The sequence below is a fragment of the Caretta caretta genome, chromosome 1, assembly GCF_965140235.1.
Source record: "Caretta caretta isolate rCarCar2 chromosome 1, rCarCar1.hap1, whole genome shotgun sequence".
Taxonomy (NCBI): Eukaryota; Metazoa; Chordata; order Testudines; family Cheloniidae; genus Caretta; species Caretta caretta.
In genome coordinates, this window is record NC_134206.1 from 159,649,124 (window position 1) to 159,792,943 (window position 143,820).

General features: G+C 42.6%; 3 protein-coding genes and 1 long non-coding RNA gene across 16 annotated transcripts; 3 read left to right on the forward strand and 1 right to left on the reverse strand.

The window, feature by feature from the left end:
- The first annotated feature begins 1,484 nt into the window (after positions 1 to 1,484).
- PRDM15 (PR/SET domain 15) lies at positions 1,485 to 47,142 on the forward strand. Of its 5 annotated transcripts, XM_048865857.2 has the most exons (25): positions 1,493 to 1,572; positions 10,093 to 10,138; positions 13,591 to 13,684; positions 16,423 to 16,576; positions 19,057 to 19,309; positions 20,822 to 20,944; positions 23,323 to 23,421; positions 24,398 to 24,622; positions 26,187 to 26,322; positions 27,684 to 27,865; positions 28,450 to 28,544; positions 29,576 to 29,663; positions 31,910 to 32,077; positions 33,524 to 33,618; positions 34,552 to 34,683; positions 35,961 to 36,095; positions 37,770 to 37,933; positions 38,582 to 38,661; positions 39,605 to 39,724; positions 40,450 to 40,581; positions 41,026 to 41,109; positions 41,289 to 41,464; positions 42,610 to 42,690; positions 44,123 to 44,332; positions 44,785 to 47,142. In XM_048865857.2, the coding sequence occupies exons 2-25, from the start codon at positions 10,102 to 10,104 to the stop codon at positions 45,259 to 45,261; spliced, it is 3,540 nt and encodes a 1,179-aa protein (XP_048721814.2). In that variant the 5' UTR covers positions 1,493 to 1,572; positions 10,093 to 10,101; the 3' UTR covers positions 45,262 to 47,142. The 5 variants fall into 5 exon arrangements, with proteins under 5 accessions (XP_048721850.2, XP_048721814.2, XP_074988681.1 ...); XM_048865893.2 differs by lacking the exon at positions 20,822 to 20,944 and having other exon boundaries at positions 1,485 to 1,572; XM_075132580.1 differs by lacking the exon at positions 42,610 to 42,690.
- Positions 47,143 to 58,576: 11,434 nt separating this feature from the next.
- On the reverse strand, positions 58,577 to 61,109 carry LOC125643522 (uncharacterized). 3 transcript variants are annotated; one of them, XR_007358742.2, is made up of 4 exons: positions 60,604 to 61,109; positions 59,781 to 59,825; positions 59,172 to 59,294; positions 58,577 to 58,934 (listed from the first exon to the last, which is right to left on the reverse strand). It is a non-coding gene; the product is annotated as an uncharacterized LOC125643522 (long non-coding RNA). The 3 variants fall into 3 exon arrangements; XR_012670059.1 differs by having other exon boundaries at positions 59,172 to 59,825; positions 60,604 to 61,004; XR_012670058.1 differs by lacking the exon at positions 60,604 to 61,109 and having other exon boundaries at positions 59,172 to 60,289.
- On the forward strand, positions 61,110 to 82,433 carry LOC125643461 (histone H4 transcription factor). 7 transcript variants are annotated; one of them, XM_048866059.2, is made up of 11 exons: positions 61,110 to 61,263; positions 62,900 to 63,061; positions 65,081 to 65,304; positions 66,107 to 66,178; positions 70,748 to 70,862; positions 71,958 to 72,110; positions 73,078 to 73,155; positions 75,250 to 75,370; positions 77,049 to 77,187; positions 80,891 to 81,006; positions 81,365 to 82,433. In XM_048866059.2, exons 2-11 carry the CDS (start codon positions 62,911 to 62,913, stop codon positions 81,762 to 81,764), a joined length of 1,569 nt encoding a protein of 522 aa, XP_048722016.1. In that variant the 5' UTR covers positions 61,110 to 61,263; positions 62,900 to 62,910; the 3' UTR covers positions 81,765 to 82,433. The 7 variants fall into 7 exon arrangements, with proteins under 7 accessions (XP_048722016.1, XP_074988696.1, XP_074988704.1 ...); XM_075132595.1 differs by having other exon boundaries at positions 61,110 to 61,259; XM_048866079.2 differs by lacking the exon at positions 61,110 to 61,263 and adding an exon at positions 61,279 to 61,830.
- Positions 82,434 to 100,302: 17,869 nt separating this feature from the next.
- Positions 100,303 to 136,996, forward strand: RIPK4 (receptor interacting serine/threonine kinase 4). Its single transcript, XM_048865967.2, has 8 exons — positions 100,303 to 100,581; positions 117,752 to 118,043; positions 127,136 to 127,284; positions 128,708 to 128,757; positions 131,075 to 131,233; positions 132,507 to 132,613; positions 133,522 to 133,780; positions 134,559 to 136,996. Exons 1-8 carry the CDS (start codon positions 100,400 to 100,402, stop codon positions 135,734 to 135,736), a joined length of 2,376 nt encoding a protein of 791 aa, XP_048721924.1. The 5' UTR covers positions 100,303 to 100,399; the 3' UTR covers positions 135,737 to 136,996.
- The last annotated feature ends 6,824 nt before the right edge of the window (positions 136,997 to 143,820 follow it).

Sequence of the window (143,820 nt, forward strand, 5' to 3'; positions counted from 1 at the left end):
CTCCTCTTGGCCTGCCTGCCGGTCAGCCAAGGGTTCCTCTCCACCCCCAGGTCCCACCTGCCAGCTCCTCTCTGCCTCTGGGCCGGACCCCAGTGCATCTCCGGCTCCAGGCAGTCTCTTTTTCCCATTATCTATACGGCCCCACCTGTCTCCCTGGAGCAGAAGCCTAGCCAGTTGTGGGGGAGGGGACTGTGGTGGGCTTGGCTGGGCCCCTCCAGGCAAATGGGTCCTGAGGGAGCCTGGCTGGGGCAGGCCCTGGCCTGGCTAATCAGGCCACTCCTGAGGGGCTGGTACAATTCCCCGCCCCGGGACCAGCCCTGGCTGCGCTGGCGGCTCAGCCCGGCCAACACAGTCACGCCCCAGCATGGCCAGTGAGTGCGGCTGGGAGGCAGGGCATGGGGGAGTGGGTCTCTGGGGGTGCAGGGCTCTGAGGGGGTGGGGAAGAGCTGTGTGTGTGTTGGGACACTAGGGAGTGGAGGTTCTACGTGGGGTGCTGGGCAGTTGTGGTGGGGCTGTAGGCAGGGGGGTGCTGGCCAGGGGTGGTGTTGTGCAGGGCCCAGTGCATTTGTGGCAGGGTCTGGGGGTGTGCTGGACATAGCAGGTGGGGGGGAGGGGGCTCTGGGGCGGGGCATGGCATGGGCCTAACCCCCAAGGGAAGGGGCATGCTGGCAGCACAGGGCCTGGCGGGCCATTGCTGGTTTGTAAATAGTGCCCTTGCACGGGGCTGGGCAGAGCAGGAGTGCCCCTGCCATGCCCCTGGCCAGCCCCTTGTATCCACAAAAACAACAAGGAGTCCGGTGGCACCTTAAATACTAACAGATGTATTTGGGCATAAGCTTTCCTGAGCTAGAACCCACTTCAGCGGCTGCATCCCATGAAGTGGGTTCTAGCCCACGAAAGCTTATGCCCAAATACACCTGTTAAGCAAGGGCAGAAGTCTTCTGTGGCCTAAGGTGCGCCGCTAGCGGGGGATTAGGTGACCTAAGGGCATCGTTTCCACAGCTCTGAGCGCTGGAGCAGGTGGCTGTTAGTGCGAGGGGCGGGGCAGGGCCGGCCGGCGGCAGCCTGCAGCATCTTGGCTTGAGCCCTGGCTGGGCTGCCCGAGGCGCGGGGGGAGGGGGGCTGCACAGGATCCCCAGTTGTGCAGCGAGCGCGGGGGCAAGAATAAGGGGAGTCGCTGCACAGGCACGCGGAGAGCTGCCAAGCCAGCTACAAAGCAATGAAATAACGGAGGGTCCCTTAAACTGGGGGCGGGCGGGCGCGCCCCACCCCCTTGGGCTGCAGGCGAGCTTGCAGGGGTGGTGGCTGAGCTCTGTCAGGCGACCCGGCCGGGCGTACAGCGCCCTGCACCGGGGGCCCCGAAGCGCGACTGCAACAGCGCTGGCGGGTAACAGCCCCGCCCCCACAGCCCCGCGCGGCGCAGCGGGAGAGTAGGCGCCCCTCCCGCGAACTACGACTCCCATGGTGCTTTGCCGGCGGGCGGCCGGGCCGGCTTCCGGTGGCGCGTGGTTTCCGGAGTGGATCGGAACCTGGAGTCCGGATTCGATCCGGGTCGGAACATTCCAAAAGCAGGTAACGCAAATCCCCGCATTCCAGCGCGGCGCGCGGCACCGCCTGCCCCTGGCCGGCGAACCCCCACCCCCACCCCCACCGCGCCCCCGCCGCGCGCCGCGCCGCCCCCGCCCCCCTGGGGTTGCCCCTGGCGCGCGGGGCCCCCGGTCCGGCTGCGCCGCCGCTGCCGCCGCCTCCATCTCCATCTCCAGGCCGCCTGTTCTTTGTTACAGCGGCCGCGCCGCCGCTGCCGGGGGGGCCGGGCGGGTCCGAGGCAAAACCCGGCGGAGCCGATCCCGGCCCAGCCACCCGCCCCCCCGCCGGCGCCTCGGAGCTGCAGCCCGGAGCCGGGAGCGCGCGGGTCAGCCCCGAAAGGGGCCGCGCGGAGCCCGGCTGGGGTGGGGCTGGGCAGGTGCCGGGGGCGCGGGAGCCTGCAGGCCCCATGTCGCTCTCTGAGGAGCCGTGGTGCATACCCCTCCCCCCTCCATTATTTCTCCGGAGCGCGGGGTGTAAATGATTCCCCCCCCCCCCCGCACGCAGCTCGCCCCCGCCCGCCCCCCTTGGTTCCCAACCTCTTCCCAGGGCTGCCGCCGCTGTAAGCCCGGGCAGGAGCTCAACGCTAGTAAATCCGGTTTTAAATATAGCCCCCCGCACCCCTCCTGGAGAGCCCGACACAGACTCGCTGCTGAGACCGGAGAGAGATTGTATCTGTTGTCGCAGGGGTGAAATCACCATAACTTAGGTAAAAAGAAGAGGAGTACTTGTGGCACCTTAGAGACTAACGAATTTATTTGAGCATCAGCTTTCCGTGGGCTACAGCTCACTTCATCATTTATGCTCAAATACATTTGTTAAGCTCTGAGGTGCCACAAGTCCTCCTTTTCTTTTTGCGGATCCAGACTAACACGGCTGCTACTCTGAAACGTAACTTAGGTGTTGATGAACAGACTCTTTGTGAGTCCTTCCGGTCCATAAATGCGCAAGCTGGTTATTTAAACAGCATGTTAAAATACAAGCTGAAAACACTTTGCACGTCCACAGCGAGGCAGGATTTATTGTATATATCCAGAGAGGGTTGTTATTACTTCTGTGTCTGGATACACAAGCCCTTTTTGAGCTCTGTGAATAAGTGAGATGTTTTAACTTCCAATTTTAAGGGATTTGTTCTGTCTTTGGGTCTAGTACATTACCTAGACCTGAAAGGACTTAGCTGTGACAAAGCATTATTCTGCCACAGAAAGTGAAATCTGTGCTAAAGACCCCACCTCCAGTGAGGGAAACCACTGCTGTCAGAAAAAAGAAAAGGAGGACTTGTGGCACCTTAGAGACTAACAATTTTATTTGAGCGTAAGCTTTCGTGAGGTACAGCTCACTTCATCGAATGCATTCAGAAGAAGCCACTTCATAATATCTCTATTTCCTTCAATCGTTAAAGACCACCTCTACCAGGCAGTGGGGCTTTTTCTGATTGGTCCCTTATATATTTTTGAAGTGTGACTCACTACTCTTTTGCATTTAATGTAAACAAGATCTTCTTGGGCAATGTTAACAAATAGGATTGTGCCCAAAGCAATCTTAAAGTTAAATTGGATCGGGCCCTTTGTAAGCAGGTTGGGAAGTGGTCTCATTTAGGAAATTATTAAGTATTATTTACATAATACAGGCATTGCCATCATGATATTGATACATAAATTTCTTAGTAGCTTTACATTTAAAATAGCCCAGCCCTCTTGGCCTCCAAGGGAAATGTACTTTTCAGGCAGTGGTGGTAAGGATGAAAGTGGTATGGTCCTCTCCACCCTGTAACTGTCATGGTGAGTTCTGTATTGTCATTCTGGCCCGTGGAAATGGAAGACACTTGAAAGTTTTGCAGTAACCTTATTTTGTTTAGTAACAGATTTTAGCCTAAAATGTAATGTTGTGACCTTATTGATATCCCATCTATATTTCTTCAGAAACATTTATCTGCTTATTGGGGTACATCAAATGGTATAAATGAATGTATCTGATACCTAAATTTATTGTTAAAGTATGGGGTTTAAAGGCAGGATGAAGTCAGGAAGACAGGACTAGGGGAGGGCAGGATAACATTTCATGTTATGAGGAAGTACTTTGAGTTTTCTGATGGCCGTTAACAATGTAATGTTCTGGTTTTATTTCAAGCCACTTACATTATAAAACATATTGGCCCTGTTATTTTGATTCTGCTTTATAAGTGCTGGCCTATAACTAAGAACAAGGTGTGATGCTGTAGGTTGAATTATAAAGGAAAAATGTCCTTTTCCATGGTGCATTCAGTGCTCTTTCCTATAAAACATTCATTCCTTGCTGATGCCTTTCATTAAATACACTTTGAAGTTTACTTTTTCTTAGTACACACAAGTGATTATCATGTTCATAGAGGGGCTAAATAAAATGTGCTGTATCTTTTTAAAACAGCACAAACTCAGTACTTTACACTTTGCTAATCTGCACTCTAAGTGATTGGGGCATAAAAAATAAGACATGCTTTCCCCATCTCAGCAAAAAAATTAACAGTAGAACTGTATACTGAAGCCTTGTGTTACTAAAACTTTATTACTTGACAAAATATACTGCAAAAAATCTTTAGTATGGTAAAAAGTATTATATGTAAACTACATAGTGAAATAAGTGAACAAAGTAAATTTTTTGATGAATTCTTCTTGTTTTATGTGTGTATTTGCAACCTTCATTCAGTTGTAGTGTGTCCAGTTATTTGTGCAAATTAGTGAAATTATACTGTAATGTAGAAAGGGAAACCTGTATCATATACTCTCATCCTTGTTTGTTTTCATAATGACAGGTATCCTCATAAATTCAGACAGAATTAAAGGTTTGAGTCTACGCGTCTTATGCTTGAGTTTAAAAAAATTATATCGTTTCCCTTTATATCTAGGTTACCAGTTCAATTTGTGAAACCAAAATTGCGCATCTTGCCACTATGACCTACATTTTCCAACTCTGTGTTTTAAATATGTAACAATGTGCTCTCACTCTCGTATGCTCAGATAAATGGAAATATTTTTATAAGTGCAATTTAAATGCATAGGTCCTGATCCTGCAACTTGCACCCTGTGCCTCAGTGGGGCTGACTTAAATGAAGCTCCACGTGGATTTTATAGGTTGTGAATACGGAAAAGCTTTCAGGATTGTAGCCTTAGCACAGTTGGAAAAAGGGAGTTTACCTGCTTAGAGCTCTTGCTTATGTACAAAATTGCTCAGTTAGGTGTAAAATCAGAAAATAGGTGTCACCTACATTTACAATCTGCTGATGATTATTAGATTATTAGAGTAATGCTGCAAACTTTTGAGGGGTGGTTAAAATTCTCCCATTTAGTTGCAAAATCTTAACTGGTTTAACATATAACTATAGGATGCTATCTATCACTTGGGTATAGTTATGTATATTGGTAACTGAAGGGACAAACCAACAGATTCTCTTCGCTAACTATTATATTAAAAGTATATCGAGCTGATGATAGCTTGCTATTTGTGGGCTGACAGAACTCATATGCTCCTCGGTGTAGACAATTTGCTAAAGAAACTTGGGCTGTTCACACATCATTTCTTCAACACTTGACCCCAAAAACAAGCGCAGGTTGGTAAGTCAGAAGTCACCTATCAAGCTGATGTGAGTTCCTCACTCTTTCTACTTAAAGGGTATACTGTCCTGCCCTTCCTCCATTGCTGAGAGTACATTCTGCACCTGTGATCTAATGGCCATTGTCCGCTTAGCTGAAACATTATTTGCAGAACTCCTCATGCATGGAGATGGGAACATTGCTGTTCATTTGCTTAGTCACCACGGAACTATTCCTGTCAGTCTCGTACAAAAATGTCTGGGCTTTACAGAAGTTCATTATCACTTCTACAAGCCGATAATTATGTGCAGTGGAATGAGTAACTTAATAGATTTCTCTGCTTGTACGAATGTTAGTATCTTAGGGAGGAAATGGTCTCAGGGATCCCATGGTCTCAGGGTTAGAGCAGAAACTGGAAGTAACAACTATTGGGTTCTGTCTTCAGCTGTGCCACACAGTGTGACTTTGTACAAGTTTTTCCACCTCTTTGGGCCTCATTTACCCATGTGTTAAAGGGACATAATAAAACATATTTCAAAAGGGTATTACGAAAACTTACTTCAGGTTTGCAAAGACCTTTGAAGTCCTTGCCTGAAAAGTTCTATGTGAATGCAAAGAAGAATCATCAGTCCAGTTGTAGGGTTACGCTTCCTTCTTCAAATTTGGGAATACCAAAGTTGTAGAGACTAGACAGAAATCTGTATCATGAGAGTGCATATAGTAATGTACAGTAGTCTTTGAGATCTCTCTCTGCACCTGAGGTGTTTCCTTTAGCAAATTTTATTAGCTCAGTCCCAATGGATATATTTACACAGCAGTTTTGAGTCTACTTGATGTATAATTACGGCTTCTGGTTTTCAGGATTTTTTAATTTAATTTTTCAGGGCTTGTTTTTAGTAAGTTTTGAGTTTCATGTAGATGTCCAAAATTGTGTTTTGGGAGGGGCTTTCTCTTTGTACATATATGGAGTACTGTTTCAAAAATACTATGTTAAAGCGCAGTAGGGAACCTTTAGTACATCCCAGCAGGGTCTACACCAGTGGTGGGCAACCTGTGGGCTGCATGCGGCCCATCAGGGTAATTTGATTGTGGGCCGTGAGACATTTTGCTGATGTTGACTGTCCACAGGCACGGCCTCCCGCAGCTCCCAGTGGCTGTGGTTTGGCCACAGGTTGCCCACCACTGCATTAGATACAAGCTGGGGAGCAGGGACATCGCCTGTATAAACAAACTGCACTTGGAAAGGGATGATGTCAACACGAATTGAGTAACCACTTCTGGTGTTTTTCTGGTGTTAATGGGATAAACAGCAATTGAAGTGTTTCATTGGTGTTTGTTGGTGAAACCTAAAATCAGAAGCCTTCTACATATTGCATTATCTGTTCTGTCTTTGCTCAACATAATACAGTAGGTCATTGTGCTAAACTTGTTGAAAAGACCTCTGATGCATCAGAAACCATTGTGCGGTGTAAGAAACAAAAACACTTGTTTAGAAAGGTGGATATTAAGTTGATGTAAAACATTTACTGAGAGTTAGCACCTTATCAATTAATTAATGAAGTGTATTTGTTTTCTATTCTCTTCTCATCTCCTTAAAGGGTAGCATTATGATGTTACTGTGTTCTCCCCTTTCTCTGTTAAATCACTCTCACTTTCCCAGAACAAATAGCAGTTTTGGTTCTTGCACAACAGTACACATCTGCATCCTCATTATTATGAAAAACATGTTTTGATTTAATCTGCTGTTTGTGAAAAATGCCATTTTGATAGTCCTGAAGCCAGAGTTGCTTGCACAACAGGTTTGACACAGGCAGTGTGCTACACCAATGAGTCTCAGCCCTATTCTATAGGGATTACTTTAGGACCCATCCACACGATGTATGGAAACCATTGCAAGGGCACAGACTATGTATGACCTAGAATTCCACAAGTGTCACAGCCGTTGTCAGCACTGAACACACGATGGAGAAGCTGTATGGGCTCTTTTACACTAGAACAGTGGTTCTCAACCTGTTTACCATTGTGGGCTACATATGCAGCTCACTGTTTATGTGAGCTGCAGCCGCACAATATATATATACTATCTGTATGGCCCTGAGGATGTCACATGGGCTGCAGTTGTGTGCTGATTGGGCTGTGGGTTGAGAAACAATGCACTAGAAGCACATTTCATTAAAGCTTGAATGGGTGACAATGGTTGGAAGTAGTATCTGGTGGAATTCATAAGGAGACTGAGAATATCCAGATTATCGTCCCGGGGGACGTTGCCCGGAGGACAGATTCAGGAGGAGTCCGAGTGACTGGACAATAGTGGCCCACCCTGTCCTCTTTCTTGCTATGGAACTTGCCCAGTGGAGTGCTGGCTCAGATCCACTTGGTAATGAAACAATGTTGTGTCTAATTAATCAGAAGTAGCTTCTTGATTTCAGAAGGAGGAAGAACATGTTTGGTATCTCTGTGCAGAGCTGACCTTGAGTTTCAGTGATCATCAATGCAGCTAAGAGCTGTAGAGGAAATATCTGATATTTCCTTCTGATACATATATGTGGTACTGGCAAGTCTGCAGCTTGGACTACTGTGCTAGGAGTGTGAATTGCAGGGAAGTCTTAAAAATATCCCTGAGGCTCAACAGAAAGAGTTGAGCATGAGTTGACTTCATTTACATGGTAGGGCTGTTGATGGAACTTGCATGCTTATCCCATGCGCATTTTAGGAGCCATCACCCAGAATGACTATTGCTCCATTCAGAAGCAATTGCTGGTGACTCTGAGATGGTTCTTGGATATTTCTATTTTCTGGACAGGCAAACTGCATGAGGCATGAATAAACCTGGTTTGTACAAGAAGGGACAGTGTTTCTGTTGTCATGAGGGGTCTCTGCTTCTTCAGTGATACTGGGTGACTGCTGTGCTAGATGTATCTTTGGTGAGCGTTTCCTATGGCAGCATGAAGACCTTTTGATTCTCAGAACAGACTAGCTTTGCTGTTTATACCATCTGCTGGGTGTGTGTTTAGTCTTTCTCCCTCCTCCCTCAGTTTGCAGTTTTAATCTCTCATTCTTCTATATTTATCCTCTCTCAAATGCATCCAGCCTCTTTCTCTCCTTTCTTAGTTCTTCTGCTGATCATTTTGCCTTCTCATCTCCCACTTCAGCTCTGGGAAGAGCCTGTCCCTTGTTTGGGGGTTCTGCTTCTCTTTCTTGTGCCTCTAGATATGTCATTAGAGGACCAGGATGACCTCTCGGAGTTGGGAGAGAAATGATCTTCCTGGCCTTGTTTGTGCTTGCCCAATTTTTTGCTGTGAGCCCCAGATAATCACTAACAAAATCTAGGGTCCAGTTATAACAACCAGCCATTGACCGTTTAGGTTATTTAGACATCAGTGAAAAGCAATTATCCAATGCTTCTCATCCGTTAACACTCAAAGTGCTTTAGAAGTGAGGGTATGGGTTCTTAGCCTCATTCACTGGTGAGGGAAAATCTGTTTGCATAGAGGTCAGGTGACTTGAGTAAGTACAATCACAAAGTCGGTGGACTAGATTGTGCGTTTTCTAACTCCCAGTACTTAGATTGTAAGCTCTCCGAGGTAGGGACTGTCTTTTGTTCTGTGTTTGTACTGCGTCTACCACAATGGGATCCTGATCCATGACTGGGGCTCCCAGTAATAATAGTACTGTATCCTCTCTATCAAAGCGTGCGACCTCTCTGGACCAGATGTGCAAAGGCATGAATGATTTACAGCCAAAATTTAACCCAAGCTCGTGGTTGGTGCTTATCAAAGAAATAACTCTCCTCTCTCAGAGTTTTTCCTTTGTTGTGCTGTAATACCAAAAATAAATCAAATAAAATCAGTCTTCCGCAGCTGGGGTTGTAGTTTTTAGAATTCCAGCTCCTTAGCTCTCTGACCCATGACCAAAAAACCCAGCGTCATGACTTGAGCATTGAGATTCACATTGCAGCATTTCTCCATTCTGCTTGCTCTGTCCAATCTCCTTAGTGAACATAGGATTGACGTTATGGATTCTTGTCATTTTCGACATCCTTCTGGCTCAGAAGTACAGTATTTGCAGGTGGAGGAAGGAATGATGTGATGTGACTGTGATCCACACCAAAGCTGGCAGACCTCATTTCAGGCTTGTGAAGCAAAGGCATTGAGAAATGAATCTTCTACTTCATGCTCAATTTGACTCTTTATGACTGAGAGTTTTGTGGGATCTGAGCTCATTGTGAGGTTATGTGCCATGTGCTGTACTGTCTAGATGATAGAAGGTATGAATTCCTGAATAGTTGGTGCACGCTTAAAACATTTCTGCCCCCTTTTTTGTGAATCTTGCCTTAGCTGACACATTACTAACAGGTGCTGTTGTAATGTACAGTGGAATGCACTTAGAGTAAACTCAGAGAGAAGGTCAGTTTATAGTGAAATGGAATAAAAGTCCCACATTGTTTAGTGGATGTTTATTCGTAGTGAGCAATTATGTGGAAGGGAAAAAATACTTGACAGTAAAAGAAAAAGTTACATTGTGTTTATGTGCCTGCTTGGAAAGGTGTGATAATACATGAGCTGGTGGTGAACTGTTTAAATAAATGCTTGTGTAAGGATTAAGGGTTGAAATAATGTATTTCTGCTGTTTTCGTTAAAAAAAACTGCATGAACCAGAGTGGTTACGAAAAGCATCATATTTATCGTAGGCGGGGTCTTGCAAGGCACCTGATATCACCCTTAATATAGGCATTAGGGGATCATTAACCGCTTTAATTTGTGTTTTACATTCTATGTATGATATACTCTGCTCGGGTTCAGTAGTCTCTTTGCACATGCATTGGGGTCAGTTAATATTATCACTCAGTAGGTAACTCTTTTATTAGATCTGTGTATTAGAACTGTGTCAGGAAGCAGCATTTACATTATGCTCAGTTTTCTCCCTTGTATTTTGACAGGTTTCAGAAATGGCAGAAGATGGCAGCAATGAGACCATGTTTATTTGTAAGTATTAGAAGAATAATGATGGAGTCGTAATGTGAAGTGTATTTACAAAGCATTAATTTTGAAGTTCAAACCAACTTACTCTTATATTGTTTTCCTAAAGGTGATTATTTAAGGGAAACCCAAATAGTTTATGGCAGTGTGGAGGGAATTGCACCAAAGTTAAGAATACAAATTCTCAGTTTTTTGTTGGGAAATGCAAGAAATGGCTAGATATGAATTAGAAGCTCAGCTTTTTAATTGCTAGCCTCCAAGAGACTAAGGGTATGTCTACATTGCAATTAGACACCTGTGACTGGCTCATGCCAGCTGAGTCAGGCTAAGGGGCTCTTTAATTGCAGTACAGAGGTTTGGGCTCAGGCTTGGACCCAGGCTCTAGTACCCTGCAAGATGGGAGGGTCCCAGAGCTGGGGCTCAGCTAGATCGCAAACGTCTACACCACAGCTAAACAGTCCCTTAGCCTGAGCCCCGCAAGCCCAAGTCAGCTGGCACGAGCCAACTGTGGGTGTCTAACTGCAGTAGACATGTCCTAAAAGCCTAAAGGTTATCCATGGCTAAATTGTTTCCTTTAGGTTAGGTGACTGCTGCCATCTTGACTGACACACTGGGGAAGGAACCGGGGAGCTCCAGTGCTAAAAGCTTGAGCTGCTACAGCTTGGGCTAAACAGTCAAGACTCTCTAGCTGGGGCTGTGACAGCCTTGCATCCTCTGTGGATATGGCACAGAGGTGGAACTGGAACACACCCTCGCCAGTGAGCTACACTTACATAAGTGGACGGGACCTAGATCTAGCCAATCTGACCTGGGGAGATCAAGAGCAGAGAGTGCTGCCTTGATGGTATGTGTCATAGTCCCTTCCTCTCACAGTCCCTGTAGGTGCACTTCAGGGTTGGGGCTCCACAGGTCAGGACGGGACTGACTGGGACATCTTCTCTCTTTCCAAAATTTGCTGGAGTTCCCCCCTAAATAGTAATGCTGATTCAGTTGATATAGTCCTACTTGGGTTGCTCAGCTCCACAGTGAGCCTTCTTCCCCTTCCCCTCCTCAGAAGAGCCGTAGAAGCTGGAGAGGACCAGGAAGCAGAGAAAAAGGCTCTGACCTCTATGGGTTTAGGGGGGCAAGTTATCTTGCCAGTTCCACAGATGGTGTATGTCAAACACCCCCCACCCCCACCCCAGATGGGACAGGAATGTTGAATTCATGAAGTTTCTTGCCTCCTATGTGAGATTTTTCCACAGAATTTAAGGGCCTCTTCTGTTTCAGAAAAGTGAATGTCTAGACCTGACATTGTGGGCTTCCATAGTTACTGACCATCAGAGCGTTTCATATCCAGTTACCTCAGTTTATAAGCCAGACAACTTGTTTCTAAAATGTCAGCTCTTCCATGCTTAGTCTGGGGCCTGAAAATTGTGGCTGTCTCTTTCTGTTGCATGCAGCACCACCAGAAATATGGGTTTGACAGTCGTGTTGGTAAACCTAAGGCCAAATATAACATGTGGTGCTCTTCAGCAATTATGACAACTTTGCAGTGCCAACAGCAGTGACACTTTTTCCTTTCTGCCAGCAAACTAAGCACATGTGACTGAAAAGATGCACATAAAGTCCTGTACTTGGACTTCAGTGGGAGCAGGGAATTCTACCTTTGAATTCAGTGGGAGCAGGATTGAGCCATCATTAGGGAATAGGAATATGCAGTGGAGGGAGTTGTAGTCTAGTGGTTAGAGCTGGGAATTGGAAGCAGACTTCTTGTGTTCTGTTCATAACTCTCCCAGTGACTGTGCCAAAGTTTACCCAGTTGCAAAATGGATATAATACCTGCCTCATATGTTACTGAGACTTAGTTGTTTGCAAAGTGCTCTGAGATCCTTAAATAAAAAGCACTATATAAATGCAAAATATTATTAAGGTTTGTACTTTTAAAATATTTATTGATTAGAGTTATTCTTCAGCCATAAACTCACTTTTAAAAGGGATCTTCACTGCTAAAGCTCAACCTCATATACTCCCCTTTGAGAAATCTATGGTTTATCTCTTTGTGTCTGACTTTGTATTTCTTCTGTGGTCGTAAGCCCTTAAGTATCACACGTGGTGAGTACTCCAACTCAGGGAAGGGTCTGCTATGAGGCATCCTGTACAGATTCTGTAGACTTCAGAGACATATGTCCAAAAACGCTAGTGTTCCCCGCTTTGATGACTGTTCATCCACCAGGATATTAAAAAAAATGATATATGCTTCTTGTACTCCTAAATAGTGCTGGACAATAAGAAATGTGGAGAGCCACAGGCTGTATGTACATTGTATACTATCTTTGCACAAGTTTCAGGCACTCTTAATTTGAATGCTGAACATTGAGTGAAAGCTTCAGCTAGAGCAAATCCTCTAAGGAAGTGCTGTGTAAGTTTCACAGATGTGAACACTGCTGGTGAGAGTTTAGTTTCCCATTGTAAAAGCAAGGTGTTCTTTCTCAGTAGTTACAGTCTGGAATGAAATTCTGTATCGTGTTAATTTGCAAACATGTATGCAATAATATTCTTGTGCAACCTTACTGAAGTCCTCAGGGTTCCCTACGTTTGACGTGGAGCAGAATTTGGCAGCTGGGGAATATCCTCTCTGTGATGACTTCTTGTCCCTATCCAATCAACTGGCTTCACAGTAACATTTTGACAACTCTTTGACATAGAAACGTATGTTTCGACTGGTCCTAAATTGACTCTTATTTTATCATTATCCAGGGCAAAGGTTGTTTCTTGGGATCCCTTTAGCCCTGGATAACTTACAGTATTTTAAAATAAAAGTCAAATTAGGGGAACTGAAAGCTTGTATTATTTTGCCCGGTAATAAAGAATTGCCAGATTGTATTGGAAAGGGACCAAAGGTCCAGAGGAGCTGTTGCCATAGTGCCAAATTTCCCCCCCCCAGCCATACACTTGCAAGGGAGGGTTGCACAGGTACAACTGTGGGCAGAGCTTGGGACCCAGGGGGAAATCCAATGGCAGTTTTCCATGGATTTCAGTAGGGTCAGGATTTCACTCCCAGTCTCTGAGAGCCCATCAGGTTTTGACTATGCATTTTAAACCCCGGACTCCAGTGAACAGAATAGTGATTTTTTTTAGCTGAGAGAGGCTAGCGCAGTGGGGGTTTGTGTTTTTTTTGTTTGGTTGGTTGTTTTTTTAAGTCCTCCTGCCTTTAAACAAAATATTTACTGGAGTTTTGTTTAGCAAATATTTTCTTTAGGAAGATATTTACATTTTTAAAGTGTCTTCTGGTAGTCTTAGGTATGTGTTGAATGATACCTTTGATTCAATTGTGTATATCTTTTGGGGCAGTACAAATTACTACTTTATTGTATGTCATTAGTTTGGTGTTTAAATTTTCTATGTGTCTGTTGACTGCGAGAGCACTGCCCAATGACAGCATTTACCTTACAGCTCTATGTGCTGTTTACTTACAGGGTGTGAGGATTGTGGTCAGTACCATGATTCGGAGTGTCCTGAGCTGGGCCCAGTGGTGACAGTCAAAGACTCCTTTGTGTTGAGCAGGGCAAGGTAAGTAACTTTAGTGTGACTATATGGCTTGTTTGTTTTTTAAAGAGAATTTCGTCTTTGTGAAAGGTGCCAGACTGACAGCTGAAAAATGAAGTCATCTGTCGACAAAATAGATACAGCCTGGATTAAACAAAGAATCAAAGCACATGCTTAAATGATTTGCTGAATCAAGGCCTAAGAGAGGCTCTGTTTATGCATTCCTTGGCAACTCTTAGAGATTGCTGACAAAGGAGTCAGATAGTACCAGTTGTGGTGGAGACTTGTTTCCTATATTGGTTGAAAATGTTTGACATTTATCCCGTTCCTTCTCCTTACACGTGCTGCACTAGATTTTCAAAATTCAAAATGGTTCATGGGAATTTCCCATGGCGTTAAGAAGAGTTACACAGTTTTGCACTGCCTCTGTAATTCCTCTACTGTGAGAAGCAAAACTTCGGAACATTTCCATCTTTGTAAGTCTTCTAAAGAGTGATCATCAATCCCAGTTTTGTCAGTAAATCTAGGTGTATAATAAAATAGCAGAAATATTTATGCTCCGCAAAAGAAATTAACAAATTAAATAGAGAGTTAGGAATAGGAGTAAACTTTATATCGAAGCATTAAATGTTTCCATTTGGAATTATATTCTGATGTGGAATGTTTGATTTTTTGCTATGGGAAAGAGAGTTCACTTACAATGGAATTTTGACACACAGTAGAACTCAGAGAAGGATACTGATCTCTAACATATGGCATGGGGGCAATGCGGTGAATGTTTGATCAGTACCAGACTGACTCATTGAGAGCTAAACTGTCCATATCAACTTTCTCTTCTTCGTAGCGCCGCTGGTGGACGAACACCCCCCCTCATACCACCAGCAGTGACACTAATGTTTAGATGACCCAACTGATGTCACTGTATAAATGTATTATAAGAGGAGATGGTCCCTGTCCTGAAGGGCTTACAGTCTAAATAAACACGATAGGCAAAGGGTGGGAGAAATATTGCCATCCCTGGTTTACATCCGGGGAGCTGAGGCTGAGTGAGATTGACGTGCCTAAGGTCCAATGGGAAGCTTGCAGCAGAGCAGGCGCACTGGAACACAGATCTCTTGAGTACCAGTCCAGTGACTTAACCACAAGATCACCATGCTGACAAATGTCCTTTCCTCTCTTATAATAGCATGATCTCTTAGGATGTTAAAACTAATTTTACAATTCTCCTTTGCTTTTCACTAAAAGACTAATTGGTTTACTTTTTGTATTTCTCTCAGCCTTGACAGTGAAAATAGACTGGTCAGATTCACCTTTGTTTATAATTGGTTTCTAGCCAATTTAATTCTCAGGTTCTCATGCACTAGAGCAGTGTTGAAAAGTTGGGGTAGCTAACAATGCAGGGGAATGTTTGTCTTTTTATAAACTTGACTTAATTGGAAATTTAAAAGTGTTTGGAAACCATTTCCCTTGAGCATAGGCTTTGTAACAACTTGCGTTTATAAAACTTATATTTGGGCCAAATTTGACTGGCCTGCATAACTTTTTGAAGGTTAAAGTTCTATAAATGCACGGGGTCAGATCACTCCTCCAGTGGGAAAACGCATGGGGAGAATCTATGCGGGGGAGAAACTTTGAATTACCCCATGTACCTCATCCCTCCCATCTGAGGTGAGGTATTGAGGAGGGAGAGGGGCATGGATTTTGAAAGCTCTGCCCCAAGCCAACCCCACACATCTGGAAAACTTGGGAGCGTGGAGGGAAAGGAACTCACTGGCTTTTCTTTTTTGTAACACAGCTGTTACAGAAGCTTAGTTGCCATTGCCTCAGTCCCCCTGCGGGTGAGGAGGGCCATTCAGTGGGAGGTAATAACAGCACCAGCTGTATTATTCGCTGCCCAGATTTGCATGAGGAAATCTGAGCCCAGAGAAAGGGATGGTATTGTGGAGAGCAGCCCCTCCCTGGTCTCTTTTTCTTACCCTTCTACAAAACCCTGTCAGCACAGCTCTCACTGAAGGCATCAATTAGGGGCTGGAAGAGGGATAGTATAGAAAAATACAGTCCCTCCTCTCCATTTCTATGCCTAAAATTTGGATCACAATAAGTTAAATAGGAAAACAGATTTACTGGGTGTGGCTGCAACACTTGAATATAAATGCATGCTTAGGGTTCTTACAAGCCAACATATTTTTCTTCTACACCAGTGTCGAAGAACAATGGAGAATGGTTTACAGTCTCTTACATCAGGTTCCCATCCAATTATTACCTAAACTGCATGATGGCTCTCGTTACAGGAAGTTATTTTCAAATGTTTGTCACGTTTGGGTACGGTTCCCCTTAAAAACAGATTTGGAAAAATGGTGAGACACCAATGACCAAGGCACCTATGATCTGAAGGAAAGCTACTGCTAACCTCTGGATTTAGAAGGGAGACAGGATTTGACATCAGAGATGGGAAAGATTCTGATTAAAAAAGAAAATATCGTGAAAGCAAATGATCTATGAAAAGATACTGGTGGCTCAGATTTGGACCAAAAAATAGATTTTTTTAAAAATCAGCTTTTATAGAATTGAAGGTCAGTAGAAATGTTTCCATTGTTTATTTTTTTTAAATTCCAATGGAAACTAGCTTTATTCAGCACAACAACCTCCTGTCATTGCAGCATTGAGAAATAGGTGCTGATTTCTTTTGGACATTGCAAGACTTATGTTCTGCACAGCTACTTTACATGGTACTTAGATTCTCTCATTTTTGTTTTCAATAGGTCATCCCTTCCTTCCAATCTGGAGATCAGACAACTGCAAGATGGGACTGAAGGAGTATTTGCAGTGACGCAGCTTGTCAAACGTACCCAGTTTGGCCCATTTGAATCCAAGAGAGTTGCCAAACTGGAAAAGGAGTCAGCATTTCCACTGAAGGTACAGTACGGCACCAGCAAAATGATACTGACATGACATTAGTTTTAAGGTCATCACCTACAGATGATGTAAAGAAACTGATAAGTGGAGATGGGTTCAAACCACAAAACTTGGAGTCAGATCTTGAACTGTAGGGTGCTCCAGGTATTTTTAATGAAGGGTTCAATTTGATCCCACTTCTCTAATAGGTAGTCACAAAAGCCAGTACGCTTTTGCCTTGACAAGTACATAAGATGTGGTGGTGCTGTTTATACAACATGCAGAAGAAAAGTTTGTTTGTTTTCTCATTTTTGTTTCATTCTCTCCCCTTGAAAAGTTTCAGTGAAAAAACTACTTCGGGTGTTTCAGTGCAATCTTCCCATCACAGTAATATCTGATTGAGCAATAAAGATCTAGAAACCAAATTCAAGGGTAATAAGCGTTCAGGATTTTTTTTCCCTTACCCTTGATAGGTGAACAAGTTAAATGGCATTTCTGTTTTGAGGGAGGAATTGTGATCTAGAAGTTAAAGCAGCTTACTTTGAGTCAGAACTCCTGGGATCTTCTCCCACTGTCTGTGTGACCTTGTGCAAGTCTTTGTGCCTCGGTTTACACATCTGAAAGCATATGTGATATATACCTTGCAGGAGTGTTGAGGCTTACTTTGTTTCTAAAGCGTTTTGAGACTCATTGATGAAAGGCACCATCAAGGCACAAAATACACAGTCTGATTTATTATTCATAACAATAATGTGTTATAGGACTGTCAATTAATCGCAGTTTACTCATGCGATTACCTCAGAAAAATTAATCGCGATTAATCGCAGTTTAGTTGCACTGTTAAACAATAGAATACCAATTGAAATGTATTAAATATTTTGGATGATTTTCTACATTTTTAAATATATTGATTTCAGTTACAACACAGTATACGAAGTTGACTGTGCTCGCTTTATATTATTATTTTTTATTACAAATATTTTCACTGTAAAAATGATAAACAAAAGAAATAGTATTTTTCAGTTCACCTCATACAAGTATTGTAATGCATTCCCTTTATTGTGAAAGTGCAACTTACAAATGTAGATTTTTTTTTTTTTTGGTTACATAACTGAACTCAAAAACAAAACAATGTAAAACTTTAGAGCCTACAAGTCCACTCAGTCCTGCTCGTTGTTCAGCCATGCTAAGAGACACAAGTTTGTTTACATTTATAGGAGATACTGCTGCCCGCTTCTTATTTACAATGTCACCAGAAAGTGAGAACAGGTGTTCGCGAGGCACTTCTTTAGCTGGCGTGCAAGGTATTTACGTGCTAGATATGCTAAATATTCGTATACCCCTTCATGCTTTGGCCTCCATTCCAGAGGACATGCTTCTATGCTGATGGTGCTTGTTAAAAATATAATGTGTTAATTAAATTAGTGACTGAACTCCTTGGAGGAGAATTGTATGTTTCCTGCTCTGTATTACCTGCATTCTGCCATATATTTCATGTTATAGCAGTCTCGGATGATAACGAAGCACATGTTGCTCGTTTTAAGGACACTTTCACAGCAGATTTGACAAAATGCAAAGAAGGTACCAATATGAGATTTCTAAAGATAGCTACAGCACTCAAACCAAGGTTTAAGAATCTGAAGTGCCTTCCAAAATCTGAGAGGGTCAAGGTGTGGAGCATGCTTCCAAAAGTCTTAAAAGACCAACACTCTGATGCAGAAACTACAGAACCTGAACCACCAAAAAAGAAAATCAGCCTTCTGCAGATGGCATCTGACTGAGATGATGAAAATGAACATACGTCAGTCTGTATACTGCTTTGGATCGTTATCAAGCAGAACCCATCATCAGCATGGATGCGTGTCCTCTGGAATAGTGGTTGAAGCATGAAGGGACATATGAATCTTTAGCGCATCTGGCACTGAATATCTTGCAACGCCGGCTACAAAAGTGCCATGCAAACGCCTGTTCTCACTTTCAGGTGATGTTGTAAACAAGAAGAGGGCAGCATTATCTCCTGCAAATGTAAACAGGAGATTGTCTGAGTGATTGGCTGAACAAGAAGTAGGACTAAGTGGACTTGTAGGCTCTAAAGTTTTACATTGATTTGTTTTTGAATGCAGTTTTTTTTGGTACATAATTCTACATTTGTAAGTTCAACTTTCATGATAAAGAGATTGCATTATAGTACATGTATTAGGTGAATTGAAAAAATACTTTTTTTTTACAGTGCAAATATTTGTAATAAAAAATAAATATAAAGTGAGCACTGTACACTTTGTATTGTGTTGTAATTGAAATTAATATATTTGAAAATGTAGAAAACATGCAAAAATATTTAAATAAATTGTATTCTATTATTTAACAGTGCAAAAAATCACAATTGATTTTTTAATTGCCCAATTAATCGTGGTTAATTTTTTTAATCGCTTGACAGCCCTAATGTATTATTTATCGTGTTTGTATTATATATGCATTTTGTTTGTATGGGTGGCTCACAGGTTTTCCAGAAGGATGGGCCTCTGGTTTATTTTGATACCTCTAATGAAGATGACTGCAATTGGATGATGATGGTGAGAGCAGCCACTGAATATGAACACCAGAACCTGACTGCCTTCCAGCATGACAATGATATTTACTTCACCACCTCCCGGGATATCCCACCAGGAACTGAGCTGCGAGTGTGGTATGCAGCTTTTTACGCCAAAAAAATGGAAAAGCCAGTGCTGAAGCAGGTCACTAGTGTTGCCAATGGTACGTTTGGGGGGGCCTTTTTCTTCTTCCCTAAGGGCCCAGTCCAGCTAGGTGCTGATCATCCTCCTGAGCTCAGTGGCAGTTGAGGGTGCTCAGTACCTCGTAGGATCTGGCCCTGAATTTGTAAATTATGTAAAAAATCGGACTCTCAGATGCATTTCTGCCCTACAAGAAGGAAGCCTAAGGTCTGCACCAAGAGGTATCTGAGTCTTCAAAAAAAGATGCATGTTCTAATTGGTTCTGCAGCGGCTTGAGAACCAAGATGGGAGGAATCAATAATTTCATCAAAATGGTTCTTCATGGAAGAGCTTTCCCGTCTCTTCCCAAAGAAATTCAAATGTCAGCACAGTCCAAACATATAAATAGATAACCTGCGAAGCAGTCTTCTTTTCTTTTAATTGGAATAAGCTTTCTGTCCTTGCCGTGGGGTGTTGTACAATTGGGAGCAATTACATGCGCCTTTGAAGTCTTGTGTAGGGCCCTGTGAAACAAGGAGAGGAGTTCAAACTGAGCTTTTGTTCAGCATGATTACTCGAGCTTCTGCAAAGGAAGGTTGACCGCTTTGTTAGAGTTCTTTAAACTGATGTTAAAGCTTCTATGCTTTGTGCTACTGTAAAATTAATAATAATCATAATTTCCCCCTCAATTCTCTTCTACCTTTACATTTCTGTAGCCAAAAAACCCAAACCTTTTAACATTGCAAGAGTGTTATTGTTGCTGTTTAGTTGAGAACACTTTAATGTACAGTGTGGTTCCTGGGTTGAGAAGAATTTCCAAGATGATGAATGTAGCCATGATTGTTTGGTGATGTGCCAGCACCAGCAGTGTGCTTGGTAACGTTGTGTTCTTGACAGTGCAGCAGGCCATCTGAAGTGCTGTAAAGCTGATTGGTATTTAGGTCATTCTGGCAAAGTAGTTTTGGGCCCCCAAGATGTTTCTGAGTGGTGTAAATTGAAAGCCTACATTTTGTTTGGTTGTTTTTTTCCAAGCAAAAAAGCACCAGAGTTGGTTAATCTTGTGAATGTGTTGTGAGATGAAATCAAATATCCTCTATCCAGGTTTTCTGATTAGCTTAGATCAAGCTTCAAGTCTGTGCTAAATATTGGAATGAATGTACACATTTGTAGGTTAATCCTTTCCAAATGGCTTCAAAGCATTGGTGGCTTATATAGCATTAGTGATCTTTGTTGTCAAATGAAAATATGGAGACCTTACATACCTCTGTAAGGTAGTATATCCACACACAGTGAAACCCATATGTATGCATACTGAGTGTGCACCTGTGCTGTGCGATGCCGCTCTAGCCTAGATTCTAAACTGGAAGCTATTCTGCAGATTTCAGGCATATATAGTGTTTTGCCTTGATTAGGCTCTCTCGTGGAGTAAGTTGTCGAAGACCTGCTGGGTGGCATAGCCCGCAGCACCCACAGATGTCACACTGGCACAACAGCAAGGGTACCACTCAGATACTGGGAAAATAACAAAAAGGAACTATTTTTTCCTTCACCGCAGATGTATGCTTAGTAGTGATGGAATGCGACAAGGAAGGGAACAAAATCTCTTCAAAGCCTCCCAGTGCAGTCTTCTCTCTTAAAAAAATCAAGAAGTCCAGTGTGCCTGTGGCTGACTTTGCAGGTAAATAAAATATTTCATCCTCTGTTCCTGTCTATGGTGTATGAAGCCAATAGTGACAGTGTATGGGCAGATCTGGATGGAGCAAAGGAGTGCTCAGTGCACAGTGTTTCTGAGAAAAAAGAAAAGGAGTACTTGTGGCACCTTAGAGACTAACCAATTTATTTGAGCATGAGCTTTCGTGAGCTACAGCTCACTTCATCAGATGCATACCGTGGAAACTGCAGCAGACTTTATATATACACAGAGAATATGAAACAATACCATAGGTATTGTTTCATTGTTTCATATTCTCTGTGTATATATAAAGTCTGCTGCAGTTTCCACGGTATGCATCTGATGAAGTGAGCTGTAGCTCACGAAAGCTCATGCTCAAATAAATTGGTTAGTCTCTAAGGTGCCACAAGTACTCCTTTTCTTTTTGCGAATACAGACTAACACAGCTGTTACTCTGAAACAGTGTTTCTGAGGTGATGGAAACGTTATGATTACGTGACATACAGTAAATATGTATGAGCTCAATCCATCTCTGATAGTTAACGGGGAGAGAATTTAAATCTATGGATTTTCATTTTATTACCTTCCTGAGTGCTGTGCTTAAAAATCAATTGAAGACAGAAAAAGGAGTGAAGGGACATGGAAACTTTTTCAAGCAGATGTTTTTTATCCTAAATGCCACTGACGGCTTTTAATTTATTTTTTTTCATGTTACGTCCTTTTTTTTTTTTTGCAAGACATAATATCTGAAATATGGTAGAATACAGGAAGAAAACCAAAAAGATACAGCAAAAGTGGGAGCAACCCCTTTTTTAGGGGTTAACAAGAACAGTGGTTACCCCTGATTACCCCTAAATCTTGTGTTGGCTAAAGTAGAAGGATGTAGTTAAAAATCTTAAATAAACTTGGAAAACCTAAATTTGTTACAAAGATTGGCTCCCACTTCCCATAGGCACAAAGCAGAAAAAAAATCTAATCTCTGGTAACTGGGGCAAAGCAATTTTTTAAAAAGCATTAAACTTTTTTAAATTGCCACACTGAAAACCCAAATCAGGGTGCATGCATGATCCTGGAATCCAGATCAAAAAGAAGTAATCTGGGATTGTTCTTTGAAACATAGTTACACTAACTTTTGCTTATTGACATTAAAAATGTCTTTTTCTTGGTTGTAGAAGTGTAAAACACTCCACCAGAACATCCCCCCTTTGTTAGCTCCAGTACTGTTATTGCTAGAAGGTAGAGCTGGACAGGAAACTGAAATTCAGTTCTGTGAGAAATTTTAAATTTTCAGAAAATTTTTCATCCACAATTGGGACAAAATCTAAGACTCAAGACATTTTCATGGAACTAAGCTCCTGCAATATTCTGTGTTGGAAATGGGAACGTGTTTCCAAAATGAAATATGGCCCTTGGGATTCCTGGCTATCCACATGGCAGGCTGTGGGATTTCAATAGATTGTGAAATATTCAACTTTGGGGATCTTAAACAATCTGCAGAATGTTCTAGATTTCTCAGGTCCACCTGATGGATCCTTTGATGACCTGTTTGGAACTTAATCTCTGTTCACAGCCCACAATTATTTAACAGTTTTTGTGATTCTGTTACTTTCCTTTTTCCTGAAAAATCCCTAATAGCATTATGTGTTGCATGTTACTTAAAATAACGTCCTACTTTTCTTTCTTTGTATGTAAGAGCTGGGAAGTTGCTTAAGCAAAACACCAATATGCTCGTCTGGCAAAATATCCAGCTCATGAAACTGTTCAAATATGTGATTTCCTTATCACCACCCTTATTTACTTTAACCCAAATGTTAGTGTTTCCATGATGCTTTTCAGATAGTACTTTGTTCAGTCTGTGTCCCCAGTTTGTCCAGAGCTGGGTAACTCCGGTTTTGAAGGTGCCCAAGATTGGTCGCTCCAGGTGTGCTTTTTGTACTGTTTCTTTCATCTCCATTTAATTTAGGAAGAAGGAGATCCTATCTACAACTCAGAAGAGACGTAGGAAGGCTCCCACCTCATAAATCTCTCCTGTTTTTTTTTCCAGTTTCTGTTTTGGCTCCTTAAATGTTGGCATGGGAAAGTCCTGTTTGCAGCCTTCCCATGGATTAAACGTTAGTCTTTGAGTGTCATTTCTGGCATTTTGTACATTTTAAAGTATCTGAGGAGGTGTGGTTTTTATCCCTCCTGTTCTTTACCAGACTACCATACTAGTGCCAGGTTAGCAGTAGCTGCCTCCTTGAGTCTTTCATGACTGATTGATTGTAATCTGCTCTTCTGAGGGCTTCCTTACAGGATAAACAAGATCATAAATCCCAGAAAGTTGTTGAAGGGTTTGCTGTCTTCATTTTAAAAACTTGTAATAATTTCTCCTTTGCATGTTCCAGTGAGCGCTCCAGAGAGTAGTGGGCCCCTTGAAGCGGAGTCCAACCAGTGGATATGTAAAGTGTGTTCATCTGTTTTCCCAGAACCTCAGTTGCTGACAGGTAAGGGGAATTTGGAATTTGTATCAAACATATACCCAGAAATATTCTGGAAGTTCTGTTCTTCCAAGCCAGCAGATTATGGTCAGGGAAGTGGCTTCACAATACCATAAATTACACTTCTGTAGATTTTTTTTTTCCCCAGATCCTAAGAAAAAAAGAGTAAAACTGCAGTGGCAACTGATATTGACTGTAGGCGTCCTGTCTGATAAAATGTTTTCGTTATTGGATCTGGAACGAAAGAAACACTTGTATAACATATCATAGATGAATATTAAGACTGTCAAATGACAGGGAATTGTATACGCAAAACAGTGCAAAATTAGTGACAGGCTTATGCTCAGTGATGTTATGAATGAAGCGATTGGCGCTGAAAGACACTATAAGTAAAAGCGAATGGAGCTTGTCATTTTCATACTTTGTCTTTATAGCTATTGAGCATAATTTTTGAGAGTATCCAAAAGGCTTAGCAGTGGAGGTCCTGTTGACTTTCAATGAAACTTAGGCTACTAAGTCATTTTGTAAAATGGGACGCTGTTATATCACTGAGGCACATCAATGGGCCACAGATCTGTTCAGTACAATATAATGTAATTATTTTGGCTGACACACCAGGGATTGAACCAGGAACCTTCAGAGCAAAAAGTATGAACTGCTACAGCTTGAGCTAAAAAGGCACGGCTCTGTAGTTGGGGTGTGTAACAATTCATATCCTCAGCAGAGTGACTCAGAAGGGGGACCTGAGCACGCACTCACCAATTTAACAACAAATATTAAAACCTCTAAAATTTCAATCCATCTCAGTGATCAATTTAGTTTATAATAGAGAGCGTACTTTTAATTAGAAAGGTGTTTTAACTGCAGTGAATACTTGATCTAAGCAAGATTCAGTTAAATAAAGGAGGTCTAATTATAAGTTTTGGTGCTGGAGCTGTCCTCATGTTTCATGACTGTGTTTCCTCCACACACATGCCTGCAGAACATCTGTTGAGTCACCTGGAACAAGCCAAAGGAGTCCCCCAGACAAGCCAAAATGATGCAACTCCAGAGACGCCTGCAGAGGCTCCCATTGCTGATCAGCCTGTAACTGGTGAAGGTACTAGTGCCAACGTAGACTCCAGGAGGACTCCACGAAGGGGAAGAAAGCCCAAAGCTGCAAAAGCAGAAACACCTCTTGTCATTGCTGAAGATAAAGACCCAGCAGGTGAGATGAGAGAGGTTTAATAAAAGTAGTTGCCAAACATGCTTCCACCTTAATGATCTATTCTCAGCAAAGTCTGCCGAGTTCAGAGTCTAAAAGGGGAATCCTGGAGATTTTTTTTAGTTCACATATTAAACCCTAGTGTCATTGCAGAAAATGATTGTCACTCTTTTCTAGATGCCTCAGTGCTAAACACTGCGGGAGCTGCGTTTAAGCTGGTGGGCAAATTTACCGCTGGGGCAGCCAACAGAAAGCCCAAACTTTCAAGTTCAGGTCCAAGTCCCTTTCTTTAGGGCTGGTTTTATTAAAGCAGAAGATGCAGAAAGACTCAAAGACACACAAAATACTGGGTAACAGAGGCCTAACTCGCTTTCCGCAAGCTGGGAAGGGAGAGGACACATCATTCTGCCTAGCCTCTCCTGGCTGTCCCCTAGGCCTTCTGCCTTGTTCCCACGAAGGGACTTCCCTCAGGGTCTTGCCTCGACCCTCATCTTCCAAAGATTGAGCCAGGAGCCTTCCTTTGTATTGTCTCCAGTAGGGAGTCGCATAATGCATGGCCAGCCAACCCTTCATTAACATGTGCCCTGTCTTGAGACCACTGTTCTTAAAAGGCTGTGCCCCGTGACTGCCACGTTGGCTGTGACTCAGCTACAGTCTGGCACTCCTGTTACACGACACCTGTGTTGTCAGTGAAGCTGTTGAATGTGCCATTGCCACACAGGGCATGGCACCTGCTGTCCTTGCCCTGCACACCAAACTGTGAACAGCTCTAGCTTGAACACGCCCCTGGAGTGCTGGCTTGTGAACCTCAGTCTGCAAAATCAACCTGGCCCCTTGTCCTTTGCCGTACACTACTCTGTGGGTGTAAAGTTTGTCTGAGGCCGTTAGCTCAGCAGGAAAAAAAAATAGATTGGACGTTTATGTGGCTAACAAGAATATCTCTAGTTACGTTAAATAGTATAAAAACAAAATTTGGAAAGGAGATAAACCCGTGCTTCTGGAAAAATAAGCCAACCTCTAACTTGAGTTTGTTGGCAGAAACATTTCTTATGTTTCTTACGGATTTTTCTGTAATTGCCTACTTCCAGGTAAACATCTGAATCCTGAACACTGCTGGTGCTGACTAGAGGCTGTGGCAATTCTCTTGTTCATATTCTTATTGTAGATAGATCTGTCTGGAGACCTTGGTCTCTCTTATGTAAAGAAGGGTCCTGTGGAGAAAGAGAAACGTTTTCTTTTCTGTTCCTTCTGAGAATAAATTGTTCCAAAAGAGTCCTGCCCTCCTCACATAATCAGATGGTTTTGTTTGTCTTGGAGGTGGCTGCTGAGAGGTTCCCATTATGGACTTGAATTTGAATCTTCATTTTTGACTGTCCTATCTATTTTGAACTCAGTCGGATGCCAAGAGTTGAAGCTCCATTTCAGTTTATTTCTGGATCAAGAGTGTGTCAAAGTAAATATAATGGTTAATGTCTGCCTCAGAAATATTCTGAGTTTTATTCTTCTGTGTGTGTGTGTTTAAAACTCTTCATGTAAATATTGTATTTTTATAATAATGTATTCACAGTGGATCAAGTAGCTGAAATTATAACAGAGATCCCACCTGATGAGGCAGCCCTTCCCTCTGCAGCGGAAGAGAGGATTATGGAACTGGTTTTAGGAAAGCTGCCAAGCACCACAAACAACATCAGTTCAGTAACAAAGTAAGTCACAGTGGGATGCAATCCTTCATAACGGGGTAGAACTTTCTCTCCTAACATCTGTAAAGCACCATTGTAGTTTCCCCCCATTAGCATGGAGGAAGGGCTCATTTGGAACAAGTGATGAGAGCCATATACCCTTAGACAGACTTCTTCAGAGTATAATGACTCTGATGAGAACTTAGACACATAGCCACATCCATTCAAAGCCTTCTGCCTTGTATGTGTGCATGCACATACATACATGCTGCTGGTGGAACAGCTGGTCAGGGAGTCTCTGCACCCTTGTATGCCACAAAGGGGGATTCATGCAGGCTCAATGCACTGTAAGCTGATGCTGGGTTGTAGCCACTGGTGATGGGAGACTGGTGACATAAATTTCACCCTTAGAGTGCAGTGCAATAGGATTATTTCTCTATCTTGCTACAGTTTTGTACAATGGGATATTTGAAACCCGTAAGAGGCTGCAGAGTTAAATGTTACTCCCATTGATTGTTGGTGCTAAAAAAGATATGGACGTTAAAATCTCTCCCAGGCATGTTATTTAGTCTCTCACTGATATTTGTAACTTGTGAATCGCATCTCTTGAATCACTGTGAATGACATTTCAGAGTTTGTAATAAACCTTGAGCAAAGGGGAAAAATATCTATGACATTTACAGAACTTCAGGGAGGCCTTTGTTGTTCATTTAATTACATATTTAAAAACTTGTTCCGGTGAAGCTAGCTTCTTGAGAGACTTGGAGGTGATCAATCCGTTGGTGTTTTAAGGTTTTAGTTCATAGTGCTATAAATAAATTGAAGTCCATCGGGCTGGATGCGCTGCATCCTAGAGTGCTAAAGGAGTTGGCGGATGTGATTGCAGAGCCATTGGCCATTATCTTTGAAAACTCATGGCGATCGGGGGAGTCCCGGACAACTGGAAAAAGGCTAATGTAGTGCCCATCTTTAAAAAAGGGAAGGAGGAGGATCCTGGGAACTACAAGCCAGTCAGTCTCACCTCAGTCCCTGGAAAAATTGTGGAGCAGAAATCAATTCTGAAGCACTTAAAGGAGAGGAAAGTGATCAGGAACAGTCAGCATGGATTCACCAAGGGCAAGTCATGCCTGACTAACCTAATTGCCTTATATAATGAGATAACTGGCTCTGTGGATGAGGGGAAAGCAGTGGACGTGTTGTTCCTTGACTTTAGCAAAGCTTTTGATATGGTCTCCCACAGTATTCTTGCCAGCAATTTAAAGAAGTATGGGCTGGATGAATGGACTATAAGGTGGATAGAAAGCTGGCTAGATTGTCGGGCTCATCTGGTTGTTTTTTAAACTATGGAATGCTGTTCACTCACTGCCTTTATTTCTCTAATCCAGTAGGTTTGCTCATCACCAAAACACCATGTCCCTCAAAAGAAGTTTAATTCTCTCCAGTAGACATGGAATACGTCGAAAGCTGATAAAGCAACTTGGGGAACACAAACGGGTATATCAGTGCAACATCTGCAGTAAGATCTTCCAGAACAGCAGCAACCTCAGCAGGCACATCCGGTCTCATGGTGGGTTTGCCTTCAGCTCCCTGCATGCTGTGGTTCTCTCCAGTCAGTTCAGGGGTTCAGTAGAGGAACTGAAATATTCGAGATGCAGATATTTTTCACAGGTTCCATCATTATTACTAGAGGGCTCCTTAATCAAACACACAAAAGCATGATAAGATCCAATGGCTGGAAGTTGAAGCTAGATAAATTGAGACTGGAAATAAGGTGCAGACTTTCAACAGTGAGACGGTGTAGTGTGTTCTCCATCACTCTGAGTCTTTAAATCAAGATTAGTTGTCTCTCTAAAATACATGTTCTAGTTCAAGCAGGGGTTATTGGGCACGTAGAACTAAATGCAGGAATTATGTTGGGTGGTTCTATGTCCTGTGCTACACAGGAGGTCAGACTAGTTGCTCACAATGGTCCCTTCTGACTTCAAAAATCAATGAATTAATCCTTTTAATTATTGAAGCTGCTCATGTTTTAGCTGATTGCTAGCCTATTTGTTTGGAGCAACCCATAGAATTGTTTAGCTATCACACATGGCGTTCCCAGGTGGTTACATCAGTCACTCACTCTTTGTTTTGTCTTCACGGATCCCTCAGGTGACAAACTGTTTAAATGTGAGGAATGTGCAAAGCTGTTCAGCCGTAAAGAGAGCTTGAAGCAGCATGTTTCCTATAAACACAGCAGGAATGAGGTGAGTTGAAACAACCAGATGATTCTTCATGAGGAGAGATGAAAATGTGCTGTGAGTTCAGTGCTGACGATTGCAGTGTGTGAGTCAGTCAAGTGTGAACAGAAAAGGAGTACTAGTGGCACCTTAGAGACTAACCAATTAAGATGCCACAAGGACTCCTTTTCTTTTTGCGAATACAGACTAACATGGCTGCTACTCTGAAACGTGTTAAGTGTGAATGGATCCCTGGTATGAATTGCCTATGGAAACATGCTCAGACATTTGTTACCTCAAGGGGGAGTGTCACTGAATCAGCTAGCTGGAGACTCAGGGCATGGTCTAAAGGTGTGCTCCGACTGCTGTTCACTGTACTAAGTAGGATTATTTAACTGTTGTCTTGTTTGCATGTCATCTCTGGTTATCGCCACCTGTTGTCTCTTGTTGTATGTTCAGGCTATGAGCTCCCTAGAGCAGAAACAGTTGTGTGTGTGTGTACGTACAGTGTGTTTTGCAGTGGGGCTCTGATCTTTGATTGTGGCCTCTGAATGCTATTGCAATACAAATCGTAATGGTAGTAAAACCCATTAATGGCAATGAGAGTGTTTCTACTGACTTCAATGAGCTTTGGATCAGGCCCTAAACTCTCAGATTACTGACATCTGATGCCAAGAATATTGTGGAGCCTGACTACAAGTCAGAAAACATCTTGTTTTTCCTAAGTCAGATTCTTCATTGCAGGGCTTAGAGTAGCCAAAAAGACACACATGCTCTCACCTACACATGTGCATATGCATCTTTTATAGATCAGTAAGTACAGCACCATATTTTTTGCAGCAAGTTTGAAATTAGGAGTCATGCTCTGAAATTTAAAATGTCAGAATTCTGTGCTGAAATGTACTCTCATGTTTTGAAGAAAAAAAATTCTGTTGAAGAAAATGAAATGGCTCTCACAATAAAAAAGCAGCCTAGAATTTTTTGCAAGCTCTCTTTACATTGTGTATGGTTTGTGTTTCTTCTCCCTCTTTTAAATGTTTACTGTTTGCAATCCTCAGGTCGACAGCGACTACAGGTACAAGTGTGCTACATGTGAAAAGGCCTTTCGGATAGAGAGTGCATTGGAATTCCACAATTGCAGAACAGGTGATAACTGCTCACCAACATTACCTAATCTTGAATCAGCTTTATTAATTTCCCATATGTGATGGTGTTTACAGACCTCTCACTAAGACTAAATGAGCGATGGAGCAGTCCTGGGCCAAGAGGGCCCCGCCCCTCAGCAACCGTAGAACTTGCTCCAGATGGAGGACCTGTTTAAAAGGGGACTCTGGCACTCAAGCAGGCAGGACAGTGAAGAAAAAACTGTCTGCAGGAACGAAGCCAGTTGGTTGGTAGCTTCTGGGACAGGAATCCACAGGGGAAGGGCCTGGACTGTGGGTAAGACCTGATCTAGCAGTCAGGGGCTCCACCCCTTTCTTTCTCTCCCCTTCTCTCTGATGGGGAATCACTGGACAATGCGAAGGGAGCTGCGAAGCCCTGAATGATTATCTGAATTGTTGAGACTGTCTGAGCAACCCTCCCCGGGGAGGGAAGCAGAGTGCTGTGACCCTGCCCCAAACTGAAAAAAGAATAGGGAAGATAGGAAGTAGCCCAAGGGTGGCTGGTCTGGTGTATCAGCAAGAGGGGGGCTGAGACACTCCTTACCCTTTTCCCCCTTGGGCTGAGACCCAGTGGAGAGAGAGGGCCCAGGTCCCTGTACCCTTCCCTCCCCGCTTTGTCCAGCCAGGAGAACCCAGGGAACACTGGAGGAAGACAGCTGTAGCTCAGCTGCCAGGCTCTCAGATTGCCTGACAAAGCCATACCACAGTTTTGGGGACTGTTGAGCCATGGCCTATGGACCCTCAAGTGAAGTCTGCTACACCATAATTCATCTCTATAGCAACCAGGAAGGAAGAGTAGTCATTTCAAACTTCACTTTCCTCACGCTACAGCAGCACTGTAAAAACAAACATTTGTTACCACATCATGGAAAACTATTTCAGGCAATCTGTACAGCAACAATTCCACCTATGCATTGTATTTTATCTCTTTCCCTCTCTCGAATTTCACGTCCCCAGCTGTGCCTCAGATATCTCCTCCCAGATATCCTGCCACTTTCTCCAGCTTGCTTTTTCTAAAACTAAACTGCACACCTTTCCTCTCAATCCATCTCTGCTTCCTCTTATCTTTGTCACCGGTGACAGCTCCAGACTTGCAGGCTCCAGTTTCCCAGCCTCGCACGCAGCTTCACCGGCTTTCTCATTCCTTCTCCCAGTAAATCCAGTATCCCACTAGGTCCTGTTGTTTCTTCCTCTGTGAGATCACTAGAACCTATGCTTTCCTCTGCATCTCCTCCCTAGAGTCCTTAGTCACTCCTTGGACACACAATATCCATCAGCCTGGAATCCTCTGGGTAATTGTTCCTCCAAGCACAACTGGAAGTAACCTTACTTAAGACTTTTCTTCCAAGGAGCAATGCTCGTGTAAAAGGACAGATGGTGCCAAGACCTCCCAGTAATCTGCCTTCATCAGTAGCAGCTCTCTCTCACAGAGTTGATCCTTTCCAAAATTAAAAACATTTTAAACCTACTGTTAACTGGCCTAATACTACTTTCTTCTGTCTTATCCCTGTGGCAACTGCAAGACCATGGAACAACTCTCAGACTTCTGAACAACTGTTGTGTTAGGAAGAAACTTCCCCAGTAGGCCTGTTGTTGTATAACTGTCCATTATGGGGGTTTTACACCTTCCTCTGAAGCACCTGGTACTGTCTGCTCTTGGAAACCAAGTGCTGGACTAGGTGTGCCTTTGTTCGAAGCTGGAATAGCAATTCCTATACTACTGTGTTCCTCAGACAGTGCTGCTCCAAACAGGACATCGTATTTGGAAAACCTGTGACTGAACCCAGTTTGGACAGAATTAATGAGAGTGTGCCAGACTGTGGGGCCGAGGAACTTATTGTGCCAGAATCAATGTTCATGTTAACATCTTTAATATTTATCATTGCTGAATTAACTTGGGAAGCAATTTTGGTGTTTTTTGGTGACTTTTGCCTTTCATAGAGCAAGACAAACCCGAGGGAGCAAGGGTGGAATTTCTAGTAGAGTTGCCTGTGATTGGTTTTGAGGAGCAGATCTTAACCTGTCGAGACTCTAGATTGGTTGATTTTATTTTACTTTTTAGTCAGAAGACAAAATGACAAGTAAGAACAAAAAACTGTCATGTTCTGCTTTCCCCTGATTCATGTGTGGTGCTTTGTAATGCTAGATCTAACTATAGAATAAATTTATCGCATTTAAAAAAAAAAATTTTTTATCTTAAAATAATTGCTTTCTTTCCATTACCTACAGATGACAAGACATTCCAGTGTGAGATGTGTTTCAGGTTCTTTTCCACGAATAGTAACCTCTCAAAACACAAGAAGAAGCACGGGGATAAGAAATTTGCATGTGAAATCTGCAATAAAATGTTCTACCGGAAGGACGTCATGTTGGATCATCAAAGGAGACACTTGGAAGGTAAGTACACTTGGCATGAACCTGATTGTCGCTTTTGAAGTGTCAGTTGGCTTGGGGAAATTAAGTAAATCATTCTGCATCAGTTTTCACTTGATGCTGGCTATCATTTCAAAACTAATTAGCTGATCTGGTGTAGCTTGTCCTGGTAGGGGGTTAGCATATTTTTAACAATAAGGATAATGAACCATTGGAATTGATTACTGGGAAGGGATTAGGGAAGTGGTAGATGCTCCATCATTTGGAGTTTTTAAATGAAGATTGGGTGTCTTTCTAGACTATATGCCGTAGTTCCATCACCAGTTGCTGGGCTACATGCATTATCTGGTGGAAATTGTGTGGTCTGTGTTGAATAGGAGGTCAGACTAGATGATCGCAGTGATCTCTTGTGGCCTTAAAAATTAGTCTTCTGAAATTTCTGTGGTAACTGGAAAACTTGTTGGCAGAGTTGCTGTCTTTCACTTGGAATTGGACGGCAGTGAGTAAACACAGATCCATTCCAGAGACTAATATGGGATTTGACTATCAATTTAACAAATAAATTGAATGTGGCACAATATGTTGCCTTACAACATTTACAGCATTTATGAAACCAGACCAGAAGAGCTGAGCACTCACAAATCTCATTGAAGTGAGTGGGTGTTGCAGGTGCCCAGCACCTTTGGTAACTAAGCCATAAGCCTCTGAAGGAAATGACAGCCACAAAGAAGAGGTTAAATATGAGAACATACAATGAAATCTGGGTATGTTTTAAACTGCCACTAGTAGTTTTTAGGGACAAGATTGAAAGTAATTTAGAAGTAGGGCCAGATGAAACAGTCTGGGCCCTAGGCACATGACAAGAGAGGCCCCTCTTTTTGTCCTGCCCCCCCCACCACAGCCCCATCCCCCACTTTGAGTGATGTTGGGGGCCGTGGGTCTCCCCTCACCTGTCACAGAGGCTGGGCCAGTGACCTGGGAACCCCTTCTCTCCCCTCGAAAGCAGCAGGGGCGGCAATAGGGGTCTTTGTTAAACATGAAGTGCCTGGGGTTGAGCGGCTCTGCATCTTTAGCACCATTGACTAACTGGCTGGAAGAGTTTCTAGGTTAAACTGCTCACCACCCTGGATAAAGCACCTTGCACCGGATAGACTTGACTGAAACAAATAATGAAAGTGATTTGCTTGCAGTAGAAAAGTATCTTTTCTCGCACTTTAAGATTGGAACAGTAACCAACAGGGAAACAAAAATATATCTTCAACACGCCTCTCTTGTATTTCTAAGATCCCTTTCACCGCTGTAAATAAGCATTGGTTCATTCATTCAGAGACAAAATTACATATAGAGCGCTACTCCCCTATCTTACTGCACTTTACAGGAACAGTGTGTATTTGACTGAAAAGGCGTGCAGGTGTGGAAAATGTGGTTTATTTTATTTTATTTTTTTTTGGTGGGGACTGTGACGTTAAGGGGTGAGGCGTGTGAAAAGAGAAGACTTTGAGCACAGCACAGAGAACATGGTGCGCTACAAGAAGGAACCCTCGGGATGCCCTGTATGTGGGAAGGTAGGCTTTTTTGCCAGATTATGTCAGGTAGAGCTTTGCATTCAAGCTCCAGCAACCCTCCAGTGCGCACTACACATGCACCAAGAGAAGCTCTGTAGCCAACGTTCTGAGGAGCTTTTCACTTAAAGCAGCATTAAACAAAACCCTAGTCCAACCTCATATTTTCCGAGGAGCAGTTCAGTTATAGACTGTTACACTCCAGCTTTGTCTATTAATACAGTCTCTTTATTTGGCTTAGGTTGGAGTGAAGGGTTTGTGTTGGAGTGAGAGGAGCGGGATGTGGGCTCTGTGAGCAATTCTGTGTTAGAACTGAAAGTGAGTGTGTTGTGTAGTGTTGACAGCCACGAGTCCAATTGGGCAGTGTGGGGTGGTAAAATATGCAGTCCAAGATTAGTGTGAATGTGAATGGCATGGACATGAATGTGGGCTTAACTACTGTTTCTGAGATGTTTAGTGATTTGCGGTGGTGGAATCTGGACTCAAGCAACCTCATTTCTAAGTAAATGATGGGTTTTTTTACTTGGGTATAGCTAAGAGTCACTGCAGTGTAGCGTATATAGAAGAGACCACCCTTCTTAGGCAGTCATGTTTCAAGGGACCATCCCCACATATCTCCAAATGTATTAATTGTAGTTCTGCTCCACCTTTATTAATCGTCCACCTCTTTTACATAACCGATCTCTGCTAATCCTTTGAGTGATTATTGATGCATAAGTCACTATGTTAACAGCTTGTGTAGCCTGGTGTGGAGTGGATGATGGGAGCTCTTACTTCTCTGAAACACAAACAAATAGGTTGCCCTGCCCAGGAACAGGTAGAGCAGTATTAAATATCTCCTATACCTAAATCGCAAATTAAGTTATGAAGAGGAGTAGCTCAGATGCCTCTTGAGGCATGACATGAAAAACATTCTTCAGTGTTCTTCTACCCTAGGTATTTTCATGCAGGAGCAATATGAACAAACACCTCCTGACACACGGAGACAAGAAATACACCTGTGAAATCTGTGGACGTAAATTTTTTAGAGTGGACGTTCTTAGAGATCATATTCACGTCCATTTTAAGGTATTCTGTTAATATTCTGATAACTTGCATTTTTTATTGGAAACCTGTTAGCGAATACTAAGGTGGCGTGATCATGCTGGCCACATAAGAGGGATCACATACATCTCCTTGCCTTGTACGTACATCTCTGTAGGGGTCTGTTACTCGATTCAAGCCTGAATTTGGTGTTTGGAATCTCAGAAACAAGGGTTTTGTTTTTTTTAAGGTAAAACCTTTGCAACTTATCTTCAACACTGTGGGTGATTAAGTATGAGAAAAAACTATGAAGTAGGAGAGTTGAGGGAACCATCACTTTAAACATTAATGGATAGGTTACATAGAGGAGGTGGTGTCTAATGGGTTTGGCAAGCAACTGGAAGTCAGGAGGACAGCTTAGTTCAGGACCCAAGATTGGCTTCTGACACTCTGCCTCACCGTGGGCATGCCACTTAACCACAGTGCTTCAGTTCACCCACCTAAAGCAAAGAAAACACTTACCTCCTTTGCAGGGTGTGGAGGCTCAATTGATGAGTGTTGGTATGATCCCTTTTAGAGCTTTGGGTGGAAGGTGCTATGCGAGTGTTGGGTAGAAGTATGATTAATTATTATAGCAGTTGTCACACTGATCCCCAGAGCACAGGCTGGTGGTCCGCAGACATGGTGCTGCTGCTCCTCCTCCTGGTTGCCAGCTGCTAAACTGCATTAAAAGGTAGCTATATCCTGAATATTTTCTTGATGTTACTTTTCTGTATAAGCAATTGCTATAGTTGCTCCAGGGCTGTTAAGCAATTATGAATGGGAGGGGAGGCATGCCTGAAATAGTCTCTTTGCTATAATGTGTTCCATACTCTGAAAGTCTTTCAGAATCCCTGAGGTATTACAGGATCCTCATGGGGAAACGTCTTGCCTTTTGAACTGTCTGACAAACCCTTTTAATACAGTTAAGAGTGAAGTGGTTTAGTGAAATGGTGCAATTTCTTTAACACAAACTGAAAGGTATTACGCTCTTCAATGGTGCCATTAAAATGGTGCTATGGATTTAACACTGCTGCAGTTTAGTCCCTATTTATTCTAATATTAATAAAACATGCATATATTTGACATTTAAAAAATAACAAAATTGTGTCTGTCTACAAACTGGGGAACTTTTGCAGGGATTTCATTATATGGGAGAATACCTTGAATCACATTATTGTTGCTGTTTATGTAGTTAGTCAGTGTGGCAGAAGGGTTGGGGCTGTATTAACTTTTGACATTAGATCTGATTAAGATGGAATCTCTTTCCCCACCCTGTATAGGACATTGCGCTAATGGATGACCACCAGAGGGAAGAGTTCATTGGTAAAATCGGAATCTCATCAGAGGAAAACGATGACAACTCTGATGAAAGTGCAGATTCTGAGCCTCACAAGTATAGCTGCAAAAGGTGCCAGGTAGCTTTAAATTCTCCTTTCCAACTAAATGTGTGTGTTGGTTTCTTCCGTCAAAGAAAAAGTTGTTATAATTAGAATTTCACAGAACCTTGAAAATAAGCTAAGAGAGGGCCAGTCTGATGGTCTAGCAGCAGCACAGTCTGGGGGATTCAAGACCACGACCTAACTGTGGTCCTGCACGCCCATGTCAGCAAGAGTTGGTAGCAATGAGAGGCTGCCACAGTCCTCCCTGGCATCTGACCCTAGTGGAATGGCATTTGTGGCCTCTGGAGCATACTTGATTGAGCCATCCACTGTGGGAGGAAGAGAAGATCATCACAGCTGGGCAGGGCTTTCGGGAGTTGGAAAGAAGTGTGTGTGTGTGTGGCATGGCCGGGGGAAAATGTCATCTTCAAGACTCTTAGAATTCTCTGTTGGCGAACTGATTGGTTAGGACAGCTAAACTGACTGAATTATTGGTTATGTCAGAAAGGCAGAATGGCTTTGTGGTTAAGGCACTGGGCTGAGATTCAGGAGATGAGGGTTCAATTCCCAGCTTTGCCACAGATTGTTATCTTGGGCAAATTATTTAGTCTCTCTGTGCCTCATTTGTTCCCCATCTGTAAAACTGGGATAATAATACTCCCCTTCTCCCAGCCTTTGTCTGTCTTGTCTATTTAGATTGTAATCCCTTTCAGACAGGGATTTACCATCTACACCACCTCACACAAGGGGGCCCTGATCTTATTTGGGGCCTCTAGAGGCTACCGTCGTACAAATAATCATCATAAAGATGTGTGACCTCAGCAGTGACGTGCCTCACTTTCAGCTCAGTACAGTTTAAACCGCTGAGAAGCGAAACCCCTGAGGTGGTGCGTTGTGGTAACTCTTTAGGCTGCCTGTTGTGCCAGGCTAATCGTGATATAAACGGGTGAATAACGTAGGCTTCAAAATAAGAGAATTCACGCAATTCAGGTTAGAAAGCTGTTTCTTTGTCAGCTCTGGTATCAAGCATCCCTGCAGTCCTAGGCAAACGGAACAATCCACTATCGGAGCTGACAGCAACAGCTGTGGAAGATGAGTGAGTGCTGGGAAGGGAAGGCTCTTCCTGGCTGGAAATGTCTCTTTGTGCATTCCGAAGGAAGAATAGAAAAGTAAATCTTAGCAAAATGAGACTCCTGCACAAGGAGATAATTTCTCTGTATCTTCTCTGCTTCCCCAATGAAATGGGAAAGATCCTTAGAGTCCAAAAGCTACTCTCCCCCTCTGCAGGTCTGCTGCATTGATGGCTAAGGGTGGTTGGCTGTAGCTCCCTTCAGGGCCAGAAATAATCAGAGGATTCCTAGCAGAGCAATGTGAGACATTTTTTTCCATCTCCAGTGGCTGAGTGGACTGCCCCTGCAGCATTCCCAGCCCCTGCCAGCAAGGGAGCACCAGCCTGAGCTAGCATCCCAAACTACAGTCTCCCATGTGGAGGAACTGGTTTTGGATGTTCTTTATAGGTATGCTTAGTAGTTCAGTGACAAAACAGGTTCCAGGAAGGAGTATAGATTTCCCTGTACTCTTTGTCTGATAGTGAGGACAGTATTTCTGATTGCTGGCTATTTATGCTGTAGATCCCAGTACTACATTAACTGGTCACTATTTCCTGAGAGATTTTTTTTCCCATGCCTTCACTGTTGGTTCGTTCTGCAGTTAACCTTTGGCAGAGGGAAGGAGTACCTAAAACACATAATGGAGGTTCACAAGGAGAAAGGCTATGGCTGTAGCATCTGTAATCGACGATTCGCCTTGAAGGCAACTTACCATGCTCACATGGTCATTCACCGGGAGAATCTGCCTGATCCCAATGTGCAGAAGTAAGATGACATGCCTGAATAATATTGTATGAACAACTACATTTTTTGAGACCGTGGTGGTTGTGCCAAATAGGGGTGCTTAGTTAGTGAGGGATAGACACACATTGACATTCTTGAGGCTTTTCTCTTGAATGTCAAGGTACCAGGAGAAATCCTGTCTTTTTCTCAGTTCCTTTTGTGATATGAGTAGCTGATGTTTTCTGACATAGTCTCAGGTTTATACAGTCATGCAGTTATTGTGTCCCATTGGGATCTTGCTTCATTAAGGGCTGCAAGATCAGGTCCTCGTTTACTAAAGGATTAAAATACACCCCTGACTGTCAATATGTCATGTCATATATATAGCAGGTACACCATCAGGCAGATAATAGTTCTGGATTTTTAAAAAGTAAAGGTTTTTAATCAAATCAAAAAATGACTGTATAATATGAGAGCACAATACTGCCTGGCCACACTTGCCTTCAGATGTACTTGTGTGTGTTTTTTAAGGCTTATTTTATTTAAGCCTATTTTACCATACGCTTATATTTCAAGGAAACCTTTCCAGTAACAATCATCTCAAACAAATTTCAGTTGCTGATTGAGATTACTGAAACCATAGTCCTGTCAAAAAGAGAATGGCAGAGTCTGCTTCCTTTTCTGTTTCAGATACATCCACCCATGTGAAATTTGTGGAAGGATTTTTAACAGCATCGGGAATTTGGAACGACATAAACTTATACACACAGGTAACACAATGTTGTTGTTGTTCCTTTATTATTAATATCAAAAGTTTCCTTTTCTGGATGCTTTCTGAGGCCATACTTTTACTTGTCAGGGAGAAATTGGTTATGGTAGTTTAGTTTATGGTAGTTTACAGTAAGAACCCATACAATTATTGCTATTTTTATGGTTTTATGGCAGGCCAATTTCATAAAGTAAATAAATATATATTATTGATGAGGGTAAATGATACCAGAGCTTGATTTAAGAGATTCCTTGATTATATAATTTAGCTTTCATCCAATAAAAATGTTGGCTCTCTAGTTATCTCTGCTGAAATACTCATCCAGGCCTTCATTTCTTCTCACCTTGAGAACTGCAGTTCCTTCCAGCTCTTTGGCATCCCAGAGTGCCAGCTCCTTACTCCAGCATGTACAGAAGGCTGCTCCCCATCTTCTCTGAGGTGGAGCAGAGCACGTCCACATCCCTTCATGCTTAAATGACTTTGCTGGCTCCTCACTGTGCATTTCAGAATGCCATTCAATATAGCTCCTTGGTTTTTAAAACTCTCCAGTCAGACTTCTGTCCCTTGTCTCCATGCACTCCCCTCACCTGCTCACTTAGCACCACTCACTCTTCTGTCCCTTTACACAATCTCAGCATTGTTGATAGAGAAGCATAAGTCTCTACAGCTCATCATCAGATCCTTCTCTATGGCTTTCTTCTCTCTCTCTCTGCCTCAGTCTTGTTTCAAAACTCAGAGGAAAACCTCTTCTCTCCCTAGCCTATTTCTCATAATTCATTTTGGGATACAGTTTGCATGAGAGGAGCTGTTCAGGAGACAGTTTGAATATTGCTCAGTGAATCTATTGCCAGAGGTTTGTCAGCTTTTAGCACCACACACATTTTCTCCAGAGAGTCTGCTTATATACTTCAATAACCTTTTTTTTTTTTTTTTTTTTTGGGAAGGTGTAAAAAGTCATGCGTGTGAGCAGTGTGGAAAGTCATTTGCCAGAAAGGACATGTTAAAAGAGCACATGAGAGTCCACGATAACATCCGAGAATACCTGTGTGCGGAATGTGGTAAAGGTACAGACATCGCCTTTGAATTAGACATTTTGTTTAGGTTACATTTCCCATATTAAAACCAATAGCTTCATTAAATACCAGGGAAGTCCTCAAAGTAATGAGAGTCTTGTATTTTGAATAGGAAGCCATGCTGATCAGGATGTTAGGGGTCTGCCTTAATTTTACATCCATCAGTTCCCTGGCCTGCAGCAAGCAAACCTGACTTCTAAAGCTCTTCATCTGTTCTGCTGCAAATTTCAGGAACGCTTGCTTGCCTGATTTCCATCACATTTACGTCCCAGAAAAGAGTCAGAAAGAACACAGTTTAACTGTGCGTTCTAGGCTGAGTTTTCAGGAGTTAGCAGTTAGAATATACATTTTTCTCTACTTTGTTACTTGAACAACCTTGAACTGGAATCCCTGCAAGACACTAATATTGTGCCTTAGATTATGCTGTTGTCAAATTCCCTGTCTCTCCATGCTTTTCTCTTACCCTCCTTAGTGATTGTTTAAATATTTTCATATATATATATATATTTTTTTTTTACTTAAAAAGCCCAAACCCACTAGTTAAAGAGCATTTCTAGCTCAGCTGTGGGCATTTGTGGACATCTTCTATTAGGGATGAAGTTAGGATCATCTGCTTGAAACATGCTCATCTTGAGTCCTTACTCTGGGTGCGGGGCAAAGGGTAATGCGGATGAATTTTCCCACCATGTCTTCAGTTACATCTTCATGGCTCACAGGAATGAAGACAAAACATGCTCTGCGTCACCACATGAAACTCCACAAAGGGATTAAGGAATATGAATGCAAGGAATGCCATCGTAAATTCGCACAGAAGGTCAACATGCTGAAGCACTACAAAAGGCACACAGGTGAGAGCAACCCAGAGGACCGGTCATCCTACAGAAATCGCACTTAATCAGTTAAATGGTTGTTTTGGAAATATATGACATTACGCTGCTCTGAGCAGTCGAAGAGCATGAGCAACACAGCTTAAAGGAGTATTTTACAAGGTGTGAAGACTTTGGCCTCTCATGAGCAGAGACCTGCCCACTGTGTCATGGTTTGTTTTTTTAACATAGACCATTGGGTCTAGGGTACGGTTTTTGACTTGAAGTAGGGTTTGAACTCTGATCCCCAGAGACAAATGTCTCACCCACTGCACCAGCTCCAATTAGTGCCTGCATTTCCTACAGTACTTTTGCAAACAATGGAAAAAGTGGCTAGTGAAACTGATTTTTCATAACCTAAGATTCACAGTTGTACTAGGTACCGTTGTTTATCACTCCAGTTTTAAATGTAATCTCTCCATACAGGGATCAAAGATTTTATGTGTGAGCTCTGTGGGAAGACATTTAGTGAGAGAAACACAATGGAGACCCATAAACTGATTCATACAGGTAAGTGTTCTAATGCAATGTATCAAAAGACAACAGCTTGACATTCTGCTTCAAGCAATCCTGAGTCAGCGTTCTGCACTACGTAATTAAAAAAAAAAAAGGTGTTCCCCTTAATGCAATATAACAATATTCCCCTTTAGCGATATCTACTAACTCCTTTTCATTTCATTTGCCACCAGTGGGGAAACAGTGGACGTGTTCAGTCTGTGATAAGAAGTACGTCACCGATTACATGCTTCAGAAGCACATCCAGCTAACTCACGATAAAGTAGAAGCTCAGAGTTGTCAGCTCTGTGGGACAAAGGTTTCTACCAGAGCTTCAATGAGTCGACACATGAGGCGCAAACATCCAGAGGTGAGATCTGTGGCAGATGGATTGTGGCTTATTATCAATTCACTTGGCTTAGCTGTGACTTCAAGTGAGTCATCTACTTCTTCCTTCTTACATTCTGGCAGGACTGATCTTGGTTATTTGTAAACTAAGTGTCTGTGTTAGGCTTGATTTTCTGCATTAATGGCAATTCCACAACTATCTTGCCCCTCTGTTTGTATTCCTTCTAATTGCTGATTCATAAACATTTAATAGTTCCCTTTTCCTATTAATTCAGCTAAGTTTTTCTGTTGCATCTTAACTCCGTATTTTTCTGTTTTGTACTCATCAACTAGAGTGGATAATTGATCCCTGTTCCTTTTATGGCATTCCTTTCACACGTTTGTTGACAGCTATCATGTCTTCCCTCAGAATTCTTTTAATCTAGCTCAGATATGGCCTGCTCTACTAACTTTTCCCTTGGAGATCTTGATTTATAAACCGCTTATCATTATTATTGCTCTTCCTTGATCTCCTTTGTTTCCCAGTGAAGGCTCGGAAACACAATAAGGGGCAAAACTCTTGCAGTCTCTCTTTTGCATTAAAACCAATCTGAATAATAAAGTACCTGAAATGTGGAGAGCTGGTTGTTTCTGATCTTTAGTGAATTGAGATTGATAGATCCTGTTGTATACAGTGGAGCACGCCACACTCAGAGACTTGTAGTTCAGGGGTGCTGTAATTTTTGTTGCTCACTGAGGCATCAGGGCAGGTAAATGATGGTTTGTCTTCTCCTGAAGTCCTTCAGGTTTAATGGGGTATTGTCTGCCTAGGAAGCAAGAATAAAAAGATGCACTGCAGCTGCTGTTACGTTTAAACTAAATTTCCAGCAGTGTGGTCCCTTTGTTTATATGGAATATAGTGACCCATACAGTATGTTTATTTTTTCCCACAGAAAGCAATGAGATGTTATGGAATTGGTTGCTGGGGTGTTAGTGAGAGGAAGGAAAATTATATACCATAAGATTATTATTATGAATGAAAGTAAAACACATTATATTGATTAACCATATCAATTAAAATGCATTCGGTTGCATGATCTTGTCCTGTGTTATTGTCAATGGATCTCTCCATTGCTGTTCTGTACTGGCCATAATTTATCAAGCTGACCAGGATCTGTTTATCTGTAGGTTCTTTCAGTTAGAATTGACGATTTAGAGCAGCTCCCAGAAGCTACCACCATTGATGCCTCCTCTATTGGGATTGTTCAGGTAAACTAACCGTAGCAGAATCCTAAATTCTTCTGTGGCTTTGGGTCCTTGCCATTCACATGCTGTTTCCATGGCACTGAATGACATACACCATAGCATCCACTGCCACTGGTGAGCCACCCCGGATAAAACTGGAACCTGCTGAGGAGCGCTGGGGTTGGATTCAGGATCCTGTATGCACTATGGGCAAGTGTTTTGCATTTGTCACAGGCTTAGTCTTAACGGAGGATGAACAAACTCCTTTTCCTGAAGGTGGAAAAACAGGTTTGAAACTTTACTCAGACACTGTAGCTTCTTATTACGGTAGTGCCTAGAGACTCCAATGGGGATTGGGTTTGTGCTCTGTTTATAGAGAGTGAAAAAAGAAGCAGAGAGGAAATGCAGTGGAAAAATGGAGCAGAGTGTGGGAAGAGTTAACAAATATTATTATTAAGCATTTCGGTACTGTCAGTGTGTTGGCTCTGTGATGAACAGATCAGAAACAGAGGCCCTGCTCTCAAGGCTAACAGACTTGTGGTAATCAAACTGTGGAAGCAGCATCACAGGGCAGATTTGAGCTGGGGCTTTATAGGCCTTGTGGAAGACGTGTGTTTTAAGGAGGGACAGTAAAGAGAAGAGATTGATCAGATCAGAAGCAGGATTCTGAAGAGGAAAACAGAAGGTAAAGCCCTGGCCTTACTGAAGTCAATGGAAAAACTCCCATTGATTTCAACTGAGCCAGGTTTTCGGAGAGGAATAGGATTAGGAAATGAAAGAGGGACGTTAAGTGCTCAGGTAGAGCAACAGGGAACAAGTGAGCATGAGTAGTAAGAGATGGGGTGGTCAGGGAGCAATGCTGGGCAAAAGATGAGGACAGGGAGTTTTAATTTTATGTTAAGTAAGCAGAAGGCAGTGGAGGGATTCAAAGAGGCAACAAACATGATCAGACCGTCTGAAAAATGGAGCAGGAACGGGAACCGCAAAAATGCCAAGAAAAAATAGAGTGAAAAACAGAAGAGGGAGTGGGCAGAGTGGAAAACAAATCCAGAATGAGTGTGAAAGACATTGCAGAGAGAGGGAGAAAAAAATCTAAGGAAAACCAGATTCCATGCCTACTGTAAATAAGGGTTATGTCCTTTGCAAATATCTTAACTGTGGTCAGCATGGTTGGTGGGAAATGCATTTTTCAGTGACTCAGCTCAGCTGGTGTAGGTCATTTTTTGAATAGTACTACAGAGATGCTAATAACCTCTCTGCTCTGTGGTTTAGTGGGGGTACCGGTATTGTAAAGAGTTAATTACAGGGAGCAAAACCATTCCCTCAAATCTGGTGTTAGCCAGTTTGTCATGTCATCTTCACCTGGGGATGGACAGCAAACCAACCTCTGGTGATACTCTGAACTAAATGACTTGAGCAGCGACATTCAGTTGTACTGAAAACTCTGTTCTTGTAGCCTGAGTTAACCCTGGAACAGGGAGAGTTACCCGAAGGCAAGCATATGAAAGCTCCTAAACGTGGCCATAAGCGAAAGCAGAAGCCGGGCGAAGAGGAGGAAGCGCAAGTGCCTGAGGACCCTGCCTTCAATGAATACACAGAGAAAGAAGCTGAATTCACTGGGAACGTGGGAGATGAAACCAATTCAGCTGTACAAAGTATTCAGCAGGTGAGTTCCCATGAAAAGCTACTGGACAGACATTGCAACAGGGTTTGATGCTCTTGGAATCCTAAGGGCAAACGTGAATGAGCTAGGGATTTAAAGCTGCAGGTAGAAAGCACAATTCAAAGAGAGATAGAAAGATGGGGGAGGAAGAGGGGTCTATTTAACCTCCTTCACTTCCACTCAACTCCTTATCTTCATTTCTGCCCATTTGGTGCCACTGCCTCTTGCTGAAGCTGTGCTTGCAAGTTTGGAGTGAATCCAGGGGATCATTATCGATATTGCATTTGTCTCTAGCTTGTTAGTTGCTTTCTTCCACTTACAGCAGCAGTCAGATTCCCTTCAGCATGATATCCAGGGCCAGCAGTAGTGGCACCAAAATGGTCTGCATCCAGCTAACACATTTCATTTCAGAGAGCCCAACAGAAGGTTGAGGTTTTATTTCTGTTTTTCCTTAGGTGGTGGTGACCCTTGGAGACCCAAACGTCACGGCCCCTTCTAGTTCTGTTGGGTTGACAAATATTACCGTCACCCCAATTACCACGGCAGCTGGAACCCAATTTACAAACCTCCAGCCGGTGGCTGTGGGCCACCTTACTGCTCCTGAACGCCAGTTACAGCTCGACAATTCAATTCTTACTGTGACATTTGACACTGTCAGTGGTTCTGCCATGCTGCACAATCGCCAAAACGATATTCAGATACAGCCACAGCCAGAGGCAGCCAATCCCCAGTCTGTGGCGCATTTTATAAACCTGACAACCCTGGTGAACTCCATTGCTCCTCTAGGGAACCAGATCACAGAGCAGCATCCGTTGACATGGAGGGCAGTGCCTCAGACTGATGTCCTGCAGCCCCAATCGCAGCAAACACAACAGCAGTCAGGACAGCAGCAAGTTCAAACAGAGCAGCAACAGCAGATGTACAGCTACTGATTTATACTTGAAAAGACTTGAAATGGACTGGACTATGAGACAGTTTAAAAAAAAGTGGAAAACTATACGTGAATTGTTTGCTGGATACCAAACAGAGCTGGAAAAATGTTTATACAATGAAATGTAAACTAAAATTGGCATAGCACCCTGCAACGCTGTGGTCTTGAAATTCGCACACTATTTCTAAACACAGCACCATCTAGAAGTCTCGTTCTAAATTCAGCACCCTTGTGTGGTGGTGTGTTTTGTGCAGTGATGGTTCTGGGTTTTGACAACAGCATTACAATAGACCTTACACAAAGAGAGGAAATCACAAATAGTAAATATGACTAACCCTTCAGCCATACAATTTAATCGTTTTCCAAGCTGGAGGGAATGTATACAGTGAGCTGGGGTTCACTGGTTGTCACCTTCTAGAAACTGAAATGTAAAGATATAATTGAGCCCCCCAAAAAAGGATTGATTTGTTTTTTTCATCCTTAGACGCTCTTGTATCTAACAGAACATCTGGTAAAGTAAGGGAGAGGGTTTGGGACTGGAAGTAGGGTCTATGGGGTGAAAGAAAATGTACCCAATTTCACAAAGTATTTCCATTGTAGTGATGGAAAAATCTTTTATGAGTAAAACATGTCAGTGCTACCTGAAGCAAATAGCCAGTCTAATGTTAAAACAACTTTTACGGTCTTCTAGTAAAGTTAAGTTTGAATCAAACCGGTTATGAGCTGAAACCATAATGTGATAAGATTTTACGTAATTTTGTTAAAATTGCTCTTTCAATATTGCTTTTAGCTAGGAGGCCTGAAGAGCAATCATTCCCCTTTGATCAAGTTCAGGATGTGAATTACCAATTAGTCTTCTTTCATCATGTAATAAACATTTGAGAAAGTAATTTTTTATATAACCTTTGTATTTCACTGTGTGTTCTTGGTGGATATTGACGTATCAACGGCTGGTCTGACTTGGTTCCATGTATCTTTTCATCTCCTTATTCTTCTGCATGGCAGAATTAGTGTGTGGATTTTGCTTGTAGAACTTCCAAATCCCATAGCCATCCACTGGCTGTCATGAAGTCATAAAGTGCAATATCTAACATTCATGTATACTGCCACAAGGAGGCAGTCTGAGCCAATGGATATAGGCCTGCCTGGCTATACGGGAAATGAAGGACAGATGCACCCATCTCTGCTGAGACTGCCATTTCCAATGCCTGATGAGCTGTATCCTCCATATCTTCTGTTGGTACCATGCACAGTCTGGATTGTTGCATATCAAAATGAAGATGATATCCTCTCGCACAAAGGACAAAGCCCTGCTTTTCTCAAAGAGCAGTGAGCAGTAAAAGTTGCTCTCTGCCACTGGACACCTGAAAGGCAAAACTTCCAAACCACCAATGGATGAAGAAAAAGTTCCTTTCCTGCATTACAAACAGAGGCACTCAAACTTGCTAAGAGGGATTTTCCTTGATACGGCAATTGCCGCACTTCACAATGGATACAGACTGATGTAAATGAAAAGCCTGTCTGTGCCTAACACATTAATGGAAATGTTCAGTTTGTAAACAAAAACGTGATGAGGAATGAGTTAAACTTGAAAGTGTGTATCAGCAATATCTACCTCACCCCTAGAGAATGAATTATAATATCCACAGAAAAATCATTCTACTTAGAGACAAAAACAGATCCCTCAGAAGTATGAATGCCTGGAAACGAATAGCTAAAGGATGTGCACCCACTTTGCTCATTATTAATTATTTGTATTGTAGCATTGTCCAGAGGCCTGAAATAGGAGCGGGACCCCATCGTGCCAAGTTCTGTACAAACATTCAGCACAGAGTGTCCCTGCCCCAAGGGGCTCACAACAAAAATAAAATTCAGAACCATATATTCTTTCTTCAGTTACTATTGCCCCATGCAAATTACTCCTTCCCATGCAACCTAAATTATGCACCCTTGTTGTGGTCTGAAATAATAATGTTAGTGAGATGAAGAAATAACATTCTGTTTAATTAGAACTAAAGATTTCAAAACTAACAAATCCTGCATCTTGGCAGGGGGCTAGACTAGATCAGCATTTCTCAAATGTGGCCACAGCCTTCTGGGCAATGATTGGGTGAGGGGGCAAAGCAGCAGCCTCTCCCCCTCCCCCGCCCCAGTACCCTCCCCACGCCCCCAGTAGGGGTTGGGCCCTGTCCTCTGCAGACACAAATGCTGGAGGAGCAGGCAGCCAGTGAGTTCCCCACTTTCGTGGGGGCAGGTTTCAGCCCTGGAGTGGTGGACGACAGGCTCCAGCTGCGGGGCTCCAGCTGTGCAGTGACGGGCTCCTTCCCCAGGTGCAGTGCTTCAGGCTCTGTCTCCAGGCCCCATCCGATAGGTGCGGGGCTTTGGTGACAAGCTCCAGGCTCAGCAGCCCTCCCTCATCACCCTTGTGTCCCACTGCCTTCTCCAGCTCAGGGCTTCAGTCACACTGTGGCAGGCTCCAGCACTAGGCTCATCCCCCATCACCCCTGGCTTTTGCTGCCTCCTCTGGCCCCAGGCTTCAGCCACGCAGCGGTTGTCAGCCACTGGCCCCTGCTGCCTCCCTATCCACCTCCCCATCCAGGGCTTAATTTGTCCCCAGGCTTGCAAAACCGAATTTGTCCCCAGGCTTGCAGGGTCTGCAGTGAAAGTGATATTTGTATGTTTGTCAATATCACTTTTCATAACAAACTTAGTAGCTAGCTGGGAGGCTGTGAAAAGAGATATTAATATACAAGCATCACTTTTCATAGCAGCAGGCTGACTAGACTTAAGTCTAAAATATAAAAAGCAACCAAAAAAGCAAAAGGGGCAACAAAAAGGACAAGAACATGCAAAGCACCTTATTTGTATTTCTATTCTGCTCATACCCAGTAAAGAATAGAGACAACTGTACATTATTTTTATTATTGAGTCTGCAAAAAAACCCCAATCCTACATTAAATACGTACACATGTCCAAATCATTGTACATATTTGTTTTTCCTAAAGTTAATTAAGTATTTTAGGAAAAATTGACAGAGTGGCCACCAGCAAGAGTTGGTGGTCACATTCTGAGGCCACCAAAAAAATTGTTTTGAGAACCCCTGGACTAGATGACCCTTGCTGTCCCTTCTAACCTTATGGTTCTATGATTCTATGCCCCAGGGTACATTTGCTTATGTCGGAACTCAGAATTTTCTGCAAGTGTGTTGTGCTGATTGAAAGTGGGGTTTTTATATATATATAGAGAGAGAGAGAGAGAGCGCGCGCACCGGCAAAAACCTTGTGGCTGAGAGAAAACATTATGGAGTTACAAAATATGTTGATCTATGGTGATGTAAAGTTAACTGGTACATTTTACCTACATTTACTAACAAACATATGTATTGCTTTTAAAAAAGTGTACTACATGTTAGAGCCATATCACACTGAAAATAGACCCCTTGATAAGGAAATGTTTGGGGTTTTTTTTCCTTCTTTCATTTTCCTAGTAATATGTATTTATGCAAACTGAAGGTTGGGCTAGGAGGTGTAAGTTCATCAGGTGGCAGTAAAGTAAAATGAGCATGAGTGTGTATTTAGTTTCTTTAATTTCTCCAGAGCCTTGTAGATTGGTGTTTCTGCAATATAAATAATGAGGAAAGTGGCTTCATCCCTTAACTGTTCATTTCCAGACTGTCCTATTTGAGGATTTTTGAAGCAGAAGCACTAGAATACATTTGCAGTGGGACAGGATAGGCTCTATTGCTATATGCTTTCAAAATCAACTCATTCCTACTGAAGTTTGTTGTTTGTGAATTTCCCTGCTTTTTTTCCTTTAAGTGCCAAATGTTGAAATAGGGTTGATGTTTATATGGTTTGCAACAGAGAGAGCCCTGAGACAGATTTTATGAGGACCAATGAAGCAGAGCTTCTTTCCTCCAGATGTTAGCAAGGCCATAGAAGGAAAGTTGGGGGTGGGGAAGAGTTCCATGTGGGTGGGATCAGGGTGGGCACAGTGGAGGAGAAGGAAAGGCTTTTTATCTGGGTGATCATATAATGAATGTGTGCATGCCAACCATTTATTTGATCTACTGTAATCATATCAAAAGAAATGTCTCTTTTGATCCTCCAGTAGCCTTCCCCTAACCCCAAAATACTGAAAGGCATTTCACTGCAGGAGAACAAAAGGCAAAAACACTGAAGTTCCTTGAAGAAATTATGAGCTTAAAAAGTATTAGAAAGTTTTTCAAAAAATAAACTTCAGCTACATTTTTCAGAGCACCTCAACTTTAAAACTGTTTTACTTGGGTCAGTATACTGCAAACATAACATTTATCAGAGCATTTCTCTTGATTATTTTTCACTGAACTTCCCCCCCAAAAAGCCCTGTACCTAGGGTGAGATGCAACATATGGAACTGCAGCACGACTGATGTCTTTTTGGAGAAGTTGGGGGTGGAGGATCTTGAAAATGAGCTGATCTTGGAGAGCTAGTGTGTGCTGCAGCTTCACAACTATTCTCCCTGTGAAAACATGTCCTTTGCAATGCTACTGTGGTCGGGGTTATCTCTCAGGATTGGCCTGCTTTTAACTTTTTTCCACAGAGTTTGTCAAGGATTTTTCTTTAATACTTTGGCCCAATATGAGGAACTTACTTATCTGAGCAGTTTCTATATCTCCTTTGCTCACGAAATATTGTCTTTAGTTCAAATGAATACCAAAGTTATGCCCTTTTGTTTCAAAGTAAAAATACAAGGGGTGTGTAATCCAGCACAGAGACATGCATTTATTGAACAATATCTTTGCCAGTACATCACCAGCCTTTTTTGACTAATGTGAAGTTATTCCCTGTCTTTTCAGCAGTGATTTGGGAATTTTGCACATTGATAATAGCAAAATATTGACTTATTTGGAGCCAAAATAGCAACATATAGCATTCCATGTACATACAATTGTCTATTGATAAAATATTTAGTTGAATGGTGCCTATGGCACATGGACACTGAAACAAAGGAGCCTCAAGCTGCAGAATCTTTACTAGCGCTATCATTCAAAACCAAAAAAGGATTAGTGTAACCATCGAACTTTGCCTGCTCTAAAGACAAGAAGCTTACTCAAGTTATGTCTTGTTACATTTGTACGTACCACAGAATACAAAAACACGGTACAGTTTTCAAATAATTATACTACAGCACTGCCATTGTAAAGAAGTGGGATGAGGAAAAGGTTAAGTCCTCCTCACCTGTAGTCTGAGATCTCTCAGGAAAACTTACTGTATCAAGTGCTATTACACTGTCTACTATTAAACTTTTTTGAGACTTCTCAATACAGAAGGTGTATATTTTGTGTAGAAATGTATATATTGCTTTTCCATCTGTCTAAATAGCCACATTCTCTGTACCTGTTAATGTTCTGGAAATTTTGAAGTTCTGGAAATTCTGAAGTTGACACATGGGTAGGTATTCAAGAGTTAATTTTTCAGAAAAGATTTCCTATCACTGTGTAATAGAACAACCCAGTAAATGGTGCTGTGTGTGTATGCAAAGGTAACTGAATTTCCCATCCTGAAAACCGTGAGTAAAGCCATATATCTCTCTCACTCACACACACCAGACTCACACACACAGACAGAGAGCCTATAGATGCCATAACATCTCCAATTCCTGGTTTCCTTAAAGAAGGGAAATTCAGTGCATCTGCTGTGGACTGAGCTTCCCACTGCCATTCAGAAGCCTGCAGAATTTTGTAATTTTGCCTTCAGTTAACAAGTTGTGAGTCACTGATTTCATTCGTAGCATTGTCTTCACATAGAGAAGCCAAATAGCAATGCTAGAAAGAACAAGAAACGGCTGCAGACTCTTCTAGATTCTGATGTTACTTTGAGAATCTATATGAATTTCAATTTCCAGCTGTTTGAATATTATCTAGAAATTTAAATTTGTGTTCATTCACGATGAAACAAGTGAAGACTCTCCCTGGTGGGGCGTCACACGTATGAGGAAATGTCACGGGTAAAAGGGAAATCAAATTACTATTTTTATTCTTGGAGCAAAATAGCTACCTTATACCATTACAAGCACAAGATCTTACAAGAGGGCATTGGAGGACATCAAGAAATTAAACGGAATTCATTGCAAAAATGCAGGGGAGGTGGTTCAAAATAGCATTGAGACAATATCCAAAGGAGAAAATCTCACCGAAAGTGAGAATACTTGTTAGGCCACTGGAGCTGGTGAGCCTTGCAAGGGCAAAAGGGCAACCTGGAGCACCAGGAGAGACACTTCTCACAACAAATGTGGCATTTGTACTTTGCAACTCCATCACTCTGCAACCCCAAAAAACAACAGATAAGCTTGTGCCAGCTAATGTCCAAAAAAATTAAAAATCACCAGTTTCAAGGAAACAACTGAACATGGGGAAAGACCAAGATGGTTATTAGGTCTTCCAAAGGCTGTTTCCTCCAGCTCTGAGAGGTTTTATTTTTCTGTCACTAACCCATTTGCACTCCAATAGGTAAGAAGAAGTTGCAGTTTTCTTGATAAACCCGATTTGGAAACCTTTATAATGCTGCTGTAAAATTTTACTTCAGGCTCTGACTTACACAAAGTGTAGCATACAGCACATTTTAAAACAAACGTTGAGAACATTGTCTTGGGTGTTTTCTTTGTACCTTTCTACAAACACTACTAGTTTGAACTACGGAACTCACATTTCCATTTCAAACTGAAATTCATCACGTGAAGCATCCGTAAGATAGTCAAACCACATTTGACATATTGGATTGTTTTCTGAAGAATCCAAGAAATCCACCACTGCCCTTGAGCTCTCCCCTGACACGCCGCTATCCTCGGTCCTGAGTGCTCTCATGCATGCTGTCTTGCATCCACACATGCAGTCCCCTAGTGCTGCCCCGCATCCAGCTCTGAGCTCTTCCCCAGATAGACAGTCAGGCTGAAGAGGACCATCCTCACTAGGGGGCCCAGCAGTTCTGGGAACCCAAACTGCATTCTGTCTCTCTGCTTCTCTAGGAAGCACCAAATGCCCAGATCCAATTCTCTCATGTGCCTGTGACTGGGGATTCCTGGTGCTCCCTGCTTTGCTTCTCCCAAGGGTTGAGGGTGCCCAGGGACACCATGACTACAAAAGAGGTGTTGCAATGTGGCACATGGGATTGTAATGCCTTTCCAGTTTGGTCAAGGAAGGGTCTGGACTGCTCCCTCATTGTGCCCCTGCCTAGCAGCGGGTCCTCTAGCCCCACCCACCACCAGAAAGATCCCGGGCATGACTGTGGCGGTAGCCCTCCCAGAGCTGTACTACACAAGCTGCAGGGCTTGACTCTGCAAGGTGCTCAGCACACTGGCCCCAATTCAGCAACTCACTTAAGCACGTGCTTAACCTTCAGACTCATGGAAGTCCAGGGGAATTACTTATATCCTCAAAGTGAAGAATGTGCTTAAGTACTCTGCTGGCTGAGAACCAGAGTGCTCGGCACCTTGCAGGATCAAACCCACAGTACACATCCACCTCCTGCACGGACTCCTTGCAGCCTATTCTCCCGTCCCTATCACACTGAAAGTGCAATAGTTCTGCTGTGCTGGGTGCCCTCTGCTGCCCTGCAGAAAGCTGGAGGCTTTGGGCTTTAGTTTCCTCCTGAATGTTCACAAGACTGAGCTTTTATCGAAGGTACCTGTGTTATTCGCCAGGAGCAAACACTCAGCAACCTGCAAAATATCAAGTATGTGGGGAATACTATGAGAGTGAAGGGCTTTTGCCATCGTAACAATGGATGGGACCTGCATAGGGAGTGGGGCTGAATTGACATTTATCTTGTACCAGCCTTAACGAGATGAGCTGGTGTCCAGTTATGGAACTGCAGCAGAATGTGTTTTCTGTCTCATCATCTGTCATCTTCTGGTACAAAAATAAGGAAACGTGATTTTGGCTAAACGACTCTTAAAAACCACACCAAGGGAACACGCAGGACTGAAACAGCCTTCGGCCTCCCAGCACGGTACAAACTTCTCTCATGTGCTGCACTTAACATCCAATCAACTTTTGTCTTCTCTTCTGCTGTAGACAGTGGAGCTTAGGTTCACTTATTATTTTAATTTATTTCTAATAGTATGTTCTGGGTTTTAATATTTAGTTTTGTTATATTTAATGTTTCTAAATTTTCTATTAAAGGAAATGGCATTTGCATTTTGGGTGCAGAGGGAATGAAGGATCAGACAGTCACTTAATAAACAGTTATCTGGTAAAGGCACTTTTGTTGCAAGGTTCCTTAGAGAAGGAACTGAAGAAGACTGTCAGAACATTATTCTAGAAACACATGCCAGTCCTATAGACAACCTCCTGTCCCACACAGAACGCTTCTTTATTATTATTTGTCCTACACTATAGCATTAAAATCCCCAATACAGATCACAGACCATCGTACTACTAAGCACTCTATCAACACATAGTGAAAGATCGTTCATGCCCCAAGAAGCTTACATTGAAGGCCTGGTTTACATCTAAAACTTAGGCTGACTTAGCTATATTGCACCGGGCTGTGAAAAATTTCATGTGCTGGAGAATATATCATCCATCTGTCTCTCTGAATTTTTAATTTCAGTGTCTAAGGGACATAATGCTTGAGAACAAAACTTAACTGTTTTGTATATAGCAGCAGAAGCCTATCATAACCATAGCATTTTACTAAGGAGTACAGTTCCTTGATTTTTTTCCTGCCAGGCTACTAATGTTACAGCACAAAATTCTTACCTGCCTTTGCAAAATTCACAGTAAAAAGGATGAGCAGCAGAGTGTCTCAATTAGATGTACATTTTCAAACCTGCCACTGAGATGATCATTTCATACAATTAACATTTTACTCAATTAACTGAAAAGAAAAACATTCTTATTTCTAGTTGCAGTGGTTGAATAGGAAAGGCAGATACGCAAAAAAATAGTTGAACAGAAAAATAGTCCATAAATGCTCACAACCCACGAAAAATGACATCACAGTCTCTAAATACCCAACTAAAATCCAGAAATATTTTGGGGCAAATTTTGCACATCAGTTACACACTTGCAAATCCAGCAAAAATCTTTCCTGAGGCAAGTAGGGTGAAGTACTCCTGGGGAAATTCTGCACCACTGCGCAAGCACGGAATTAATGACCCCCCACAGATTTTTTCCCCCTGCAGAATAATTGTTTCTGACGGGGAGGTGAAGGGAAGCTGCAAGAGGGGTCACGCACCCCTCCTGGGCAGCGGTCCCGAGTAAGTGCATCTGTTTGGGTGTCACAAGCAGCTGGGGGAGGTATAAATCACTCCCTCTGTTGTGGGGGGTAGGCAGGGCTGGGTGTCTGTGCAAGACTCTGTCCCTCTCACTTGCTATCACGGTGCGCCCAGCATGGAAGGGCAGGGCTCCAGGTGGTTCTGGGGCAAGTGTGGGGCAGGCCTGGCCCTCGCACTGTGTCAGGTGGGTGCAGCCTCGTCACTGAGTCTGTGTCCCAGAAGGTATGGGGAGAGGGCTGTAGGGTGATCTCCCTCCTCTGTACCAAAATAATTGAAACTGGTGTGACTATATTGTGTGATTTTGACAAAATACAGGATTTTTCAGAATTTTAAAATATTGTGCACAGAATTTTTTGGTGCAGAATTCCCTCAGGAATAGTAAGGAGAAGGTTAACACAGTTGTAAATGGATTCAGAAGTTCTCTCTTTTTCATTTCATATTATTTTTACTATAAAACCAGAACACAGACACTAAACCCATTTGACAAATGTTTCCTGATAAAGTAATAACACAAAACTTGCAGAAATTTACAAGTTATAGAAAAACATTAATGAAACACAAAACAAAGGCAACTTAAATGTCTTTGTCTGAGTATATGCTATACTGGTATAAGCACTTTTATACCGATATAACTATTGTCTACATTAGAGGGTTTTGCACGTATTGGCCTTGTCCTCACTAAGCCCTGGTCTACACTGGGGGCGGGGATCGATCTAAGTTACGCAACTTCAGCGGCGTGAATAACGTAGCTGAAGTCAACGTACTTAGATCGACTTACCATGGTGTCTTCACCACGGTGAATCAATTGCTGCCACTCCCCTGTTGACTCTGCTTGTGCCTCTCGCAGAGCTGGAGTACAGGAGTCGATGGGAGAGCGCTCAGGGATTGATTTATCGTATCTAGACTAGACACGATAAATTGATCCCTGCTGGATCAATCTCTGCCCGCCAATCTGGTGGGTAGTGAAGACATACCCTAAGAAAAAAAGGGGGGTGGGGGTGTTCTTAACTTGTTAGCTAACTAACATTAACTAACTCGAGGTAAAATCCCAGTGAAGACGAGGCAATTTGCAGTTTTCATACCTGTGTGTGACTCTTGAAATACAGAGTTACTGGTTAAATAAACTACTTCAGTATGCCATCTGATTTTTTGTGCAGTATTTAGGGAGACATATTATACCATTAGATCTATCCCAATAGCTTAATAGATGACAATTCCCAATGCCCAAATATTATTTGATTTTGCTGTAGAAATTACATACTATCAAAATATGCATGCAATATTTCCTGATGCAGGCAAAACCCCCTTATTTTTCTAGTGCAGCTGGATAAGAGAGACAACCCACTGACTCGTTAGAGATACTGAAACTGTGACAGGAATATTCAAACACTTTTCAAAAGTTAGTTTTTAATACGTATTTTTATTGCTGTAATACCCATGCACCAATAAATCACAACTAATACAAAGTACCAGGCCCTGGATTCACTCCATTCAAGGAAAGTATCTGATTTGTATCATCTTCCTCCCTCTTATTTCAAACAGTTTTTAATACTGACCTATTTATTTGATCTAGCTATTTTGACTTTAAAATATTTTAAAATAAACCGTCACCATTTGATAAAGATGGTTTATCTAAACAAATACACAGAAGAAAAAGTGCAGTATTCACAAGCTGAAGGTTTTCCAAATTTTTGCTTAGAATCGCCTAAATTGAAAGCAGATTTAACTTCCAATTACACCTAATGTGATCTCTGCGTAGCCTTTGGTTAAACAAAACTTTTACCACAGTGCTGGCATAAAAATTTTTGTTCTGAAGAATAAAATAAGTGAAGAGAGAAAATACTTAGCTGGTAGCATAGAACTGTATGTTGAATGCATTGTGAGGGGACATACCATATTAAAGACTGTTTTAAACTAAATTTTAGTGTTTATCATTTTCAAACAGTCATTCCAGGAAGGGCTCTTGTTCTGCACTATGAAAGAGATAACATTTTATCATGTTTAGTCCAGCAGCAAATTAAAGATGAAACGTACTCAATGCAAATAAGTCTGAGATGCTGGAATGATGCAAATCCTCATTTTTTCACTTTCTGGGAAGGGCAGCATGCTTCAGAGCTGTTATACATACTGTTTTGTGGATGGTCTCAGAAGAGAACAATTGAGAGATGTGTTTGTTCTTCCTCCCTCATTCATTCTACACTCCTACATATTTAAGACCCTATTCTGACCTTTCAAAGGACTGCCTGTTTCTGACTTTAGAGAGACAAGGTGGGTAAGGTAATATCTTTTATTGGATCAAATTCTGCTGGTCAGAGAGACAAGCTTTTGAGCTACATAGAGCTCTTCTTCAGGGCTGAGAAAGTTACTAAGAGTGTCATAGCTTGATATGCTAAACTATCTGTTCGATCTTGTATTTAGCTGTTTTTCTGGTATGTGTGAAGAAGTCATCATTAATCAATTTTTGCCCTAATCCTGCAGGTTTTACTCAGGCAAAACAAAAGTCTTTGTAAACATGCAAGTTAGAACTATTTAACTTGAGTAATCAAAAGAAAAAATGAGAAACTTGCTCCTGAGGGAAAATGTATCTCATTTTCATTCACTATCCTCCCTACATTTTCCCATGCAGTACATACAGATCTCAACATGAACTAAGTTTTCCTGTAGGCATAATTTATTTGTGTGGTTAGCGAAGTGAGAAAAATGGGTTAAACAGGTGACAATCTCCAGAAACAGGTTTCAGAGTAGCAGCTGTGTTAGTCTGTATTCGCAAAAAGAAAAGGAAGACTTGTGGCATCTTAGAGACTATAAATAAATTTGTTAGTCTCTAAGGTGCCACAAGTACTCCTTTTCTTTTTCCAGAAAAAGGGAGATGCATAACGTGCTGCTGGCAGAAAAGTTTTTACAAGGCACACTGTATTTATTGCTCTTGGGTTAGAGGAATCCCATCATTCCTGAAAATGTCTGGTTGGCAAATGGACGGCTATTATTTTCATTTTATAACACATTAAATTACCTTCCTATTTAACATTCTGTTCTCAGTTAACCAAATCAGAAATGGACATCAACCATAAATGCAAAGGCTTCACCAAAATGAACACTGATCTAAAAACTAATTTCAACTGAACACTGACTAGCTGTATTCAGCTGAAGTTTGTAACAATCTAAATTCTGGCTATTTGATTATTCTGCACCTTTGCTTACTGCTCAGGCAACCATCACAGTGTACAGCAAAATTAACCAAACATGTGGCTTTGATCTAGCTACAAGTAAAGGCCCAGTCCTGTAAACACATACACACCTGTTTAACTTGAAATGTGTGCATAAGTATTTTCAGGACTGGGGCTAAAGAGTGTTGACATTTACAATTTTATTTTATTTTTTTAAGGATTTAGGACTACAACATAAGTAACACATTCAATGCTGCCATCCAATGTAACAGCAATATTAATGACCGACAACAGTGCTGCAGAAAATGCCCTGGGGAACCAATATCAGTTGAGTTAAAATGGAACAAAGTACACATGAAAAAGTAAGATGGGGCAGAAAAGTCCCACTTTGTTTGCGGAGGTTCTCTTTTCTTTTTCTGGGAGTAGGGGATGGTAGTAAGGCTTAAATAATCTAAAATCTTTTTTTTTTTTTTTGCCTCGATCCTAAAAGGTCTCCAAAGAGAGACCAGCTATAATTTATCTCGTAAATCAAGCTGTGACATACCATGGTACAATCCAGAGTAATGAGCAAGAGTGTCACACCTGCCCAGCAACCTTGGCTGCCTTACAGTGCCTTGCTGAAGTAGCCACACCGGAGCTGCTCACAAACAGCCTTCCAGCATGCAAGCCACATCCTGAGTGTCTGTGTGTAACTATAGCCTGACAGCCACACTTGGGTTACACTCTGGCTCTCACCAGCCTTGGTTATACTACAGGATGACTCCAACACACCCCACTCCCAGACTTCCCCCCCAAAATGTATGTCATCTATTGCTAACTCTCTCTTGAACACTACAAAATATTTTAAGTCCACTATTCCTTAAAGGAAATATGCCATTTTATTATCTCAAATAATCTTATCTCATTTTATTATCTCAGACACTTCAATTTAAACACACTGGATTAGATAAAACAGTAAAATAATCTTATTAACAGCCAAAGTCAGCACTCAGAACAACCTGCTCAGAAAATTGGCTGGTTCAACCTGGGTGCGAGCACTCAGATGCTTAGAACATCAGCCCTTGCCCTCTGCTATGCAGCTGCAGAGTAATGTGCTCCTGTCTGGTGTCGCTCATCTCCATGGGCAGTGAGTGAAACTTCCTCTGGATGAGGCGAGCTCCTTGTCCTGCCTCTTCCACCCACAGCACCGTCCACGCTCTGCCCCTGCTCTGACCCAGGCCCCGCAGGGAGGCAGGGAGTTCGGTATATGCTGTACAGAGAGAGATGAAAGCCCGATCTGTCCTTTTGAAAAACTGCTTGTCATTGACAGCCTGCTTTAAAGCAGTAGTTTAATCACCTTTCTTTCACAGAATTCCCTGCCAGACTCATTTACGTAAACTGGGTTTGAATAAGACAACTAGATCAAGAAAAACAACAAGGAGTCTGGTGGCACCTTAAAGACTAACAGATTTATTTTAGCATAAGCTTTCGTGGGTAAAAACCTCACCTCTTCAGATGCATGGAGTGAAAGTTACAGATGCAGGCATAAATATACTGATACGTGAAGAGAAGGGAGTTAGTGGGGAACCAGTGTTGACAGGGCCAATTTGATCACGGTGGATGTAGTCCACTGCCAACAATAGATGAGGAGGTGTCAATTCCAGGAGAGGCAAAGCTGCTTCCGTAATGAGCCAGCCACTCCCAGTCCCTGTTCAAGCCCAAATTAATGGTATTACATTTGCAAATGAATTTTAGTTCTGCTGTTTCTCTTTGAAGTCTGCTACCCTTAATTTCCCACTTCACACCCCGTATGCATAACAATCTAACCCTCAATTGCCCACTTCAAGTAATGGACTACAACATGCATTACCCCTTATGCTTAACAATCTATCCCAAACTGTATTTAGCTCAAACACTGTGATTTCCTTCCCAGATCTGAAGAAGAGCTCTGTGTAGTTAATCTGTACCTTATTCCCTGATAACCAGAAACTTCTATGCTTGAACTCTGTACCGTTTTCTTTCTATTTCAACATTATCTTAATAAAATTATTAAATCTGAAAGCTTGTACCTTCCACCAACAGAAGTTGGTCGAATAAAAGATATTACCTCACCTACCTGATCTCTTTTTTTCTTTTGTTCCATGCAATACTCTTATTTGGCCTAGAAAAAAATTCTATTGAAAACAAGCAGAACAAAGACATAATGGGAAAATAAAAGTCACAAGCAGCAATTGCTCAGTAGGCTACCATGAAAACGGTATGACATCAACAACGTCTCACATTTATTATGTGTATGTATTGTGATAGCACCAGCTACAGACCCCAGTCAGGACAAGGGCCTTATTGTACTGGAATTACACCGTCACATAGTAAGAGACAGTGACTGCCCCAAGATATTTATAAAGATTTACACATTTAACTAAGCACATGAGTCATCCTATAAAGCACCAGTGCTGCATACGCTTAACCACATGAATAACTTTTAAGATCTTGCGTAGTCCCACACTGACTTCAACAAGTCTACACGTCAGTAAAGTTAAACATTAATGTTACTTAGCATAGCACTGGCTTTCAAGAGTGGGCAACACGGCTGACCTAGGCCTAAACCAACCAGCCCAGGACACTGCTGTTCCTTTTGGAAAACCTGAGTCTTTCCATCATCGGAACACTGCGTCCACCTTTTCTAGAGGAGCGGGGGGCCACCCCTGGCAGGATCAAAGAGGAGTGATTACATTTAACGCAAGTTGCACCTCCGCCTTTTTTTCTGTCGCCTACAGCGTCACAGCTGATAATTTACAAATCCCACATACAAATCATAGAATCATAGAATCATAGAATATAAGGGTTGGAAGGGACCCCAGAAGGTCATCTAGTCCAACCCCCTGCTCGAAGCAGGACCAATTCCCAGTTAAATCATCCCGGCCAGGGCTTACCCTTACCCCATGCAAATCCCAGCCGTCTATGAAGGCCACACAGGCGGCAGCTGCAGCCCTGTCTACACTAGGGAAACCTGAGGGGCGGGCAACGGGCCAGGAAAGGCAACCACCCTGCCGGTGGGTGCGGTGTTGTGCCTCACACACAGCACCGCAGGAGAAGAGGGGCTTGGGGACGGGGTCACGGCAGCGGGGACATGAGGAGGGAGCTGGTCACTTGGCAGCTGGAGGGGGAGGGCTGGGGGAGCAGAGGCGACCCCGCCCCCAGCTTGCTCTTTTCACCAGGGGGCGGGGCTGCACCCCTCCATGTCCCCGCCTCCCTCTGGCGCGAGGGAGAGGGCGGGGCGGACTCCCTGCGGCTTCTAGCCCCGCCCCTAGCTGATCCCAGAGGGCCGGTGGCGGTTGATCGAGGAGGCGGCGCCCAGTCAAGGCGGGGGAAGGAGAGGGGGGCGGGGAGCACCAAAAAGTTCATCCGTTGGCGGCGGTTGCGCGAACCCCGCCTCCGCACCTGCTTGAGGCGGTGCCGCCGGGGACTCGGAGTCTCGGCCCCGCCCCCCGGGCTGCTGGGAGGGGGCGCCGCCTCCGCTCTGATTGGCTCAGCCGCGGGGCCGCCTGAGCGCGCGGCCGGGCATCCCTGCGGCAGCCCCACCTCGCGCCCCTAGGCACGTGAGTTATCCGGGCCAGCCGGCGGGAGCCTCGATCCCGCTGCTAGAGCGGCTGAGGCGTGTGGGCTCAGGCCGCTCTAAGGTGCGCGCGCGCGCGCGCCGGCTCGCCCAGCGCCCGTCTGTGTCCGCCCTTGCCCCGCGCGCCGGCTCTGAGCGACCCAACCGTGTGCGTGGGGCTCGTGATGGGGGAGGCGCCTGTTAACGCCAGCACTTCCCCCCGTCCATAAGTCCCTACAGCGCGGGGGAGGGGGGCACAGCATTGGCGGGGGGTTATGCGCAGTGACGGGCGAAGGGAAATATTTGGACCGTTGTAATTCAAATGCATCGATTGGAGCCGCAGGGACGGGCGTAGCCGGGGTGGCTGCTCTGAGACAGCCCTCCGGAGCCAGCGGCCCCGGTCCCGCAGTCCTTTCCAGAGAGTAGAGCTTGCTCTGTCCAGCCTTGCTGCACGTGGCGCTTGCCCCGGGGGGACCTTCTCCCCCCGCCCCTCCCCCCCGTGGCAGCGGCCTGGCCCCTGTTGGGTGCAGCTCCGGCTCCGTTAAAACGAAGAATCACGGTTATTCAGAATGTGAATTTGATTGTGTTGTTAATTATTCCGAAATCGGGCAACTTATTAATGCAGTGTTTGAAAGTGAAAGACTGCCTGGGCAGAGCCCAACCGGGGGGGGCGGGGGCGGACTCAGGGCAGGTCTGGGACCATCCCCGCGTTCTGCGCCCGGGGTCCCGTGTCCGTGACACTGAGCCGTACAAGCCGGTGTTGCGGCGGCGCGGGCACGGTTGCCATTTGTTAGAGGCTCCTTTCACGGGGTAACGTTTTCAGGTGTGTCAGCGGCTTGGGAAAAGGGTAGTTAGTTAACTTGTGTTCCTTTTGCTAGCAGTTTCTCTAGGCAAACTACAGATATATTGTCCGCAAATGCATTGAGTACCCATTTCATTTCACTTCATGGTGTTGACATAGGGAGAGAAACCGATTTAGGTCCCATTTCCTCACGCCTCTGCCTAAGGCCTAGTCTTCACATAGATTTTGTATTGGTATTGGGTTGCTTGGGGATGAGGGTCTTTTACCAGTATATAGTTATACCAGTACAAGCGCTTAGTATGAGCCCATTTATCCTGGTATACATCATGGTGCTTATATCAGTATAGCTTAGCCCCCTTTCTGCATGGCAGTGATTCTCAAACTTTTTTAGGGGTGACCCCTTTCATGTAGCAAGCCTCTGAGTGTGACCTCTCCCCCGAATCAATTAAAAATGCTTTTTAATATGTTTAACACCGTTATAAATGCTGGAGGTAAAGTGGGGTTTGGGGTGGAGTCTGACAGCTCGCAACCCCCCATGTAAGAACTTCATGATGCCTTGAGGGGTCCTGACCCTCAGTTTGAGAAGCCCTGCGGGAATAAGCTATACTAGTATAAACAGATTTATATCAGTATAACGGTGGCTGCACTTGTGTGTACCACTTGAATTATACCAATATTGTTAAAGAGGTGCAACTTTTGTGTGTAGACAAGGCCTGTGTGTGGGCAAGATTAGGCCATAGAGTCTGAAAGATATTATCCACCCAGTTATAAAAAGATGGTTGTTTTCATAAGAGAAATTTCTGAAAATCTAATAACAAAACTACTCTGTACTTTAAAGGATTTTAAGTAATGGCCCCTGGAAACAAATTCAAGTATTCTGAACTGATATTACTGTGTGAATGGGAAGAATGCCTTTTTGTAGGAAAATGCATGGAGGAATTTTGTGATCACATTGCAGAACACTTGAAAGATTATCGACAACATCCTCTGGAAAGAACAGGTAATATATCTGTCTCATTCACCATACAAATAATACTGCAGTTTTTAAGATTTTTGTACTTTGGCCCTGATCTTGCACTGGCTCTGTGCGGGTAGAATGAAGTCAATAGAACTCTATGTGTGTGCTGGTGACTACCTGCACAGTCACTTGCAGGACTGGGGCCTATTTTTGTTTTTTTATTTGCATCTGATTTTGCTGGTTTTCTCTTTTTCTAAAGATATAGTACTAAAATAGAAATAATGCTAATGCAGGTGCAGTCATGAATCAGAAGTTTAAACTCAGTTTCTTCTTGAATTAGGGCTAAAGTGTGGTGTGTGTTTTGTTTTGTTTTTAAATTGGTAGTCTCAAAAAAGAATTTTTAGCTTTCTGGGGCTTATGTGTTACTTAAGATTTGTAACTTTAAGGTGGAGGTTGGAGAAATCAACTTAGAGGTAACTTGCCCTTTGGTTGTAACTGTTTTCTGTGAATAAATAAACAGTATTTAGTTGCTCCTGTTATATATCTTGCATCTTTCTTCTAATTACAGTTACTTACAAGAAAAACTTAGAAGTTGTATCCCACAGAAAATTATAAGCAGTCTATGTAGACTGTAATAGCAATAGTAGAGTAGATATTTTTAATATTGCTACTGTAGCTCTTATGAATCCTGACCTTTATTCTTAACACTGTTTTCACATGTTTAATTGCTGGTGTAGATACTAGACGGAGTTTAATTAAAGGTACAGTAAATAGAAAGTAAAATTGAACCAACAACAATATGCACTCAGTGCCTCCACTATGCAAACTAATGGTATTTTAGCTCATACATAAGTAAAAAAGCTAATTTTTACAAAATTCTGTATTGGTCCTCTGAAACCACTGAGCTTGTCCTGGTGTTTTGGTGCTCCAGAATGAGTAATTCTATGGTGTTACAGCTGTGTATAACCTGCTGGAGTACTGGACATTAGAGACTCAAGTAATTTCTGTGTTAATTTTTGTTTTGTTGCCTTATTACATGCCTTATTTTCCTGCAATTGAATCGATGTGTGCAGATCCTTGGATGGAGTCCCTTTCAAATTTAGAAACTCTGCCAACTCACTGGATTGAAACAAGTAGGCAGAACAGAGTGATGACCATGTGAAAACCTGTAAACTAAAAATACCTGATACAGAAACTGGCTGTTTGGCATTCTTAACAGTGTCCTTTTGAATTCAAGATTTGCACTGTCAAAAATCAAATATTGTGCAACACTCAAATATCCAAACCAAAATTATCTGAAACTCTTTTATCTGAAATAGATATATCCTCTTCTTCCTGTGTCTTGGAATTTCCTTTGTGTTTCCATACTTATTCATTGTGCCCATTACCTTTGGATAATCCAGTTTGTACTATACAACTAACTACTCAAGTGGGTTCAGGAAAGATTATTGAATAATTAAAAGTTTGGTTGACTGTTATACAGGCTGGAGTGCAATTGATTGTAAAATTTGAAAACACAACCAAGATTTTTGGAGCAAGGACTGTCATTTGCTAAAAGTCCAGTGCCTAAGAATAAAGCCTCAAGTCTTTTACTATTATTTATATTGTGGTAATGTGTGATCAGTTATATGCAGCGTTCTTGTAGCCATGTTGGTCCCAGGATATTACAGAGACAAGAATATTACTTTGCCCAACTTGTCTTTTTAATAGTAATCAATAGCACTGTAGAACTGTTCAATAGACTTTACTCAGACATTCTAAGCCCAGTGCTCTCTTTCTGGGGAAATTCCACTTGTTAACTTGTTGGGTATACTAGAATTGTCTGAGTTTTGAGAAAGTGAAAAATCTTGTTTATTGCTGAGGCTTAAAATCTTCAGATACTTAATTATCTGAACACAGCTGTTATCCATCACTCTACTAGTTTTACCTATGGCTCAGTAGATCATCACCTAAAATGTAAGTAATAGTTATCTTCTGGTATCTTCTTGAAGATTGTCACACACAGTTCCTAATTTAATACAACATTCCATGAAACAGTATTTCTTTTTTTTTTGTGTTTAGAGCAGTACCAGTGTTGGTGGAGAAATTGTGAATTTTTGGCTACAGGTCCCAGGGAGCTGGTAACCCATGTAAATTTTCATAGTTACCACACCAAGTTGAAATTCTTAGGCTCTCAATTAAGTGCATCGCACCAAGATTGGCCAGCATGTTCCCAGAACAGCCATACCCAGAATCAGATACCAAGGATTTCAGAGATGTATGTTTGCCATTGGGAGAATTGTGATGTAAGTGAAGTGAATGTTTCCTTTCTTGTCTCCTAACTCTACCTTAACTGTCCCCATCTCCAGGACCTGGAAAAGGGAATACCACTCAATAATAAATGGTAAAACCTCTATTTCCTCTTCATATCTTCCACCTTAGGGAGAGGGATAGCTCAGTGGTTTGAGCATTGGCCTGCTAAACCCAGGGTTGTGAGTTCAATCCTTGAGGGGGCCATTTAGGGTTCTGCGGCAAAAATCAGGCATTGGTCCACCTTTAAGCAGGGGGTTGGACTAGATGACCTCCTGAGGTCCCTTCCAACCCTGATATTCTATGATAAGTAGAAGTGGTAATTATTGTGATAGTGTTTGCCAAAGAATATACTGTATGTAAACACCATTTATTTTAGCATATGCAACCAATTTACTTTAAATCCAAGTATTTTTCCTTTTGTTAGAACTAAAATGACTTTTTTCCCACTGCACTGCTTTTTATGTGTTTTAGAAATATATCATACAAAATTAGAATATTTCTGGTTACTTTACAAGCTAATGAATATGCCATCAACCTAGCGAAGAGACCCGCTGTATTTACTTTATCCATTTTCTGGAACAAAAATTAGACAAGAATATCTGATATTTTCTCAGGCATTGCAGCCTTTTAATGATTCTGGAACTGGATGGCTCAGAGGATTTGTTAATGAGTCTTTCATCTTTAAGTCACTAATTCAAATCTGACATAGCCTGGGAGTAACTGAAAAATGTCAGCTTCTGACAGCTCTTTGGTGGAATATGTAAAATTAATTAGTGGTCTCCATCCAATTCCTAGTGGACAATGTCTGTATCAAGAGTCGTTTGCGGTGTTGTTGTACCCCTGTTGGCTGTTGAAGAAGAGCTCTTGGTAAGCTTGAAAGCTTATCTCTTTCACCAGCAGAAGTTGGTCCAATAAAAGATATCACCTCACCACTTTGTCTTTCTGTATCAAGAGAACGATTACATTTACACCAATTAATATCCTCTTTGCCAGTGTTTTAGATTGAGAACACTGAGCAAGGTAGGCTTCAGACAACCTTCCTTCACTACTACCTCTTTTTTAAAAGGTTGTTGCCCCTCTCCAGGTTGGTTTTCATGAAATTTACAAACATCAATCTTTGACTCAATTTACTTATTTGTTTTTAAACTATTTAAGAATAGAGAATTAGATTAAAACAAAAGATTTGGCATGCAGAACACAAACGCTATGAAACTCAGTCTGAAAATCTCACCTAGATAGGTTCACTTCAAGTTTAATTCTACAAAATTAAAAATAAGCAGACACATTTCTAAAAGAGCTCTCTCTCCCCTCTCTCTCCCCTTCCTGCCCCCCACTCTTTTGGCCTCTCAGCTTTTCAAAGTCATATGGTTTGAGGAGTCTCAAGTACCTCCTCCCCTCAGCTTTCAGTTGTTTCTCTTTGTGACCATTTTTCTTTGCAAAGGTGTGCCAATTCTGGTTGAGGGTGCAAACAATTATCCTGATTCTTCACTGAAGTCCATGAGATGTCCCCCCATTGACCTCACTGGTGCTCTGCAGAGGCACAAAGGTCTGCCTGCATGGAGTTTATTGCTGAATTTAAGTCAGTGTCATGTTTGAACAAACGTACTTATCTTGAGGGAGTGAATAGTTTCCATTCTCTGTATAATGGCTATTGTCCCATGTTTTTATTAACATTCCCCCTATCTAGCACTGGAGGTATTTCCCAATTTCTTCTCTCAAGAAGTAGTATTTCACAAGCCCTTTTATCTTAGTCTGCCTAGAGGGTGACTGGATCCTGGTGTGTGTGTCCTCTCTATTTAAAAAAAACCCTTAATGTTTATGGGAGTTGTTCTGATGGAGTGGTAACTTCATTTTCCGTTTAGCATATTTTCAGTTTTTATGGGTAATTGGTGTTTTTTGTATGTTTTTTTTTTCACTTATTAAGATGAAATATACCCTTTAATTTTATTTCTTTCTATACATGTTCCTTCAAGCTTAAACTGCTCTTATGGATTTTATTAATTAAAACAGTGTTTCCCAACCTGGTAGGCAGGCTAGACTAGTCCAGAAAGGTGAGGTAAGATGCAAAACAAAAGAGAAGAGAGTGGGTGCAGGGAAAGCTGCTAACCTCTTCCACTCCCATTGCAAATGTGATCCCAGAGCTACGGATAAAGTCCTCCTTGAAAATCACCCATTTTGCCTCCCAGCTTCTGTGGTGGCTTCTAATGTATCAAACTGCGGATCAACTTAATGGTACAAACTATCTGGCTCAGGCAGCAGCTCTTAAATTTCTCTCTGTCTCCTCCACTGCAGCAACACTTAAATCTAAAGTTACTGAGGTGATGTGCAACATGCCACCAATGCCCACTCTGAGGAGCCTGCACTAGTAGGTTTCTGGTGAATGGGAGAATGTAGGGGGGAAGCAAAAAAATAAGGAAAAAGAAAGAAACTAGGGAAAAAAGAGAGATAGGAAAAACAATTTTAAAAAATGAGAATAGGTAAAGAAATAAGGAGAGTCAGTGACAACTGTACCAGGGCATAGTGCGATGGGATGGTGAGGGCTCCTATTTGCTAACCCATCAGAAGAGGGGGCTTCCAATAAAAGAAAAGTTGGGAGCCACTGGACTAAAATAGACTGACTTTATCTTTAAGCTACTACAATTAAGGCCAAATTCAGGATCTGGTATATGTGGAAGCAACTCTGGTATGTTCAAAATTAGGGCTGTCAAGCAACTAAAAAAATTAACTATGATTAATCGTGTAATTGCACCGTTAAAGAATAATAGAATACTATTTTGATGTTTTCTACATTTTCAAATATTTTTTTCAATTACCACACAGAACACAAAGTGTACAGTGCTCACTTTATATTTTATTATTTTTAATTACAAATATTTGCAAAGTACAAAACAAAAGAAATAGTATTTTTCAATTCACTTAATACAAATAATGTAGTTCAATCTCTTTATCATGAAAATTGAAGTTACAAATGTAGAATTATGTACAAAAATAACTGCACTCAAAAAACAAAACAATGTAAAACTTTAGTCTACAAGTCTACTCAGTCCTACTTCTTGTTCAGCCAATCGCTCAGAAAAACAAGTTTGTTTACATTTGCAGGAGATAATGCTGCCTGCTTCTTGTTTACAATGTCACCTGAAAGTGACAACAGGTGTTTGCATGGCACTGTTGTAGCTGGTGTCACAAGATATTTACATGCCAGATGTGCTAAAGATTCATATGTCCCTTCGTGCTTCAACCACCATTCCAGAGGACATGTGTCCATGCCGATGGTGGGTTCTGCTCAATAACAATCCAAAGTAGAGTGGACCGACGCATATTCATTTTCATCATCTCAGTCAGATTCCACCAGCTGAAGGTTGATTTTCTTTTTTTGGTGGTTCAGTTCTGTAGTTTTTGCATCAGAGTGTTGCTCTTTTAAGACTCCTGAAAGCATGCTCCACATCTCATCCCTCTCAGATTTTGGAAGGCACTTCAGATTATTAAACCTTGGGTCGCGTATTATAGCTATCTTTAGAAATCTCACATTGGTACTGTGACGTTCCCCTGGTGTTATCCAGATCAGTGATCTGCTACGTCACTCCAGTCCTTGACTCTGGGAGCCAGCCTTACCGTGCTCTGCTGTGAGAACCCCCACTCCTGGGCTGTTCACGCACAGCCTCTGGCCTGTAAGCTACTCCTTGGATTGTGCAACCGAATGACACTAGCCAATATCTCCGGTCCCAGATACAACCCTAGAAACCTCCATCTTGCAGTGTCCAGTTATGCCCACTGGACGCTGCAAGCTTATATGAGTTTGTCAATTTAACAAAGAAATTGATATGTACCAAGCTTGTTATCCCAAGGGGAGTCTCTGACACACTTCAAACCAAACGCACTGCTTCAGGTAGAATAAACAAACATATTTATTAACTATAAAGATAGATTTTAAGTGATTATAAGTCAAAGCATAACAAGTTGTATTTGGTCAAATGAAATAAAAACAAAATGCATTCTAAGCTGATCTTAACACTTTTAGTGCCCTTACAAACTTAGATGTTTCTCACCACAGGCTGGCTGGTTGCCCTTCAGCCAGACTCTCCCCTTTGAACAGCGCTTCAGTCGCTTGGTGGTGATATCTGTAGATAGAGGTGGAGGAGAGAGGAAGAGTATGGCAAATGTCTCTTCCTTTTATCATGTCCTTTCTTCCCTCTTGACTTGCCCCCCCACCCGCCCCTTCAGATTCAGGTGAGCATTACCTCATCGCAGTCCCAAACTGACCAAAGGAAGTGGGTGACTCAGTCGAGAGTCCGACAGATCCTTTGTTGTTGCCTAGACCAGTGTCCTTTGTTCCTGTGAGTCTGGGCTGGATTTGTCCCATACGTGCCCTGATGAGGTGTGAACTGCTCCTCTGTTCTTGGAGAGTTTTTGCCTGGGCTTGCTTTAAGCCATGTGGACACATTTTCAGCCTCATAACTATATACGTGAAATTACAACCTATAACGTTACTATAACAAAGATTACTACTATAACATTACTGTAACAACAGTGCACAGTGCATCATGAGCCTTCTGAAGACACCCAACATGACAAACTTTGCATTAGATACCACACAATCACATTATAAGGATGAACTTGGGGGTGCTGGGTGTTCCTGCAAGGTACAGAACATCACAGGTACCTTCTTTGCATTTTATCAAATCTGAAGTGAAAGTGTTTTTAAAATGAACAACAAGTGCTGGGTCATGACTATAACATGAAATATATGGCAGAATGTGGGTAAAACAGAGCAGGGGACATACAATTCTCCCCCAAGTAGTTCGGTCATAAATTTAATTAACGCTTTTTTTTTTTTTTAACACATGTCATCTGCATGGAAGTATGTCCTCTGTAATGGTGGCTGAACAAGAAGTAGCACTGTGTGGACTTGTAGGTTCTAAAGTTTTACATTTTGTTTTTTGAGTGCAGTTCTGTAACAAAAAAATTCTACATTTATGAGTTGCATTTTCACGATAGAGGTTGCACTGCAGTGCTTGTATGAGTGAATTGAAAAATACTATTTCTTTGTTTATCATTTTACAGTGCAAATATTTGTAATAAAAATAATATAAAGTTAGCACTGTACACTTTGTATTCTGTGTTGTAACTGAAATCAATATATTTTGAAAATGTAAAAAAAGTCCAAAAATATTTAATAAATATCAATTGGTATTCTATTGTTTAAAAGTGCAATTAATCACAATTAATTTTTTTAATTGTGATTAATTTTTTGAGTAAATTGCATGAGTTAACTGAGATTAATCGACAACCCTGTTCAAAATTTCTTCCATAGATGAGGCACCATTTACTCTCTGTAAATTCTCTAGAAATCACTTCTATTAGTGTGTCTTTTGTTTTTTGTCATTTGATTTCCTGCCAATACTATCCATCATTTCCATGGTTCCATTTTGTCCTCAGGTTACCTACAACAACCCAGAATGGTTTTATCGGCATGTTGCCATGCATGCATACTCTACTGAGAGAGAAAACATTCCAAGTCACAAGAAAGCTGTTTGTTGTTGTCACTGGAAAGGTAGCTCACATTCTATCTTTAATTTACAAAATATGGAATATTGCCCTAGTAGTTTCACTGCCACTATTAAATTTACTGAGTGTTTCATGAAGCACAGGAATATGTTAGATATCTTCATACAGCCCTTTTCCAGCAATCTTAAATAATTAAAGTACTTTACCTACATTGTATGCTCCCTGATTAATTTAAATGGATTACACTAGCAATACCAAATCACTTTATTAAAAGCCTAGTATGCCAGAGTCCAGTCCTTCAAGGTTCTGAGCACCCTCAATTCCCATTTGACCTCAATGGGCGTTGAAAACTTTCAGCACCCACAGGCTTGGGGTCCTACATTGAAGGCATGTTTTTGAGCTTAGAGTAACAATTTTGCAGCCCTAAAACTTTTTCGCACTTTGTAAGAATGCAAAAACAGTAATTTAATGGGCATTCTGCACATAACTTCAATGGGAATTTTGCCTAAGCCAGTGATCCCCGAACTGTGGGGCATGTCCCCCTAGGAGGGGCATGGAGGAACGTTCAAGGGGATGCGTGGTGGGGCCCAGGCCAGCCTCCACAGGAGGTGTGGAGGGAGCGCCATCCAGCCCCGCTCTGCCCCCAGCCTAGCTCCACTGCCAGCCATAGCTCCATTCTGCCCCCACTCCAGCTCTGCCCTCATTCCCCCTCCACCCCACCTCCAGGTCAGCTCTGCCTCTAGCTCCTCCCCCATCCTCAGTTCTGTCCCCAGCTCCGCCGTCAGCTCAAGCTCCTCTGCTGAGGAAACCTTGGCTGAGGAGTAATGTGGGGGTTGGGGAGTGTAGACAGGAAAAGTTTGGGCAACACTGGCCTAAGCCAAGGCCCACTGAAGTCACTGGGAATCCTTCCATTGATTTTTAGTAGGCTTTTGAACAGGCCCTGTGTAGCATTTGCAGAACTGAACTCTTTGTAGTGTTTGCAGTAGTAATGTTCTGACTTTTCCTAAAAACATTTTAGTTGTGCTCCTCTAAAAATGTACTGGTGGACTATATATAATACAGTCTTTCCTGTTTGTACTCAAGAGAAAATAAAGTGCTCATGTGCAGCTGTTCTGTAATCTTATGTAGTGTGTGTTTTTAGATTGTTCAGGAACTTTTAAAGGAAAGCACAAGCTATGGGATCACTTAAGAACCCACACTCAAGAAAGAGTGGTGGCCTGTCCCTCTTGTGGAGCGATGTTCTCCAATAATACCAAGTTTTTTGATCATGCCAAGCGACAGGTTTCAGAGGATCGTAAGTGGATTTGCTCTATTTCCGTGTTTATGTTTATTTAGGGATTTACTTTTGGGCTGCTTTATAACAGTACATATATAACACCTATTATTATTTTTCAGAAGTGTCAATTAAATGCAAAATTGACTTTAGAAGGAAATTATCTTCCTGAAGCATGGAAGTACTTTAGGCTTTGCAATGATTGCTTGACATAAATGATGAATTGGGGTAATGGGGGAGAGAGAGAGAGCACTCACAGATGCATATTTAAATATAGTGGGCTCTCCACCTGATAGTTGTGGCATTACATTGTAAGAATAGAGATTGCCTCTGACTTCATGCCCATAGCTTCTCAGGGCAACTGCATTCCACTGGAACAATGAAACTGATGACCAATAGAAGAGGCTGTTGAATGCCAGAGTCAGAACTCTTAAAGGAGCTGGACTTAAATTACGGAATTCATTTGTGAAAGTGATCTGAATAATCATGGCACTAAGCACTCTCAGAACTAAATGCAACACGCTCTTGAGCTTAGATTTTACTCAATATGTTCTTCACTGCGTCACATTCTCCTACCCCCCCTTTCAACAAACCATAAACTAATCACGATATTTTTTCTACAGGCCAGGAAGGAAGAGAGATTTTTGTTTTTTTTAATTACTTGGAAAGTGCTCAGGTACCATGGATGCTATAGTGATGGGGTCTATATAAGTACTCAAAACAAAGTTCAAAAACTTGGCAGGTTTCAAACTGTTAATATTTTTTAACAGATTAATTTTATTCCTAACAAGACAACAATGTATTGCTAATTAAAATTCTGCAATTACCCTAAACCAGATTTTTTCTGAAAACCATCAGGAATACAAAATACTGAAATTGTCCCACTGCTGCCAGTTTAGTTATCAAATTGACAACCCTAATCTATGTGTTTTAAAAATAGATCAATAAATTTCTATTGCATCACTGATCAGTTCCCATTAAATTTCAGAACAAGTATTTGTTTGTCAGAATTGTGACAAACACTTTGCCAATGAGAGATTACTACGAGACCATATGAGAGTACATGGTGAGTCAGAGCTTTTTAAAATAAATTTTCCACTAAACTGTAGCACAACCATAGATAGATGATAGTATTATTAAGATATCTTTTCATATGTCAGCTGAGAGAAGCAGTATACAGACTCAAGGCAATTATGATACAATTGTAGAGAAACAGAAGTCTTACTATCCGATTAAGTGAGCTGTAGCTCATGAAAGCTTATGCTCAAATAAATTGGTTAGTCTCTAAGGTGCCACAAGTACTCCTTTTCTTTTTGCGAATACAGACTAACATGGCTGTTACTCTGAAACCTATCAGATAGATAATTCATATGAGATGGGTTTTCTCCTCTTCGCATGCTTTGATAAATACAGGGGGGTAGCTCCCTTTGATGAACACGTAGCCAGCCAGTTAGCTGTAAAATCCCTCTTGGTGGTAGTTCTCTACTTGCTTTACCTGTAAAGGGTTAAAAAGTCCCCCAGGTAAAGAAAAAAAAAAGTGGACACCTGACCAAAAAAGCCAATGGGAAGGCTAGAACTTTTTTAAATTGGGGAAAAAAACTTTCCCTTTGTCTGTTGTTCTCTCTGGGCTGCAGGGACATGGAGCAGCAATGCTATAAGCAGGAATGCTGTGTAAGGTTTGAACCAGGTATGAAAAACTATCTTCCATACCTAGAAGGAATCATTTGGATAGGGAACGTTTAGATAAACGTGATCAGGTTTATTTCAGCTTGTGGATCTCCTCTGTGCTAATCCCCGATGCTTTTGTTTGCTTGTAACCTTTAAGCTGAACCCCCCAAGAAAGCTATTTTGGGTGCTTAATTTTTTGAATTGCTCTTTTAAAATCTAGTAAAAGCCTAAGTTCCAAATGTATTTTCTTTTTGTTTTTAATAAAATTGATCTTTTTTAAAAACGGAATTTGGATTGTTGTGTCCTAAGAGGTTTGTACCTATGCTGTTTGATTAGCTGGTGGCAACAGCTAATTTCCTTTGTTTTCTTTTCAGCTCTTCCCTGGAGGGGGTGTGTGAAGGGGTTTGAGGGTACCCCACAGGGAGAAATTCCCAAGTGCTCCTTCCTGGGTTAAAGGGGTTTTTTTTTTGCATTTGGGTGGTGGCAGCGTTTACCAAGCCAAGATAAGAGAAAAGCTGTAACCTTGGGAGTTTAGTACAAGCCTGGAGTGGCAAGTATTAATTTTTAGAATCCTTACTGGCCCACACCTTCCGTACTCGAAGTGGCAGAGTGGGGATTCAGCCTTAACACGTGCCCATTTGTTTAGGACTTTCTCCTCTTCATGTCCTCACTTGACTACAAAGTTTGAGTATTACAGTCCTCTCTTAGGGTTTGTCTTCATGGGGAGGTTATTCTGGAGTAAGATAGGGTATAAATTTAAAGTGCTAAACCTATTCTGGAATAAGAGTGACTTTCTGTAATTTAGTTTAATTAACTTTCCAAGTGGATTAAGCTCAATAAGAAAAGGGCACTCTTATTCCGGGATAAGAGTGTCCACATATGGAGCTATCTAGCAGTAGCTAATGAGGAATACCTTATTCATCAGTTGTTATTCTGGTCAATTTCCCCATCCAGACAAGCGGTTAGCATGAGCACATTATACCAACCGTACATATTTTATATTGGCTGCCCATAAAGCGTCAGATTATAAAATAACACATTTCTTTAAACTCCCACCAAAATGTAGATCCTGCCTACATTCAAAATTTCCTGTTGCATGCACTCTCAGAACATCCACCTTTTACGAATTCCCACCATTGTGCCATAAGCAAGTAGGCAATTATGCCTTTGTTTTACTAGGCCCTAGAGAGTGAAACAAACTCCCCCTTCCCCTCTGAAATTTGTTTCTCTCTCCATCTACCTTTTGAAAATATCTCAAAACACCTTTTCACATACACGTTTATTGGAATGCCCACTGTTTGGGCCATATTTATTACCCCTCCGTTCTCTTTCTTTTCCCCTCTTTTTTCTTACGCATTGTATACCCAAATTAGCTTTAGTTGTTAATTTTAGTGTGAATGGATTTTTCTAAATGTTTTTATCATATTGCACCGCAGACTGAGTGTCTTGGCAAAGGAGTGACATAGAAATAAAAGTATTGTTATTTCTCCAGTTACCCATGTTACATGTCCATTTTGTGACATGGTATGTACAAGTGTCTCCTCTCTGAAAGCACACATCAGATTCCGACACTGTGATGAACGCCCTTTCCACTGTGATCTCTGTGAAAGTAGGTAAGAAGATTTGGAACTCTTAGCTAATCAACAGAAGTGTGGAAATAATTCAATGTTCAATGAATGTAGGAGGTAACAAAGATAAGAAACTTTCAACCCTTAAAATAGCCACCATTTGCTCAAAAAAATAAATAAATAGGTAGTCTGATGTATTAGTCTGCTGGAACACATAAAGGCATTTCTTGAACTTATGGTGGAAGTAGGATTCATACTTGGTTTCTTAGTGCCTAAAGATGTCTTCCAGGTAAGAGTTTGCATACTGTAAGAAAAGGTCATCAGTGATCAATTTAGACCATATTTAGAACCATTTATCTCCTCAATTGGGCAGCTGCAAGCGTTACTGGATATTTCTGTGAGAGTCAGATGCTCCTCTTCTGAATTGTCCTCCTGCTGCTGGATCATCTTACCCATTTCCTCTCAGCTACCTCTATTTTTCTGCTCCCCACCTGATTCTCTAACTTCCTGGTGGCTCTCACAACCTTCTTTACTTTTTCCAGTTCAATCAAAGGGAACACTGACGGTGGCATCACTGATGGAGCAAAGGGAGCAGGGCGTAATGGTATAGGATACTTACATAAGTAGGCAGGGGTTGAATTAAATAGGGCCTTGAAAGGGAGAATAAGAAGTTTAAACCTGATGCAGGGATGGATTCCAGGAGAGATCAGATAAACGGATAACACTTTCATGTGCACGTTTTAGATAGACTGGAGGGAGTAATATGAATATTGGAGAGACTAGAGCGGAGGAAGTTTCTCTTATTATGACAACAGTTGATCAGCGCATGGACAAGAGTTTTAGAGGACAGAGAGGCATGGATGGATCCTTGAAAAGTTATTGTTGAAAAAGTGGCAATATTTGGACATAGCCTGGATGCCTAGGAAGAAAGTAGAATCAGATTACCCCCAAACCATAATAATGAGACTGTTGGAAGTATATTCCCCTTTCACAGATTGTGAAATGGACGTAGAGAGGATAAGTGATTTGTACAAGGTCCCCTTCACTTATCATTGTCAGAGCCAGGAATAGAACCTAAGAATCTGTGACTCCCTCTCCTGTGCTTCAACCGCTAGATCACGGTTTCTCAACTTGTGGGTTGGAACCCAACACTGGGTACCTAGAATGTTTCCAAGGGTCACATGGCAGCTCCTGTTGTATGAGGCTGGCTGGGATCGCCTCCCTGCTCCAGGCACTGCAACCTTTGGGGTCCCAGCACCACTCAGGTTTGGCCTAGTTGTTATGACAGGAGTCTGGGTAGGCCAAATTTGAGTGAGTGGCACTGCAACCCCCTGAGCCAGATCACAACTCCACTCAGACTAATTTGGTCCAGTCAGGGGGGCAGGGCCAAACCTGAGTAGCACTGCAATCCCTGAGGTTGCAAAGCCTGGAGCTGAGAGCCAAGCCCAGTGAGCCCCACAGCACAGGAGCTGCCACTGTGGGGTGAGTGCCGGGGCAGGACCCAACCTCCTCTCCCCCAGGTGAGTAGGGGCAGGATCCAAACAAAACCGTCCCAGGGCATCCACCCCAGACTATTTACTGGGTTGCAACAGGCCATAAACATTTTTAAAGGGGTCCTGAGCCCAAAAAAGTTGAGATCCACTGTACTAGTCCACACCCTCTCTGCTATTTTTGCTGTTATTTGAACAGTAAAAGTAATTTGTTTCACCTGTATGCTCCTCAGTTTTAAGAATGCTTATGATCTTCATAAACATGTTGAAACACACAATGATTCAAATGCCTACAGCTGCGATGTAGAAGGATGTGTTTTTACTTCACGGACTTCACAGATCTTGAGACAGCATTACAAGAGAGCACATATGGTGGGTATTTAAAAAAGTAGACTGAAGTATCTTTTAAGAGACAGTAGGGGCTGATTTTCAAAATGCATGTGTTTGTCCAAATACCCGACCTGTGCTTGCATCTAGGCTATTTGGGTGCATAAATTAACTGTACACAGTTGCATGTTCCCAATCTTGAAAACTGGGCCAATATCATGTTTTTCTTTCCTGTAAATCAACAAGCCAATCCTAGCCTGAGAAAATATTTGGAGGAATATACTTCTGTGTCAATTTACTGCACTCTGTCCCTAGAACTAGTACAGCACACTAAAACAGAACTAGAACTGGTACATATTTATTACGTGGTTTTGAACTTGTCTGAGTTATAATCAGGGTCTGGCAAATGGGGCCCACGCCCACGGTGCTATAGCCAGGGAGTCACCACAAGGGGCTCGGGCTTCCCCTGGCTGACTGTGGCTGGACTTTTCTCTTCTCCTGCCCCTCCCCTGCGCTGCGCCGGAAGGCTTCTCCCTGCCCCTGTCCCCTTGGCCCCTCCCACACTCAGCCAGCTGGCTGAGGACTCCGGCTCTGCCCCAGCCCCAGGGAGCCCAGAGCTGTACAGCCCACCACTTGCTGCCCGGAGTGGAGCCGAGTCTCTCCCTGCCTGTGGCCCTGCACCACTTGGTCTCTGGTGAGGGCTGGCTGGGCAAGGGCCAAGAGGAGCGAAACTTCCACATGAGTGAGGGGAGGGCGGTGGGGAGGATCTGGGCTGAGCTGGAGGGGAGGGGGGACTTAAAGTGACTGTACTCACTGGTTTCAGAGTGGTAGCTGTGTTAGACTATCGGCAAAAAACAGGAGTACTTGTGGCACCTTAGAGACTAACAAATTTATTTGAGCATAAGCTTTCGTGGGCTAAAGCCCACTTCATTGGATGCTCACTCTCTCAAACTTCCCTAACGTGCACACACACAGAGACTGGCTCTCACATACATTCTGTCTCTCTCACACATACAGTCTCACACTCCCCAACACACACTCTGTCTCTCACACTATCCCCCAACACACAGTCACAGGGCCATCCTTAGGCATATGCAGAATACGTAGCTGCGCAGGGTACCACATAATTTAGGGCGCCAAATTTTGTGGTGGCCTAGGTAGCCGCATGCTGCGTATGCGGCGCTGGCTCCAGTGGCCAGCACCATCCCCCGGCCAGCCCCCCTGCTCCTCCCCTGCCCTGCCCCCATTTGACCCCTTCCCCCAAGCCTCCACCCCACCCCTTCGCCTAAGCCCCCACATCGAGCGATGCAGCCTGCAGGATTAGTGGGGGTACTGGAGCCGGCAGAAGGGGTCGGGCCCACTCCCGCACGCACCAGCGGCAGCGTCGGCGGGAAGCAGAGTGACCCGGCCCCAGCCTGCTCCACTCTGCCAGCTCCCAGCTGCGTTGCTCTGTTTCCTGCTGCCGCTGCTGGTGAGTGCAGGGTGGGCCTGACCCCTTCCTCCGAGCCCCCTCACCCAAGCAACAGGGCTGGGAGCTGGGAGAGCGGAGTAGGCTGGGGCTGGCCTGCTCTGCTTCCTGCTGCCACCACGGGGGCGGGCGCAAGTCCTGCTGCCGGTGCCAGGCCCCCCACAAATCCCCCACGCTGCCCCGCTGCTGCCCCCCACAGCTCCTGCCCTCACGGCCCTGCAGCCCTTGAGCGTAATGGGCCCCCCCGCCATGTGGAGGGGGCTGGCCCCCCAGCAGGGCGGCTGCTTCCCCCGCAAGGGGGGTGCAGGTGCTCGGGCTGCATAGGGCACCACCATAGGTAGGCACGACCCTGCACAGTCTCACACACACTCTCTCTCTCTCTCACACAGACTAGCTCTCACACCCACATATACTCTGCCTCTCACAGTCCCCCAACACAGATTGTCTCACACACACAGAGTCTCACACTCCCCAACACACACTTGAACACGATCCCCCAATACACAGTCACACACACACACACTGGCGCACTCTCTGTCTCTGTCACACACTGGCTCTCTCTCTCTCACACACACACACACTTGTATTATTATTGTTGTTATTACTGCGTGGTACTTCTGTCAAAATGTTCGTGGTGAGCCAGGAGTGGCTAGCGGCTGCAGGAAGGCCGTGGGCTGTGGCAAGATGCAGCCCCTATGTGACAGCGCGAAGCCCGGCTTGAGCCGCAGGCCAAGCGCCAGACACCACAGGCCACTGCAGCAGAACAGAAGTAAGTGTGGCAATACACCATATACCATGCCACCTGCGCTTCTGCTGACAGTGGCCTAGAAATTTGCTAGTTGTAGCAGTTACTCGTGACGTTATCGGATTAAAACATGATTTATTTGAGCATAAGCTTTCGTGGGTAAAAACCCCACTTCTTCAGATGCATGGAGTGAAAATTATATATGCCATCATGTGCCAGCAATGCCCCTCTGTCATGTACATTGGTCAAACTAGATAGTCTCTACGTAAAAGAATAAATGGACACAAATAAGACGTCAAGAATTATAACATTCAAGAACCAGTTGGAGAACACTTCGATCTCTTTGGTCACTCAATTACAGACCTAAAATTTGCAATTCTTCAACAAAAAAACTTCAAAAACAGACTCCAAGGAGAGACTGCTGAATTGGAATTAATTTGCAAACTGGACACAATTAACTTAGGCTTGAATAGAGACTGGGAGTGGATGGGTCATTACACAAAGTAAAACTATGTTTATTCCCCCCCTCCACCCCCACTGTTCCTCAGACATTCTTGTCAACTGCTGGAAATGGCCCACCTTGATTCTCACTACAGAAGGTCCCTCCCCCCCTTTCTGCTGGTAATAGCTCACCTTAAGTGATCACTCTCTTAGAATCATAGACTATCAGGGTTGGAAGGAACCTCAGGAGGTCATCTAGTCCAACTCCCTGCTCAAAGCAGGACCAATCCCCAATTTTTGCCCCAGATCCCTAAATGGCCCCCTCAAGGATTGAACTCACAACCCTAGGTTTAGCAGGCCAATGCTCAAACCACTGAGCTATCCCTCCCTCCTCCCTTGTTACAGTGTGTATGGTAACGCCCATTGTTTCATGTTCTCTATGTATATAAATCTCCCCACTGTATTTTCCACTGAATGCATCCGATGAAGTGAGCTGTAGCCCACGAAAGCTCATGCTCAAATAAATTTGTTAGTCTCTCTAAGGTGCCACAAGTCCTCCTTTTCTTTTAGTCAAAGTAAGTGGCTCATCAAGGGACACTTAACTCACAATGGACCATGGGAGATGCCCATCTACATTGAATGGACTTTCCTGTGGACATTCCATATGAAGTATAGGTAATGGCCGGGGGGGGGCGAGGGAGCCCATAGGAGCCAGGGGTGATATGGGGAGAGTAGGTGCCAAAATACAAAATCCCCCAGGGCACCATTTTCACTAAGGCTGATCCTGGTTTATAATGGCTGATGTCTTGCAATCCAGTGCTGTCCAGCTGATGTTTGTTTAAGCTGCAGTTGCTTAAGGGGAAGCCACAGATCCTGCTACCAGTAAAGACTGAGGTATCTGCAGTATAGTTTTAGATCAGAGAACTGCAATATTCAGTGGAGGTTATCTATCAAAAATGTGTACTTAGAAAATAATGTAAAATGTATTACAGGAGTATAACATATAGTTAATATTAAATTTTTCTTACTTTAATTTTACTCTTTGTATTTATCATCAACCTCAGTTACTGATTTCCACACCATCTTTTCCTCAGAATAATGGCAATCTAAAATATAAATGTCACATCTGTCAGAAATGTTTTTCCTGGTGTTATACATTGACTCTGCATCTTCGCAAGGCACACAAACTCAGCTGTCATTCTCGCTTCAGGTATGTTATCAGTTCTTACCCAAAGCAAAAAATGAAATCTTTTTTTCTTGGCGGGGGGGGTGTATTACCATCTAATTCTCAGTTTTAGAGAATGAGGAGATCTTCTAATAAAACATATTATGAATAGCTATCTCTTCCATGTATGTTCACATTCACAAAGTAGTTAATGCCATTGTGTTTGTTTCTTTGCATAAATTTCATTTCCTTTAACTACCATTTTATAAGTTGCAATTAATGACCTGGGTTTTAAATGCTAGCCGTTTTGGTTTAGTATGCATTTTTGTAGCTTTTTATTTGTATGCATGTATATAAAGCTACATTAATTTTTATTTTCATTACTTCAATTTTATTCTCTTAGATACAAAGAAGATGATGATGGGTACTTGAGGCTGAATGTAGCAGTTTATAATGCTGTCGTGGGTTTAGATCAGGGTCTGGAAAACAAGATGGCACCAAAGAAGTCTTCAGTAGTTCAAAACAGTACTGGAAAAGAGAGCTATGCCTCTTGTGAAAGAAGCCATTCATTAGTGGAACTACATTCCACAAGATGTCAGAGATGGTCACAAACTACTGCAGAAAAGGTTATGGTAGAATCAGAGACCTCCATTAAGGAACCAGTGTATTTTGAACTTCAAACTACACCACAGTCATTTGAAAGCTCTGCTGCTCCCTCTGAACTTGATGAAGCAATGACATTGAATACAAAGGAAAAAATAATAGAAATTGCAATGGGCTTGGGAATTCAGATTGCTGTTTAAGAAAAATGCATTTTCTTGGATTTTACCTTGGTCCCTATTTAGTACTCCTGGAAGAGTTAATTATTTTAACTAAATATGACATTTACAAAGAGTCTGCATTGTTTTCACTTGTCACATTTTGTATGTAACATTGTGTATGTATTTGTTAAATATGCTAAATAAACTAAATTTATTTTATCTGAATACATGATAGTATACCAGAAAGGTTTTGCTGTATGTTCAATATGCGATACTAACTCATCAAACAAGAAGGTATTGGATTTCATTAATCTGTGTGCTCTTGTAGCCTGTATATACAAAGGAAATAAAGCTATCCCTCAGAGGCAAAATTGTGAGCCAGTACCTAGACCAGAGGTGGGCAAACTACGGCCCATGGGCCACATCCAGCCTGTGGGACCCTCCTGCCCAGCCCCTGAGCTCCTAACCTGGGAGGCTAGTCCCCAGCCCCTCCCCTGCTGTTCCCCCTCCCCGGCAGCCTCAGCTCACTGAGCCGCCGGCACAATGCTCTGGGCGGCGGGGCAGCGAGCTCCTGGGGCAGCGCAGCTGCAGAGCCCGGCGTGACCCGGTGCTCTGTGCTGCGCAGTGGCGTGGCTGGCTCCAGCTGGGCAGCGCGGCTGTAGCACCGGCAGCCACCGGTGCTCCAGGCAGCGCGGTAAGGAGGAAGGGAAGTTCGGGGTGGTGGTCAGGGGGTGTGTGTGTGGAGAGGGGTCGAGGTGGTCAGAGGGCAGAGAATGGGGGGGGTTGAATGGGGGTAGGAGTCCCGGGGGGGGGCAGTCAGGAAGGAGAGTGGGGGTTGGATGGGGTTCCGGGGATGGTCAGGGAGAAGGGGTGCTTGGATGGGGCAGGGGTCCTGGGGGAGCAGTCAGGAATGAGAAGAGGGGGTTGGATGGGGTGGTGGGGGGCAGTCGGGTGGGGGTTCCAGGGTCGGTCAGGGGACAGGGACTGGGGTGTGTGTGGATGGGGCAGGGGTCCCGGGAGGGGGGCCATCAGGGAACGGGGTTGGATGGGGCAGGAGTCTGGGAGGGTGGCATCAGGGAGCAAGAAGCGGGGTGGGGGCCAGGCCATGCCTGGCTGTTTGGGGAAGCACAGCCTCCCCTAACCGGCCCTCCATACAATTTCTGAAACCCAATGCGGCCGTCAGGAAAGTTTGCCCGCCCCTGACCTAGACAAAGGGTTTGATTTGGTAGATTGTGCATTGCTATTTTTTGATTAGATGAACATTTATTTTTCATAATGCATCTGGTCTACAATATTTCTAACAAGTGTCTTTGCCTTTAGTTAGTGATGTTAAGTATATATTAAATATATGCAAGAGTAATTTTAAAAGTATCTTTCAAGTAGTTTACTTTGGCTTTAAGCTAAAGCCAAAGTAAACTACTTTGTGTTTTGTGATGTGTTTTGTAAATGAATATAATTTTAAAACCTTTTTCATTGTTTAAAGGTGATTACAATTCAAGAATTGTTTGCATTCATAGAATAGTGAAAAAGATGTTCAGAGAACCGATCTTGGTTTCAGCTAGCCCTAATTATAATTGAGAGATTACAAAGTATTTCAGAACAATCGTTTGGGCACTAGAAGTGCTGACTGTAGTTTTCGGAAATAATTCTCTGCAGCCATGGTTATTAGAACCTGTTAAATAAAAAATATTGGTCGTGGCTCCAGTATTATTTAGTTTTTTAATTCACTTATAAAAGTGCCAATAATGAGACCGCTACTGCCATGCAATAAAAAACAATACAAACCCTTTTTTAAACCTAAAAAAGAATAAGCTCTCCAACTAAAATGTACAGGGATATACAGTTTCAGAAAAACTGGGACAGGGTCATACCCATTACAACCTAGAACAAACCTAGTATCCATCAAATCACCCAACCTGCAGAGCGATCAGTTCCTGACCAATAAGAAGAGTGGAGAAACAAGAATAGCAGATATAAAAGCAAGGGGAGGGAGCCCCGACAGCCAAAAATAGGCCAGCTGAAATAAATGAAAACTTGATGTATTTAAAGGCCGCTAAGGAGGGGTTCTGGCAGACTTTTTTGGGGAGGGAATTCCACAATAAAGAACCCTCCTTGAGAAAAAGTTGTCCCCATTCTAGTCCTACCAAGGAATTAGCTACCAAGTTCAGACCTGCCCCTTATCACCTAATTGTTTCAGAAATTGTTGTAGGATCTTTTACTTCTAACTAGATGCCTACCAGAGAAGAAACCTTTGAGGTATTTAACTAAACAAAAGCCAAAAAAGTTTTTCATTTTTTTGGTCAAAATAATGCACTTTTTGACCAGGTTCCAATCTATACATCTGAACCTCCACCATTGCAGCACAGACTTCTACCACTTGAGCTACAGTGCCTATGCATTATGGTTGGAGTCCAGCTTGGCTTGCTCTCTCCTGTCCTAAAAATTGGGGAACTACCTGCCCCATGTAGTGCCCCCAGAGGAGGTTTGATTTGATAGGGCCATATGCTGGATCAAAAGGGGATTTTTGTGGGAATCCCAGCTTGTCTCTCTCACACCCCACCCTCCAGGAGTTGGGGGAGCTTGTGATGCATAATGTGCCCCCTGAAGTGGGGTGAGTAGGAAATGGGATGCTGGGGTGAGATTGGAGGGATTGCTGGGGGGAAGCCCAGCCTGGCTCTCCCCCCTGCAGTTGCTCCGGCAGCCCCCAAATGTTCCCAGCATAGTGTTGGCTGCTGCAGCTGCTTTGGTGGCAGCAGGGACCAGGGTGTCTAGAATAGTGGTTGATTTTGGCAGGCTGCCAGTAGTTGTCTGTGGAATGCCAGTAAGAAAAAGAAAATTGGGATTGTAACACTTCACAACTAACCTAAATCTGAATGGAATTTTACTGGCAAAAAAAAGGTACTCCTGTCGCCTGAGGGATTTCTCCCAGCTGACTATCAAAGGCCTGCTGCAAACAACAGAGCTATTAATGCTTCTGAAAGAAAAGAATCTTTTAAAATGGAAAGTGTTGGGCAACCTAAATCAACAGGTCATTACCAGTTCCCCTGCAAGAGCCACTAGAAAAATCTTAGGCCTCAATCCTGCCACTGATTCCCGCAGCAGACCCCCATACCTGCACTGAGCTCCACTGACATCACTGGGGACTCCATGCAGGTGCAGGCGTCCACTTGCATAAAGTCAGTTGCAGGATCAAAGACTTAACATCAGATCAAAAGTTCCTGTAGTGAATATCAATACATGAGAGGAGGATTTAGTCCCTACCCCACCCCCCGTTCAATGGTTGCATTATACTAAAATTCCAGTCTAATCTGTGGAGTTGCTGCCCTCCCTGTGGAGCAAGGGGGTCACAGCCCTCCCCATGGAGATGGGGGGCTCTGCCCTGTATGTGGTTGGGAGCCACTTTCAGCCTGGCTTTTTCCTGAGCTCCAGCAGTGCTCTTGGTGGGAGTGGTGTCCCAAACCCCACTCCTACCTCTGGGCTATTGGCTCAGTGGATTGCCTTGACCCGGTGTGGTGATGCCAGCAGCAACAACAATGGGATCAGGGCCCAACTGGGACAGGCAAGTCACTCCTCACATTATCATGATGGAAAGGGAGCCAGACCAAACCTGAGACGGGTCCTGTGTAAGTGCGCTGGTAGTGCACACTGGATAATCTGGGCCTGATTTCCATGGGTGCAACTGAAACCATGCTACAGCTGGCTCTGCATGAGACAAATAATAGGAAGAATGCGTGTAGTGGAGTAATCTACAAATTCACTGTATATTATAAGCCTGCAGGAATTGCTAATAGTTAATGTGATCCTATTAAATGTACTGTTGTAAGGTAAAACAATTCTGTTAAGAGTAGCAACAATGCAATGACAAGTTTTTTCAAAGGGAAATCATCCCTTTGAAAATCATACTTTTATTTCCTCCCTTAGTTACTTTATTAATCACACCATACTCCCCGCATCCTGCAAACAGTTATACATGTGTTTAGCTTTACTGTTATTCACGGTAGTGAAATTAATCATGTGCATGTTTGCGGGACTGGGGCTTCAGAAAGCTGACAGTGAAATTTGTTTTCAAATCAGATTTGTAATTCTCTCGCTTTATAATGTGTTCATATACTAATTCCTGTGCAGATCAAGAGGCTTTGTTTACACTGCTTATTCTTACTGCTCATGTTCACCAGTCCTCAGATCCAGTTGATAGGAAAGATGGATTTCAGGGTTTATTGTTTTTGTTTTCAGCTGTGTGTGTGCTTGTTTGCACTATGCAAAACAAAATACAATATAAAATGTGTATCTGGTATTTTTTTAAAAAGCTCTTTGGTGGAAAAAAAAGCTTTTATTTCAATTTCACTACGATGTTGTGATTCCAAACCGAAAAACCCCCTTTGTGTTAGTCATTCAGTCCGAAAACCCTGACAAGTAAAGTCACCAGGAATGCTCTGGTGTTTGTAATTAGTTTCTGTTTAGCCTTTACTTTCAAGTTGTTTTCTCCTCAGGTTGCGCAGCTGTGTTAGGTATAATTGGAGGATATAAAAGGCTGCCATTTCCTGCGGGGGCCTGTAGAGGGTGCAGGTGTACTGAATGCTCATGATTATAACCCAAATCTTGCCATTAGTTTGGTGTTATGCATTGTTCTGTACAGTGCGCATATCTATCTATCTATCTGAACAAGATAATTTAATAAATGTTTGAAGCAGCTATTTCTTAGTGAGAAAAAGCTTTGTAAGAAATGTAAAATCATGTGTTGTGCTGTGTGAGATCCCAGCTGAAAAACTGCTACTTTACTCCCACATATCAGTATGAGATGGCCATGATTCACTTAGGGCCCGATCCTGTTCTCCTGGAGCCAGATCATCAGTTAGTGTAAACTGGCATAGCACGATTGAAGTCTATGCATCTATGGAAATTTATACTAGCTGAGGATCTGGCCTTTTAGCTTTAACGGACGTCAGTGCCACAGGACTGTGCCCTTGGCTTTGAGGAGATAAAGGGAAAGACAGCTGCAGTACTGACTGACAAACAGTACAAACCAAACTCATTAGATGCCCTCCTGCTCACCTTGCAGCAGGAGGAAATGCACCATGAGACTGGTTACCCCTGCCAGAAAGCAGCAAGACTGAGTTAGTGGAGATGGTAGAAGAGCAGCAATCTGTGTTCAAGGGCTTGAGGAGCCCCACAGGTTTTCTTAATACGAGAGAAGCAACTTTCCTTTTCAGTTATTTATTTTAATAATATTCATTTGTTTTATCTTATTCATATTTTGCACTTGTATAGGTCCCCCCTTCCTCCGAGGATCATGGTTATTGTAGGCGCAGCCGGTAGTGACGCACTCAGTTAAGGTTTCCTTACACTTTCCATTGTAAGGGTCCTGGTTTGAGTTGTTTATATGTTTGCCAAATGTTAATAGTTCTGACTGAAATTTCGTATGCTGGATATCTACCTTTGCCTGATTTTTTGGGAAAATATCAGCAAAAATAGTCCAGCTCTTTCTAAGAATGCAGTTAGGGAAAATACAATGCTTTCTTCATAGTTGTATTATTACAACTGTTTAACTGAAAAGCCTGGATTTGAAAATTGGCAGAGGGGTCTGCCTGGTGTCAGGGATGTGCGTTTTGCCATCCCCATGGAAATCTGCCCATTTGGCCAAATGATAAGCCTCTAAAAAAAATCACAATTCACACATGCTCAGTAGAGGCTTGTTAGAGTTTTGTAGCTAAATTCTCAGAAGATTCTGTCTGTACTGAGTATGCTCCATTCCCACAGAGTGATGGAACATGCTCCTTCCCAAGGCTGCAGGGCTGAGTAGAACTTTCCCTGAAATTGCTATTTCTGGCTGCAGATGCTATTGTGATGACTGACACAAGTGTCTCTCCTGTGCTCTTGATACCTGGCTTTTTGGTGCCCGGGAGAAAGGAGCCTAAGTGGAATGCAGAGGGGTGAAGAAAGGTTTTTTGTGGGGGTGGGGGGAAAGAGTGGAGTGAGCCAGGAAAGGGAAAACCAAGACAGGAGCCTTGGGTGATGGTTGTGGGAAAAGGCAGAAAGGGGCTGGTTGGAGAGTGCTGGGACAGGGACAGGCTGGAGGGGAGAGAGAAAGAAAGGGTCAGTCTTGATGGAGGGGGTGGAGAAATGGGCATAAGAAGGGTCTGTACCACGAGAGCATACTCACCTCCAAAACCAGAATTCTCTATTCTTCTGTTGTCAACAAATGGTTATGAAACCGACTGATAAAATGTGCATCTCAGCCCTTCTCTAGTGATTGGTCCATGTAGAAAATGACAACACACGACTACACTACTATTAGTGGCTCCTTTAGCTCAAGTGGTAGAATCTGTGGTGTGGATCTAAAGGTTCCATATTCTGCTGATGACACATGCAGAGGTCAATATGTTTTCACATGATGGATTTTTGTTGTTGCTTTTAAAAAAAAATTAGGAAATAACATTTGAAAAAACAAGTTAAAAGAATGTAAGGTGGCAATGTCAAGCACTCGAAAGTTAGGAAATGCCAGAATTAGGGTTGCTTGTGCAACCTTAATTTAGCCCCCTTGTGTGTATTCATTATGATAGTCATTAATTATGTGATCACCTATAATTTTGGTACAGAAGCTCTGCCTCATTCAGTGCACTATTTCTGGCATTCCTTAACTTCTGAGTGCTTGACTTTGCAACATTACTGTTCTTTTAACGTGGGATACTTAATATAATTACATAAAATTGAGGTGTATTAAATAAACTTCAAAGCATTCTTTGTATGCTAAAGCATAGAAACATTTACCCTCTGACTACAAAACATCAGTTGTTGCTAGGTCATCAATTATGTGATGACAATAGATTTTGGGGGGGGACCCAAGTGTGGTTGTTCATTCCCTTTTTTTATTCTGATCTTTCTCAGCGCTCTAGGTCACACTCCTTCTTCACATTGTCTTTATAGTGGTGTAACTATGCCTTTTGCAGTCATTACTATGTTTTAACTAGCTTTCCCTTTTTTTGGTTCATTTTTGTTAGTGTTGTAACAGTCGTTTTAGTAGAAAACCAAACTATTGGGCGAGTCCATCTTTTCTGTGCTGGATTAAGTTAAGCAAATGAAGAGGAAGAATGGCCCACTGAGTCAGGCCTAGGAATGGAAACCTGGAGCGTTCTGTTCTAGCTCTGACCTAGGCTGCCTCTGTGATCTGGAGCAAATCATTCTGGGTGGGATCCATGAAGGGACGCAGGCATTGCAGTGCTGAGCATTGCAGACCCTAACTTTTAGTTGCCTAGAAAATCACAAAAACACCACGGCAATCCACAAAGCCTGAATGAGGCGCCTAGGCTCCCTATACAATGAATGGGGATAGGGGCCTCACACTCCGATGCACAAAGCCAGCACAATAAGTGGGGAGCTGCTTAAGGTAGCTGATGGGAGATGCTGATGAGAGGGGTGTGCACCAAGCTCTGCCCCTCTCAGAGGTGCATAAGTCCAGGCTGCCGGGAACTGTGGGAAGATAGGCCTTCAGCAGCTTATGTTCCATATGGGGCCTGAAACAAAATGGCTAGGAGAGAGGCAGACCTCCCTTATAGCCCTAGGGGATGGAATATTGACCCAAGATGTGGGAGCGTCCTCCCACAGTTCAAGTTCCCCCTCCTCCTGAGGGGGAGAAGGGATTTGAACAGTGCTCAGCTCTCTCTCAGGTGAACTTGCTTTTGTGTAAACTCACCTGAGACAGTCTATCTGGATGACCCACCCACATGACCTAGAGTGAAGCTGCAGTGAACATTTACAAAGGGAAAAACACAGACACCAAGTGAATTTAGTTGCCTACAGGGATAGGTGGCAACCAAGCAGGAGTTTTGTGGATTTCAGTGGTGTCTAAAAACAGGACTTAGGCACCTAAGTACCTTCGTGGATTGCCCCAATTGTGCCTCAGTTTCCCCACCTCTAACATATTTCCCTACTTTCAGGTTTTTTATTTGTTCAAATATTACAGTGAAAAGCACAATCAAAATGCCTATAAAGGTCCTCACATTTTCAAAACCAATTACTAATATCTTATGCCTCAGTTTTTGGGTGCTCAAGCTGAAACATATAGGACATGGTTTCAGGATGCTGAGCACAGACAGCTTCCATTAACTTACTCCCTGAACCTGCAAAGATAGATGCACTTGCTTTTCTTTACACAGGGTGAGCAGTCCAATTAAAATATTTAATTGACTTTAACTTAATGGGATTGTTAAGTATGCGGAAAGCTGAGCATGTGCATACATGTTTTCAGGCCTGGGGCCTTAACTTGGAGATGTGAGTACTCTGCATGTATGGGTGCCCAAGGTGTCACAAGTTGGGCACCCAAAATCTGTAGCTACTTTTGACCAAATTGTCTATAACAATATATTGGTTTGGACTATAAGGTCACATAGTTCCATACCTGCTATTCTGTTTTACAGTACAATATAGCAGTACAACATCACAGATCTTCGATGCATAGGACAGAGCTGAAATCATAGAAACTTCAGATTGTTTTATTCCATGAATATTGAGTAATATTTAAAGGAGAATCATCCTGAAAGAAAAGGTTGAAGTGTAGTACAAATCTTGTTCTCTGGCATGATTTGGAAATGTTGTCAGTTACAATGGAACACAACTAAAGGAGTGAGATTTCTTTGCAATAGCCACAGCAAATATTGGGTGAGGGGGAAGGTGGAGAAACCAGAGGGTGGAGAAACACACTGGAGAAACTTTTCAAAATCCATTTTTCCATCTGACAATAAATGAGTCCTGTCAGAGTTAGGGAAAGCTAACATACTGTGCTGAATAAGTACTGTTTGTGCAAGTTAAATGTACATCAAGGTCTAGCTGCCAGTCTGGCAAACTCATGCTCATGTATCATCCCCAGGAATAAAGTTTCTTTAATTGACACCTACAGTTATTACAGGGACATCAGCTTGAAAAAAACACTTGTGTGAAAATACTGTATAGTTACGAGTAATCTTTGAGATGACTAGAGCTGAAAGAAATTAGGCTCCCGTCCTGCAAACACATAGACATGTGCTTAACTTAAATCACACTAGTAAAATTAAGCCCATTTAAAATTGCTTGCAAGATCAGGGACCTGGTGTAGTTGCTTTCTCTCTTTCTTTTTTCAATTTGTTTATTTTGGGTACTTAGCATTTTGTACACAGTCCTTTGCACTATTTCTCCATTGTAGTCAGACAATCAGTCAACTTATTTCTATACACTTCTGTATAGAAAAAGAACAATTAAAATAAATCAGGACACGTTATCTAAGGGGTCTTGTGAGAGAGCTGCCTGTAGGAGACCTGGAGCAGGCTTGCTAAATGAGCCAATTTGAAACACCTGGCATGGGTAGGGCACCTCAAGCAGTTTATAAGAGAGCTGAAGACGGTTTTGTGGGGAGCTGACTCTGAGATGGTTCAAGGGAGTCAGTTCTGAGCAGCACAACTGCAAGCTGAACCTCAGAGTCACATCCTCTAAGAACTGATAATCAGGAGCCCTTTTATTCACCCAGGCTCTGAGGTAAGAGCTAAGGGGCTGGTCAACTCACTTATAGGCCTCTATCAGAAGCTGGCATTTTGCTACATGAGTGAATTTTAAACAAGTCGATAGAGATGGCTGTGTGTCGGTAGCCCACGGTACTGCTTGGCAGCCTCCCTTATGGAGCGGCTGCCCCTGCTGTGCCTATTCTGTGGGTGATAGCTCTTTTCTCCAGTGCTGTCAGCGGGGCATGTCTCAGAAGTACGAAATTCACTTCTGATGTAACTCTTGTGCTGTCACACAGGTGTAACTTGGCTGAGAATTTAACAGCTGAATGGTAACCAATTGTGAATCCCAGTGATGATTGAACCTGGAGGGATTCTAAATAAACAGAGCTCAACCATGTATGTAGCTGCTTCCATTGCTTCATCCTGACTCAACAGACAGGGTAGGCTTCAGAGTGATATTTGGGATTAGCATAAGTGTGTGTGTGTGCGCGTGGGCTGTGTTGTGTGGATTTGTGTGGGTGGGTGGACAATGGGGTGTGTGCTGCAATGAGGGGCTATGTGTCTTTTGAATTATCGTGTGTTGCTGCTGTGTGGGTGGTTCTGAAGAACTGTGGCTGTTGGGCCAAGAAAATCACTTTGTTGCCGTCTCCCTCATGCAACCCATGAAACTAGTATCCACATAGCACATGGGTGGCGATTGGCTGAGTTATGTCTGATATCACAATGGTCTAGGAGTGTTGGCATGGCACAGATACCTGCCTTACTGTAGCTGTACACTGCACAGGTGTAATTCGTAAAGTGAAAATGGCTGAGAACTTAAAAACTGGATGTTAACAGACAGTGAAACACAGTGATGAATCAACCTGGTGATGTGCTGAACACAGAGCGCTCAACCCTGCTTGGAGCTGTTTCCATCACTTCGCACTGACTCGGCTGGCATTTTAGGCTTCAGAGTGACATTCCTGGAATGTTGTTAGAGATTCATTAACTTTTTTCTTTTGAAGAAAAGCTTATGTAGAAAATTATTAAATGGCAGAAAGTGCCCAAATCAAGTTCCCAGGCTTTTCTTGCACCTTTGATTTCAAATGCATCTGTTCATTATCAGGCTGCTGTAAGGAGCTAGGGCTCTCAGTGAGTGGAAATTTCAACAGGTTACTTAGGAGATCCATACCCATGTGGAACTCTTGTCCTATCTCCCAGGGTCATTGCCAAAAAGGGACAATTTGGAGGTAGTAGCTTGTTGGACAGCATAAATGGTGGCTTTCGGAGCTCTAGAACCATGGCCAGACTGCAGTGAGGTAGTTCGACTGTCACTTTAGAGATAGTGAACATACCTTTCCCTCTCTCCCCACACCCCTCAAGAATTCACTTGTTTGGCATCCTGGAAAATTCCAGTGCTCTAAGGCCAAACAGTTCCTGTGCATTACCTAGGCGTTAGGAAAGAGTACCTTTATCAGCAAAATGCCACGTGAAGTGTTTGTTAAACGATATCATTCTCCTCTAAGACATGCAAATATTTACATTGTACATATGAAATTGCCCAAAAGACTAAAATGCTCCCTTTTAGGTGGCAAAAAATAGAATCTCTGTGCTCTTATTTGAAACCTTACCTGGCACATACCATCATCTGTACACCACCCAAAAACCAGGATGAAGCTGCCTACTGTGGCTTTTATTTAGGAAGAAATGATATTGTACAACTAACTCACCCATCATGATATTCCCATATTGGCTTTATCTTGAAGAAGTCAGTTGAGGCAGAAGAACAGTGTTAAATCACTTTATTTTTGGATACATTGAAATATGAATGTGTTGTAAAGAGTAAGGTGGAGGAATTTTCCTTGCTAATTGTAATATAATTGCTTACTAGTAATGTTATGGAGTATGAATCTTGATTAAACAGGGTGTACAAAACTTGGAGCTCTAGGCTCCAGTCCTGCACGTGCTTAACGTTACACACTCTGAGGCTGTCACACTGGGTATGTCACAGTTCAGAGCAACTGCACCTGTATTAACCTCTGTGGTCCATCAAGGGCACCTACTCTAGGTTTCTGGCTCCTCTGGCATCGCCTCTCCGGGGACGGAGACCTGCATCTTTCTCCTTCTTGACTGGGATATTTCCAGACTGCACAGTTTCCTGCCTACGCTGGCAGTCCCCAAGCAAGCCAGACTGCTTAAACAGGCCAGTGTCTGTGCTTTGCTCTCTCTTTGAAGGCTATGAACTGCTGTAATTGCCAGCGGATATAAGTTATCACATAGGCCTTTCTAAGCAAGCACGCTTATTCTTAAGGTAAAAGCATTACAAAGAAAACATTTAAAACAGTACAAGAACCTACACACGTGCTAAAGAGACCACCCCCTCACTCCAACCTCAGGTTCTGGCAAGTGTTCGTCCTTCCAACCCTTCACTAAGGATTCGGGCTCTGCCTTGGACAGAAGGTCCTTTTCATTTGCTGGATCAGAAAGAAGGTCCTGAGTCAATTTAAACTCTTTATCCAAAAGTCCTTTCTTTGTGTGTTGGTACCTTGAGAAGCCACTTTAAACCAATATACATGAACCTCTCCAGGTGGTGGTACCTCTCTAGTGGTGTTACAACCTGAGTGAATTTGCCTAGTCACTCCCCAGTGAATAGGCAAATCACCCTCCCCCAAAATCACCCTGCGATCACCCTCCCCCATGGATTTACATATAAGCTCTGGCCCACAAACTTAATGCAGTAAGATATTTCAGGAAATTGCTGTAAATGTCACACCATAAAGTTAAGCAGGTGCTTGTGCAGGATCATGGTCTTAGAGAGCTGTCGACTAACAATAAAGCAGCTTTGGTGCACAATAATCGCTTGTGTGTGTGGTTTTCTAGGGCGTTGGTTGCACTGGGTTCAGAGTCATGCGCACTGGGTTCTAATGGCATGATTTTATAACATGGCTCTTTGCGGATAAAGACTTTTATACTTTGATCAGACAAATGGTGATGGAACCTGGTTAGCAACACTCCTGTTTAAACATGATTGGAGCTGGCAGGCACCTGATCCCTGAATGGACAGGACCTGATTTCACGTGGCTGCTTTTTTAGGCCTTGATCTTTCACTACTTCAGTATGCCATTCTTTAGCTCCCAGTTAAGTACATCTGGATGGATTTTTTTCCCCAGTTAACTCATATTTTTGTTAAAATATCATAACTAGCTTAGTTCTAACATCCAATTATTCCAGTGAGGCAAATGTTTGTATTTTACTTTATTATTATTTATTGGCGTAGGGCCCACAGGCCCCATTGTACTAGGCGCTGTACATCCTGCCACAAAGAGTGTACAGTCTAAGGCCCTGATTCTGCAAATTGCTCTGACTTCACTGGGGCTCTATGAGGGCACAAACGTCTACCTGCACTGATCTGATTCCATGACTGTGGTCCAATTCAAGACAAGAAGCAACAAGTTAGCACCACAAACAATAGGAGGGAGGGCAAGAGTAACCTTAATAAGATAAGGTGGTTACATAGACTGGATGACAGCTTGTCTACACATGAAGTTGTTTCTGATTAACTCTTAATCCAAGCAGGACTAACCCAACTATTAAGACAAGCAGGAACTGTGGAGTATTGAGGATGGTTAGAATTGCAAGCTATCGCGTTAAGAGGGGAGGGGTTTCTGGGTCCTATTTGCAGGTTAGAGGCTTTGTAGCAAAGTTTGCCCAGCATGCAGTCTGGAAAGAGAGTTTAAAGCATGGTGACTGATGTTTCCCTGCATTGGAGAACAGGCTGTTTTTTTCTCTCTCTGTTTTAGGGTTCTCAGGTGTTGTTCTGAATTCTAAGTAATTAGTATTGTTATGTTGCAAGTGTCCAGCAAAAGTATTTGTTTTTATCCAACTTCTTTCTCTAGGTGCTGTGACTGTAATAGGAAGTAATGCCTACTGGCCAAAGCAGGCTAGAGTCAATCTGAAGCCATGGTCATGTGGTGTGCACGTGGTCTGGAAACTGGGAAATCAATTAGTATTAAAGGCAGTCTGGGGCAATGGTTGGAATTCTCACAGGAGTCAGTGGCCAGGCTGCAAGATAGGGAGGCAAGGTCAGTCAAGCTGGCAAGGCACGGTCAGGCGAGACAGCAGGACAACAAGGTGGTCTGGGCAGCAATGGCCTGTTGCTCAGACAACTTCCTCTTCCTGTTGGGACTTTGTATAATCCAGGTATCCACTGGTAAAGCTTTCTGTCCAGCCAATCAGGGGCTTGGCTGCTGTGGTGCTGTAGACCTTTAGCATTAATGCTGCTGGTCAAGGGGAGTGGCGAAGTGTTCCTGCTCTGATGTGGAGGCTATGGATGCCATTTTGTGGGCCTGGGTTCAATATTAGGGTCCTGCCATGGAAATGAGGCACTGTCATTTCAGAATGAGCGTATCCATACATGGAGTTAATCAAGAATGGTCATTCAAGAACTACTCTGTGTATAGACAAGCCCTTAAATCCCAAACATGATGTTCCTGAATCATTTCAAGGCTGTTTTTTAAAATACCTTAAATAGTTGCCTTTTAAACACAGGTCTTTGCAAAGACAAAATGGAAAGAGGGCTTCATTCAGGTGACTACTGGGCTGCTATCCCTAATTAATAGATTTAGCACACACTTTCTGTTTGATATTTAATTTGCCAGATTAAACAGTTCAAACACTAGCTGCCAGAACAATAGGCTCAATAGTCTGGTATTCACTTTAAAAACCAGAGATTTGCTTTATGAGGTGACATTTGCATGTTGATTGTTGCCCTACATCATGTGACCTTCACACCTTTTATATTTTTCACGTGCAGAGCACCACAGTGAAGAGAATCTATAACAAAGGTTGCAGACTGCCTTCCTCCACCCCCAATATCTCAAATAATCCCTGCTTGGATGAAGGCTACTGCCTCATTTCTTTTCCTTCATCCCTTTGGGTCCAATCCCACAGTATTAGCCCTTCCTCCAGCAAAACACCCATACTCCCAGCGAGTTCACTGAGAGTGTTGCTTGAGTAGAGATGCAACCTGATTGGCAAAGGGCCAGATCTTGTCAAGATACTATCCGTGATGGAACTGGAGATTCCCCCTCCATGAGAGAGGGGTGCGTGTGTCACCGATGTAAAACCTGTGCTGCCACTTGAACAGACCTTTGCTTTTTTAACTGCAAATAAAGCAGGACATTTTGAAGAATAACCAAATCGGTAGCCAGTTTCTGAGGACTTTAGTTGGGCCTACTGGTAGTTTTTTGCCACAGCCCTGCACTAGGATGGTGTTGAGTTGAACAATGTGAGTGAGAGAACTAGGACTAGATCTGCAAAGGCACTTAGGTGCTTAAGGCCCAGATTTAAGCACCACTGCGATCCACATAACTCCTGCTAGGCTGTCATCTAACTCTGTAGGTGTCTAAACTCCCTTGGCACCTAAATTTTTGCTATAACAGTTCTCTAGGCACCTACTTTTCTGCCTAAGGCAGTTGGAAGTCTGCCCAAGGTAGCAGTACGTATGCTCAGTCTCCTTCCTAAGCCCCACTGCAATCATCAAACCGGGGAAGATAGGTATGCCTCCACTTACCTCACTTGTGGGGCTCTATCCAGTAGATGTGCTCAGAGCATACCTAGCTCCACACAAAACAGCTGGGGGAAGGAGGCAAGACACCCCCCAGTGGGTGCTCAGCATCCAGTCACCTGCCAATCAGCTGTTCGGCGGCAAGTGGGGGCAGGCAGAGGTGGAACAAGGGTGGGGCCTTGGGGGGAGGGGCAGATTGGGGTGGGATTTCGGGGTGGAGATGGAGCACCCACCCAGAAAAATGAAAGTCAGTGCCTGTGGACCCCAGTTCAATTCCCCCTGGTGAGACGGGATTTGAACAGGGTTCCCTGCTTCTCAGGGGAGTGCCCCAATCACGGAGGTATGGGATACTCTGACTGGGCAGGGGGGGGGTCTCTCAGGTCATGGCTACACTTACAAGCGTACAGTGGCACAGCTGGACTGATGCAGCTGTGCCGCAGTAAGAGCGCTCATGTACCCACATTATGCCAACAGGAGAGAGCTCTCCTGTCAACATAATATAGCCACCGCCACTCATTGAGATGGTTTTGTCGGTGGGAGAGCGTCTCCCGCCAGCATAGCTCTGTGCACAGGAGCGCTTATGCCAGCAAAACATATGTTGCTCAGGGGTGTATTTTTTTCACACCTTTGAGCAATAAAAGTTTTGCCGATGTAAGTGCTAGTGTAGACATGGTCTCAGCCTCTCTTTTTGAAGCCATTGCTCTTTAACTGAGGCAGAGCAAAACTCACTCTGGTAGTCCAGTGGTTAGGCACTCACCTGACAGTGGGAGATCCTTATTCAATTCCCTTCTCCTTATCAGGCAGCAGAAGAGACTCAACCAGGATCTCCTGCATCCACAGTGAATACACCAACTATGGTGCTAAAGGTTATATGGGAGGCTCCTACCTTGTCCTCCCACGCAGTGTTGCAACACCACCTAAGTCCCTTTGAGGATCTAGACCTTTGTCTCCAGTGACTAAGCAAGCAATGAAAACCCGCCCTCTGCTATACTCCTCAGGGGGTGTATCATATTCTCCCTGGCTTGATGGAGCATGGCCCTGCCTCCTACCCCTTGTGCCATGGTCATGAGAAAGATACAAGGAGCTGAGCTGTCTCTGTCCTCAGGAAAGCCCAGAGACTGACTGAGGGCAGTTCTACATTTAAAAGGTTGCCTTTGTATCATGGTAGCACTTTAGTGAAGATGCTCGTACGCTGACGGGAGAGCTTCTCCTGTTGCCATAGCACTGTCTACACAGCGGGTTAGGTTGGTATAACTGTCACTCAGGGAGGTGGATTTGTCGTACCCCGAGTGACATAGTTATACTGGTGTAAGTTTGTGGTGTAGACCTGGCCTGAGTGATTGGCTCCACCATGGGGGCTGTTGGGGCACCTAGCACCCCACTCCCTTGACCACACTCCGAGGAGACAGCTACTGTCTGGTTCCCAGTTTTACTACTCGGGCAAAACTTCCATTGATGTCAATTAATATCAGAAAAGGGCTTAACTTTATGCCTGTTGAAGTCAATGGTGCTGCTCAGAGTCTTTTCAGGATCAGGTTATGAGCAACAACTTCAGGATTGGTCCCATTATGATTAAAACGTTATATTTTTGTGTGCGTCTACATTTATTTTTGTCAGAACTCAGCTGAACCAAACCCACAATTTTATTAAAATGACTGTTCATCATAGGAAATGTATACGCAGACATAACAACGACAACTGTTTTGTTTTGGTAAGTGATAGATGAGCTATCTTATGAATGGTAGAGTATCTACAATATAATTTGGCTAAATTGTACTTGGCAATAAGAGGTTTAAAACATTAAACATTCTCACCTGACATTGGCAGGTCAAATTTGGCCAAAATTGACACTTTGTAAAAAATAAGCTTTAATGAAACCTAAGACCAGTTAAATAAGATTAAAAAATCTATCAGGCTGAACAATGTTAAAACACCTAATCCAACAAATTATTGTTCATGGATGGATACCTCACGGAGAGCTTTGCAGAATCAGGGCTGAACAAAATTTCCTGGGTGACATTGTATGGCCTCTGTTACCATACTACCAACCTGAATGATTAAAAAATAATGTGTCAGACTCCCCAAATAATGAGAGACTTAAAAATAAGGGGATTTAAAAATATTGGGTTCTTTTTATTTCCTTCTGGTTTTTGAGTGTTTAGGGGTCACATTTACAAACATTTCTCCAGGACCAGGAGATTTACAAACTAACTTATTTTAAAAAATGAAGCCTGAGGTTCTCATGTAACCATCTGAGGACAGGAGCTGTGGCTTTAAGATAAGATAAACAGCAAATATTGTGTGATTTCCAATAACATCACTAAAGTTGGCAACAGTGAGTGTGTTATGCAGTAGGTCAGACTAGATGACCACAATGGTCCTTTCTGGCCATAAAATCTGTAGGGAGAAAATCTATTCCTTGCAGTATCTGCAAATCAAACACTTCAGCATTGTACTAGTGCCTGAGTCCTGGTAAGTGAAATTTTCTAGAACATGGCTATCAAAAAAACCTACAAAATTGACTAGTACATTTTCATTGAAACATGCAGCATAAAGAGTGAATATTAAACTAGTTTTATTAAGTTTTAATAGCGTAAGATGTGCAATTTAGGCAAGGAAATCTGTTTTGTTTAATATACCTGGCCCTGATGCTGCAAAGACTAACACAGCTGCTTACCTTTAAACATGAGTAATCCTATTTAAATCAATGGGATTACTCAAGTGCATAAAGTTAAGCAAATATGTAAGACTCTGAAGGATCAGAACCTTCTTTTTAACTGATCTTGCTATTGGGGGATAAGGAGTTTTGAAATCTAAGGAGAAAGGAGTTACATTTTTCATATTTAAGTTACTCTGTTGGTTTCAGGTTTCAGAGTAGCAGCCCTGTTAGTCTGTATCTGCAAAAAGAAAAGGAGGACTTGTGGCACCGTAGAGACTAACCAATTTATTTGAGCATCTTGTTACAGTGTGTATGGTAACACCCATTGTTTCATGTTCTCTGTGTATATAAAATCTCCCCACTGTATTTTCCACTGCATGCTTCAGATGAAGTGAGCCATAGCTCACGAAAGCTCATGCTCAAATAAATTTGTTAGTTTCTAAGGTGCCACAAGTCCTCCTTTTCTATTTCAGATGATGGCACACATGCATACTGCATGCAGTTTTCCATTAAGTGAGGGGGGTAATAATATAACAGTTATAAATTGCCCTTGTAACTATGCTGATGAGTTAGGAATGAGGTGAATATTCAGTATTTTATTTTTAGGGATGCAATGAAAAAAACGCTGCATAGTGCTCCAGGGAAATGTAGGGATGTCCGTCTGCGAATAAGACGGATAAAGCAAACACAAAACGATAGCTGTGAATTCACTTTTTCCAGAACAGTTTTACAACCTTTGTCCCGTAAAAACTCCCAACTACACCCACATTTGGACTGGCTTGTCTGATTGGAACTGTTGTGTCTGCTCAGATTACATAGGTCGCACAGCGGCAAGAAGTGAACTCAGGAAGTGATGTAATGGTTTGGTTAATGAATACACCTTAGTCACCTGGGTAGGGAAAGGCAGATCAGCAAACAAGTGGGGACCGGGAGAGAGGAAAGCAGTCTGTCAGAAATTCCCAAGTGGCTGGAGAAATCACCCTGGGAGGAATAAGAGGACACCATGGAAAAGGAAAGCAGTTCCCATTGGGAAATGGGGCTGCTGAAAACATTCGATTCCAGTGAATTTGTTAGTTGGGAGAAGATTGGTTCGGGTGGATTTGGGCAGGTTTACAAAGTGCGACATATACACTGGAAAACATGGCTAGCAATCAAGTGCTCCCCAAGCCTTCATGTGGATGAAAAGTAAGTGCCTGTCCCAATTCCAGCGTGTACTGTCCATGCTTTCGTATTAAATGTGTATGCACGAGTGCCCGGGATGAGGCGTCTATGTGAAACTGGCATATGTAGAGTTCTAGCTGAGAGCTGAAAAGCCCTAAACGTTCTCTCTTAAATAAAAGGGTTACGTGTTGTAAGTGACCATTTGCGATGACTAACGAAAAAGGGCTGGCCTTATTTTAGCCCAAACCAAGGTAGAATAACCTATTCTTCTGCCGGTCTTTTAACTGTGACTTTTTTTTAAAAAAAACTATACGTAGAATTTCATTTTTCCTGATAGCTTCTGTAGAGACTATACTGCCAAGAGTTACAGGCGTTGCAATTCATCGTATGGCCGTTGGACTATGCAAAAATCCCGAGGGGCTTTTTAATTACAATTTTGGGGCTTGTGGTGCTCTGAAGAGCGTGCTCTTCATTCCACCAATGCACTTAAAAACTGAAATGCTTTTTGATTGAGACTACTGCACCTGGAGCTCTCAGCTGAAGATGGTAAGGGAGTAGAATACGATTGGGTTTCTTTTCCCCCCGTTTTGCTTTGGAAGCAAATGAAGTCAGTTTATCAGTGCGGCTCTTTTGCACGGACACACGCAAAGTAACTCGTCTGCTGAAATGTGTAGTTTGAGATTTTTGACATGCAAGTCTACAAAAAGGTGTGTGCGCAATTATTTCTATTTAAAGGGGACAGCCAACTTCCAATTCACACTTCTGTCTAAATCTTTCTGCTGTTGTTAAAAGTAACACCCAAGACTGCTGGGACTGAAAGAGAAATATTTTCCCTCTAATCTCTCTTGAGTTTGTTTGTTTGCTCTGTGTATTTGTAAAGCCCTTCATACATAGTTCAATTCCGCTGTTTCCTCTGTCTCTGGTCAGTTTCTCCTGTTTGTGTGTGTGACTTCGACGCAGCAAGAGTGGAGAGAAAAACGGCGTAAAACAGAAAAATGACTAAAATCACAAATTGCCAGGGATTGTAGGAGCAAGTGTAGTACCCGAAGCTATCTAACTCTTTTCTGTTAACTGATAAGATTTCCGTTTTACGATCTCGGATGAAATGTCTGGTTATTCGCAACGGAAAGTGATTTGCAAGAGAATTCCACACCTTCCTGTTACCTGCGGATTTTTTATTTTTTTGTTGCATTAAGTTCTTGGTATAGTACTTCTGTAGTGCATGTTTACAGTGATCATAGGTTAACAGCTTTACAGAGTCGTCAGGGCGAGGCACGAGTGCAAATACTGTAGTTAAATTGCAACAGTACTCTCTCATAGGTAAGTCCAATTTGCTTTAATAAGCAAAATGTTTTGACGAGAACAACAGATGCTAAAACGAAAAAGCTTGTTAGCCTGCACTGCTGTACGGTACTTGCCTGTCCTTCAGCAGGGCACTTGAGAGCTGTAAGGAGAGAGCTGGGGACAGGGATTTCCCAACCCCCCAGTTTTGTGAACTAGTTAGGTGCAGTGTTGCCAATTTAGTGATTGTTTGGAAATTTGAATTGAAACATTAATACATACTTTAAAAGCATATACAGTGTATAATAAAATATGTGTATCTGAAAAAGTATAATAGATTTGAAAGGTATAAACATAAACGAACTTCCTTGTACAGCTGTTTGACAATGTCAGTGTATTCATTTCGGTGATGTTGGCCAACCTAATAATTTCAAATTTATGATTTGTAAGCAAAGTCTAAATGAGCTGTCCCTGCAGCTAGTGATGAGCTGGGGGCTGGGGAGGAAGGCTTCAGGACCAGATTATATTTACATTCACACCTAATCTACCTAGGTATCCAGCAAACAGAGCTGTGTTGCCCAAGTGATAGATTTTGGCTGGGGTTGGGTTACAAATCACTTGAATGGGGGAGGAAGGGAGGTGTAATGAAATGTTCTTATTGTAGGAATAAAGGGCAGTAGAACTGTACTTAGCCTGTGCTAATTGAGAGCATCCAGACAGAGAGAGAGAGGGTGGGGACAGGAGTTTTGCTTGATGGTCTGCCTGCATCACAAGTACTATTGGACCTGCCCCTCTCCACTGTTTAAAGACAGAGCAGATTAGGATCCATAGATAGTCTTTGTTTTGTTAAGTGACCGCTACAGCTGAAATCACTGATAATCAGGTCTAAGTGCTTAGACCTGCTGTGGGACAGTGTTTCTGTGGAAGAGACGACCTAGTCCACACTAGCAGCGAGGTTCCCCCACTGAGAGCTCAGCTAAAATCACTGAGAGCTGGTGAAAAGAAAAGGAGTACTTGTGGCACCTTAGAGACTAACCAATTTATTTGAGCATGAGCTTTCGTGAGCTACAGCTCACTTCATCAGATGTATACCGTGGAAACTGCAGCAGACTTTATATACACACAGAGAATATGAAACAATACCTCAAGAGACCAGAGGTCACAGTGGCAGGTGGCAGCAGAAGGTGACAGTGCAGGGCCATTGGCAACAGAGCGCTGGAGTAAATGGTGGCACAACGAATGGTGGCCAGAGCAAACAGTGAGCAGCTGGAGGAACGAGCAAGGTGCCTTCTTGCACCCAGCATGGGAGATGAACTCATGTGAAAGCACCTCTGAGCTCTGAGTCTCCACTGACCAAGGACAACACCGGTGAGTGTTAATGAGGCTGTTAAGAATGCTGGAGACACAACACAGTTCATGCGAACAAACATGGCCGTGGCATCCTACTTCCTATTTAAGCAAGAGATACCACACACTGCAAACGGGAGGCCAATGTTAAGTGCATTGTCACTTGTTCATCCTGAAGTTGAACACTGGTTCCGAACAAGAACAGCAAATGCTCACTATCTTTCTGCAAGAAACTCAGTTGACTGGCTAGATGCATGCGGTGCAACAGTGAAAGACTCAACAGTTGAAAAAGTGAAGAACTCTCTCACCACATTCAAAAAATTTGCATACATGGCTGATGAATGCACCAATGCAAATGGTCATCAAGTATTAAGTCATTGTGTATGGTTATCTTGATGTCCATGGTAGGCCAGTAAATGCATTTCTAGATGTTCCAGTTATAGAGGACAGATTGGCTGCATCTGTGACAACCCACATCTTAGAAGAGTTAAATACTTGCCAATGGGACCCTGAACATATGGCTGCTTGTGCATTTGATGGAGCTGTAAATGTCTCTGGAAGACATAGTGGAGCACAAGCTTTGCTCAGAGAAAAGTGTAACCCTAGTCTCTCCTATACACACTGCAGAGGCCATCTACTCCAACTAGCCCCATACAGCCCACCTTCACCGTCATGGTTTCACCCCTCATCGCCGCCCCCCCCCGCCCAATTTCAATTCCTGGGGAAAACACTGGGTGAGGATGGGGTGGCTTTGGCAGGAAGGAGTTGTCTGTGCTGGAGGAAAAGGCCTGGGATTTAGAAAGAGGTCCCATTTGGACAGCTGTGTGTGGGGAATGGGGACTTATGAGTCCATATCCTGTAGGCGCTTCTCTGCCCAGAAGCGTTTGCAGGATTTTAGCCTTACACTCAAGGGGCATTTGGTAGCCATTCATATTAATTATTCACATTCTGCTGGTGAAGGATGTGCAGGTTTTAAAAATTGCTTCAAAATCTACCCTGGCCTATCTTGTTACAAAAAAAGTTCTATATATCAGTTGGTAATTTTCGTACGATTTAGTAGTACAGTACTAAAGGGTTGGTGTGTAGTTACTGATAAAATGTAAGTATGAACTACCGCAGTTATGTTGATTGCTTTTGTAGACAGATGGGCAAAAATCTTAGGTGCCCAACTTTCAGTATTTTAACAGGACCACATTTTCGGCCATTGGTGCTTGGAGTTGTCTGAAAATCATGGTCCTTAAAGTCACAAGTTAAGCCCTCCAAAATCACCAGTCACTTTTGGAAATCTTCCCTGCTCTCTTTGAGAACACTGTTGCAGGGGAGGGGAAAGGCAGTAGAAGAACTTTACTGTTGAGTGAGGTGTCAATTAGTAGAGTGCTGTAGTATGAAGACTCTTCATTACTCTGAAAATGTACTGCAGAAAACCTCCTAGTAACTGTTGCATTATTGTCACCCTCAAACGTTCAGAAATCCTAAGACAAGGTGGGTGAGGTAATCTCTTTTATTGGACCAACTTCTGTGGTGAGGGAGACACCGTCGGAAATTGGTCCAATAAAAGATATTTCCTCACCCACATTGTCTCGCTGATATCCTGGGACTAACACAGCTACAACTGTAGTGCATTCCTGAGTCAGGCACCAAAATATCATGTGATTAGCTTAAAAATCATGAGATTGTGGGGGGGGGGGGAGGGAAGAGGGGTTAGGTGTGCTTTGTTTTGGTCATGGAGCCCTTAAATTCTATTCATGTCATGTCACTCAAGCTTTTCCTCATAATTATGAGGTTTCAAAACTTTTTTTTAAATGAAGTGGGGATTTTCATATAATCACTAGGGCTGTCAAGCAATTAAAAAAATTGTGTGATTGCACTGTGAATACTAGAATATCATTTATTTAAATATTTTTGGATGTTTTCTTTTTCAAATATATTGATTTCAATTACAACACAGAATACAAAGCATATACTGCTCACTTTATATATTTGATTACAAGTATTTGCACTGTAATAAAACAAAAGAAATAATATTTTTCAATTCACCAAATACAAGTACTGTAGTGCAATCTCTTTATCATGAAAGTTGAACTTACAAATTTAGAATTATGCACAAAAAAACCCTGCATTCAAAAATAAATAAAACAATCTAAAATTTTAGAACATGCAAGTCCACTCAGTCCTACTTCTTGTTCAGCCAATCGCTCAGACAAACAAGTTGGTTTATGTTTGCAGGAGATAATGCTCCCTGCTTCTGGTTTACAATGTCACCTGAAACTGAGAACAGGTGTTCTCATGGCACTGTTGTAGCCAGCGTAGCAAGATATTTACGTGCCAGATATGCTAAAGATTCATATGTCCCTTCATGCTTAAACCACCATTCCAGTGGACATGCGTCCATGCTGGTGACAGGTTCTGCTCAATAACAATCCAAAGCAGTGCGGACTGACGCATGCTCATTTTTCATTATCTGAGTCAGATGCCACCAGCAGAAGGTTGATTTTCTTTTTTGGTGGTTCGAGTTCTGTAGTCTCAGCATAGGAGTGCTGCTCTTTTAAGACTTCTGAAAGCATGCTCCACACCTTGTCCCTCTCAGATTTGGAAGGCACTTCAGATTCTTAAATCTTGGATCGAGTGCTGTAGCTGTGTTTAGAAATCTCTCCTGCTTTGCGTTTTGTCAAATCTGCAGTGACAGTGTCCTTAAAATGAACAGCATGTGCTGGGTCATCATCTGAGACTCATATAATATGTAATATATGGCAGAATGTGGGTAAAACAGAACAGGAGACATACAATTCTCCTCCCAGGAGTTCAATCACAAATTTTATTAATGAGCGTCATCCGCATGGAATCACATACTCTGGAATGGTGGCCGAAGCATGAAGGGGCATACGAATGTTTAGCATATCTGGCGTGTAAATGTCTAGCAATGCCGGCTACAAAAGTGCCATGCAAATGCCTGTTCTCACTTTCTGGTGATATTGTAAATAAGAAGAGGGCAGCATTATCTCCTGTAAATGTATACAAATTTGTTTGTCTTAACAATTGGCTGAACAAGAAGCAGGACTGAGTGGACTTGTAGGCTCTGAAGTTTTACATTTTGTTTTTTTTTGAGTGCAGTTATATAACACAAAAAAATCTACATTTGTAAGTTACACTTTCACGACAGATTGCACTACAGTACTTGTATGAAGTGAACTGAAATAGTATTTTATCATTTTTACAGTGCAGATATTTGTAATAAAAAATATACTTTGATTTCAACTACAACACAATATATGAAAATGTAGAAAAACATTCAAAATATTTAACAATAGAATACCAACTGAAATTTATTAAACAGTGCGATTAATTGCGATTAACTTTTTGAGCTAATCATGTGAATTAACTGCGATTAATCAACAGCCCTAATAATCACATAACTGCAGGAGCTAGCACTTTAAGAAGAAACAAATCATGAGATGCAATTAAAATCCTGAGTTGGCAGCATTGCTATTTAGTAATGCTTAGTTGGTCTATTACTCACTTGCAAGGTTCAAGTGTGCTTATCAGAAATAAAGGCATTTGTTTCAAAAATACTCATGCCACAATAGATATTGTAGAACAGGGAAGCTGACTGATCTTGACTGGTAATGTCCACTCCTGTGGCTCAGCATTTTAGATGCTCTAACTCAGTGACTCTCAACCTTTCCAGACTACTATGCCCCTTTTAGGAGTCTGATTTGTCTTGCGTACCCCCAAGTTTCACCTCACTTAAAAACTACTTGTTTACAAAATCAGACTAAAAGTACAAAATTGTCACAGAACACTATTACTGACAAATTGCTTACTTTCTCATTCTGTCTGTATTAAATTTTAGTTTGTACTGACTTCGCTAGTGCTTTTCATGTTGCCTATTGTAAACCTAGGCAAATATCTAGATGAGTTGATGGACCCCCATGGAAGATCTCTGTATAGCCTCAGGGATATGCAGACCCCTGGCTGAGAATCACTGGTCTAACTCTTCAACATCCAGAGCAGGCTTCTTATCTTCGCTTCCTCCCCTCTATTTCTATGAGACACTTCAACTATCCCTCCTTTTGTAAAGGTATTTTAAGTATGTTGCTAGGAAGGTGGGGGTCCTTGTGGAATGCTTGTATACTAACTCTTTGCATGTTAAAGATCCAGCCCTGGTCTTGGGGGGAACTCCCATAGGGAGAAGTCCATTACTTTGACTTCAGAGTAAGGGACACAGTTTAGATCTTTAAAAGCGTAGAGCAATTTCAGTAGGGCTGAGAGCTTCTCCCCTGCTCGCTTGAGGCTGACTGCCATAGCTCTTACAGAATTCCTTTGGTACAGGCATCAGGCTTATTATAATCAATATCAAGGACTCTTATTCTCCAGTATATAAAAATATTGCTGTGGGCGAGAGCATAACTTGTGACTTTACAGGTACAGTATGTAACGTAGTGGTGAAACATAAGAGGAATTAGCAAGACCCTCTTGGACTCTCTGTATCCCCTAATAGCTTAAATTTTTGACCTGGGCTACCTAGGATAAACAACCATGCTTGCATTTAAGCACAGTTTCAATGCTGCTGTGGTCAGACTAGATTTATCACACAGTTTGCTCTACCCCGGTAAACTGGTTTTAAACAAAAAGCAATTTAGGCCAGAGCTATGGGCCAGAACACTGACTTTTTAAAAACTTGGCTTTAATATAGTTAGTGTGGCCAACAAATGTGAATGGAGCCTATGTTATAACCTGGTGTGCAAACGGTGTACGTAGAGACTGATTAAACACAATGAAGACATACCCCCAGCTGCTAAACTTTCCCCATCTATACATGGCCGTTGTCCTACTTAAATGAGGACAAGGCCAACAGCTTTTGTCTTGTGTGCACTGTGCTGGGCTAGCCTCCTTCAGGCACTGGCTATGGTGCTTTGCCACTTGAGGCAGGCTAAGAATATTGCGTTAGGTCCATTTCAGTATGGCTTTTGCCTATTAGCTGGGAGCCATTGCCAAAGTATTCTGCCCTGCCTTAATCGGGCATGAGTTGGCTTGTGCTGCTAATGGGCTCCACCCACTGCTGCTCAAGAGGTCAACAAAAGGCAGCATTGAACGGGAAGTGCTCTGGCGCTTTCCATTCAAAGTGCAAATGAGGAAGGAGCAGGATGTGAGCTGGAGCTGCTTTTGTCCCATTGTGCTGGGGGACCTGATTGTGACATGAGTCGGGTTAGGGTGTGGCTACTGCAGAATCTGTTCCCATCCAGCTTCAAGTCCAAGCCATATTTTAACTAGGTCAGATTTATCATGTTGTAACGGGGTTAGTTTGCATGGTTGACTTCCCAGTCTGGATGGGACCACAGGTGCTGTTTTGTTATAGCTGTAAACTGTGCTAGCTACAGCCACTTCTGAGAGCTGCTGTTAAGCATTAAATTGTGGCTCTGCTTCACTGGACTAGTATGCACAAGTCTGCAGGATTGGGGTCTGTGCGTGGCTAGGGGCCACATCCCCTGGGAAAGAGGACAGTGGATTCCTTGGCAATAGAAGAAGACAGACCCCCATCTCCCAGGTAGGGTCAGCTGTCTCTTGTGCTCCTGGTGGCTCTCTTTAGGGAACAAATTTGTTCAATTAAAAATTCTTCTTCTGTAGACAAGGCCCTAGCTTAGTTGTAACACGGTATAGGGCACTTAGGTGGAGTGTTGCAACTGTTCTAGGCCAGATTTTGCCCCCAGGATCAGTGTATGGTGTGGACCCTCCATGCAAGGAGCTCCCCTCTCTTGTGAGAAGGGTCACCAGCCACCTCTATGGCGCACTCTCTCCCTTCCTAGGAATCCCAGAAGATTCTGCAGGCTCAGGATCTGCATGGAAGGAGGGGACAAGAAATGGGTTGCCCTGTTTTGGGTGGATGCCCATGGTTTCCCCCACCAAGTGGTGTCCTGAGGTGGTAATTGTTAGGTCAGAATAAAAGAATTAAGATTAAAATAGGCCAAAAAGTTGCAGATGATTCAATAAAAGAGAACACCAAAAAATTTAAAGGGTAAATTTGATTAGATATACTCAAACAATTGCTTAGGCTTTTTTATTCTGTGTTCCATTGAAGTAAAAATAACTCTTAAAATTAGCAAAAAGAAAAGGAGTACTTGTGGCACCTTAGAGACTAACCAATTTATTTGAGCATGAGCTTTCGTGAGCCACAGCTCACTGATGAAGTGAGCTGTGGCTCACGAAAGCTCATGCTCAAATAAATTGGTTAGTCTCTAAGGTGCCACAAGTACTCCTTTTCTTTTTGCGAATACAGACTAACACGGCTGTTCCTCTGAAACCTGTCTTAAAATTAGCAAATTTCCTAGACCTGTTTTGTTTTCAATATTGGATTAGGCTAAAGGACTGTCACTTTAATTTACTCAACTTGCTGCTGCTTTTATTCTCTCCAGGCGCTCAGGAATTTGGAGAGAAGCAATATTCAAATATTAGATTTAAGGAATCTGAAACAAATAAAATTGTCTCCAGGTTTGACATGAGGAAATTTAACCTTCTATGAGTTTTCACTAAGTTGGTCTTCATGTTTAATATTCTACTTTGCAATTGGAGAACCTCTTTCATCCATTGATTTCAAAGTAATTAAACAATTAAATGGATGCTCTTAACTTGAAAAATGTGTTTGTAAATTAAAGTTGTATGTGTATTGGTTAAGACTTTCGAAGCTGATGCATTTCCTAGCTAGATCTTAAAACCTCCGCTATTAGTATTATCGTCTTTTTAGATTATTACGTTGGGTATTCATTTCTATTCCTCGCTGTTCCTTTGCATATTGTAAGGTGAAAATATGTGAAGTCAGTTTCGCTGTTGCTGTGTTTGGGTTTCCAACATTTTGCTGCAATGCCTACAAAAATACTTGACAAGCATTAGGCTGCTGGTGTGCTGAGATCACAGCCTCTAATGCTGATCAATACTGTCTCATTGTAGCTCACGAAAGCTTATGCTCAAATAAATTGGTTAGTCTCTAAGGTGCCACAAGTACTCCTTTTCATTGTTTACTTGTAATCCTCTGTTTGTCCGTCACTTAAGCCAGGTCTACGCTACAGCCCTGTATTGATATAACTGCTGTTGCTTAGGGGTGTGAAAAATCTACATCCCTGAGCACTGTAGTTGTACAGACTTCCCCCCCCCACCCCCGCCCCGTGTAGACAGTGCTATGTCAATGGGAGAAGCTCTCCCATAGCTACCAGCTTTTGGGGAAGTGGATTAACTATGCCAAAGGGAGAAGCTCTCGCGTCAGCATAAGAGCATCTTCGCTGAAGTGCTGCATTGATACAGCTGCGCCACTGTAGTGCTGTAGGTGAAGACAAGTCCTTAAGCTTGAATTGTAAGCCTGTTGGGACGGGGAATGTCATTTGTTCGCTGTTTGTACAATTCTTAGCACAATGGGGCCGTGGGCCCTGACTAGGGCTCCTAGGTGTTAAAATACTATTAAAAAATTGCAGAGGAATGTCCTTATTTTAGAACCACTTCTTGCATTGTAAGTTTTCTACAATAAATTGTGGAAATGTTTATGGTGGCCTAGGGTATTGAAAACTTGATTTTGTTTTGTGTTTTTAAGGTTGAATTTAATTTGGCTGTTCCTATGAGTCTCCCAGTGTGCCACCAATTTCCTTCAGGAGCTTGTAGAAGTAACGCTGCCAATAAATGAGTGGGTTTTCCTTTCTGAGGCTTTCCTAAGCTGCTGTTATTGCTCAGAAGTTTTTGGGGTGGGATTGGGGAGAGGCAATACAAAATATAACACTAACTCTTTGATTATAGATTTTAAGGCTAGCTCAAACTAGCCTGAGTAATCCATGGATTAACAACTGTTGTTGTTTGGTCTAGTCCTCTTCTGGGAATCTTAAAAATAAACTTGGAAAAGCTCCAGGAAATATCTGTAATATAGAATTATTTTAACTGGCTTGGTACCAAATTTAAAATATGGGTCTGTAGTAATGGCATGTGGTCTTATTAGGAACATCTTTGTCTCCGCTGCATTTCTGTAGACAAATTCTGGTGGTGGTAGTTGGCAATTCTCTGATTAATGAGCTAGGTGTGCACCAGAAAGAAGTAGAGCAAGCTAATCTGAAGGACTAGTGGTGGACGAAGCAAGTTGTATTAGCCCTGTGGCTAGAATGGCTTTTATAGGCGGATATCAGAGGCAAAGGGGAATAAACTCTCCAGGAGAAATCCAGAGGTTCTTATATGCACTTGTTTGTTGAGGATATCTCATTCCCATTATAGGTTGTGTATGTAAAGGTCACGAAAGGAGACTCTTTGACTGGACATATTGGTATCTGACTCTTTGTGGTGGGTTCTGGGGGGAAAAGGAAGCTTCTCAGTTAAACCACAGACACACACAGAGATAGAGATATATATATACACACACACACACAGTCTACAGTGGGATCTGGGCTTATAGTACTAGGAAACATCATACTGGTAGAGAATGCTGCATTGTTGCTTGGATGTAAAAGTGAACAAAGCTCCTTTGTCAATCTCTGGTGAATGTGTGGGTAGAAGTTCAATGTTCACGTAACACTCCTTGAGAAGAGCTGAGAGAACTTAAATGGCCTAGCTAATGTTCTCTCTCTGCCTATGAAAGGTTCAGTCTCCCGTCTTTAGCTACCACTAAGTTGGGGGGTTTAGTTACAATGCCATAGTGAGCCAGTATGGCAAACAGTGTTTGAGTCTGCCAGCGTAGAATGGATTGAGAACTATGTTAGCATGAATGAAGGAATCTTTTTGGCTGCAAATATGTGGTAGCCCAATAAAAAACGTATTATCTGCCTTGTCCACATTCCATTTTGAGGGTCAATTAGATGTTAGTAATATGATATATTCCATTCTATGCAATCAATGAAGTGGGCTGTAGCCCATGAACGCTTATATATGAAAGCTTATGCTCAAATACATTTGTTAGTCTCTAAGGTGCCACAAGTCCTCTTTTTCTTTTTGCAGACACAGACTAACACGGCTGCTACTCTGAAATCAACCATAAGTGTCTTTCAAAGCATTGTGCTGCTGAAAATTGGAGAAGCTTGAAATGAGCAGTGGAAGTCAGATGTGTCAGAAATGGGTATTGTGGCATGACACAGTTGAAAGGATTAGTACGTAAAACCCAGATTTGAAAAGCTGCTAGGTAATTGTTCTGCTTCTGGATCACTGCTCAGCCAGTGACAGTTTGTTCTGATGATATTACTGGTATTCCTTGCTAGAGAGTTGTGTGGTGTAATTCTTTGTAAATGGGATGGGTCTCTCCTTGCCTGGGAGCATTCCAGCTGTTTTGCTCATGTAGGTTGTCTGGAGATTAATACTCCTGATTCTTTCTGACTTCCCTCTGGGTCACTATCTGTGTCTGGAGTAATAGTTAACTTTGTTTAGATTCTTCTCAGAAAATGCATAACTGCTAGGATTACTTGGTCAATGTTAAAATTGTATTCCTCATCAGAGTGCAATCCTTAGGGCATAACAAAAGGAGATAAATGCCAATATAGAGGTTCTCAAATGGCTTTCATTCTGACTGTAATACAAGGGAAATAATCAAGGTTGTCTTTATAAGAAGACTGGGAGGGGGACTTACAAAACTGAACAATGGGTTATCAAGTTTCTTCAAATCACTGAAGCTCACTTCTGTTTTTGATCAGCCCTTGTGCGCATATGTCAGTTAACATCTGGTTCTGTCTCTTGTGTGTTTTGAGGGAGGGTCTCTATTGTGATAGAGGAGGCATTTGACACAGCCTCATTCCTTTTGGAGTGGGTTGCAAAAAAATAAAATTCAAAGAATGAAGTGACGTCAGATTGATATCTTGAAAAAGACCTTTAGGCAAATCAGAAACAACCCTTTTAGGTATGCCGAAGGTCCAAGTTGTTAGAGTAGCCCTTCAGCTGATTAGATAACTATACATATTGCTTGAAGCTAGCCCATCTGCTAGTATATTCTTCTGATACAGTGCATTCTGCTGGGGTAGTCCTAGTTACAGAATGCTGAATAAAAAACAAATTTTTGAGCAGTACTATAAAATATATATTAATTGGAATTATGTGAGATAATCATAGATGGAAGCTCATTTCTTAGTCTACCTCCACTAGTGACCAGCACGTGGGGAGACAAAGCAACACTGAGTAGAGAAGATCACTATAGTAGGAGGATAATTGATCTCTCGGGTTGTAATGTAGGATATTGAAGCTGATGGGGTAATAATAAATTGGGAATAGTTTTGTGCCCTTTGATTAAATAACATCAATTAGAAAGAACATTCCGTTTCTTTATGTAGGTGCATTTAAAAGTGGTGGTGTTCCCCAGCACCAGCAACTTGTACTGAATGTCTAGCTGAATAACTAAAAGCATGTATTAAACTCTTGATCTCTTTAATTGGATTTAATTTTTTTTTATATATATACAGTGTTCTGTGTGGTAGCATTAGCACCTACATATCCAGGTGATAAGCACTTTAAAATCATTGAGGATTGTATTCTGAATGCCCGGCAAATTTTGCACTATCAGAAAGAAGGGCCAGTTACAGATCTCTCACCTTGACTGCTGTTATTGAAAAGAACTTGTTTGGATCAATGGGCTAACGATAAACACTGTCCAAGATTTTCAAACTGACTAATGATTTTGTGTGCACTGAGACCCCCTTTTAGGCACTTTACTTTCAGAAAGTGCTGAGCACCTGCCCTCTGAAAATCCTTTAGGGCTTCTCAAGGTGGGCACTCAAATTCACTGGTCACTTTCTAAAAACTCTTTGAGCACTAACTATACAGGGAGGTTACTCTCACGTAGGGGAGGTGGTGGAAGGCAGAATCTTTGCTCTTGCTGTAACTTCAGACCCCTTCATAACCAAGAAACCCCATATTTGTGAATGTGGCTCCATTTACATGGTTAAGTGGTTGCTGGGTGATTCTTGCTAACTCCACCATGGAGTGTTCAGACAAATTTTACACCTCTTAGACTCCAAAGCTAGCTCAAGCCTGATGAATTATGCTGGCTATGTATGTGGCTTGAGGGCAAGGAGTTGGTTGTTCTGTTCATGGGAGCTCCCTTCCAGCATGCCAAAGAGCAGCCTCCGTGCTTGTCTACAAAGGCAATTATTTCAAAGGAAAATTGCTGAAGGCAGCAACAAGAGCCAACATGGATAATAGAGGAGAGGTTCCTTCCCCACACTCCAGCTTTTCCTTCCTTCCTCTCCAAAAAAACCACTTATTTTCTTCTCCTCCTCCTCCTCCTCAAAAATTCACATAGTATTCCAATTCTAAAAACTTGGCTGTTAGGTTAGTGTCTTCTTCCTGCTAACTGCAAGTCACTCATCACTCAACAGTACCACACCAGATTGTTACGTCTGCTAGACAGGATTTTTAGTTACCAGTTGCATTTTTAATTTTAATGACTGATGTTGATTCACTTATATTTCCCAAGAATGACCCAATGGAATTTTTTCCTGCCCCAGAGTGTGGAGAAATAGTTCAAGATAAAATGTTAAGATCTTCAATTGAAAAGAGCTAAAGCCTCAAGGCTTAGGTTGATGGCCAGCACCTGAAATCTCTTAAGAAGCATTGTTGATATTTAATTTTGTAGCGAATGTTTATCTTGCTTGGGTCCAGAGGTGGATTTACCATGAAACAAATGGGGGGGGGCGGGGCGGGGTGTGCGTGTCACCAAAATGCAGGACAAATCTCATCTGACAACCTGCCCCTGAGTCCCTGCCAGTGGCACGGCCAGGCGCAGGCAGGCTACCTGCATGCCATGGCCAGTGGTCCCACGCTGCTCCTGGAAGTGGTTGGTTGCTGGCACATCTCTGTGCAACCCTGGCCGGGGGGGAGGCAGCTCCGTGCACTGCTCCCATCCTAGGCAGCATGCAGAGATGTGCCAGCAGCAGGGCTAAGGCGGCTCCCTGCCCATGCTGTCTCCCTCACTCTGCCACGCCGCTCCCATAAGCAGCCGGCATGTCCCTGCGGCCCCTGGGGGGGGGTGTCTCTGCACATTGCTCCCATCCCGAGCGCTGACTCTGCAGCTCCTGTTGGCCTGCACCCCAAACTTCCTCCCAGAGCCTCCATCCTGCACCCCAAACCCCTGCCCCAATCAAGGTACCTCACTTTATTTTCATTTACTTCCTATTACTTACAATGTAGGAGGAGGATGAAGAAAAAAGAATGGAAAAACGGGGGGAGATAAGAGAGAATGTTCTTTTTCTTGGCTGAGTTGGGGGGGGGCAGCAAAAATAAAGCTGCGCGCAGGGCCCCACTAACTCTAAATCTGCCGCTGCTTGGGTCGCCCGTTCTGTGAGCAGTGTAATTTGAATTTCAAATCTCTGATCTGGAGCCCCGATCTGCACTGAGAATGGTGGGGAAGAGAGTCACATGGCTCACTTAGCTGAATGCTTGGTTCAGCACAGCCTTATGCTGTGATATGCTGGACAGTGTAAAACTCTAACTTTTTTACATTTATTTATTTTTGTTACAAAGTTGATTCCTAAAATCAGTCGGTAAATACTTGGAGCACCGTTAAGTATTCGGCATATCATCTTGATTTTGTTAAACTGGTTTCATAGCATAACTGTCCTTTCTCTAGCAGAATAATGATCCTCTTCTAGAGTAGGAATTTAAATTCCTCTAGCACAGAAGAGTAGTGGGCTAGATCTTGCTCTACTCAGTACCTCCTTTTCAAATTTTACAAGGTTGCATTAGCAGCTTTGGCATTTGCTGTGGAATTCCATGGATCTTTCCATTCCTTGCACTTCAGATCATAGCATAAGTAGTAGCAAAGTTTCTTTAAGTAATTTTCTTTATAAGCTCTATCAGCACTTAACTTTTCTGAGTAGTAGGTGAATCACGTGTGATTAAAAAGCCAGGTTCTATATAATAGCTTCATAAGGTGTGCAACACACTTAGGACCAAATCATCGGATCATATAAATTGATATTTTTCAATTAAAGTCAACAGAGCTTTAATGACTTCCACCACCTTGAGATCTGGCCCTGGGCATTTATCAGAACTGCTGGTTCTAATTGACTGAAGTGACGAACCACACAAGTATTACAGTATGTCTACACTGCCCATGTTACAGCGCTGCCGTGCTGTGACATGGGCAGTGTAGTCACACTTCATCGCTAGGGGAGAACGAGTGCAGCTTCCAGCAATAAAGCGCTGTCTATGCTGGTGCTTTCCAGTGCAAAAACTTTTGTTGCCCAGGGTTTTCTGTTTTTTGGTCCCCCCCGAACGACTAAACTTTTAGCGCTGAAAGTGGCAGTGTAGACACAGCCTTAGTAGAGGTGGTAGGAGTTTTCTGCATTTTAACATTTTCAGCATTTTTAGTGAAAAGTTGTATGTGTTTTCAAACAACTTTTAAGTCCAGATTTTCATTGCATTTTAAGGGGAAACTAGTGCTTCAAATCCACCATGCTGAAGAACCAAAATGCAGAAGTTTTATCTATTCTTGCATAATTGATTTTATAGCCCATCTTCCAAAATGCTTCACAAAGGTTTTAAGAACATAAGATGTTTCATTTTAGAAATTACTGAACTCAAACTTTCACTCCCTAGTGCAGCTAAGGTCCTCCCAACTTGGATAGCTCGTGTGTCTTGCAAGGGCTTGCATGGAACAAGAGCTTCTGATGATACATGACTTCTATACCTCTTTTTGTTGCTTGGAGAACAGAAGCAACCTGGTTTTATTGTTACCCGTGAGCCAAAGTTGCACAGTATGTTGTCCTATTGTTAATTTTTGGTCGTATTCCTCCCTAACAGGTGACCCTCTCTCTTTCTAGTTCTCTCTCCTTTATATAAAACTTAGAACGGGGTCCCTTGTATTGTCAGATTTGGTCTTAACTTCAGGTAAACAAATACCAATGACTAGATTGTGAAATCAGCACTAAGTCTTCTGCCTTATTGCTTGCAGTGTGGGATCTTGTTCTGGGAGGTAGTGAATGGCCTCAACTCCCATTGACTTTTAAAAGGAGCAACTCATGGGGTCAGACCGCACATGGTTTGTAAATAATGCTTGTGTTGCACAGTGTAGTGACAAGTCTGGATACATTAGATACTTACCCAACTGGGCCTGCTAACTTAAAATGAAGGTCAACATTTTCAGTGCTAGCTAGAGCTGGAAGACTGTAGTAACAAACTGGATTTGGCCCATGTTGGAAAGGGGACTTTCATGATACTGTGTTCATCTAATTGGAAAAACTCCCCTCTCTAAGGCTTTTGTCCCCAGACCTAATATAACTTTGGTTACTTATGTGTAGCAAGGCAATCTGAGCAATACTGTCCTATCACAATTAGAAATGAGCTTGTCTTATAATTCACAAAAGGCTAATGATTTTAATAGCCAAGGGAGTTTAAGATTATGGTATATCTAAGCATTAAATGTGCTCTGTTCAAAAGCAAGTGCTGTGCATGTAATCAGTGGATGAATGGATTTAACACTAATTGTGGATACTGTACATCATCTGAGGCTCAACCAAGTAAGGATTATTAAATGCATTATTCAGTCCTGTGAGCTAATGCGTGTGTATGTGTTTGTTTTGTGAATGACTATTGAACCCTGTATGGTATGTTCCATTTCATCTAGAGAGCGTATGGAGCTATTGGAAGAAGCCAAGAAGATGGAAATGGCAAAGTTTCGTTACATTCTTCCTGTGTATGGCATCTGTAAAGAACCTGTTGGCTTGGTCATGGAATACATGGAGACAGGATCACTGGAAAAGCTCCTGGCCTCAGAACCGCTGCCGTGGGAGCTACGCTTCCGAATTATCCATGAGACAGCTGTGGGTATGAACTTCCTGCACTGCATGTCCCCGCCACTACTCCACCTGGACCTCAAGCCTGCCAACATCCTGCTGGATGCTCATTATCATGTGAAGGTAATGCCTGGGGTGTACTCCTATTTGAGTGTGCTTTTAGGTCTCACTTCTGTCCGACGGTATCTTTGCATGACTTTTGCTGATTTCAAAGGGAGTTGTACAGGTATGTGAGAGCAAAACTGTGCCCAGAGGGTTCAAAATAAATACTTGTAAGCCTGATTTGTACCATGTGAAACCTGCTTTTTGGGTTTAGTTAGTAATCATCTCTTTCCCCCACCCCATTCTGAAGTGTTGCACAACAGGCTTGGTACAGGCTATAAGGTCTCCCTCTGAAGAAGAGACAAGTAGTAGATCTAGGGCTAGATTAGTTGTAAAAAAAAAAAAAAAAAAAAATAGCAGGGTCAAAGTTTAGCAGAAAACTCTGGCTTTTAGGCCTCTATCAAATAGCTCGCCCTTGTGATGGGGGATAAGGCAGTAAACAGGGAGGGGAAAAGAGATGTGGCCCTTGGAGGGATAACTTCTAAGCCATTTGTGTCTGTTCCAAGATCTTCCACAGCACCCACTTAGCAACCCTATTCCATCTGGGGCCTCTGCAGGCATGCCCGAGTCCAGTCAGTATTAGCAGGCTTCAAGCTGGAATCCGCAGGAATGACTGAATTCCTGGAGGTGTTATGTATGTTCCCCCCCGCCCTCCCCCGACTGGTTTCACAGTATCAACTCTGAGCAAAAGTGGACCTCCCCTAGCCAGCCACACCCATCATAACATTCACTCAGAGATTTTCATGGGCTTAGTGTTAAGAAATTCTTCTTTCACTTAATTTCCCACTCATCAGCCAGGTCGTGACCATTTGAGGTGGATTTTTCTAGTCCTGTCATTCACTCTGTTAAAAATGTGGGCTTTCCTTGTGTCTGGAATTTGAGCTCGGTGCTTGTTTTCTAGGTTTGGGCCTGATCCTGCCCCTGCTGAAGTTGGTGGCAAAACTTTTATCTTCAAGGGTGCAGGATTTAGCCCCTTGTTGGCTGATGTTTGGTGATCACGTGTATCAAAGTGGTGACCTGCCCCCCAAATGGATAAACAGCTTGTTCTAGTCTGTCAGCTCCTTTTTGAGTTCTTTACCCTAGAATGAACCCAACTCTTAAATGGTAAATCAATAATTTTAGTACAAAGTCATTTAAAAGACACCCTCATGCACCGCGCCTTACTGTTCCTGACCCAAGCAGATCTTTGTATATATGCTGCAAATATGAGTGGTGCGGTGGGCCAGCTCTGTACACGTTCTAGGTGTGGAACAGTATCCACTCCCAACAACTTCAGTGGTGGTTGTGATTGTACTTCTCCTCTGAAAATCATTTGGCAGACTTACAAAAGTCAGGCTTTGATTTTGTTTGTTAGCAACATTTAACAACTATCCAATTTAAAAAAAACAAACAAACAAACAAACCACAAATCTCCTTACTGGTGGGATGGAGGTTCAGAGCTATAGTAAACATGTTTTTTAGGTAAGTCAGGCCGTGTCTACCCTACAGACTTCTGGCAGCACAGCTACATTGGTCGGGGTGTGAAGAGATGTGAATCCTGACCAGCACAACTGTGCCAGCAAAAGCCCCTAGCGTAGATGCAGTGATATCCACAAACTGTGCTCTGGCCAGTAAAGATCGCCTAGCTCCAGTGTGGTGGAATAAGCTATGCTGATGAAAGTGAATTTTGCCCATATAAACGGAGACTACACTAGTAGCCTCTTGCCTGCAAAGCACCATGACACACAAGTTTAGACCTTGCTTCAAGTCTGAGGCCATCTCACTGGTGGCTAAGCCTTTTGGTGGCCTACTTCTTGGGTGGTCCCTTCCCAAGAAATAGATCACAATATAGTGGCTTAATGGTTCTTGGACAGTATCATAAAGGACTATATACATGGCTGTTCAAAGCATGCTCTGCATATCTATTAAATGCTTGGAGGTTAAGTATAAAGTCCTCCATTGCCTATGTTTATTGAATCCCAAATTCTTGGCTCATCTGTAATCAGTCTGAAAGTTTTTGTGTTTTTTTGCATTTTTCTTTTAGGATTACTAAAAGCCGCATAGTAAGCGGGTACTAGTCGGCATATATTTGGATGATGATAGAATGGGAAGGGGGCAATGTGTAAAGTGCTAAAGGCACCAACAAATGAGGATGGTGCTGACGTCTGTAACATGCTATGCTCGGAGGGTGCAGTACAGTTTAGCAACCTGAGAGCCAAATCTGGCTCCCACTGGCTTCGGTGGGAGTTGGATTCCACCCTGAGCAAGCAGACATGCAAGGTTAAAGCCATATTCTTCAGGCACATGCAAATGTCAGTGTGGTACATGCATACCTACAGACAAACTGGAGAGACTGAAGATGCCTTTAATTCATGAGTATGTAAGTTGGGTTTCTGCACTCAAGAAAATGTGGCCTCAAAGCTCCTTTTTGTGTAGGGTGAATCTCAGGGCTGGTCTACACTGAAAACTTACACTCCAGAGCAATGTAGCTATGCCATGCCAGCCTCCCCACTGCATAGACAGAAGTCTTCTGTTGACCTAGCTACTGCGTCTCAGGGAGGTGGATTAACTACAGCAAAGGAAAAACCCTTCCCTTCACTGTAGTGAGCATCCACACTTAAGGCTTGGCTTCACTTGCGAGTTAGAGTGCATTAAAGCAGCCTCGGGTGCTTTAACTCACAATGCGTCCACACTGGCAAGGCATGTAGAGCGCCCGGACTCCGCAGCTGAAGTGGTCCTGGTAATCCACCTCGACAAGAGGCATAAGGCTTGCTGTGCCCTGGCTGGAGCACCATGGAGCCATTGTGGACGCCCTGGTCTATTAATGTGCTCTGATCCGCCTCCAGAAGTGTCCCACAATGCCTGTTCTAGCCACTCTGGTCATCACTTTGAACTCTACTGCCCTGCCCTCAGGTGATCAACCGTCAGACCGGCCCTTTTGAAAATCCCCTTCCTGTTTGCTCAGCCAGGCGTGGAGTGCTCTCAGCGAATCTTTCCAGGTGACCATGCCTCCACGCGCCAGGCGATCCCCAATATGGAGCAGTGGCGAGGTGCTGGACCTCATCAGTGTTCTGTGGGAGGAAGCTGTCCAGTCTCAGCTATATTTAGCATTTTAGGTGTAGACATAGCCACACACCTTGCAGCCTGACTTAATATGCATTTTTCTTCCTGACAGGCTAATAGAGCCTGTGATTCAGGTACTTTTCCTTTTAAATGGCAGCATAATTAGCAGGTGATTGTTCACTCATTTTAGGAACCAGCAGTTGCAGGCTGCAAAAGAAGAGTGGATTCATGTTCTAGGAGAAAAGGTTCTTTACAAAGTGTATGTCCTTAAGCCAGGAAACCAACAAACCAGCTCCCAAATGCAGTAAACCAGAAATATTCCTGTATGTCTTTCCACTTTTTAAAATAAAAACCGCACCCGTCTCTTTTTACAAGCACAATATTTATTTTAAAAATTCCATGTGGGGATGATATTAGTTTCTGTGCAGCCCTATTGCATTAGTCATCAAGTGGATGCCCTTGTACCATAAAGTTGTCTCTGGGGTGTTGCACAGTATTTTTGTTTAATTTTATTATTGAGGAATAATTAGCAGGGTGGTGTAAACCACAGCCGGAAACAAATTAATAGAAGAAATCTATTTCAAAGAGTTCAAGGTGATGTCTTGTCATCTGTAAATGATATATTTACGGTAAGGCTTTGCTAAGCTTTTTTTTTTTTAAGTTCATGCAGCTGTTGTACAAGTATCCTAGAAGTTAAAGATGGAAAAGACCCAGTAGATCATCATCTAGTCCAGTTCTCTGCTCATGCAGGACTGTTTTCCTACACTACTTTTTCTAGTGTCTCGTTCAGTTCCAAGCAATGGGTCTTTCCAATACTTCCATTGGGAAGATGATTCCACATATTAATAAGCGTCGCTATCCGGAATCTTTTCCTGATATTCAGCCTGTATTTTCACTTTCTTAATTCTGACCCATTACTCCTTATTGTTCCCACTTGTACCAACCTAAATAATTCCCCTCCCTGCTTAGTGTTTGCCCCCTTCAAATATAGACTATAGACTCTGTCTCCACTTCTCACTTAGCCAAGCGAGACATAATTGGCTCTGGCAATCTTTCTTGATAATATTATGATTTGGATGGTTTGAAATAACTATCTCTTCTCTGCATTCCCTGTGATTTGTCAATATCTGTCTAGTAATTGGGTGCCCAGGAACAAATGCAGTATCTCAGATGCTGCCATAAAGAGCCATTAGAGTATTAATTTCTTGATCTGATGCCTCTTCATCAGAGGTGAAAGTAAGCTGGTACACCCCGGTACGCCGTACCGGTAAGAGCCGGTGCGCCATACCGGGACTGGCTTTCCCAGACGGCAATTTAAAGCCCTAGGGTAGCAGCGGCAGGGCTCCGGCGGGGATTTAAAGGGCCAGGGCGGTAGCGGCGGCTGGAGCCCCAGGGCCCTTTAAATCCCCGATGGAGCCCGGCCGCCGCTACCCCAGGGCTCGGGCAGCAGGGCTCAGGCAGGGATTTAAAGGGCTCAGGGCTCTGGCAGCCACTACCACAGCAGAGCTTTAAAGGGCCTGGGACTCTGCCAGAGCCCTGGGGTAGCGGTGGCAGCCGGAAACCCCCAGGGCTCCTCAGTGATTTAAAGGGCTCGGGGCTCTGCTGTGGTAGCGGCAGCTGGAGCCCTGGGCCCTTTAAATCGCCCCCGAGCCCCTCTGCAGCTGGTAGCTCAGGGGTGATTTAAAGGGCCGCTACCACAGCTGGAGCCCAGGGCCCTTTTTAAATCAAGATTTAATGATTTCCTTTGTATCATTAGTGTTCCTAGCTAAACAAACGTTAGGAGTGAGACTTTTGTGAAACGTACCAAATGTTATTGCATCTACCACTTATCACTGGCTAATTTTGTTTTATTAAAGAAGTGAATGGGAACTTTAAAGGGGCACAGTCAAGTTGAAAGATGTATTTCTGTCTGGCAAGGTCCTATGTACCTACTGTAGTAACAAGTAATGTCCAAAATTACTAGAACTGAAAAGTTAGACTAGCTTTTCCTGTTCTCAGTTTACTTTCTGTATAGTTTCAGTGTTTTCCTTTTGTCGGCTTCTCCTTTGCTGAAAAGATTGTTAATATTCAGAGGAACAGAAAAACCCTTTGAGAATATAATATAAAAATTTATTTTAACATTTCAGGGAATTGTTTAAAGGATGCCCTACCAGAAACTCTATGAATCTGACTAATTTAAAAAGAATCCCAATTCAGAAATATTTCTGTTAACAAAGGCTTTAAATAAATTGGGGACAATTCAGGGAAATGGAGACAAAACTAGAAGTTAAATGCAAGCTGTATGGATAGATTGCATTAGTTAATGTAGCAATTTGCTTTGACTCCATCATATGTGAAATGTTAAAAACTAAAGTTCAATTTCTTGAAGCTAAAACACGCAGATCGCTGCACCCATTCAGTGCAAGCTTAAACACCCGTCTGTTTCCAAAAGTCGTCAAAGAAAAACATAGCATCTCTGTAGCTCTCCAGGAGTGTTCTTATATCTGAGAATGAAATAAACATCAGGCACACCAACGGAGATGATAATTAATCTTGTTTTATATTACCTAACCTGTTTATGAACTCTGTCACTGAGTGTGATGCAATGAACCCCAGGTGATGACTAAATGCTTTTGGTTTTATTCACAGAAAAATAACACACATGAGATTAAAGGCTAAAAGCACCAAGTGCCTTCCACAGTTCTGGCTTGTATAACATACAGAAAATTGTGTGCAAAAGCACAATTTAATCTCACTGTTTAATTCCCAGAATTCAGACCCCCCAGTACTGTTATGAAAGAGCTGACAGCTCAGAGGGCATTATGGATAATCTGCAAATATAATGAGTAATAGCTGGTATGCCAATGTACTATGTCTCTTTGAGAATCAAAGACATAGTTTCTCCAGAGTGGCCATTAAAAGTAGCTTTTTGAAATCCATGTTTGGCCAGACCAGGATTCTGAAAGTTATTCTGAGCACATTCTACTGATGATCAGAATAGAAGTGTGTGTGAGCTGAACAAGCTAAAAATGCTGCATCAAAGCTCCATGAACAAACTGAAACCCGTGCGGGAGACATGATTTGATGTCCTCAAGTTCAGTACCAAATGCTATTCTGAGATGTGCGGAAACACGTGTAAATACTTTCGCTACTCTTTCCTCCTCATTGTCCGTATGACATTCGAAGGGAGAGGCCCTATAAAGGCTCTGGATGTGAAAGATCCCGTGGGAGCAGGAAAATGTTTCTCAATCTCTCCTTACCGCCATACCCATGCTGTGTAGAACGCTGTCCTCCACCCCAGAAGTGGCAGCAATTTTTAACTGTGCTTTTATTATGTAAGCTCATGAATCACATTGAAATGAAAGGCTGCAGATGAACGTAAATTACTATTCTAAGGAATAAGGTTAAGGTTTCCTCTAACAATGATGTCGCCCACAAACGCCTTTTGGGAGTTTCCAGATGCTGGTAGTGGTGTGTATACTAGTTAGAAAAGAGAGCCATTCCAAGAACACACACACATGCCAAACTCTGAATCACTACATTTAACATTGTGCCATTTTGCATAACTTAATAGGTGTGTTTAGGGGACAACTCTAACAAGCTAATTAAAGGGGAAAACCTACATTAAATGGTTACATTTTCCACCTGCGGTATGCTTCTTACTGATCTTAATAAGAGCTGTGTGACTAAATACCACACATACTGTTGAAAACTTACTTCAAAGGACCTAATTTAATCCCACAAAAGCTCCCTCCAGAAAATGCCTGTTTGACTTAGGTGTTGCAGCCCTCAGGTACAGTACTTTAATTTTCAGTGCCCTTTGCAGTATGTTGGCACATTCAGGGTGGAAATTTTTGCTGTTTGGATTTTCCTTTTATCTATATATATTTGACCCTTTTGTACATTCAGACTAGTGTGTTTACAAAACAAAAACCCAACAGACCCCCAGAGATGCACTGTACAGTTCCAATGTTACCTTTGTTGGTTCTAAGACCTTTAATCTATATTGTAGTTTTGGGAATCACTGCCTTGGATCTATAAAGAAAAGGTGAGCGAGGAGCTGTTCTGAACTTGGAAACTTTTACATATGTGCTGTTTTATATTACACTTCAACAGAACACCACTAAAGCCTACATTGTTTATATTAGGATGGTACATTACTTCCAATATGAGCAAACACTCACATGCCCTTAAATCTCATGGGAAGTGCACAATCCACTACCTTGCACTGTTTCAGAGGAACAGCCGTGTTAGTCTGTATTCGCAAAAAGAAAAGGAGTACTTGTGGCACCTTAGAGACTAACCAATTTATTTGAGCATGAGCTTTCGTGAGCTACAGCTCACTTCATCAGATGTTCAAATAAATTGGTTAGTCTCTAAGGTGCCACAAGTACTCCTTTTCTTTTTACCTTGCACTGTGTTAGTCATATCATACAGGTACCAGGACTCTTCCAAGTTGGATCTGTTTAGACTTGCATAGTCAGTTCACTGATTAAACAGACATTTGAGGGCTGTATTTTTCAGAAGCACTGAGCACCCAGAACTCCTGTTGCAGTTAATAGGAGCTGCATGTTCTCAGCTCCTCTGAAATGCAACACGATTTTGAGCATTTGCCTGTCTGGGTATCTCTTCCCTATTCTTCCTGTTCTGCATCTTTCTAGGTACCGAGCTTGATTCCACTGTTGTATTGGATCTCTAAGTGCATTAGGGTTATACTTGTCTATTATTACGCCATTATGAATATTAGAAATTACCCTTCCAGACAATTCTGCAGTAAGAATGTCTGTCTGATTCCTTGCTCCCAGAGGGGAGTTTTTCTTAACCCTGATAGTAAGGGAATGTTTCGAAATTTGTTGAAAATTAACAGGGAGATCAAATGTTCTTTGAGACTGAAGTCTGAGTTCTAACACCATAAAACTGGTTATAATGTGTAGGGGTGGGGGAACGAATCCCCAAAGTATAAGTCAGAATCTCCCACAAACTTCTTATTTTAATAATTTTTAACATTGCCTCAAATCGATAGGTGATAAACGTATAGAATTTTCTCAAGGGAGATGCTGTAAAGAGCAAAAAGATGTTACATGAATGAGTTAATAGAAGATCTGTCCCTTGATACGCACAAGGGGACATTTGAACCCTGTTTTATACAATGGGTGAGATTTTATTTTTTTCCCCAAAGCATAAAAGTTACTTAGGAGCACGTTTTTCATTGAAAATCAATGGGACTTGTGCTCATAAATCACTTAATCTCTTTTGAAATTCTCACCTATTATTCTAGAATCGTCCCTAAAATAGCTGGGAAAATATCAAGTAGTACAACAAGAGAGAATTCTTTATCTAGCTGTGTTTGATTTATGACTGTGATGTACCTTGGAGGACAAATTAATGCATATTTGTTTGATCCTTCAGATTAAATCGGAGGTGTTTCCTTTTGAAAAGAACTTGCTGTCACTTGTTCTTTTCTCTTCAGCTGGCTTCACTGCTTCACTCCAACTTGCTATGTGCTGCTTGCCAGAAAAATCCCTATTGCTTTTTTACATTGGGTCTTCCTCTGCACATGTCACTTGTTAGTCTACATAGACATAATCACTGCAACATAGATGAATTTGATAACCATTCTCTAATGGTAATTCTTCTGGGCTTTGAGCAAGCTACAGAGTTTCTCTGAAACGTACATGATCAGAACTCTTTCTAGCTTGATGTTGCTTGGAAGGGAAAAAGTGATAGTTGTATTAATTTGTGGACTACATTAGCCAAACTTTCAGTCTGAATCATGTGAAGTAGCCCTACTGAGGTAATAGAAGCGCAAATGTTTGTAATGGGCTAACTGGAAAAAGAAGTGTCTCATTTTAGTTTATGGGCTGCTAATATCTTCTTCACAGAAACTTTTTTCAGTTATTTCTTGTTAAGCCAATAAAAAAGCAAGCCTACCGTATCTTAGTATTTTCAGAATTTATTAGCTTGATATTTCCACATGACAATTCGCTGTAATGTAGGGATATAACTCCATTAAAGAAAAGTTTTTAGGTGAAATCATCTGAAGTGTAATTGTTTTTATGGGTATTTTTTTTCCCTCTTTCCTACTCTTGCAGATTTCTGATTTTGGATTAGCAAAGTGCAATGGACTTTCACATTCCCATGATCTCAGCATAGATGGTCTGTGTGGTACTATTGCATATCTGCCTCCAGAACGTATAAGAGAGAAGAACCGATACTTTGACACTAAGCATGATGTGTACAGGTCAGTGCATACTTCTCAGTAGGTATCAGTAGAGCTATCAAAAACCCTTGGTTAAAAGATACAACATTGTAATTGTAAAAATGAGCCTAGTTTCTCTCAAGTTCTGGAAGTCTGTCTCTAAAATATCAGACCAAGCACAATTTAAAAAATAAATAATCCCAGATTAGGCCCTGATCCTGCAAAGATTTATATGCTTCACTTTAAGAGGAAGAGTAGACCCACTGAAGTCTTTGCAGGATTGAGGCCTTGGTGATTAATTGCTTGTTTTGGTCTTATTTTATTTTGTGTTTAATCCTTTCTCAAGTGAAGCACTGTTAAATTGTACAGTGTGGTATCTCTCTCTCACACACACACACACACACACACACACACACACACACACACACACACACACACACACACACTGGTAATCTAAGTTTATCCTAAAGTTTATAATTATGTCAAACTGATGGGTTGATCCTATGACTTCAGTGTTCTGGAAACTAATTTAGAACGCTCATTAACTATGTAAACCTTATGCTGATTTGGTAGTGACTAGTTTGGCATGCATTTCTACATGCAGCATAGATGTACCCTAAGAGTGTAAGTGCAATCTCCTTCTCTCTCCCCTCCTTTCCCCCCCCAAAAAAAACCCCCCAAAACCCAACAAACCAACACAAAAAAACCCTTGCAACAGTGAGACTCTCAGTCCAGGTCTACAGACTCGCCCTTATGATACAGTAGACATACCTATTGGGCTGGAGCTCTGGCTCTGAGACTCCCTCTCCCCACATCACTGGGTTTTAGAGCCCAAACTCCAGTTTGAGCAGTAATGTCCCCACTGCTATTTTTAGCACTGAGGCTTGAGCTCCAGTCTGTAGGAGACTCATTGCGGCAGGGTGTCTTATCGGTGTAGGTGTACCCTTTGATTTCTGACCCTATTAAAGTGAGTGAGTTTCACCACTGACTTCGGTGGGGACAGAGTACACAAGGGGTGAAATCATCTTCGCTGCCAACACACTCCTAGCACACTGAATACTCTGTTTTTCGAATCAAATAATGCATGTGCTAAGCGAATGGAAGGCAAACTGTGGGCTGGCTTCACTTAAATCTTTAAGTTTACTTAGCAACGTGGTGTCTTGGTGTAAACTAGTAGTGAATGTAACCATGATTCTGACTCTCTCTAGTCACTCATTAATGCCTGGACACTGTTAGTTAGTCCTCTCCATAAGATCCATAATTTCATTTTAACGGCCATTCGGGCATGGTTCTTGGCCTAGCCTATAAACACACCTAAGCACATGGGGGTCATCTGTACACTAGTTGAGGTACGCCTCAAAGACTCAAAAGCACTGGATTGACACGAATGAAAATAAACTATTTTTATGAGGTGAACTTCTAATTTTTCTTCCATAGGATTAACAGACCTAATATCTATTTACAGTTTTTCTATAGTGATTTGGGGAGTCCTCACACAGAAAAAGCCGTTTGCAGGTAAGCCAATGCTACTTTGTTCATGCGCTTCATATTTTGGATGTACATAATAGGAACAGGATTCTTTGCTCCCTCTGTGCATATCCCAAATTGTCTGGTGTCTTGACTGACCAACCTCAATTACTGCAGCATATCAATGTGCTGGTCCCTAACTAAGGTTCTGAGCTCACACATTTCAAGTATGGTTATATTTAAAAAAAAAAATAAAAAAATAGTCCAACTTCCCCTTTGTATTCTGAAAGCATAACCTGTAAGGCTGCCCTCAATCTGTGACCCAGTGGGAATTTGAATACAGTTCTAGAGGAGCATGTGGTCCAGTGTATTCTAAACAGATCCTTGGCTTTGCTATGGGTAGTTTGTAGAAGGCAATTGTCAAGAAATCAGGGTGGACTGATTTTAAAATCGGTGATTTAAAACAAAACAGATTTCAATAAACTTTTCCACTTGTACTTCAGTTACTTTCTAAAGAGAGATGCATTTTCATTGGTTGATATAACCATTAAAACATGTTGTTGATTTACAACTAAACAGAGCCTTTACACTAGATTTCTTTTTTGTACATCTGTGCTCCCTAAGGGGGTACACTATATGAATATACATTCATGTAAGCAATTATGTTGCCGAATATTTTGCAATTCTTCTTATACTTTTTTAAATGTTATGTATGTTAGAACATGGTGAATGACTAGGGTGTGTGTTTTTTTTTTCTCATGACTATGTCAAACTGCATAAGGATGGTAACCGGAAATTACACACACACACCAGCATATACAGTTTATTTTTATTTAAAGCAACCTTAAATGTGTTGAATATATAAACTTCTCATCAAAACATATTTCACATTTATAGCTATTTGACTAATTAAACATAGGGATTAACTGTAGTCAATGAATTAAACTGACTGTTTCACATCGACCTGGGGAAAATTTTCACATGTACCTAAGTGAAAGTGACTGGAGCACAAATTCCTACTCGCCTAAATCTCCTGAAAAATGAGAAGTCTTCTAAGTTTTACAGGTTGACCTGTTATACCATATTTGTAAAGCTTGACCTCAAAAGTTGTTTTTCCCTCTTTTTTTTTTTTATGTAGGAAAGCAGCCTTTAATTGAGAGTTTCTGATAGAGGCTCATGAATTCAGCATATTTATTTATTTAAATGTGTTAAGAGATTATAATTTTTGGCTTTAACATAACTAGTTACATTTAGCTTTACTTTTAAGAATGGTTTATTTTAAAAAAGAAAATCTAATTTAAATAAAAATCAGATGTATACCTTTTTTTAATTCATATGTATCCATCCGGCAAGAAATGTTGTCTTCAGAGACTGACTAACTATAAACCCAAAGGGCCCTGAGGAAGAGTTTGTTCTGATGTAGATCAATTTTTATTATTTATTTTTTTATTTAATTTTATTTTAGTATTACCTCCCCATAATAAATGCACTGAAATGCAAACTATGCTATCTTACCCTTTGGTTAGCTTCTCAAATCTATAACAAACTTGTTTGGGAAGGTTAGTCTCTCCACCCTACCGTCCATTTTCTGGAGAACAAGATCTTGTTTGTTCCTGCCCCCTTCTCTGTCCCTATTTGTTTAACTTTAACATACAGTAAAACCTCAGAGTTACTAGAACTGGAATATTGGGTATCAGGAATCCTGGGTTTTATTCCTGGGATCAGCATATGTTACAGTGGTTAGACCGAGCATACTTGTGTTGAATGAAACCCCTGTTTGGATCATCTGCAGGGACTCTGCTTTGGATCACTGGATCTAAAAGTGCAAGCTTTCATCACTTGACCTCCATGATAATGCACGTTAGCATGGAGACAGTGGTAGATTCACCAACTGTTAGAAACAGCATGTCTGAAGGCTGAATTGCTGTAGAGATTGCTGTGTGGGCCTATTAGCTTATGAAAATCTGAGGCACACGAATAAGAGAACAAGTCCCTTCTTCTTTTATTACTGCAAATAGGCAAGTGCAAAATATTGTACCACAGACCAGTATTTCGCTCCAACCTGCGGTTTTGTAGAGTGGCCTGACATAGGTGGTAGAAACACAGCACTGTCCTTCAGGGACATCAGTATCCCCAGTTGGTCTGAAAGCAAATAAGGTTGGCTGCTTCAACTTATTCTCTAGCAATTAAGTTTCAAATTGAAAGCCATTGTTTTTATACCCTAATAAAAATATGTCCCAACCCTGGAAAAAGGGCAGAGAACCCAAGTTCCAGCTGAAGCAGCTGAACTTCCATGTAACCGTTAAGGAAAAGAGTCTCCTTGTTTTGCTAAAGCTGCTCCTGTTTGTGTGCCCTTACTTTTCAGCGGAAAACAACATTTTGCATATTATGGTAAAAGTGGTTAAAGGCCACCGCCCAGAGCTACCTGCCATATCCAAATCCAGACCTCGCTCGTGTAATAACTTAATCAAACTGATGCAAAAGTGCTGGCAAGACGATCCTAGTGAACGGCCAACGTTTCAAGGTACCTTTCCTGATAAGGCAGCTACCCATCTCTCCCCTTGAATCATTTCAGTGTTGAGGACTAAATCCTATATAAACTGATGGTAACACAATGCATTGAGCATAGTGTGTTGTGAAGACAAGCATACAGGAAGCTTATTCACTTGGGGAAGGGATTACATGAAGACAAGTCTGACCATGAAGAAATGTTGTATAAACGTCCTAGAAGTAAGACCTGTATTGAACTGGGTAATCCCTGTAGCCATTGCCTGGGGAGTGAGTGCGTAGGTTGACTTCCTAAAGCACATATCCTTTTGGTGTGGTGAGGGAGAGCATTGGACGCCCTGGGCCATGATGCCTAACATTATAAACCAGTGAATGGGATTGGTCTTTCTACAACTGACAAGTTTCTGGCAGTTTAATTTTAAATAAAAAAAAAAAAAAAAAAAGCCTTCAGCATATCCAAAACCAGACACAAGTGCTCCAACTGTAAACACATAAGAGAATGCAGTAATCCTCTCCAGGTTTTGTTAATGTTAATTGCTAAAGTGTGATTGATTTTATTTTCCCCCCTCCCCTCTTCCTCCCACCCTGGATGATGACTGAGGCCTGGCCAACACCTTAAAAGTTAGGTCAACCCAGCTACAATGCTCAGGGGTGTGAAAAATCCACACCCCTGAGCAATGTCGTTAAGCTGACCTAACACCCGGTGTAGACAGTGCTAGGTCAATGGAAGAGTTAGTCCGTTGACTGAGATACCAACTCTCATGGAGGTGGATTTACCTAGGCTGATGGGAGGAGAACTCCTGTTGGCATAGGTAGTGGCTATACTGACGCGCTGCAGCTGTAGCGTTTCAAATGTAGACCAGCCCTGAGGATGAGGTGACTGCCGCGTCTCCGTCACATATCTGAATCTGGACCAGGCGGGTACTGACAGATTGGTTATCTCACAGCTGATCATTAGCTTGTATAATGAGTTGTTGTTGTTGGGCTCTGTTCAGTTTTTAGTGGCTCGTTGGCCATTGGCATTTGGATAAAGCCATAATTCAGTGTCCAGGAAGCCTGAGCTACTCTCATGTCTAGAGATAAGGTGAAAATAGTACACTCATAGTGGGCAGTGTGGGAGGGGGAACCTACATTGCTGCCCTCGATGATGTGTGTTCTGTGAGGTGAAAGGGGAAGAAAAAGTAAATTTTTCCAGTACTGTTGACCCAAGCACCTTTCACTAGCATTAAATACCTCTCAGACAAATAATCACTGGTTTGGCTATTAAATCTTTCTTGCCTCTCTCAAAGAAATCACCTCAGAAACAGAGGACCTCTGTGAAAAACCAGAAGATGAAACAAAGGAAATGATCGCTCAGGACCTGACCACCAAAAGATCTCAGGAACCACATTCAGAGGTAGTTCTTGTTCCCACATTTAATGCAAAGTTAGTATCAAACGCTCTCTAAAAAAATCTTAAATTGTTGCCAGAAGTGAAATAATGTACAAGAGTCCAACACTGCCCTGACCTAACCCCCCTATAGTACCACTGTAATACTCCCAGTACCCCTCCACTAGTGGTTTAGTTGGGCACCTTTGTGTTGGCATTGTGGTAGAAGTGGATCTCCATGAGGGATTTGAATGCAAACCAGAATAGCAGACTTGCGGATCAGAAAGGACCTTCCATGCATTGGGATGGACTTGGAAGGAAGCACAAAAACTGCTATGGGAGAAGAGGATAATGAGGAGGGTGAGGTTGGGACCATTAGTGAAACAGTGGGAGAGATGAGAAACAAGGCAGGTGTGGTTGGGAGAGCAGTATTATGAAGGGCAATGAAGTCTAAGAATTTTTTGGTTTTTTTTTGGGGGGGGGGGAGTGAGGGAGTCAGTGGAAGGGCTTCAAAGGGGGATAAGGGCAGATTGAGCAAAAAAAAAAAAATCCGTGAGTGCTTCTTGTGTAGACTAAAGTGTGTGTGGTGGTGGTGGCTGGGGGAGTGGCTGATGGATGAGACGACAGTGTAAGGAAAGCCAGACAGGAAATAGCTAGAGTAACTGAGATGATGAGGGCCTGACTGAGAGTGTTAACTATCTGGGCCGGGAGAAAGGTTTGATCTTCAAAATGCTATGGAGGAACATTGTATATACTGATTTAAACCCGTTATTATTTCCTAGTATGTGAAGTCTTCCAGACACCTTTTCATTTGGCTTTAACAGCATTTAAAGATACCTGCAAATGAACATGTTTTGACTTCTTGCTGTTAATTTTCCCCACTACCAAGTGAAATTCAGACACTTTTTAAAACATGTGTGTTCCTTTCTTTTGAAGGGAATGCCTGTGTTATCCCAGCCAAAACGTGAGTCCACTCCAGTATCTGCTAAGGATTATAGCCTCTCTGAGTTGTTGTCCCAGCTGGATTCAGGGATCTCACAGACGATGGAAGGCCCTGAAGAACTCAGTCGTAGCTCTTCTGAGTCCAAACTTGCTTCCAGTGACAAGAGGCTTTCAGGGGTTTCATCTGTGGATTCAGCCTTTTCCTCTAGAGGTTCTCTGTCACTGTCCTTTGAGAGAGAGAACTCTGGAAGTGGTAAGTGTTGGTGATTTGACCGGAATGAGCCGAGGGAGAGGGGTATTTTATAAACATCACTGTTCCATAAATCAGAGCATTGACTGTTTTGCTCTTAGCACTATTAATTTGTTCACCTAAATGCTGGATAAACCTTCAGCCTGAAATGGAAAAGCATTATGCGATTTGAAACTAGGGCAAAGATTTTTTTTTTTAAATTTTTTAATTTTGTTTTTTCCAAAAGTGGGTGCCTAAACTTAAGCTCCAGGGTGCCTAAATATGGGTTTAGTGGGAGATATCTGGTCACTTATTTTACTACGGAAAATCAAGTAACTTGTTTAATTGCCTAAATACAGATTTTAGGTGCCTATAATTGGGCTTCTTTTTTTGAATATCTTATCCTAGTGTCACACAGTTGGTTCAATACAGACATGATGAGAACTATAATAGATTTTTCCACTTCCAAGGTGGTGCTCCTAAAGACCCTATTTTAGTCCTGGATTAAACTGAGATAATTGCAGGGGTGGGGACAGATCACCTGCAGAATGTCTTTCCCATCCCACCATGCTCTCCTGCCTACTTTTCATGAGAGAAGACAAGAACAGAGTTAGCACACATTCCAAATCTGATTTTAAAACTGTTCTAACTATACTGCAAGGAGGTGTGGATTAAACTAGCTTAATTCCTAGGCAAGGAAAGGTAATATTGACTTTATTCACTGTTAGCCTATTTCAGTGTTTCAGTCATGAAAATAAAGTTCTTGGTTGTAATAGAATTTTGATGCTCTTTCCCCACCCAGATATTGGCACAACCGATATTCAGAAGAGAAAACTGGCTGAGGCAATTATATCTGGAGACACGAACAAATTGATGAAGATTCTCCAGCCCCAGGATGTTGATCTTGTCTTAGATGGAAGCTCCAGTCTTTTACACTTGGCTGTTGAAGCAGGTCAAGAAGAATGTGTCAAGTGGCTCCTTCTGTATAATGCCAACCCCAACCTGACCAACAAGAAAGGGTCCACTCCTCTCCATGTGGCCATAGAGAAGAAAATGAAAAGCATTGTGGAGCTTATTCTGGCACGGAAAATCAATGTGAATGCCAAAGACGAGGATCAGTGGACTGCACTTCACTTTGCTGCACAGAATGGGGATGAGTTCAGTACCCGAATGCTGCTTGATAAGAATGCATCACTGAACGAAGTTGATTTTGAAGGAAGAGCCCCCATACACATAGCCTGCCAGCATGGACAAGAGCACATAGTGCGGATACTGTTGAGAAGAGGTGTCAACGTGGATATCAAAGGCAAGGATGGCTGGGTGCCACTACACTATGCTGCCTGGCAAGGTCATCTCTCCATTGTAAAGCTTCTGGCAAAACAGCCGGGTGTGAATGTGAATGCACAGACGGTGGATGGAAGGACCCCGCTGCACCTGGCAGCACAAAGAGGGCATTACAGAGTTGCCCGCATTCTTATAGAACTACAGTCTGATGTCAACATACGGAACGTGCTTCTGCAGACGGCTCTCCACATAGCTGCTGAAACTGGCCATACCAGCACTTCGAGGCTGCTTCTCAATCGTGGCGCAGAAATAGAGGTAGCAACAGCGGAGGGATACACCGCACTTCATTTAGCCGCTCGCAATGGACATCTAGCAACTACCAAACTATTGCTAGATGAAATGGCTAATGTTCTGGCTAGAGGCCCTTTGAACAGGACAGCGCTCCACCTCGCTGCTGAAAATGGACATGCCGAAGTAGTCGAGGAACTCGTCAATTCAGAAAATGTGAATGATTCTGATGAGGAAGGGCTGACCACTCTTCATCTGGCAGCGAGAGGCGGGCATGCAAAAACAGTTGAGATTCTATTAAAACATGGGGCCCTTGCTGACTTGCAAAGCCTCAAGTTTCAGACTCCACTGCAGCTGGCTAAGCAAAGTGGGAACAGCTCTGTTGTCATGCTGCTAAGTGAGACTTAGATGAACATATTCTGAATCTTGAGATCTTTACTGGAGCTTGACTCTCTTTGGGAGTTCTCCTGGAATTGCGCAGTGACCTGCATTTCTATTAACTCTGCAGACAAGTCTGAATTCTAGCCAATCAGAACCTGCATTTTAGAGAGGTCGCATGGCCTAAGGAACTCCTGAGTACTGATTCTAGGTCTATCATTTGCATGGTCTTGGGCAAGGCATTTTGTTTCCTTCCCAACCTGTACAGTGGAGATGAAAATACTTATATAACTAACCTCACAGGACTGTTGTGAGGGTTAATTAGATGGGGTTTAAATAGTGCCTTAATTTTTCAATGTGCCATGCCTGCATTTAAGTATTATCATCCTGCCTTCTGATTTCTTCAGACACATGGTGGGACAAGCATATTATTTCAGATGACTGGATTATTACATAATCCATCTTTTGTGTTGGTGTGCGTGTGTGTTTTTAATATAACTTGTTACCATGGAGGCATTGACAGCACACAAATCAATTTGAAATGAGCAATGTTGGAAAGACACAAGCTATTTATTTAAAATGTGTTTTAGGATAGACCTGTTTCAACCTGGATCATGTGGCTAAGTGTGATAATTTCATTTTCAGAAGGTACAAAATGGATAATATGGAAATGCTCCACTTCTTTTATTGTAATAGAGATGTTGATTTTAAAGCCACACATTTCTGTTTACTCAGAATGGTCAAGAGACTACCTTCAGTCAATGCATCTGGTAGAAGAATTCTCAGACTGGCTGGTGGAGTGAAGCACAGAAGTTCACTTTTGATATGCAATAGTAACTTGTATATAATGGAAGATCAGTAAAATATAAGATTATTTTTTGTTACCAGTCAGTTGTGTAATAAGGATCTGTTAGTGTGTTTAATGTGAAACTAGAAACAACTAAGGTTTTTGGGGTTTTTTTTGGCTGAAATTAATTCCTGATAAACTCTAGTTAATGTTATATTCTAATAACATTTATAGAACTCTTTACAAGCAGTTTGTTTAGATTAGGTATATAATAGAACCACATGTACAGTGGCACAGTATGTGTCCTAAATGAACGAACTGTGTGATGAATAGCCTAATATAAATATACTGTGTATATAGTATTTCTACCAGTTGTATACATTTTCTGCCGTAGAAAATATTAAGACTGTTTAGGCCTGGGTATGTTTTAATACGCCTCTTAAAGTTCACTCTTTTCAAAGTTCAAATGTGATCTGTTTATCAATAAATGTAATTATGTTCTATATCTATTGTATGTGAATTCTTCTACTTAGGCAAAGTTTGGAAAAAGAAAAAGAGTTAGGAAAAAGAAAGGTAGAGTACATAATGCAGTTAAAGCAAACTGAACATCTAAACCTTACTGGTGTGTGTGTATGGGGGGGGGGGGAATACTATCCTTCCATTATTAAAGGAGTAGGGCTTTGTTCTGTTTTGGGGCAATAAACCGAATTGCAAGCCGATCAATGGGGACAGGTTAAGTAGCTCTTATTGACTGAGGAAAACAGCAGTTTATTATGCTATTATATACATGATTTAATGCTGACTGTCTTTAATTTAAAAGCATTAATCAAAGGCTAGACAGTCTTATCAGCTTTCTTCACTTACATTGTTAGATTGAATTTGTTGCTCATAAAAGGTGCCATATGACAGTCCTGGAGAATGAAGTTCTGTGTGAATGTGCGTGTATTAGTGCTGTATAGCAAAGCACTTTACAGAGTAATCGGATGAAAAAATCTAAACCATTCCAAATACATATTCAACTGTTTCAAACTGTTAGCTACACTGTGGAATGTACCAGTGTGAAGAATTCTGTTAAAGAGAAACTAACACCAAGATTAAAAAAAAAAAAATCAGGAGCCTGAAGTTAGGCTCTTAAATCCATACATAGCACTTACATTTGGAACTGTGGGCTGCTTAGCACTTTTGAAAGTCACCTATTTGGATGGGATACTTCACCGACTGCCTATGCTGGTTATTATTAGAGGGTAGCTATTTACTCCATGCCAATGATAGCATTTATTAGCCAGTACACTGGGTTACATACAAAATGCAGCCTTTAAATCTCTGCCACCTTTAAGAGCATGGAGTCCTCAGAATGCACTTTCTAAAGCAGAGGCCAGAAAGAAACTGACTTGAAAATAAACCTAGTTCTAACTTTGTTCTGTTCTTAATTTCTCCTGAGACAGACACACCTATCAATAACTTCATTATTCTGAATCCCTTCAAGGTGTTCCCTGTAAAACATACATCCTTGTGGAAAATGCAAAAGCATGAAAATTCTTTTATCAGAAAAGTTTCTGGGTCCCTTGTAATTTGCCTCAATCCTAATCACCAACACCCTACTCAAATTGTCATCCTTTTGAACAGTGTTGATGGTGATCATCCTACATTTTGTGATTGGTAATAGTTGCTAATGTCCACTAGAAATGGGGGTGATCTCAAACTTGCTTTTACCTGAAATCTGAACTAGATTTCAAGTTAAACTTGAAAAGCTTGGTATAACCTACTCAGCCATCTACATCCCATCAGCAGTGACCCTGAGGGTTGATGTTACTTAATCTGTCTTTTGGGAATAGTCTTCCTGACTGTTTGGACAACATCCTATATTTTGCAATATGTCCCCAAACTATTTATTCTTTTTTTTTCTCTCCACTACACAGAAAAGGAATTCTGTAACCTACTGCATCTGAACCACTTAGCGCAGGTGCCTAGAAGGCTGCTATCCACAAACACCAGAAGTTGCAGCAGAGGGAAAGGCTCACTCATGTAACTCCTTATAACAAGTTGTCAGCCACCACCTTGCCAGTAAATTCCTTCCAAACAGATTAATAATCATGCATCAGCTTCTAATTGAACCCAAGGCCATATGCTCATGAACATTTTCCATGCAGCCTTTTGCAATAAGAGGCATCGGCTACACCTTGCAAAAGAGTAGGTGAGGCTGGCACTGAAGCCATTCCTGAGGGACAAAATTAACTCTTCAGCAAAGGCTTAAAAATTATGGGGAAAAAAATTAAGGGTGATGTACTGTCACACAGATGCTGCTCTGCGTCCACTAATGAAATACGAGGGAAAGGTTGAGCTCAAATGAGCGGGAACTTCTTTGATCTTTCAGCTAGTACAATGTGCATATCCAAAGCTCTGAGTGTGCTTGCACTATTGATTTTTGGATACCAAATATGATGCCTTGAGGGGACCTGATTTTCAGAAATTGCCAGCTACCTGCCCTCTGAAAATCAGGCCCTTAAAAGGTGTCATGTTGGGCACCTACATAGTGGCACACAAAATCACTAGCATCTCTTTTTAAAATCATTGTGTCTTTGGATTGATGGTCCCAATCTTTAGATTGTCCAATATCAATATTATGCTATGTCTACACAAGAAAGTTGTATTGGTTTAATACACCAGTGCTAAAAGTTGTGTGAACGCTCTCATCTTGGCTTAATTAAGAAGGCGTGGGTTTTGGCTTAGCTTAAATGAATTCCTAATCAAGTCAATAAAACTATTGAAAAAATGAAAATAAGTATCCACACAGTGTTTTGCACCACTTTAAATAACCTCTGTTTAAAATCAGACCGGAAGTTAAACAAGTGCAACTTTACCACACGCAGTCTTCCACTCAACCCTCTGACTCCCAAAAAACCTGGAGAAATAGGTAGTTTGAAAGTCAATTAAGTTGGACTCTGTAGAATCAAACATTGCTTGAGGGCCTCTGCTGAGAACCTCTATCCTCCTCCAACTAAATAATCTCTGGAGGATCACAGATCTGTCAAAAGAGTTCAGGCTTTCAGCTCTTGAAACAGTGTTATCTGCATAAAGAAAAGGAGTACTTGTGGCACCTTAGAAACTAACCAATTTATTTGATTCTAAGGTGCCACAAGTACTCCTTTTCTTTTTGCAAATACAGACTAACACGGCTGTTACTCTGAAACCTGTTATCTGCATGCAACTCCACCTCATGCTATAGTGCTCATGGCAAAGGTGATCCTTAGGGTTTCAGAGCATAGTCCTCTGGTTCTGTGTATCTTCAGCCACAATGCTACTGAAGCATCATTTCCAAGAGGTAGCAAGGAGGGGAAAAAAGGGCTCATCCAGTTACTGACTGAAATCTTGCTAATGTTGAAATATGTTCTGGCTGGAGAACACTAGCCTCAGCTTTTCAACACCTGTTTTCTTTCACAGGCTGTGCATCTGACTTTGAAAAGTGTCTCCCAATGTACCTGTTCAACTTTTCATGAATGATTGTTTTGTAAATGAATGCATTTTGCACCAGGAATGCCATCTCCTGTGCATGCATGTGACACATCAACTGCTTATGCATATGTTTAGTGCACAGAAGTACATATTCAGGGTTATGTGTACGTATGAAGCTGCACATACACAACAGGCTGAGTAGAAGTCGCACTGAAAATCAGGCCCTACGTAGGTAGACTCAGTGTTTCCTTTTGTTGGCAATGATGCAAACTTGTGAATGATGGAAAATTTGTATTTAGGAGTGGGTTGTGTCTGGGATTTTATTCAGAAGTGGGAAGAATGGTGCAAAGCACATTTCTCCACTCTTGCACCCCATGCGAGGACCTGGCATTCCCTGCAGGCTGTGAAGCACAGAGCTGCTTTCTCCCACCTCTCCAAAGAGGGTGGGAAGGAGGTTGGGTTTAGGCTAGAGGAAGTCTGCGGCACTTTCCTAAGAAATGAAGCAGAATGTGCATTCCCTCTGTGTGTGGGGGAATTCCAGCCGGGATGGTGCCTAAGTCCCCTGGCCTCTGCACTGTCCACAATCCAGGCCTGTTCAATTTGTTCTCAGTCGCTGATGGTTTTGTTTTAGCTTCTGCATAAAGCAAAAAGCTGTTGAACGTTGTTTCTACAGGTCTCAGAAGGAAGCATCAGGCTTTCAGTTCAAACATGCTTTGGTTCCTCTGTGGTAACAGAAAAGAATGTGAATTTATTGCTAACATCCCCACAGGCAAATCTAAACCCTTCCATTCATTTCCCTTCTGTTGCATCATCTTGATTCTGCATGGCAAGTTACAAGAAAAACAAGACACACCTAAGGTGACTTGTACCACAGGGCTGTGCTGTAGAAGAGATTGTGGGGAGGTTGCAGGTCAACTCTCCCCACCCAGCCAGAGACAGTACGGTGGCTGGTGAGAGGCAAAGGAGCAGCTTTCTTAGGGACGTGGCAGATTTTCCATCACAGGAAGGCTTTATATCAGGACATATAGACTTAGTTTAGGTCAGCCAGACACCCTGGGCTTGATGAAGGAATCACTGGTGAAGTTCTCTGGCCTGTGTTATGGAAGAGGTCAGACTAGATCTTAATGATCCCTTAAAATCTAAGACTTATGAAAGGCTGCTGGAGAGCCACCTTCCCCGCACAGATATATTTTCCAAATTTAAGAGAGGAAGGCCTTTCCTCAAGGACCAGCAAGATATATGCCCCCTCTTTAAGACACCAGGGTCCTCCCACAATGAGATGCTCTTCCTCATTCTATGGTACTTTGGCCCCTGAGAAGATGGTTTCTCCAGTTTAGCACCTTTCCCCGACAGAAGCTCTTCTGCTCCCTCCCATTCTCTTGACACCACATCCCCCCTGCAGGGGCATGCCCTTTTTGACACCGCCTGGTGCCTCTCTCTCCCTGTGCTCTGGCTCACCTGCTAGAGAACCTAAGAGCTCTTGTCCATTTCCTCCAGTGGGAGGCTGAACTTCCTGTTATATGGAAATAATGTCTCATTTTTTAAGCACTCCATTGTTTTCTTTGACTAAGAACAGTATTTGAGTTTTTTTTTCCTTGTTAACAGCACTAAGTGCCTGAGATAAGAAAATAATCCCCGTTTCTATTTTACTTCTGAGTGATTGGTTTGGCTGCAGGCGGGCTGTGTCCCAAGAAGGAAAGGGGTGTGCAGTGTCCCCATATGTAAATAGCTGTGGCCAGTGTTCAAGGGAAGGTGGCGCTCTGCTGTACCTCCTCCCATACAAGGGTAAATTGCACTCCACCTCCCTTAATGTAAGTGGGGGAATGGTCCCGCTATTGTGGGGAACTTTCTTGGCTTCTGCACTACCCCGGTGAAGTGGACTAGCGAAAGGATCTGAGTCCTCGCTCCCACTTCCTTTACCCAGAGGACTCCCCTTCCACTCTCCTGTCTGGCAGAGTCCTTGTAACCCTGACAAGGCTGGGCCCAGGATTCCTGGGGGGGGGCTCAACCCCCAACCCTGCTGTGGTCACCTAGGACAAGGGCTCGGGTGTCCCCACTCCGGGGTACTCTCTCTGCACTGGGCACTTCCCTGACCCCCTGATCAATACATACAATTTAAAGCAAATGCAAGTTATTTAATCAACAATTAATTAAAAAAAATAAGGAAAAATGGTAAAGGTTAAAGGGAACATCACAAACAGTGTCTCTGGAATGTCAGGGCAGGTCACAGTCTGTTCCTTGCAAGTCCCAGGCCTCCTCCTCAGGCCCTGGTTGTGCTGCAGGGATGCTGCAGGTTGGACACTTGCAATGATGGTGGCCACACACCTCTGGGCTTTGGGTGGTGGGACCCTTCTTCCCAGCGTCAGCCCCCCCATCAGGTTAAGATCCCCCTCCCAGTCTGGCCTGCAAGGACCCTTGGCTGGGGGTGTCTTTCTGCACTGGGCCCTTTGCCCAGGATCCCCCCTTGGCTGGCCCCAGTTGCTCACCACACCTGGCTCTGTGGCTGCAGCTCTGCTCCCAGCACAGGATCTGCTCGCCCTGGGCTGCTTCTGTGACTCTGCTCCCAACTCTGACCTGCTTCCTGGGCTGCTTTTCTGGCCCCTCTGGATCTGGCACGGCTCCACTCCCCAGCTCAGCTTGGGCCCCTGCTCTCTCCTTAGCTTGGCCACACTTTGCCTGACCCAGGCAATTCCTGCTCACATGGAGGACGGGACCCCCCTGACCTCCTTACTCTGATTAGCCTGCCAATCGGGCTGACCTGGAGCGTTGGCCTCTCCTCATTGTTCCTGGGGACTGTCAGTCTCAGTGTCCTGATTTCCCATCAACCCTTCCCCCTTTTAGTACTGGGAGCTAGTCAACCAAAACACCCCCATTGAATGTTAATAAGAGGACACCTTTACATTAAGCTCAGCCGCTGGAGCATTTGCACAAACATTAGCTCTTGCATTGTGCCTCCAAATGCCTTGGCAATAGAGGTGCAATGTCACATTTCAGATGTTACCGTGCTGTGACGTTCCACTTCCATGTGATCTATCTCCTCTCAGGACACGCTTTAACCCCAGGCGGTGGCCAGGCATGGAATAATAGCTCTGCCACTCCTACTGCTGAACTAAGCCAGAAAAAGAACCGCAGCCCAAAGCTCCCACTGATTAAATATACCATAACAACACAGGAAGTTGTTTCAGCAGATAATGGAGCACCCAGCAGATCCCAACTTGTTGTGTGCAGATAGTAATTCAACAGTTCAACATCACTGGCTGCCTCCAATCAAGTGAGGCTTGGGCCTGAATTAGCAGCCGTGTTGCAGGGCAGGATTGGAAGAGCTGAGTAGGGAAACTGGTGCTACTCAGTCCTGCAAAGTTCAGCCGTGAGGTATTTGTGCAGCAGCTGCCAACAGTAAACGTGGCTCCAGGCAGGGCTAGTTACTTGTCAGGACCAGGGGAGCACCAAATTCATATGCAGGCTGTAAAATCCTCCATTGAGCTTTGTAGGGAACAGTGCCACCAACCCCAAGCTCTCAACAAGGAGGAGATTTTACAAGTACTACACCTTAGGTTCTTTTCAGTTGCTTTCTGGTTTTTGAACTTTAGGGGTTCATGTTTTCAAGCCTTTTTTTTTATGCAACTATGAGGGCTATGCCTTTTTTTATTATTATTAAATCAAGCTGAGATCTCCATGTAATCACTTGATTCCAGGCGCTGATGCTTTAAGAAAAACACCATTTGTGTTAAAATTGTGAGCACTGGCAACACTGAAATTTCTCAGCACACTTTTCAAGTCAGGTTTCATTCGTTCCCTGCTTCCTTCTACCGAACCAGAGTCCAAATCTGAGCAGTGTTATTTCCTTGGGAAAGAACTAGAGAGAGTCTTGAAC

Coding starts and splice junctions, on each gene's coding strand:
- PRDM15 (XM_048865857.2), top strand. CDS start 10,102: ATGGCAGAAGATGGCAGCAATGAGACCATGTTTATTT. Junction 26,323..27,683: donor AACATCAGTTCAGTAACAAA/GTAAGTCACAGT, acceptor TCTCTAATCCAG/TAGGTTTGCTCATCACCAAA. Junction 37,934..38,581: donor CCTGATCCCAATGTGCAGAA/GTAAGATGACAT, acceptor TTTCTGTTTCAG/ATACATCCACCCATGTGAAA.
- LOC125643461 (XM_048866059.2), top strand. CDS start 62,911: ATGGCCCCTGGAAACAAATTCAAGTATTCTGAACTGATATTACTGTGT. Junction 73,156..75,249: donor AGACCATATGAGAGTACATG/GTGAGTCAGAGC, acceptor TTATTTCTCCAG/TTACCCATGTTACATGTCCA. Junction 77,188..80,890: donor ATTACAAGAGAGCACATATG/GTGGGTATTTAA, acceptor TCTTTTCCTCAG/AATAATGGCAATCTAAAATA.
- RIPK4 (XM_048865967.2), top strand. CDS start 100,400: ATGGAAAAGGAAAGCAGTTCCCATTGGGAAATGGGGCTGCTGAAAACA. Junction 127,285..128,707: donor ACTAAGCATGATGTGTACAG/GTCAGTGCATAC, acceptor ATCTATTTACAG/TTTTTCTATAGTGATTTGGG. Junction 133,781..134,558: donor GAGAGAGAACTCTGGAAGTG/GTAAGTGTTGGT, acceptor TTCCCCACCCAG/ATATTGGCACAACCGATATT.